Source organism: Lotus japonicus, chromosome 2 (genome assembly GCF_012489685.1).
Source record: "Lotus japonicus ecotype B-129 chromosome 2, LjGifu_v1.2".
NCBI lineage: Eukaryota > Viridiplantae > Streptophyta > Magnoliopsida > Fabales > Fabaceae > Lotus > Lotus japonicus.
The window spans coordinates 60077116-60220787 of NC_080042.1; the positions used below are offsets into that span (position 1 = coordinate 60077116).

The window sequence follows — 143672 nt, forward strand, 5'->3', positions numbered from 1 at the left end:
CAAAATAATAATTAGTAAACTTAGCTTTTCTAAAATGGCTCAAAATCTAACAAACATATATGTTGCTTAATGTGTTCCATATAGTCAATCTCACTTTAGTGGGTCATCGTACCATGTGGATTCACATTGTTATGCCCCACTCTCCGCTTCAGTCACCACCGTGCATCACCACTCTCAATTTCTGGAAGTACATATGTCAGTTCTATCATCTAAAGCTCACTCTCTGTCAAGGAATACAAAGAATCTATCTTTCTCTCTTAGAGGAACGGCCCTTTTTTAAAAAAAAAAAAAAAAATTAGTGGTGAAAGAATAAAAGATAATAGAAAAAAAAAAAGGAAAACAAATAACAATCTAACCTAACTCTAAAACCCACGTTGCAGTACCCATTCCCAATTGTTTCAAAAACCGTATTCCATCTTTCCTTCTCTCGTGAAAAATTTCTTCTCCTCCATGCGCACAACTTTTGGTTCCTTCCCTTCCCTTCAATTATGTTTCCTACTTAAGTAAAAACTCACATAGTCCCACCATTAAATAGATACTAGTGAAGGGAAAAGTTATCTCGCGACTCTGGGCATTGATTGGTATATTCACGCCCCAAAAAAATTTAGAAATTTACATGTAGGTTAGACTTAGACAGAATTATTTAGGGCTTTGGGTAGATAATTGGGGTTTACGTAGTGGCTCACGGGTAGTACGTCATAAGATAATTATTACTGAAGGGTTGAAATATGTTCTTGGTATTCAAATTTGTTGGGTGGAGGTTTGTTTGCGTGTCGCGGAACTGTTGAGGACGGTCTAATTGATTCGTCATAGCTGTCAGTGATTTTCCAATCACTGTGGCTTATTCTTAACTATTATATAACTGATGTTTTAATTATTCTATCATACTGCCTATTTATCTAAATTGGGGAAGCATGCTTTATAGTTCTTGAATGCTCTAAAATCAGTTGGAAAATAAAACCAGCTTTCGGAGAAGCATGCTTTATAGTTCTCAAATCAACTTCATAAAATCAGCTTTCAGAGAATTCAAAAACTATAAAGCATGCTTTCCCAATTTAGATGAATAGGCAATATGATAGAATAATTAAAACAATAATTATATAATAGTTAAGAATAAGTCATAGTGATTGGAAAATTACTCACAACTATGACGAATCAATTGTACCGTCCTCAACAGTTCCGCGACCCGAAAACGAACCTCCGCCTGGCAAATCTGAACACCAAGAACATATTTTAACCCTTCAGCAATAATTATCTTATGACGTACTACCCGTGAGCCGCGCGCTACGAAAACCCCAATTGTCTACCCAAAGCCCTAAATAATTCTGTCTAAGTCTAACATACACTACAATGTAAATTTCTAAACTTTTTGGGTTGTGAATATACCTTAATTAAATTGGGAGAACAATTATGAAAGATTGAATACTCCTCTCCTCCTTTCTTGGAGCACCAATCCCTAACTTCCAAATTAATGTCCAGCGCCTCCAAATCAATGCCTAGAGTCTGCGAGATAACCTTTCCCTTCACTAGTATCTATTTGAGTTTTTACTTGAAGTGGGAAACAGAATTGAATGGAAGGAACCAAAAGTTGTGCGCAGGGGAGAAGAAAATTTTCACGAGAAAAGGAAAGATGGAATACAGTTTTTGAAACAATTGGGAATGGGTACTGCAAGGTGGGTTTTAGAATTAGGTTAGATTGTTATTTTTTTCCTTTTTTTCTATTATCTTTTACTCTTTCACCACTAATTTTTTTTAAAAAAAATGGGTCGTTTCAATGTATAAAAAAAACTAGGCAGTTATGTGTTGGGTAGGGGGAGGTCTGCGATCAATTCCTGGTGGGTGCTATTTATTTTTCCGATGTATAAAAAAAAAACTAGGCAGTTACATTCTCAATTTCCCTATTAATAGAAGATTTGGATAAGTACAGTGAGGTGTCAATAAAGACGTTTGTGTGTGTTCACATTAATTAATGAGCATACATTTATACATTTGTAGTAACACTCAGCTCAATAATATGTACCCTTTAGCCTCCATATGAGCTCCAATTATGAAGAAACATGTCAAAGATTTTTAACATCAAATTACTCTTTTAAAAGGGTGATTTAATTTTGTTGTGAAATTTGACATTAAATAAGTATTTCCATGTATAATTGATTGCTGAAAGATGAAGTTAGCTGACCGTTTTCATCTACGATTGATTAACTCATTGTCCAAAATCCATTATTGGAGTTGTCTCCTCATTCAAACTCCCTCTGGACACGCTAACATTTTCTAGTTTCTACTTCTGCAATGCAAACATAAAGCATAAGCGATGTTGAAGATATAGTAGTTTGCTGTGTTTCTTTTTTGTGTAAACTGTGGTCCTTATGATTAGGACATGTTCGTTGAACCCATGGGCACACGATATATAATCTTTCCATATCGTATTTGACCCGTTAAAGTGTTGTATCAGTCACAATCCAACTGCATTTAAATTCCATACGGAATCCATTGTTGCCTTCAAAGATAGTGATAATGAGGTCCACATCCAGCCTATAGATAAATAACAAAATATTTGTTTCAGTAGGACCATACAATAAATATCATGCTCACTAGTACTATTTCCTTTAAGATAAACCTTGATATCAGTGTGCTTTATTAAATGATTCTTTTGGGTGTGCACAATTCCTTTGAGTCGAAGATAAGCTACTGCTCCCTCCGTTTAAAAACTATTGTAATTTAAGAATTTTGTACAAAGTTTAAAAATTCATTAATTGATGTTATAATTTGATTGAAACACTCTTATTTAATATGAGTTATAAGAAAGTGAGAGAATGAAAATTATTGGTCAACTAATTGGTGAGAATTGTGATTGGTGGAAATAAGAGGTGGTGCTTGGGAGATACACTATTAAACGAGGGCATGAGTGAAAGAGAATGAGATAAAATGTTTTAGATATGTAAAACAACAATGGTTACGTTTTGGAATAAAATAAAAAAGCTAAAACTACAATAGTTTTGGAACGGAGGGAGTAATCTGTTTGGGGGGTAGAAGTGAGAAAATTGAATATAAGTGGAAGAAATATTAATGGATTATTGTAGTTTGAGACAATTACACTCACCTTCCTTGAGGCTTATTGTTATTACACTAACCTCCCATTTAGTTTGTTTTTACATTGACTTTCCCTCTTTCATATCATTTAGAACACTAAAAAGGTGTTGAATATTATAATGATAAATTCTAGAAGAAATCAATGCAATAATAATAAATTTCAAGGGACATTAGTACAATATTCTCAATAAAATAAGGGTGACTAGTACTGTATTGTTAAATAATAGAAAGAAAGTCAATGCAATAATGTTAAACTTCGGGGAAGATGAAGTGAGTTTACTCTCGTAGTTTTTTTTTTTTGACACCCTAGTAGTTTTCTTTTGGTGCTATGTAGCTAATTATCTGGTCTCTAGTCTCTAGATATGAGTTCTTAAAATGAAAATGATAAAACTGCATTAGTTTAGAGATTTCTATAATTAAATTTTGTATGATATATGGTAAAATAATATACAAATATATCTAAATTAATTTAACTAATATATTTTTTTGCAGAAAAAAAAGAAACTTTATTAGTATTGAAACTTTCATGAGAACAACACCCTCAAGAAAACTTGAAAATCATCCAAAAGCAACCTAACTTTTACCTATAGTTTGTGCCTCATTAAAACCTCTCTAGGTAAAATTCATTGGGAAAAAATTTAGAGTAGGAAAAAGAGTAAAAAAACTATAGAGAGCAATTGAACAATATATCAACCAATTAGATTTTTATAATTATATTTATTGTTTTAGTCTAACAATGTTGGGTCACTACTTGTGTAATGTGTGAAGAAGACATTGAAGAATACCTGTAACTTGATGTATGTTAGTGGAAAATATCCCACATGTGTTTTGTGACAGGAGGTAGCTGCTCTAATGGTGGGGTGAATTGGGATAAATATCTTGTATGTTCTATTCATTTATCTCCTTCATTTCTTGTTTAATTTAACTTAAGGGGAATCGAACTAAGTTTTGTTTGTATTATGTTCACTTAACTCATTAAAACTTCGAAAGGCTTTTAAAATATCTCTTTTTTTATAAACGGTTTTATTTTTATATGGATCTTCTAAAATTGCACAGAACGTCTATGTAGGATAGCTCAAGTGGTAGGAGTTGGGGACATATAAGTTGGGTAGGGGAGGTCCTGAGATCGATTCTTGTAGAGCGCAATTTATCTTTATGATGTACCAAAAAAATGCACAGAATGTGCTTAGTCTTGTTAGAACTTTCTAATTGCAAGTATTAGAACTGCACTTTCTGACTGTTTTGGAAATCATTTTCAGCTAGCTTTACCAAATAGAATATTATATACACAATTCTACATTCTTTCTTGGACTGGGCAAGACCCCATTCCCAAAAGGGGCTTCAATGGGGTCTCGCCCAGGGATGGTCGAGGTTGTAGATAATGTTGCTCGCCAGAGGCGAAAGAGAAGACTTGCCAAGATTAGGACCTCACTTAGGAAGGATCGCATAGGGCGGTCACTTATATAAAGGAGTTGGGCTGAGCGAGTTATGGCCCAACTATCCAAATTAGCGTAGAATTTACGGATTAATCTAATATACTACCCCTTATAAAAGCGAATTTTGACATCATTATAAAAGATCTTTTGACATTTTATCTAAAAGGATTAGGCTATTGCCTCACTCTTGCTCTGCTAAGGTTTGGGGCCTATACCTTTCCTGAGTGTTCATCCCGGAACATTTCTGGAGTTTACTTTGTTTATTTCTGCCACCATAATACCTTGTTTCGCTAGCGAAAGTTGTTCATACCTATACTATCCGAAATATGTTGTCCAACCACTGATTGTGATAGAGACAATTTCGATACGAGAACTTACCATTATAGTACCATCGGTCTTGATGTCACTTGCTAAAAGAGACTTGAATAGATCAAAGCATAAAAATATGCACCAATAATTTACTAGGGACTATTTGGTATGTTGTAAGGCCTGATAGTATTAGTCATTGGAGTATTAAGCATGATAGGATAAGGTCTGATAAAAATTAATACTATGCAACTTTTCATCATACATTGTATAACTTATCACATAGTTCAAATTGATACAATCATATATCTGGTGGACGGTCGTGGTGATGGAGATTGGTGGTTGTGTGTGATGGTGGTAGAGATGGTCGTGATGATGGCGGCGGTGGGGGATGGTAGTCGTGGGGTAGTGGTGATAGTAGTAGAGTAGTGGTGGTGGTAGGGGCGATGAGTACTAGAGGATAGTGGAGGGGATTGTGAGGTGATGGTGACGTTCTTTGTGGTGGTGGTGGCAATGGTGGTAGTGGTAGTGCTGGTGGTGGTGGCAGTGTTGTAGGATGATGGTGGCGACAACAATGGTAGAAGTGGTGAAGACTGGTGGTTGTGGATGCAATGGTGGCAGCGGTGATAGCGGTGGTGGATGGTGGCAGTAGAGTGGTGGTGGTGCTAGTGGCGATGGTGGTATGATGGTAGTGGAAGCAGTGGTGGTGGAGTTGGTTGTGACGGGAACCGCAGTGTTAGGCGATGGTGGTGGTGGCGAAGGGTTGTGATAGTGGGTGGTGGTCATGGTAGTGGAGTTGGTTGTGGTGTGGTGGCGATAATGATGACGACATAGGCGATGGCAGTAGCAACAATGGCGACAGTGGTGGTGGTGACAATAAAAATAGCAGCAGATGGGACAATGGTGGCAATGGAGGAGGGTGGTTGTGGCAGTGAATTAAATTATTTCAAGTAACTTATAATCATAATTTTATCAAACTTTACCCATCGTTTATAGGTGAATTAAATAATTCATCATGTTAATGTATAAGAGTGAATTGGTGGATAAGCTTATAACAATGGTGGTGGAGGTGTGGTGGCGATGACGTTGACGACAACGATGATGGTGGTGATAACAGTAGTGACTAGCGACAGTGGTGGTGGTGACGATAAAAATAGCGGCAGCCGGGACAATGGTGGCAGTGTAGGACAGTGATTGTGGTAGTGGCTGAAATAATTTCAAGTTACTTATTCATCATAATTTTATCAAGCTTTATCCATTGTTTATAGGGTGAATTAAATAGTCCATTATTTTAATGTATAAGAGTGAATTAGTGATTAAACTTTAGAGCAAAAATGATTTATTCAAAATCAAAGGAAAAAAAAACAATCCCACGTATAGGGAGGAAAGAAAAAAGAAAAATGCAAAACCAACCTAAATAAACAGCCAAAACCTTGCGAAATTATTTCAAGTAACTAATGCATCATAATTTTAAGTAACTTATGCATCATAATTAGTGAATAAATTTATACAATATAATACTATATATTAACATCAAATAATGAATAGTTTATAATGTATTATACTCCCTCCGTCCCCTATTATAAGTCACTTTTTTTGAGTTTTTCTTGTCCCATAATATAAGTCTTTTTACATTATCTATGAAACATTAATTATATGTTTCCATGTTTACCCTCATATATAATACTCCACATTCAAAGAATTTTTATGGTTACCAAAATTTTGCTTGATTTCCAAGACCCTTAGAGCATCTCCAATGCTAGTTCTTATTTCTTAGTTCTTAGCACTATTCATGTAGGCCCGTATTGCCACATGTGTTTAAGCAACTCTCAAGTAATTTTGCTCCAACCATGAGTTCTTAGTTCTTAATTCTTACTACTATTTATTTGGTCCCACCAACCACATTATTTATATTTTTTTTTCCATAAAGTAATAAAACAAAACTCATAAAGTAATAAAGTAATTTGGATGAGAGAGAAATAATTAATATTTTAAGCTAAGAACTCAAAAAGCAAAACATCTTATATAAGAACTGAGTTTTTATTTTTAAGAACTAAGGAGTCCATGTCAGCACCTCCAATGGTAAAGTTCTTAGTTCTTAGTTCTTAACTCCAAAATAAGAACTAAGAACCTTGCATTGGAGATGCTCTTATAGTTTAAAGGTTGTGGAATATTAATATAGAGAGAGAATTTCATATGAGGGTGATTTTGAAAAAAAAAATTAAAAAGCTACAAATTTATTGCTCTTAACTAATTTTAACAATTTTTCTTAATCCTAGAGGATTGGTTAAAAGTGACTTATAATAGGGGACGGAGGGAGTATTTAATGTGGTATTTCAAATGAGCCCTTAATAGATATGTGTATTACATATCTTATCCTATGTACCTTCAAGTATTCCACACCGTTGAAAAGGAGTAGTATAAATCCTAAGTTTTCTTTTTTTTGATAGGCGTATAAATCCTAAGTGGTTATCGGCTAGTGAACAATGTGATCAATATTTGAATCTCTTGCATGTTCTGCTCATATACACGTCATCAAGACTAGTATTGTTATTTTCTAAATGGATTGATATCAAATCTCATCAACGGATCAACCACATCTTATTTTTCATGAATACAATACTGATTGATTGTCAACGCACTTTGTTAATAAGTTCATCGAAAGGGTATTAAAAAAATGGTCACTTTCTCGATAATGTTCAACACTTCAACTTCACTTTAAAGACCAGCATGATGGCAGTATGCCGATGTTAAATATAGTCTTCTGTGTTATTATTCTCAAATTGGAGGACTAGAAAAATATATATAGTCGCTTAATTTATCCCCAACACAACACTTCTTTAGTAGTTTTTAAGTCTTCAAAATTGTACTTTCAGGTCTTAAATTTTTATTTTAGTTTCACTCAGTGACTCAAACACGTATATTTCCAAAATTTGTGATATATTTTAAGAATTTTTGTAGGGATAAATGAATTTACTATTTTATAGGGATTGAAAACATATTGTTTACAGTGATATTTAGTAAACAAACATCTTCCAAACTCGATTGGAAAAAGTTTAAGAATTTTGCGAATTAAGGGTTCTTTTGGTAAAACGTCTTGCCAAAACATTAATTCGGAAAGTTGCAATTACATTAAACAAACAAAGAAAATCGATAGGAAATCCAAAGAGAATAACAACAAATTCGAAAGCGCTTAAGTGCAAGAATTGTAAATGACTGGTTCTGCAACATACTCCTCCATGATCACGTTAGGCTCGTTGAGTCTCTTTGATGCGAACATTTGAGTTTTTTAGTGAGTTTGAGAGTTGAGTTGGGAACCCCTTTTCTGAATGAGTGCTCTTCTATTTATAGTGCTCCATGGTCTCACACGTTCTTGGCGGTTTCTTCCTCTCGATGGGTGAGTTAGTGGGTATGGTTTCCCCACGATCTGATGCTTGCTCCGGAGGTTCCATGCGTAGTGGGAAAGGGGGTGTGCTTCAACCGCTTGTCCGCCACGTGGAGGCTTCTGCAAGTGACCAAACGCTCCTCAAACCGTTTCCGTGGGTTACGAGCACGTGCCCAATTGACCCTTTTTTATAGCAACCGCTTCTAACGTATCTCTTGTCGAGTTTTGCCAGCAACATAACTTAGTGTTTATCCTGATTTCCCTGGCTCCATTCTTCAACAAGCCCATGTGATTTTGGGCCAAATATTTTGGGCCAACACATATTTAACCTAAAATAAATTGAAATCACGTGTGTGCTTGAATCAATCTATTGCATCCTTGTTGAATCTGACTCATTGATAGCCATCAATCTGTTGGAGAAGGGCTGAAGGGGTATCCTATAGACATAGAGAACCTCGTGAATCGGTGCTCTCACCCTTATGGAAGCATGTTTCCGTGAAGCTAATTCAGTGACGGATACTTTGGCAAAGAACGGTCTAACCTTGCCAATGCCTATAAAGATCTACGACAGCCTACCATCCTTTGATTATGTCCCCTTTAGATTCAATTGCATGTATTACCCTCCATGAGTAAGGTTAGTTGGGCGCTTTAAATCTGAATATAAAAAAAAAAATAATTAATTTACAATTTGAGATGATAGAGACTAGAGAGAAAGAAATTTAGCATATTCGTAAAAAACTCCGAAGTTAATTGTTTTTTTGGTCAGTGAAGGGGCTGCAAAGGGATATAGAAGGACAAAATAAGTTAATTTAAAGAGTAAGTTGTTAATTAAAATATAAAATATTATTTTTTATAAAAAGAAAAACTGAAGGGACACCTTGACTGTGAAGTGTGAACAAATGGAAATAACAAATACAAGAAAAGAGCTTCAGGGCAAAGGTTTCAAACTCTGGTTATGTAGTCCAACTAATAATTGAAAATAATACAGCTAGCTAGTATATATATCATTATTATTATTATTATAACATATATTAAGAACAAGAAAAGAATTTGACAATGAAATGCAAAGATCAGCATGTCACCATCATGAGATCAATATTCAATAATTAACCAGCTGTCTTTCACATGAAGCTCGCAAAGTTCTGAGCTTGGGAACTAACTCCATTAAACTTCATAACTTTGTATATATTGCACACAATATATGGAATAAAACCATGCACATGAAAACAAGGAGAAGAATCCATTCACTTTTTTTTTTTTTTCATTTTTTGTAGCCTCATATCTTGTCATCCCCCAGAATTATCCTTCGTCAACTAGTCATTCAGAAAGGGACAAATTTCATTTCCTTTTCAGCGTGCCAAAGAATGCAAGCAGATCAAGTTTGCTCTCACGCCATTTGTGCTTTGGAGACAAAAGTGGAATTTGATCTTTCTTGTTTATAAAATGATGATTTTTATGTCCATGATTAAAATACTATAGGTAAACTCTTCCATAATGATTAGACCACTAGGTTTGGGCAAATTAAGACTTGATCTAGATTCCAATATTGTCTTTTAATGAAAAAAATTATCAATGCAAAAATTTGTATCTCTACTCAATCAGCGTTGGTGTCTTTACATAATTATATTTCTCTTATATTTTATTTTTCATTCACATTTTCTTCATATTTATTTTCTTTTCTGATCACATGACTTGTCATATCTGTCCGTCTTTTTAATCTATTCATAACTCTCTCTAAATAAAGGATGGAGGTGGAATTGTTGTGAATTAAATATTTTCCATCACCATTCTCAAGATTACTCATTAAAGATTTTAAAATAAAAAATAAAAAATATTATTTTTAGAGATATTGAAATTTTCAGAATATGTTTTTTAGTGTCAAGTAAAAACATGCAGACATTTATTTTCTTCCAATATTTTTCAAGAGGGATGCTAATAATATATTCTATTTAAAACATTGTTTATGATTAATTTATTTTTTATAAAAAATACATGGTTTAAAAAATCACCAATTCTTGAGAAAAATGTGTTGACTATTTAAAAAAAATCATAAAAAATACTTATCATTGAATTATTAATCATTTTTTATGCAATCAATAAAATTCAAAATTTGTAAAAAGTCATTAAAAAAGTAATACAACCAATATTTCTACCGAGTGCCAACTATTAGTGTTGGTCCAATGGTAGGTATTAGACAGTATAGATCACGTAAGTTTTTCTTTTATAAGCATAAATCCCGTAAGTGTGAGCTCACAAAATAATATTCGAAAAGGGGAAATTAAAAATAATATCAATTTTATTAATTGTGTCCGTCTTAGTTCACATTATAACTTTCTCACTTTACCCAAAAAGAAAATCGTCCTTAATAATGACATCCAAATCTAATCTAATGTCCCCATACAATTGTGTGCTAGCTGGTCAATTCCACTATGTCACACAAGTCGATGACTTCTAGCAAAGGGGGGTTATCACATTCACATGTGCTCTCTTCCTCTCTCCATATTTTATCTATAATATATACATGTGTATATTATCAATGACAATTGCCACCGTTAGTGGACAGTGTTTATTTATTTAATATGTTCCATTTTGATCCTTAGGAATAAATGTAAACACCAACATTAACCCAATTGGAATTGGAGTTATTACTACATATACAACAATCCTAGTAGATTCCGAACCCACATCCACATAATTGGGATCTCATCCTCTGCACTTTCCAACATATGGCCCAAAACGGGAATCAAGACAGGGTAATGGTGGAAAACACTGATGATTATGATCATCACCACCATGACCACAATGACCATGACCATGCAAGTGGTGATGAACATGAAGAGAAGCTGAAAGGGAAGAAGAAAGAAGAAGAACCTTCTGTGGAGAGGGTGTTCCAGCACCTGCTTGTTCCTTCATGGAGGAACCAGCTGACAGTGAGAGCTTTTGTGGTCAGCTTTGCACTCAGCATACTGTTCAGTTTCATTGTCATGAAGCTCAACCTCACCACTGGAATCATTCCTTCACTCAATGTCTCTGCTGGACTTCTGGGATTTTTCTTTGTGAAGACTTGGACCAAGTTCTTGGAGAGGTCTGGGTGGTTGAAGCAGCCTTTTACTAGGCAGGAGAACACTGTCATCCAGACCTGTGTTGTTGCCTCCTCTGGCATAGCCTTTAGTGGTAACCTTATCTTACCTTCTCTGTTTCATTACTCTCTGTCTTTCTCAATCTTAAATGTCCCTATTGCTATGTTTTTTTCAGTGGTTACTGTTACCCTTTTTTTTGGTTCATGGGTTTAAATTTGATCTGTGACTGATTATAGCATGTTTCGATCAACTTATTTTTCATCAGAATCAATTCTGGCACCTAGAAGCTACTCAGAAGGTTCTCCACATAATTAATTTTGAGTTTAGACTCGATTGTAGAAGGATTTTTAAACATGCTAGTTATCTGCTAGCATGCTTCTTATATTTGAAATTGACATGAAGTTTTGAACAATTTGATTTTTGGCACTGTTTGAGATTCTCTAGGATGCTAAATTGCAAGGGATATGATATGGGTTTGAGCAAAAGCATGGTTTCTAGTGTTGAATTTGACTCTGAATATGACTCATCCCAAAGAAAAACAAATCATTTTCTCCTGTTCAATCATTTATAGGATAAATTTCAACAGAGAAATTCTTAGTAATACACTAATACCAGCACAAAGATGTTAACATTGGAATGATGAGTGTGTTTGAATTTTTATTAGCAAGACTAATAGCATATTTGGAAATCCTTGTAGAATTGATTCTACAAGCAAAATCAATTGTACGGAGAAGCTACGGTGAGTAGCTTTTAGGTGTCAGAATTGATTATGAGAGAAAATAACCAGATCTAAACTTGCTAAGTTGCTATTAAAAGCACTTTTAATTGCAATTCATGTCTCACAACAGATTTAAGTAAAATTGCAGTTTGATCTCATGAATGTATCAGAAATCCAAATCATAGAAACAAGATTTTGCCACATTGAGTTCAACGGAAATTTTAACACACGCTTATATAACTACTGGAGTGGTTCATCTTAGTGATATGGGAAATAGTTTTACTCAGGGTTGTTAATGGCGGATAGCGTAGTGTAGCGGCAAACCCAAAAAACGCTATTTCAAGCGCTATTGCGGCGCTATAGTGCCAAATAGCTGTGAATAGTGGAGTAGCGGTGAACCCCTAGGGCGCTACACTATAGGCTATTGCGTCGCTATAGCGCGCTATTAACAAGCCTGGTTTACTAGGATTGGATTCTCTTTATCTTATTCTAGTTTCCAAATTTTAAAGTCAACTCCCACTGTTTGAAAAGTTTGGAGGAAACTTGCTGGCTGGATGATATCACTATCTTTAGCTATCAAAGGTTACTTGCTAGTTGCTACTTTTCACTATCAATCACTGCCTACATGATAATGAACCTATAAATAGCAACAGGAGAAGAGCTGAAAAGTCACCCATTTCATCCTGTCTTGAAAGATGCAGCAGCTTTTGTTTTCAAACTTCAACTCATACCAGCAAATTTGGAAAATTTTGGGCTGTATTAATTATTAGAAAAAATGTCCCAAGGCAGGAAGCATAGAAGCCAAATCAAACTAATTTTTCAGTATTAATAGTGAAAATGACTGTTTATAAGTCAATGTATTATTATTTGAACTTCAGCAACAGTTGGAAATTAATTTAATATCGCTTTCTCTTTTACTTTTCGCATGACATTGAATAAGAAGTTGATGTCTTTTATCAACTTCATCAGGTAAAGTTTTTATTGTTTTTTTTTTTGTTTTTTTGGTGCTGAGCTAAAGTTTCAATTTACTTTTTCTTATCTCATAATTACTTTTTTACAAGATAATCTGTTTTGTATCATTTGAATGTATTGTATCTCACCTTGAAATGAAACTGTTTAATCTTGCTGAAATTTATGTCATAGTAATTTAAGAAAATTGGAATTTTAGAAAGGAAACTCTAGAATGAGATTTTGATGTTATAGATGTGAAAGGAAACCTAAGCTGGTTATGATCAAGAAACAGTTTTTTATTGATGTCATGATGATTGACTCACTTAAATGAAAATTTTCTTGTCATGACAGGAGGATTTGGGAGTTACCTCTTTGCAATGAGTGAGCATGTAGCCAAGCAATCCTCAGACACCAGTGATTTTAAGGACCCAAAATTAGGGTGGATCATTGCTTTTCTCTTTGTTGTTAGCTTTCTTGGCCTCTTCTCAGTTGTACCTCTAAGAAAGGTAATGACACATTCTTGAAATATTGATACTGCAGTATCCATAAATGAATATATTATTAATTTAGAAAACTTGATGATGCTTAAATCAACTTTTCTTTTTACAGACTCAGTTTTGGCACTTAGAAGCTACTCACAAAAGCTTCTCTCCATAATTGATTTTGGCTTCAGATTCAATCGAATCATAGAATCATTTTTTTCGCATTTTTCAGTCTTGGAAAATCATTGCAGAAACTTATTTTTAAGTAATAAAATGATTTATCTTTACTGCTTTACCTCTAGAAATTATTTATCAGTATCCCTTGCCATGCAACAGTCTTTGATTAATTTTTTGCTTCTGCTATTGGATGTAGATTATGGTCATAAAATTCAAATTGACATATCCAAGTGGTACTGCAACTGCACATCTCATCAACAGCTTCCACACTCCTCAAGGAGCCAAACTAGCAAAGTGAGCCCTATATAGCAGACTCCATGCAAAGTGAGTGCATGAGGAGTTAGACATCCATCATGCTAATTTACTGTTTCTTTTCTACTCTTCCAGGAAGCAGGTGAGAGTGTTGGGAAAATTCTTTGGATTGAGCTTCTTCTGGGGTTTCTTTCAATGGTTCTACACTGCTTCTGATTCTTGTGGATTTCAAGCCTTTCCCTCACTGGGGCTCAAAGCATTTGAAAACAGGTATGTTACCTGTCTTCTCTTATCACATCACATCCTTCATTTTAAATCAAATTTATGTGTCCTAAGATATAACATAATAAAAAACATTAACAAAATTTATCCCACTAAGTGAAGTCGGCTATATGAATCACATGATCCATGTTGAAAATACATCCAGTTTAACATTGGCTGCCGCAAGCCTAACACACCATTCCACCTTTATCTGGGCTTAGGACTGACTTTGACACAGCATATGCGGATTTTATCCTAATATAAAAACGTGCATTAATCTGATTGCAAGATACTTGAGATTAGTCCAGTTCTAATTTGTAAGTGTTAATCTAATCTTGACTTATTTGCAGGTTTTATTTTGATTTTGCTGCACTCTATGTTGGAGTGGGAATGATTTGCCCATATATCATAAATATATCAGTGCTCCTTGGAGGAATTCTTTCTTGGGGAGTAATGTGGCCTCTCATAGAAAATCAAGAGGGTCACTGGTATGATAAGGGCCTCGGTGACGGTAGCCTTCATGGAATCCAAGGATATAGGGTAAGTTTCCTGATGCAAAGCACCTATAGAGTCACATTATTTTGCATAGTTTCTAAGGTATATCAATTAATTGGATTCACCTTACATCTTAAGTTCAGGTATTTATAGCCATAGCCATGATCCTGGGTGACGGTTTATACAACTTCGTAAAGGTGCTAACTCATACCTTAATGGGTTTGTATTATCAAATCAAGGAGAAACATAGGGAGAATGTTCTTCCGGTCGCTGATCACGATTCTCCCTCGAGTCAGCTAACTTACGATGACCAGCGCCGCCAGCAATTCTTTCTTAAAGATCAGATTCCCCCATGGTTTGCAGTTGGAGGCTATGTTGCTATTGCTGCTATCTCAACCGCCACTCTGCCACACCTTTTTCCCCAGCTAAAATGGTATTACATACTAGTTATCTACCTAGTTGCTCCCACCTTAGCATTCTGCAATGCTTATGGTTGCGGGCTAACAGACTGGTCCCTAGCATCCACCTATGGAAAGCTCGCCATCTTCACAATCGGAGCGTGGGCCGGTGCATCACACGGTGGAGTTCTTGCTAGCCTTGCAGCCTGTGGCGTGATGATGAACATCGTTTCCACCGCCTCTGACCTGATGCAGGACTTCAAGACCGGCTACCTTACGCTGTCTTCACCGCGCTCCATGTTTGTGAGCCAAATACTTGGAACAGCTATGGGATGTGTGATTTCTCCTTGTGTCTTTTGGATTTTCTACAAGGCCTTTCCTGACCTTGGGACACATAAAAGTGAGTACCCTGCCCCATATGCGATTGTGTACCGCAACATGGCCATACTTGGGGTACAAGGCTTCAGTTCGCTACCGAAAAATTGCCTCATGCTATGTTATATATTCTTTGGTGCCGCCATTGTGATAAACTTGATTAAAGATTTAATGGGCAAGAGAGGGAGGTTCATACCACTTCCAATGGCTATGGCAATTCCTTTCTACATAGGGCCTTACTTTGCCATTGACATGTGTGTTGGAAGTTTGATATTATATGTCTGGGAAAAGGTTGACAAGGCTAAGGCAGATGCATTTGGACCAGCTGTAGCTTCTGGTTTGATATGTGGGGATGGAATATGGACACTTCCTGCTTCAGTACTTGCTCTTGTTGGAGTTAAGCCACCAATTTGCATGAGGTTCTTCTCAAGGGCCACAAATCAAAGGGTTGATACATTCTTAGGGAATTAAGGTCAAGTTTGGATTGGGTTTGTCAATCACACAAAATATGTTGGAGAGAGTGTTTACACGAGCGTGTTGCTAGCGTTCCTTGTCTTTTTAATATTTGAGAGCTGTTACTGCCTTGTAAATGTGTCAAACTTCACTTAAGTTTGCTCTTTTCAACTTCTTTAGCCACATAGTTGAACAAAACCCAATGAAGAGAAGTATTAATGTATGTAATATATTAGATGTATGACAAAGAAAGTATATATCTGCATGATTGGATTTCATTGTGTCATTTCGGGTAGGGGTGCACATGGCTTGGGTTGGATAGATTTTGGTCAAAATAAAATCCGAACCGATCAAAATTGTCTGGATTTGGTTGGGTTGGATTTCACGAATTTCTTCTTCGGACCCGATCCGAACCAACCCGACGAAGTTCGGATTGGATTGGATGGATTGATTGGGTCACTATATTAAAATAATAATATATCTGAAATATTAAAAAATCTTGCAAATATTATTATAAATTCAGAAAAAGTTATAAAAAATATTAAATATGTTATAATATTAAATAGCATGAAAATGACACAAAAGATTATACCAAATAGCATGAAATAATATCACATTAATGACATATAACCAAATATCATGAAAACATAAAACTTCATTACCAAATGACATGAAACAATCTAACATAAATAGTACCTAAAAAGTGAAAAACAACACTAAATGTCATGTCATGACACTGTCTCCAACATGCCAAATACACTGTCTCCAACATGCCAAATAATATATATAGACATGTAACAAATAACTACTCTAAGTTCAAATATGACAAATAACTACAAATACTTAAGTCTCAAAGTGTCAAAAAGTCATCACTCCAACACTAGCACTCCAAGGATGAGTAAAATTATAAAAAAAAATTATTATTATATGTATGGATTCTGGGTTGGGTTGGATGGATTTGAACTGAATCCGAAATCCGATCCGAACTTGGTTGGGTTGTAGTAAAATCCATCCGATTAACCCGATTATCCGATCCAACCCGCATTTTTTCTATTTGATCGGATTGGGTTGGATGGGTTCATTGGATCTACCCGGCCATGTTCACCCCTAATTTCGGGATTCTGAAACATCTTTTTTCTCACCATGCTTTCTCTGATCATGTCATATTTTTCATTGTATTGCATGTACATTGGTGGCATCTCAATAAACTATCATCTGACTGGAGAGTCATACTGATGGCACAATTTGTCATTGAATCTGAGAGATTCTGAAGTGAGACTTTTTTCTTCTTAACGAGTTCTTTTTTCTTTCAAAACTTAGACTTTTAGAGTTATAATTTTAAGTTTAAATTTTGGAAGAAAAAACTTCAAAATCCATAGTTTGAAAAATAAATAATTATGCAAACATGAAATTTATCTTATGGAAGCCATTGACTTTTTTTTTATAAAAAACTAGTATTTTTACCCGTGCGATGCACGGGGGTTATTCATTTTTGTTTATCGTGTATATTTTTTTCTTTCTAAATTTATGTTTTTTGTTTATTAAAATAAAATTTATTATGAATTAAAAGAATAAAATTAATTTTAGACATCAAATATAAATTTGTATCTTTTCGAGTGATGAATGTATTGTTTTTATTTTGTAGAAGCAATATAATTTTATTTTTTTATGGATTTTGTACTTACTTATTTTTGTATGAGCTTTGATTAAAAATGTACTCACCACTACGTTGCATAATAAGTCTTTGTTTATGTAAAATATCACCACTTAAATACTCTTAGGTTTCTTTCCAAACAAATTATGCCCTTAAAAGCTGATATGATAAGAGTAAAGTAGCAAAAAGTCTTCTAAGATTGTTTGCAGTACTGCAATTGAAAGCTTCTATTACTTCATCAATGTAATATTTATCATCGTTTAGTAAACTCATTGTATAGCACACGTCCTTGAATGGGTCATATGTAACTTCATATACTTTTCTTATGTCTGGAAATGAATGAGCCTTTCTGTAAAATTTAGCAATAACCTCAGATAATATTCGCTTTTTATAGCCTATAATTTCTCAAAATATTTGTTATTTTTGTTACTTTTATCAAAATAAATTTTAAGAATTAAAATCATAAAATTAAACCTAGATAGAAGAAATCATAAATTTGAAAAAAAAAATTACCGTGAAAAAAAAAACATGAAATAAAAAACCAATTTGTAGACCAAGGAAGTTGTCCAGTATAAAAAGTAGGATTGAATCAAGAGGAAATCATGACAAAATTAAAGAGAAAATTATAGCACATTTAGACATTCTAAGCTAAAACATCAACATCTAATCTCCGGTGTATATGTAGCTGAGTTTGAGCCTTAATTCAATGCAAATACGTCATCTCACGCTATATGACGTGCACATTTTGAATGAGCGGTGTTACTAATTTATATAGTTGTAGGGATGGCTAGTGGAAAATTTACTTTTTGGAGTGATGTCATATTTAGTATTAAAACCACCACCTTTAACTTTTATGTATTAATATTAATATTAATTAATAACTAATTAATAATTCTCCAGATCAAAACATATTAATTGTGTCCTATGGAATTCTCTAAATTATATTAACTAAATAATAATGAGCTAAATAATAATAAACTCATTTGCAGAAAATTCGAGGTAAATAATTAAAGTTTTAATAGAATTAAAAACTATTTACTTTATTACTTATATAGTTGTAGGGAAAAGGGATAATGAGAAGGTTATCTTCTGCATTTGATATAATATTAAACCCACCACCATCTTTATCTTTTATGAATTAATATTAAAATTAATTATTGTTTAACTAATAATTCAATAACCTAAAACTAACTTTGTGTACCCTATGGAATTTCCTAACTCATATTTTTTATAACCTAAATCATGATAAACACTTTTTTTATATTTTTGAGTAAATAGAAGAAGGATATAGCATGCCATTAATAAGAGGATTGAAACTGTCAAATAGAATTTCAATGGAAAGTGATAGTGAGAATGTTATTTTTTGAAACGATATCATATTTAATATTAAAATCACCTCTTCAACTTTTAAGATTAATATTAATATTAATTTTTATTTACTTAATTATAATATAAATTAAAACTAATTATGTGTGTCTCAGTGTATGTGACACCTGAGTGTATGTGTCGCTCTTGGTTTTGGTTCTAGGTCTTCCGCTTTGCTTCCTTGGGTTCTTTCTTTCATATAAGGTGTTTTTTTTTGTTTTCTTTTTTAGGGTGATTAAGCGATTGTGTAGTCTTGTGGATGGTTACAGTTTTTTTGTTTTTGTTATCCCCTCTGTCTTTTAGAGCCTAGTCTCTTCACACTTTTTAAAATATGAATATATTTGGACTTCCAAAAAACAAAATTACGTGTGTCTCAGTAAAGCTATAACTGATATTTATTTGGTGTGTAACTAATATTAACTATGATCTTACAAACAAAGTTTGGTGAAAGTGAAAGGTTATTCCTATGTTTATTTTGGCATTCATATCAAATTTAATGTTAAAACTCCTACCTTTAATTATTAAAGATTAATATTAATACTAAATAAAATATTCAACAAATAAATTTGTATTTACCATGTCTCATGGAATTCTATAACTAATGTTAACTTATTTTATTTAGTAGGTGAATAGGCCTTGAATTTTTAAATATTAATTTTAGTTTTATTTATGAGTTAAATTTTTATTTTTAAACTATTTTATTCTTGAATTTAATATTTTTAAATTTATAAAAAAATGAAGTACGATATAAAGAAAATTAAACAACATCTATATAATAGTAAGAATATGTGAATGGAATCATAGAAGTACAAAAGTCGGTAGAGTAAATTCTCTATTTTTGTGTTATCATTAGACACATTAAAGTGAGATTTGAATTAAATCTTTAAAGTTTGAATTTTCTAACTCCTATATAACTCCGAAAGTATATTAACGAGTTTTCTTCATATTCACATTTGTTTTTCTCCCATATGCTTAAGATTTTACTTTTGGATGTTTTATTGGATAGTAGTTGCTTTTTTTTTTTTGAAAATGATAGTAGTGATAGTGACTAAGCATTTCAATGAAATATTTTTCAATACTAAACACAATCATCTTATTCAATTTTTATTTGTAAGTATAAGAATTCAACCCTAAAAAGAAAATAAGCCAAATATTCTTCAATTTTTGGTATAGAAAATTTCATTAATAAAAAAATTGTAAATAATAAATCACTTATTATGAAAATTGAACTTGAAATTAGAAATTATTTTGTCATATAATCATTCAAACAAAAATGCCTTCATGATAGATCTACATTCTAAGTGGACTTTTTCCAAAAACATAAATTTTTATTCATTAAGAAGATAAAAATTGAGGAACAATTTTTCTTAATTTGACAAAGAAAGCTAAAATATGACATAAAAATATATCTATCACACCGAACGAAACATACCTTCACAATTGACAAAGAAAGTCAAATAAAATGGCTGTCAACCTACAAAACAATCTTTAAAAAATTATCCGATGATAATTTAGATGTTAAATGATATGGATGAATAATTGGGTCACTGAAAAGCAATTTTGCAGGTGCTTCCATCCTCTAGAGGATGTTCACAAAAGCTTCTTCATGCCATATACCAAATTTCTTAAGGATGATAAATATACAATGGAAAGATTGAATCAAACTAAGATTAATGATATAAAAAAACTATATAAAAGATGAGAGTTCATAAACTTTAATCAGTTGGCTACCTTGAGATGTACAACTTTTTAATCTCTAAAACCAAGCCTAGGATAAGAAACTTCACATTGGTTACATTATACCTTCAAGAGTAGATCGACATCAACAATTGACCTCAGATAAGAAGATATTGACTTAACATCTTGGATTAGTTTTTGAACCAAGAAGAATGCATATTAGAAACATATTGACACGAAGATAGAAAAATAAATCACACAAAAATGAAATCGATAAACATGAACTTCTCCTATTTTCTATGGTCGTAACATTAAAGATTTCAAGGTTTCAACCAAATTTAAGTCATTGTTCATAAAATATTGACATCTTACATCCTTATAGAAAAATCTAGAAAAAATAAAGAACAAAACAGAACATGAACACTATCTAAAAACCACATTGATGTTCTGTACAGGATTTACAAAACTTGAAACCTAAAACATAAGTTAGTAGCTCACCAATTTCACAGCAGCAAAACAAACCCTGCATTGTGTTATGATTTTCCGTCACTGACAACTCTGGAGCTAAAAAATGTAGATGAAGTTAAAGAAAAGATGCAGACAAACCAAATAGATGAAGAGTATTTATACCTAGAGACTAAACCAGGAAGGATATGAAAAGCCTCAAAAATCATCTTCCTCATTCCATTCATTGAATATTATTCATTTTAGAATTAATTGAAATTGGGAATAGGAGTTTTGGACAATGAAAAGTCATGAATAATTCATTTAGAAAAGTTGAAACAGTTAGAATATTAAAAGGTCAAGAATTTTTTTAAAGTCATAAAATCATTTGTGTTATCAAATTTTAAAATCAATTTCATAAGAGATGAATTAAAAATATGTTTTTTTTTTATAAAATGTATAAAAATATAAATAATATTTAATTAGATAAATGGCGAAATTGGAAGGGAAAAATACATAAATTCTAAAAATTTAGAATAAATAAAAAACTATGTGCTAATAAAATAACATATTTGTATTACTAACAAAAATCACATAATAATTAAAAATATTTTTTTAAAATTAGTACTTGTTAAAGCATTGTTGATTAATCTAATGGAATACGAAAAATCAATGTTATTAAAATGCACACATTAATTAATATTTAAATTTAAAACGTTAAATTTATTAGGAATATAAACATGTATTACATTAAAGCAGTATGATAAATTTAATGAGATGGAATGCCAAAAACCACCTATGTGTAGATATAATAATTTGAAGAGTGTTCAGAACTTGTAGCCAAGATTGAAAGAGGATGCTATGATCAAAACCAACGAACGGTCCTGATTGATTTCTAATTCAATAAGAAACATAATTACAGTAATGACCATGAAAAAAATACAACAATGTGTAATAATAAAGTGAATTACAAAATTACCCTCTAAGCTGCATGAACTTCTCTTTTATATTTCACACATTAATTAATATTTAAATTTAAAACGTTAAATTTATTAGGAATATAAACACGTATTACATTAAAGCAGTATGATAAATTTAATGAGATGGAATGCCAAAAATCACCTATGTGTAGATATAATAATTTGAAGAGTGTTCAAAACTTGTGGCCAAGATTGAAAGAGGATGCTATGATCAAAACCAACGACCGGTCCTGATTGATTTCTAATTCAATAAGAAACATAATTACAGTAATGACCATGAAAAAAATACAACAATGTGTAATAATAAAGTGAATTACAAAATTACCCTCTAAGCTGCATGAACTTCTCTTTTATATATATTATTATAGATAGATAGATTATAGATTATAGATAGATAGATAGATAGATAGATAGATTATAGATTATAGATTATAGATTATAGATTATAGATTATAGATGTACTCTAAAAAAAATTTGAAAAGTGCAACTACATGCCAGACTTGATATTATGTGATGTATATTATGAGAATGATCCTTTAATATGAGAATAAATCGCAACCGTTTGATCTAATCAAGAATAGTTAAGATTAAAATATTATGTCATGTGATGTTTGATCTAGTGTTCACTTGACAGTAGATATATGGGAATTCAAGCGGTAGAGAGATTTTCAATTCGTGTGAACGGAAAACACTTCTTAATCAGTCTCCTACCGCTTAGTGCACTGATTGTGGATAGAATGATTAGTCTCACGACTATCAGCTATGGAGATACCTTAGTTAAGAATATATATAAAGGAATCATAATTCCAAGCCCAACAATTAAAAAATTGTATGTATTTACATAGTACATTTTGTTATAAATATTTGGATGTCCGTCATGGACCAAGCTCATATGTATACTTGTTCTAGACTATTCTCCTAATATTATAAATACAAGGGAGACTACACCTAGCAGTTAGGGATGGCAATGAGTCCAAGACCCATTGGGTACCCGCAAAAAATACCCACAATGGGTAGGGTAAAAACCCGCAAAATGGGTATGGGTAAATACCCGCAAAAATTAATGGGGACGGGTGCGGGTATGGGTACTATACCCATACCCGCACACATATTATACATATACATACACATAACTGGTAGTATATTTTAATAAACTTAAAGTATAACTTCCTAACTTCTCTTAAAAAATACGTAAGTGAAGTCTTTATATTATATATATGGTTCATAATTATTCTCACTTATTTTTAAAATAAATTATTAACCGACAACTTTAGGAGTTTATTAATAATCTAAATTTAAAAATTTAAAGCTTCAATTCTCACTTATTATTTTTTATAAAATTTGTACTTATTCAAATGATTTTACTTCTTAATTACTCGGATGATCATTTTTATTTTAATTAATGATTTTTATTTTATAATAACAGTTATATTTTGATTTTCTATTGAAGAAAGTTAAATTTTTATGAACTAAATTGCGGGTAACAGGCACGGGTACGGGCACGGGTACGGGCATATAGGTACCCATAGAGTACGGGGACGGGCATTCAGATTGCTACCCACACGGGTATAGGGACGGGTACGGGTACTTTTTGAAAACGCGGGTATGGGGATAGGTACTATAGTACCCTACCCAGACCCTACCCATTGTCATCCCTACTAGCAGTGTATCTCCATCAGACTATTTATCTATCTCTCATAAGTCATACCTCTCTTCTCCTCTCTTTATTTATTTGTTAGTCTCTCTACAATTCCGAATTCCTAAGTGAAGAACAAGAAAAGACTAAGTCGCGTGAGACAATTTTACAACTCAAACTTTTAATTCTGTAATTCCAAGCATCACCCTCCTAGATATTTTTTTACACTTCTTATTTAGCTTCTATATATTAGATCTCTTTGTCCTTTTTGTCTTATAAATCTCATGTCGATTTGCTTGCTTTGTTCAATTGTTCACATGACTTACAATACTTTATTACTATTTGATGAAATCGATATTAAAGTAAAATAATGGACGTCGTTATCGGGTTAATAATACAAAGCGTGTGAAGAGAACAAATTTCCTGTGAATTTCTGCAACATGTTGCTAGCATACTTTGTTTGATTTTCGAGACTCACTCACACAGTCACAGACCATTCATATTCCACACTTATCATTCCAAGCCTTCTTTTATCATGGCTTTGCTACCATCATCCTCCTCCTCCTCTTCCATCACCTATGCATTCACATTTGATGTGTTCATCAGCTTCAGGGGTTTTGATACCCGCTATGGTTTGGTTTTACCGGCAATCTCTACAAAGCTCTAACTGATAAGGGAATTCACACCTTCATTGATGATGAGGAGCTTCACAAAGGGGACGAAATCACACCATCACTTGAGAAGGCCATTGAAAAGTCCAGGATTTTCATTGTTGTCCTCTCTAAGGACTATGCATCATCCTCGTTTTGCTTAGATGAACTTTCCAAGATTCTTGACTGCTCTCAGAAAGAGGGTCGTCTGGTTTGGCCAGTATTTTATGATGTGGATCCTTCTGATGTGCGGAAGCAAACTGGGAAGTTCGGAGAAGCAATGGTCCTGCATATGGAGAGGTTCAAAGACAACAAGGACAAGTTGCAAAAATGGAGGATAGCTCTACAAAGAGTGGCTAACTTCTCGGGTTGGCATTTCAAGCATGGGTACTTTTCTTATACTATTTCCTTGCGTTAGTAGATATTGTCTAATTATTACAATTTGAGTTATAGTGAATGAATGTAAAAAAAGAACATGATGCATTATTATGACTTTACACAAACTTCCCTTCTCATATTGGACAGAGATGCATATGAACACGAGTTTATCGGAAAGATTGTTAATGAAGTCTCAAGAAAGATTAATCGTGTTGCTTTACCTATTGCTGATTACCCGATTGGACTAGAGTCACAAGTGCGACATGTAGTTTCGCTTTTGGATGTTGGGTCTATTGATAGAGTTCACATGGTAGGGATCCATGGAATAGGTGGAATTGGTAAAACAACACTTGCTCTAGCAGTTTACAATTCCATTGCTGACCATTTTGAAGGTTTATGTTTTTTGGAGAATGTTAGAGAAAATTCAAACAAACATGGGTTACTACATATCCAAAAGACCCTTCTTTTGGCTGTCCTTGGAGGGAAGGAAATTGAGATAACAAGTGTCAAGCATGGAAGTTCAATAATACAACATCGGCTCCAACAAAAAATGGTTCTTCTGATTCTAGATGATGTTGACAAGGAGGAGCAATTAAATCATGTTATTGGAAGACCTAATTGGCTTGGTCCTGGTAGTAGAGTCATCATCACGACTCGAAACCAACAATTGCTAGCATGCCATGGGGTTGAAAGAACATTCAAAGTGAAAGAGTTGAAGAAGGAACATGCTACCGAATTGTTCAAGTGGAAAGCTTTTAAAAACCAGGAAGTTAATTCAAGTTATGAGGACTTACTGAACCAAGCATTGAGTTACACTTCCGGCCTTCCATTAGCTTTGGAAGTAATAAGTTCTAACTTGTTTGGTAAAACAAGGGAAGAATGGGAATCGACATTAGAACAATATAGAAGGATTCCACCTAGAGACATCCAAAAGATACTTGAAGTGAGCTTTGATTCTTTGGAGGAAGAAGAGAAGAATGTTTTCCTAGACATTGCTTGTTGCTTCAAAGGATATAAGTTGGAAGAGTTCAAGGACATACTTTCTGCTCATTATGGTTTCTCCATAGCAAATCACATTAGAGTGTTGGTTCAAAAGTCTCTCATAAAGAATACTAGTTTGACTGAAAAAGTGACACTACATGACTTAATTGAGGATATGGGTAAAGAAATTGTGCAACAAGAATCACCAAAAGAACCTGGAAACCGCAGTAGGCTATGGTCTCTTGAAGATATATTTGAAGTTTTGGAAGAAAATACGGTAAGCCTAGTATGGATGATTTGGTTGTTTATCTTTAATCTTGATTTAGCCTTTTTGATTATTCAAAGCTACTAATGTTTATATTACCATTTTCCCGCTTTATAATATTTGCATGTCTCTAAGAACTTGTGTTAATGTCCTAACGTATATGTATTCATTTTGATTGGTTTGTCTTTTTTTAAGGGAACTAGCAAAATTGAAATGATACATCTAGATTTCCCGTCATCTGAAGACGTGGATTGGGATGGAGAGGCTTTCAAGAAGATGAAAAAACTCAAAACACTTATTATTAGAAAAAATCATTTTTCTAAAGGTCCAGAGCATCTTCCAAATAGTTTAAGAGTATTAGAGTGGTGGAAATATCCTTCACAACGTTTACCAAGTGACTTTTATCCAAAGAAACTCTCCATATGCAAATTACTTGAGAGTAGCTTGGTGTCCTTTGAGTTGCTAAGATCATCAAAGGCAAGTATGATAATGATTTCATATCCTTGATCTTCTTGTGTATGATACATCACTAATATTCATTTGATTCTTATTTTTCTTTTTTATCAGAAGTTCGTGACTATGAAAGTTTTAAATCTCAATCGGTGTGCATCATTAACACATATACCTAACCTATCTGGTCTCCCAAATTTAGAAGAGTTTTCATTTGCACATTGTTCAAAATTAATTACTATTGACTGTTCCGTTGGGTTGTTGGACAAGCTTAAAATCTTGGATGCTGATTATTGCTCCCAGCTTAGGAGTTTTCCTCCCCTTAAGCTGCCCTCTCTTAAAGAACTCAAGCTTAGATGTTGTTCAAGTCTTGAGAGTTTTCCAGAAATATTGGAACAGATGAAAAATATATACGAACTTGATTTGGGTTGCACTAACATAAGCAAATTTCCACATTCAGTTGAAAATCTTACTCGACTTGATGCAATGACAGTTTATCACTTGCTTCCATCAAGGAGCTTAGTCACGATGCCACAACTAGTATGGCTCAAAATCAGGCAGCAGTGGATATTAGAAGAGGAGGACGAGAGTGAGAGTGAAGAAGAAGTGATGGATGGTGGAGCTATGGCATTAGTTCCCACGTTGTTTCCTAACTTGAATGAAAGAGAGAGTTCCATTCTTTTGCCTTCAAAAGTAGAATATCTTACTCTCGAAAAGTGCGACCTGTCAGATGAATATTTAGTATCAGTTCCCTCGTTGTTTCCTAACTTGAAAGAGTTATGCCTAAAGCATTGTTCACTCACAACTGTACCTGAATGCATCAAAGAATGTCGCTTTTTATGGAGGCTTACCTTGGCTTATTGCGAGCAACTAAGAGAGATTTTTGAAGGGATTTTGCCAAGATTAACCTACTTATCTGTAAAAAAATGTCCATCCTTGAGTTCCAGTTGTAGAAGCATGTTGATGAGGCAGGTTAGTTTTTGATTTGATTTGTTATGTTTAGAATGTATTTATTGATTTCATCATTATTAATGTTCTACGCTAAATCAGGAACTGCATGAGGCTGTAGACATTCGTCTTCATTTGCAAAACTTAGAAGGAGAAACGATTCCAGAGTGGTTTGAGTACCAGAACAAGGGTCGATCTCAGTCAGTTTCTTTCTGGTTTCGTAACAACTTCCCTTGCATCTTACTATGTATGCCTTCGCCAAATGTGCCTGGTCATAATTATTTATTTGTAGATTCCTTCATCAATGGCTATTCATGTGACCGTTTCCGAGTAGATTGGGGTCATACGTGTCTTAGTAGGCTACGCCTAACAGACAAGGATAAATATATAGTTATAGAAAATGGGTGGAACCATGTGGAGGTTATGACTGACAGTGGCTTAGATTGTGGAATTGGAATCCATGTATGGAAAGAGCAAAACACGAAGGATATCCGATTCACGAATCCTTTAGACTTGAACTTGGCACCACTTGAAGAGGATGATGTTAATACTGAGTTGACTCGTTTATAGTATGTTCACATGAGATCAGATGTTGAAGTAAGTAGATCAATCATTCTACAAAAACTTGACTTCACTTAATGGCAAAATATAATTCTTTCTTTTTCGTTCCTAGGAGCACCAAAGAGGAAGGTTGACAGCTGAAAAATTCTTACCGGGCATCTTGAATTATGCAGCAGCACATTATTTAGAATCCAAATTGCAGGAAGTTCTTAAAATACTCCACATATACTGGAACATTGGTTCGTTGGATTCCTTAATTAATTGCAAAAAATTAATTAAGTTTGCCTTTTGATCTTAGCAATTTGCTTGAACCTTCAACCTTGCTTGATCCAGTATGGTATCCCAATTCTGGGGCAACAAACCACATGACTTCTGATCTTAGCAATTTGCATCACAAGGTTCCTTACACTGGTCATGAAATGGTTCAATTTGGTAATGGTGCAGGTAAACCTATTAAGGATGTTGGCAATACTTCTTTTCGATCCTCTTCTACTTCTTTTCCTCTTGTTTTGAATAATTTGCTTCATGTTCCTGGTGTGTGCAAAAACCTGTCGAGTGTTTCACAATTCTGTAAGCAGAATAATGTTTTCTTTGAATTTCACTCTGACTCTTGTCTTGTGAAATCTCAGGAAACCGAGGAGACTCTTCTCCAAGGAACACTTAGGAATGGTCTATGTGCTTTTGACAACCTTCTTCACAAAGTGAACTTGCATTCTGCTTCCACACTTTCAAATTCTGCATTGTTATCTTCTTCCAGTCCTGCATCTGCTTTGTCTGTTTCTGTTTTTTCTTCAAATAAATGTGCTCAGGCTGACATAGATTCTAGACTCTGGCATTCTCGGTTAGGACATGCTTCACAGAAGATTGTAAGCCATGTACTCAAGCAATGTAATCCTTCTTTGTCATTGAATAAAATCAGTGTTGTTTGTGAATCATGTTGCTTGGCAAAGTCTCATCAACTACCTTTTTATTCTTCTCTTTCTGTTTACCGTAAGCCTCTTGAATTGGTTTATTCTGATATTTGGGGGCCTTCCCCAATGCCTTCTAGGACTGGTGAGAGATATTATATAGTCTTTGTGGATGCATTTTCTAGGTATAGCTGGCTGTTTTTACTGCATCATAAGTCACAGGCTCTTGCAGCTTTTCAAAGTTTTAAAACCCTTTCTGAAAATCAGTTTGATGTCAAGATTAAAGCCTTCCGAACCGATAATGCGAAAGAGTATCTCGCCTTTAAGCCCTTTCTCACTCAGTGTGGTACTCAACAAACTTAACTGCCTGAGTTCTCCTTACATACAGGAGGTTAAGAAAGCTCATACGTGATAAAACTGAAGATAAAGAGAGGGGGGTGGAATTTATACCCACAAACATGTGTGAACTTTCTTCGTGGACCCCAGCCCCTTCAAACGCTGTTGCTTTGGAATGGAAAACTATGATTGACCGTGTCCAAACTAAAGAAAATTTGATATGGAGGAATGTTGCAATAGATGGTATATGTGAGCTTTGTTCTTCTTCTACTGAATCTACATCTCATTTGTTTTTCTCTTGCCCCCAATCATGGAAGGTGTGGTCAAAAATAAATACTTGGTTGGGGTATGAAATTGTGCTCCATGATGATGCTAATTAAGGACAACTTTTTGCAACTTCCCCCTATGTGGCGTCCACGAAGGAGAGGATGCTGGGTAATTTGGGTTGCAGTTATATGGCAGATATGGATGGGGAGGAACTCCAGAGTGTTTAGGGGAGAGGACTTGATTCCAATGAAGTCTTTGAGAAGGCACAATTTAAGGCTTGGCTGTGGCTAAGGGCTAATGCTGGAAATTTCTCATTTTCCATCTATGAATGGACACATGATCCATGCTCTTGTCTTGATGCACTGTGACTTATTCTGATATGGCTGATTTAGATTCTGAGAATTCTAAATTCTCTAGGTGTCTGGTGCTGTAAGGATTGGAGATTTTTTAGTCCTTGGAAAATGTTTTGATTGCAAAGGAGGGGAGCTGGCATCTCACTTACTAGTTGGACTGTTTCAAGGTCTTGGAAACTATTTATATATGATGTTGTTTTGTCAATTGCTGCTGGTGCATCTCACACGGGTAGAATTCTAGAGAGATGTTAGAGAGAGAAGGTGTGAGAGGGTGGGAAGAACACAAGGTGAGTAAGGGAAATGGCTGGACTATGGTGGCTGATAGGAGAAGGGTCCCTAAGGAGAGCCCCTCTGAACCTCACATTCCATGGTAACTGCCAATACTTTTAAAGTCACTCAGTTGGAATTTTCTACATGCCAAATATTAAAAATAAAACCTACTCACTTGGATCAAGTTCTCTAATTAGTATATGATGCGTCAAACTGAAATAATATTATAAAAGATTTTGAAATAAGGTTAGCAGTAAGACCATCTTACTTAGATTCCTAGGTCTTGGAAGTGGTTCATCAATTGATAAACCATGAATCCAATGGATGATATCTCTCCCTTTTAATAATACAATTATTATGGAAAGAAAAAATAAAAGAATTAGTAAATTGTATGGTGCCAATAGAAGATAAATACTATTGCATGGAAAAAATCCATGCAACTCACGTGTCGCTCAGACCTTTCTAAGCCACCAATTGTTAGATGCCAAAGAATAGTCAAATAGAGCTTCATGTGGAAAAAACACAAAATGATAGAACTAAGCCATATACAAACATAGAGTACTTCACCTAAAGTCTTTTCAAGTGCCAATTTAGACCACCTATTTTCCAAGTTCAAATTTTCAGCAAACTTGTTGGAATAAAAGTAAACACCAACATTAACCCAATTGGAATTCCTACTACATATACAAACCTTGTAGATTCCGAACTTGCATCCACAAAATTGCGATCTTACCCTCTGCACTTTCCAATCCAACACATGGCCCAAAACGGGAATCAAGACAGGGTAATGGATGATTATGATCATCACCACCATGACCATGACCATGCAAGTGGTGATGAATATGATGAACATGAGCACAAGCTGAAAGGGAAGAAAGAAGAAGAGCCTTCTGTGGAGAGGGTGTTCAAGCACCTGCTTGTTCCTTCATGGAGGAACCAGCTGACAGTGAGGGCCTTTGTGGTGAGCTTTGCACTCAGCATACTGTTCTGTTTCATTGTCATGAAGCTCAACCTCACCACTGGGATTATTCCTTCACTCAATGTCTCTGCTGGACTTCTGGGATTTTTCTTTGTGAAGACTTGGACTAAGTTCTTGGAGAGGTCTGGGTGGTTGAAGCAGCCTTTTACTAGGCAGGAGAACACTGTCATCCAGACCTGTGTTGTTGCCTCCTCTGGCATAGCCTATAGTGGTAACCTTATCTTACCTTCTCTGTTTCATCACTCTTTATCTTTCTCAATCTGTTCTTATTGCTATTTTTTTTCAGTTGTTACTGTGACCCCTTTGTTTAGTTCATGGGTTTAAATATGATCTGGGATTGATTATAGCATGTTTCGATCAACTTATTTTTCGTCAGAATCAATTCTGACACCTAGAAGCTACTCAAGGAAGCTTCTCCGCATAATTAATTTTGGGTTTAGACTCGATTGTAGAAGGATTTCTTAACATGTTAATCTTGCTAGCATGCTTCTTGAATTTAAATTGACAAGAAGTTTTGAATAATTGGATTTTCGGTCCTGTTTTAGATTCTACTGGATGCTAATTTGAGCTAAGCATGCTTTCTAGTGTTGAATTGACTATTAATTTGATTCCTCCTGAAGAAAATCGAATCATTTGCTCCCGGTTCAATCATTTGGAAAAAAAAAAACATCAACAGATAAAATCTAAGTAGTTTTTTTTTTGATAAACAAAATCATGCATTTATTGGAGGTACAGGGTACCCCAACCTGTAATAAAGAAAGCAGCAGAACTGCAAATAAAATCTAAGTAGTAATACCAGCACAAAGATGTTAACCATTGAAATGGTGAGTGTGTGTTTGAATTTTTATTAGCAAGGCTTGCAGCATATTTGGGTCCTTCTAGAATTGATTCTACAGCCAAAATCAATTCTGAGTGCCAAAATCAATTCTGAGTGTCAGAATTGATTTTGAGAGAAAATAAGTCGATTCAAACATGCTATTAAAAGCACTTTCAGTGGCAAGTCAGGTCTCACAATCAATTAAAAAAAGGGGTTTTCCATAAATGTATCTGAAATCCAAACACAAACCAAGTATAACTAGTCCAGGTGCTCACCTTCGTGATATGGTAAATAGTTTTACTATTTTTGTGCTTTTTTCTAGTTTCCAAATTCTAAAGTTAACTCCCTCTGTTTGAAAAGAAAAGGTTACTTGCTAGTTGCTACTTTTCACTATCAATCACTGCCTACATGATAATGAACCTATAAATAGCAACAGGAGAAGAGCTGAAAAGTCACCTATTTCATCCTGTCATGAAAGATGAAGCTTTTGTTTTCAAACTTCAAATCATACCAGCAAATTTGGAAAATTTTGGGCTGCATTAATTACTAGACCAAATGTCCTGACTCAGGAAGCATAGAAGCCAAAGTTTCAATTTACTTTTTCTTTTTTTCCTTTCTTTTTTGTGCTGAGCTAAAGTTTCAATTTACTTTTTCTTATCTCATAATTACTTTTTTTCAAGATCATCTGTCATGTATCATTTTGATTGTATTGTATCTGAACCTGAAAGGAAACTATTTAATCTTGCTGAAATGTTGTCATAGTAATTTAAGAAAATTGGAATCTTAGAAAGGAAACTCTAGAGTGAGATTTTGATGTTATAACTGTAAAAGGAAGCCTAAGCTGGTTATGATCAAGAAACAGTTTTTTATTGATGTCATGATGATTGACTCACTTAAATGAAAAAATTCTTGTCATGACAGGAGGATTTGGGAGTTACCTCTTTGCAATGAGTGAGCATGTAGCCAAGCAATCCTCAGACACCAGTGATTTTAAGGACCCAAAATTGGGGTGGATCATTGCTTTTCTCTTTGTTGTTAGCTTTCTTGGCCTCTTCTCAGTTGTACCTCTAAGAAAGGTAATGACACATTCTTCAAATATTGAGACTTCAGTATCCATAAATGAATATATTAATAATTTAGAAAACTTGATGAGGCTTGGATCAACTTTTCTTTTTACAGACTCAGTTTTGGCACCTAGAAGCTACTCACAAAAGCTTCTCTCCATGATTGATTTTGGCTTCAGAATCAATCGAATCATAGAATCATTTTTTTACCTTTGCATTTTTCAGTCTTTGAAAATCATTGCTGAAACGTATTTTTAAGTAATAAAATGATTTATTCTTACTGCTTTACCTCTAGCAATTATTTATCAGTATCCCTTGCCATGCCACAGTCTTTGATTAATTTTTTGCTTCTACTATTGGATGTAGATTATGGTCATAAAATTCAAATTGACATATCCAAGTGGTACAGCAACTGCCCATCTCATCAACAGCTTCCACACTCCTCAAGGAGCCAAACTAGCAAAGTAAGCACTGTAGCAGACTCCATGTTACTAGAAGTGAGCGCATGAGGAGTTAGACATCCATCATACTAATTTACTGCTTCTTTTCCACTCTTCCAGGAAGCAGGTGAAAGTGTTGGGAAAATTCTTTGGATTGAGCTTCTTCTGGGGTTTCTTTCAATGGTTCTACACTGCTTCTGATGGATGTGGATTCCAAGCCTTCCCCTCACTGGGGCTCAAAGCATTTGGAAACAAGTACGTTTTCATATCACATCACATCCCTTCATTTTAAATCAAATTTATGAATCCTAAGTTAAAACATAATTAAACATAAACAAGAAATTTATCCCACTTAGTGAAGTCGGTTATATGAATCACATGATCCATTTTGAAGATACAACGAGTTTAACATTGTCTGCCACAAGCCTAACACAGCATTCCACCTATATCCTGGCTTAGACCGACTATGACACAGCATAGGTGGATTTTATTCTAAGATAAAAACGTGCATTAATATGAACTTCAGATTAGTCCAACTAATTTGTATGTGTCAATCTAATCTTTACTTATTTGCAGGTTTTATTTTGATTTTGCTGCAATCTATGTTGGAGTGGGAATGATTTGCCCATATATCATAAATATCTCAGTGCTCCTTGGAGGAATTCTTTCTTGGGGAGTAATGTGGCCTCTCATAGAAAACCAAGAGGGTCACTGGTACGATAAGGGCCTCGGTGACGGTAGCCTTCACGGAATCCAAGGATATAGGGTAAGTTTCCTGATGCAAAGCACCTATAGAGTCACATTAGTTTGCATAGTTTCTAAGGTATATCAATTAATAGGATTCTCCTTACATCTTGAGTTCAGGTATTTATAGCCATAGCCATGATCCTGGGAGATGGTTTATACAACTTCGTAAAGGTGCTATCTCATACCTTATTGGGTTTGTATTATCAAATCAAGGAGAAACAAAGGGAGAATGTTCTTCCGGTGGCTGATCAGGACTCTCCCTCGAGTCAGCTAACTTACGATGACCAGCGCCGCCAGCAATTCTTTCTTAAAGATCAGATTCCACCATGGTTTGCAGTTGGAGGCTATGTTGCTATTGCTGCCATCTCAACCGCCACTCTTCCACACCTCTTTCCCCACCTAAAATGGTATTACATTCTTGTTATCTACCTAGTTGCTCCCGCCTTAGCATTCTGCAATGCTTATGGTTGCGGGCTAACAGACTGGTCCCTAGTATCCACCTACGGGAAGCTCGCCATCTTTACAATCGGAGCGTGGGCCGGTGCATCACACGGTGGAGTTCTTGCTAGCCTAGCAGCCTGTGGAGTGATGATGAACATCGTTTCCACCGCCTCTGACCTGATGCAGGACTTCAAGACCGGCTACCTTACGCTGTCTTCACCGCGCTCCATGTTTGTGAGCCAAATACTTGGAACAGCTATGGGATGTGTGATTTCTCCTTGTGTCTTTTGGATTTTCTACAAGGCCTTTCCTGACCTTGGGACACATAAAAGTGAGTACCCTGCCCCAAATGCAATTGTGTTCCGCAACATGGCCATACTTGGGGTACAAGGCTTCGGTTCGCTACCCAAAAATTGCCTCATGCTATGTTATATCTTCTTTGGTGCTGCCGTTGTGATAAACTTGATCAAAGATTTAATGGGCAAGAGAGGGAGGTTCATACCACTTCCAATGGCTATGGCAATTCCTTTTTACACAGGGCCTTACTTTGCCATTGACATGTGTGTTGGAAGTTTGATATTATATGTCTGGGAAAAGGTTGACAAGGCTAAGGCAGATGCATTTGGACCAGCTGTAGCTTCTGGTTTGATATGTGGGGATGGAATATGGACACTTCCTGCTTCAGTACTTGCTCTTGTTGGAGTTAAGCCACCAATTTGCATGAGGTTCTTCTCAAGGGCCACAAATCAAAGGGTTGATACTTTTTTAGGGAATTAAGGTCAAGTTTGAAATGAGTTTGTATATTTTTAGAAATATGCTTGCAGCACACTCTTCCGTATATTCTATCTGATTAGTTTGCTTTTCAAAATGTCAATACATTTTCTAAAAGTTCGGCCAAATATATTGTCTTCTTAAAAAAAACCAATCACAAAATATGTTGGAGAGTGTTTAAACGAGGATGTTGCTAGCTTTCCTTGTCTTTTTACTGTTTGAGAGTTGTTACTGCCTTGTAAATGGGCTAAACATCACTTAAGTTTGCTCTTTAAACTTCTTTAGCCACATAGTTGAACAAAACACAATGAAGAAAAGGTATTAATGTATGTAATATATCAGATATATAATATATTAGAAAGAAAGTATATATCTACATGATTGGATTTCATTGTATCATCTCGGGATTCTGAAACATCTTTTTATCGACATGCTTTCTCTTATCATGTCATATTTTTCACTGTATTGCATGTACATTGGTGGCATCTCAATAACTTTCATCTGATCCTGGAGGAGTCAGATGGCACAATTTGTCATTGAATTTGAGAGATTCTGAACTGAGGCCTCTTCCTTCTTAACGAGTTCTTTTTTCTTTGAAAGCTTTGACTTTTAGAGTTATAATTAGTAAGTTTAAATTTCGAAAGAAAAAATTTCAAAAACCTAGAGTTTGAAAAATAATTAAATATGCAAACATTAATTTATTAAAGACTTATAATTATAAACATAGATGAAATAAAGCTTTAAGGGTGACACTTCCCGAATTTCTAATTTTGAGAAAGTCATTGAATTCTTTTTAATCAAAAAGGGGTTCAGAAAAAGAAAAAAAAAAAAACCTATATAAGATGTATCTAGTGACAATGATCTTTTTATATGAAAATGTGACAATAAATCACGACGGTTTGATCTAATCATGAATGGTTAAGATTAAAACATGAAGTCACTCACGTTTGATCTAATGTTTCTTTTGACAGTAGATATAAGGAAATTCAGGCGGTAGAGAGATTTTCAACTCGTGTCTCGTGGTAAGAGATTTTCAACTCGTGTGAATGGAAAACACTTCTTGATCAGACTCCAACCGCTTAGTGCACTGATCCCATGGGACAAGTGATTAGTCTCACGGCTATAACCATACTTTGGGTAAGAAAGAAAAAATAAGCAAATCCTAATTCCAAGCCAAACAATTAACAAATTGAACGTATTTACACCCTACTTTTAAAATATTTACAACTTTTCCTCCTTTTTTAATCATCTCTCTTCTTATCTGCTAGGACATGCACTTCCCTTGCATGTGTTACTTGAGTGCATTCTAAAGAATTTTTGTCTTTGACCAAAAAAAAAAAAAAAAAAATTTTTGTCAAATCTATTTTTTTACAAGAGGGTAAAAACAACAGAAGCTCATACTTGATAAAACTGAAGAGATAAAGAGAGGAGGATGGTTGAAGGGTGATGGAAATAATACCCCCAAACAAGTATACAAGATAAACAATTGTCAATCATCAACATCAAGAACATTCATAACTCAATTGAAAAAACAGGGACACTAATTTAATTCATTTGTTTTATCTAAGTACAAGCACATGCTAGTTTAAATTCGATGTCCATAATCTTGCTTCTTTAGTGTCAATGCATCCTTGTAGACCTCTTCAAAAGATACTTGAAAGTATAACACTAGGTAATGACTACCTTCTGTGAGATAAATATTGAATTGGTTAACAGTGAACGAGTATCATTCTTTCCCTATCATAACCCCAAGGTACATCTTCTCCCATATTATGCACCAAAGTGAATAGTGATCGGTATGCAAAGCTTAGTCCTCACAGTTCATCTATCTTAATTCTTAACAAGTCAAAGGGCATCATCACATTACTAGCATGACCTTGCCCTGTCATCTATGTGCCTAGTATCCACAACTCAGATCACACTCTCAAGCAGCCCAGTCTTCATCGCTTGCATCAGTACCCTAAATAGAACATTGATAAACACAATCAGTATATCAAAAGGTTAGCACCATTCTTGCTAGATTCCTAATCTGTGTGGGTACACAGCTTGTAAGTGAAAGCATGTATGAAGTTAGGAAGAATAACCTCTGCTGCATTTGAGAATTCTTCAATGTCATCATCGTCTTCATCATCTTCAACCTATATTGATTATGTAAATGTCAAACTGCCAGCTCAAAGGAAACTGTCTGTAATACAGCTGTAAAGTTTCTTATTTCCTAAGATGTTAAGAGCACCAAGTAATCATATTGCTGAGGTTTATGTTAATTCAATCCCTAGAGTGAAGAATATCATATGAAATTTTAAATTGAACTATGGAACTAAATCTAATGCGTATGACATAGCATAAATCAATGTCAATCTAAAGATAGGGCAAAACACTAATCATAATCAAACAGCATATCTTCTCAATGTATCCTTCAGCGTAAGGCAGTAAAAATCTTACAACTTTAACTTGAAGCCTGAAAAAAAAGCATATTGTTTGCTTTAACACTAAAAGAGCCTACTGCAAGAAGATTTAATCACTAAACTCACACAAAGAAAGGCATAAAGTTCCAAGAATGAGAAAAACTCACCTTGGAATCCTTGCTTTCTTCCTTGACTTTTTCACCTAAAAATTTACAGAACTTTTAGGTTGCCAGTTTCATATGAACAACCAACTTACTAAGACAAAAAAGATCTCAATGCAGATAAGCAGTCAACTGAAAAGAGAACACATAGATAGAAACAACTTATTTTACATAAGACAGGTATCATAAAAGGATAATCATACAATGTCCGTCTAGTTTCTTCTACTTATTTGATGGTTATGCGTCTGAGTCAGTTTCACAGCATCAACAAAACCCAAATTTATATGAAAGACTAATTATAAGAAAAATTCTAAAGTGGACTCCAAATTGTTATTCTAAATATATATATCTAAAGTAATTGCTTAAAACTAGCCTTCAAAAGATTGTGATCAACCAAAACATGAACACTGAAAAAATGTATTACCATGTATTGATGGCTTTAAGCATGTTAAACTTGGCCAAACAAGTGCCAATTCATTCACAAGTTTTATATTATTTCTAGTTCAACAAAGCTCCAATATCATGCATCTCACCTGTATCTGATTGGCCCCTTCTAACTACTAAGTTCATGGTGTTCTTTCTTTCTTACATTACTACAAAAAGGAACCGGAAATGTACTCCTCTGTACAGTCTGACCAAAGATCCATTACTACCTTTTAATAATAATAACAGTAACACCACATAGCCAATGAGAGAGGAGAGAGGGAGAAGACTCACCTGGATCTTTGTCCTTGGTCTTTCTTGCCCTTTTTCTTGATCCTTCATCCTATAACAATAGCCAATAATTCAGCCCGTGTCCTACTCCAACAAAAAGCACTTAATTGCAAATTAAGGAAGATTCTCATTCCCACTTGAACAAAAAGAGATTCAGGAAATTAAGTGAAAAAACTAAACCAGATCAGTCTTCCTTTTTGAACCAAAGCCAGAAGCTGAAAAACAAAAAAAGGAAAATTATTATTCAGCATTCATAACCTTGATCATAATAATGTAAAGAAACTAGGAAGAGAACAACCTTTTGATGATAAAGATTTCTTTGAATCTCTTGGAGCCTTCTGAAAATATAAGATTTCGGTGAGATAATCAATTTGACCGGTATTGAACACCAGACAGTTTATCAGATGATTCAGATCCATTTTAGTTAAGAGAGAAAAATAAAGCGAAACTACAATCTTCCAAATCATGCTGAAATACTGGATAGTTTTCTAAAGGTTTAATCGAAGAGAAAAAATACATTAATTGAGATTATTTTGTTGCATAATTAAACAACATATGTGTGAAGGTTATTATCTTACATACGTGTATGGGTAGGGTTGGGTACTAGAATACATGTACCCAAACCAAAACCCGCAAAATTTATTGGACAATTACCCATACCCGACCCATTTAATGGGGTATGTACCCTACCAGGTACGGATAACTTTTATGAGTACCCACTTAGCTGGCTTTAATTTCCGTCCCTCACCCCTGCCACCACAATATTGTCCTTCATCTTGCTATCCAGAGTCCAGACCCCCAAGTTCTGCCATTCTTTCTTTCTCCTCAGTCCTCTCCTTTTCTATTTTTCCTCCATTTACCCACCAGATCTCTTGCACCCGTTGGAAGTAAAAGCTTCAGAAGGGTGCTTTAAATTGAAATAGCCCATAAACTTCGGGATTAGTAGTGTAGTGGGTATTGATATAGAATAATAAAAGTAATAAATGTGAAAATATAGAATTTGACAAATAATAGATAAAGGACTGACTGGTTTGGCTAAGGCCCAAATTTTTTTTAAATACTTCCTTCTATAGCACAAGCAGTGTTTATATCCACAAAAAGCTAATGAAAACAGCCTGAAATTTGGCTTGCTCAATTGGTTATTGACTGGTTTTGACCAGTCCAAAGTGATCCCACCTGGTCTTGAACTCAGGTATGGCTTTATGAGCTAAGCCATAGTGACTTGATATTGGGCTCAAAGTCACAGATCAAACTGTCTAGCCCAGTCTAACTATCAGGTTGAGTGAAGACAACACTACTTAAAACAAATAAGCGGAAAACCAATCCCACCTGTGCCTACTTAGAAGTTGGATAAATAATTAAATATACATTTACATGCATCACATTACACACAATTCTTCAGAGGAACTTTGTCAACTTTCACATTGTTTTAGTGGGAATTCATTCTGCACTAAGATCTATCACTCAAAGGCAATAATACATAGAGACATAAATGATACCAAGTTACCTACAGTTCCACTCATTGAAAACATCATCACAATCTGGCAATGAAGATAAACATCGACCAAAATTTTCTCCCAGCTTCTTATAAAGGAATACTTGGGGGTTGTTTGATGCTCTTCAGTTTTTCTGAATTTAAAAATTATTTTCATGTGCAATTTTTAAAACTTGATATTCAGAAGAAAAGAAAAAAGAACAATGTAAACGAGATGCTTTGCAAAACTCAAAGACCCGTGACTTGAAAACTAAAACTAAAAATAATAACGGTTTTTTAGATTCATATCAAACGATTTCTTTTCTTCTTCAGTTTGTAAAAACTAAACAATTTTACAAACCAGTAATCAAACGGGCCCTTAGCTACGTAGAGTGCAGACAACAAAATACTCAAATATTATCATGCGTTCATATTCCATCATGAAATTACAGTTATCAGCAGCAAACTTTTCAGGATATTAAAGTTGTATTTTGTTATATATTGATCCCTGTCCCACCAATATATATACCCAAAAGAATTACACTTCCCCGAACAAGTATGTCCTTGTATCTTCTAAAAAAATTAGTAAAAGAAATAAAGAATATGAAAGGTGGAGGGCATCTGAAGAGAACTTGGATACATGATGAGAGCGGGATTTTACTTTAAGCCTCCAATACCAGATTAAACGTTTTATCTATAGCCCATGACAAGTTAGAGATCAAGATAACCTTTTCCTTAGTTGCTTAGAGATACAGACAATGTCACCCAAAAAGAGATACATACAACACACAATTTCAAAGAATCACAAATCTTAGATGCTAATTTACCATAGTTCCTTTTAAGTACAAAAAGAGAGGAATCTAGTGTTGGCATGATTATACATTTATAAAATATAAAAGAGATGCAAAAAAATAATTGAACATTTTTCTTTATAACTGGTAAGTGCTGGCTCTCATGCTAACAATTTAAAAGCTTACCTTTTCTTCCACTTTCTTGAATAATGTAGATATAGTAGCCTGAACAAGTGAGCCACGAGTACTGGAAACAACTTCAGTAGTTGCAGTACCTGAAGCAGATTGATACACTTTCTTGCGTTTTGACTCGGAAGCACACTCTTTATTTTCCGTCGGAAGTTGATCTCCTGCTGCATCGCCCCCATCGTCGATGTCAATAACTACAGTTTCTATCTGTACTCCATGAATTAAGGAAGATAAAAGAAAAAATCACTGATGATATAGAATATAAGATCAATGAACTTCTAAAGCCCAGGTTGAGTGGTGATCAAAGACATCAAAGATCAAAAAGGAAAATCTAGTTGAACACTCCTATTCAATCAACTTATAAACTATAACGGTCATTTGGATGTATTATGAACAGTAAAGTTGAATTGCAAAATTCAAGGATGAGGTTCATTTGAAAAATTGCATGCAAAAGCATAGCTTGCATTTTTCACCCCAACATTAAGGGGATACCAAACTAACTATAAGGATATTTGCGGTATTATGACCATTCGCACTAGTGTCAACTTCTACTTTTTCTTCATGTTCGGAAAGGTCAGGACTGCTTTCACCAGAATCACCTGAAGAAGGCTCAGCAAACCTGGCCCAACAAAAGATCTACATGAATAGGACTTCAAGTCATAAATGATAAAAAATTTACTTAATGAGATATTGCACTTAAAGTTAAATAGCTCAAAACTAAATAGTCACACAAAAATAAAACTTAATTTTTTTAGGCAATGTGGGATGGTCTATCAGCATATGACAAGTAATGTTTTGTTACACCATTACTCTTTCTTTACTTTATGTTGGAAAGAAACACATATCATGTAAACTAAAATAGTCTGGCTTATACTTGTATGATTTTGTCGCAGTTCTAGCTGAATGGCGGACTGGAACCAATTCCTTTGTGTCTTTTAAATTGATTTCACTCTCCTCAGATAAATCATCTTCAATGGGTGTCTCTGGTGAATCTTCCTCTGCAGGTTGAACCCTGGTTCTGGTAACACCTTGATTAACTACAGAAGCTGCACCTGCACCTGCACCCCCTTTAAAGTCATATTCAGCTTGCTGTCCCTGAAAGAGAAGGAGATTCCAAGAGTTCATCATGAAAAAACAACATTATATTCTCGTCATGACAAATGAGGAAATACAGAAGCTTCTTGTAGCCAGACCACTATAACACTCTAAAAATACCTAACCTCATACAATTCCTTAGGAAATTCCAGTCTGGCTTCTTCTGGGTTCTCATCTTTCCTCCCAATCCACCATGCATCCGAAAATACAATCTAGTAAAATCAAGAAATTGTTGATAAATAAGGAACACAGGAATTCATGCCCAAAAAGCTCAATGCAGTAGATACATATTTGTAATATAAGAAGAAAAAAGAAATGCAAAAACTTTTTTATTCCTAGACCAACAAGAAGTCACAAGCACAAGGAGTGGGAAAGAACATAAGCTTTGTTAGACCGAGAGATAACTATATTATAAAGAAGAAAGAAGAAACAAATCAGTAATGAAAAAAATTAACTCTAATACCACAAACACGGGAATAAAGAAACAGAATGAGTATGAAATGGGAATAATGAAAGCACTTAATAAATTCTAGTTCTCTTACTATTTTGCTCCATATTATGGAAGAAACAATTCATTCTTCCATCCAACCTACAGATTAATTCATTTAGGGCTCTTAATTTTATGCTATGGAGAACATAACAAGAAATACCAGCACCATTATTTTCCTTACCCAAGTACCTATTCACCCATCATGACATAAAAGGATAGTCAGCATGCACGAGGAAGTTTTTTTGACCAAGGTTTCATTATTCCCCTAAAAATTTGATCATTAATCTATCATCCTGTAGTTCATGGCTCAGAGGCAAACAAAAAATAACCAGGAAGGGTGAATAAAACCAACCATGTTATCAAAAAAATCTTCACACATAACACTCTTTCCACCTCTAGAGAACTGTAGAGTCAAGTATCTGTTCTTTGGATATACAATAGTCCCAAATAACTTCATTCGCCCCTGTAAAGTACACGCGAAAATGCATCAGTCACCAATAAACAACACACCAAATCAAAAGCCCTAAAATGTTAAACAACTTAAATGACAAAAAAATAAATATATAGATATATCAAAACAAACATTTCCACTCTTGCTTTCCATTTCCTTCAAGCAAGATTTAGATCAACAAGTTGCCATTTATGCTAAGTCCAGCGCCGATTAATCTGATTTGTTAATTACATGCTACAACAGGACATGCCACTTCAGCTGAGTCAGACAAATCTGTTACAGCCTCAGCCAACATGGAAGAACAGATCAAGGTGTTCACTCCAAGTTAAGGGAATACATGAGGTGAGCCTTGGAGGGAAGGAGTGTAGGCAAACTTTCCTCACAGTACACACTCTTCTCTCTAGCTTTTCTCCGAATTTCTTCCTCTTGAACTCTACTTCTTACTTCTTTTCCTTCCATCATAGTTTCTTTTACTAGTAACTAACCCTAGTTTTTCATTACAAATTTAGAATTCTCTTATTACAGTTCCAGTTAGTCCATTCACTGACACCAAGAATAAAATTGTCAACCCCATTACAACTTCACAAGCAGTTCTCAATTTCTGCTCAGTATGTTAAATCACACACTCAAATGACTAAATTGCAAGCAGTGCCACCCTTCCAAATTCCAATGACTAAATCATCAAAAAATAAACTTTTTCAAAAATTGAAACAAACCCAATTCTTAGCACCCCTCAAATCAACAATAAATGCAAAAGGGTAAGTAAAACAAGAGGAATAACAACCTGTGGAAAATCGAGATAGAGAATGGGGTTTTTGGTACCCAAATCTTTGAGATCACCGATCTTGCCACCAGCAACAGGAGCAAAGAGACCAGGGAAGGAGAAGAGGAACCTGCTGCTTTTCCTGTGAGATTTCTTGATGATGTCTTTGCCGTGATGCTTGGCGACGATGGAAGAAGGGTTGAGGTGGATGGAGCTTCTGGCTGGAGTCTCAGAGAGAATGTTGTTGGAGAAGGCCAAGGATTTGAGCCTGTTGCGCTCTGTGACTTCTGGGTTTGTCGCCTCCATGTCTTCATCTCCATCATCATCGTCCCTCTTCTTCTTCGTCTTCCCTCGCGCCATTTTTTCTATTCTTCTGTGCTCACTGCTCACAATCACAAGCGGGAATACAAGAGTACACTTACCCTAAGGGAAATGGAAAGTTGGCAAATGTTTACAACTTGCAAAGTTGTCCTGCGATTTAGCGTACTCTCGCGATTTTGACCCGGGTGTGGTGAAGGTCAAATGTCTTTTCAATAGTGCGGTTTCTAATGATCGAACATTCAACCTAGGGATTTGAACAACCACTTTTACTACTACGATCGATTGGCACCCTTTGGGTAGATCATGGGATTTTAAATTATGTGTTCTTTTCTTAATAACGAAACTTGCAAGGATCCATCTTTAAGGTGTTTATAGATACAAAAGAAGTAAGGACAATAGCGTGGAACATTAGAGGAGGTGCGGGCGCATATGAGCAAATGAGGGTTAAGGAGCTTGTTTGGTTTTTTAAGCCTTTTATTTTCACTCTTGTGGAATCGCATCGTTTCTTTGTTAGGGCGGTCTCTTCCTAAGGCAACCAAGGCTATCAGCTGTGTTGTGAAGTTAAAGCGGTACTAGGTCATAGTGCGGGCAACTAGTTTCTTGTGCCTTAGAAGTCAAAATAAGGACTTTGCCACCTATGTTGTTGATCTGCGTGCACAACCAGTTGTTGTAGCTATTGAACAAAGAAGGGGAAGGTGGGTGTAGACAGTCATGTATGCGAGCCTGAATCCAACTAGAAAGAAGATTTCTTGAATTACCTTACTAACCTTAGACGTCATATTGGTGATATGTGGTTGGGGTGGAGTGACTAAAATGAAACTTGTTCTCCTCCTGAGGTTTCGGGAGGGGATTATTGGGAGTCGCGAGCCCTGAAGATGTTGGATACGATGGATGAGTGCAATTTCCTTTCCCTTGGAGCTCTTGGTTATAAGTTTACTTATGAAAGGAAACACAATAGAATAAGAGTGTTCAATGGCGGATGCACGTATATCATTATGGGGGCAAATTCCCGCACGAAAATTTTGACATATTAGTAGTAATATATACTAATATATCTATAATTCGACCCCACTGCCCCATAAATAGTATAACTTCTCTTCTTTTACAGTTTTAATTGCCCTAACTGCCCCACACATAGAATCCACATATATCTATATTAAGTTTATTGATTGGTAGATAAAGTTTGTTTCACACTTCATTTCCACTTACACTTATAACATATAAGAAAAAAATGGAGAAACGAGAGATATAAAAAGGGAAAGAAAAGAAATATAAGAGAAGAGAGTAAGTAAAAATTAAATGAAAAGAAAATGTTAGATGTGAATGAATCAAAATTGTTTTGCTTCTAATCTTACTAGAATTCTAATAAAGTAACTCATAGTTTGGATAAATCAATTTAAAATTTTAAGAAAATCAAAAGAATGAGAAATATAATTTATTTTAGTTATTGTTAGTTTTGAAATATTTTTTGAACAAATATTTTAGGGATTGGATAAAGAGAATTTAATAGATTAAGGGTGTGTCGGTGTGAGATGTTATGGAAGAGATTTTTAGAATTTTTTGTAAAAGGGTGAAATTTTAAATCTTTTATTTTGAGTTAGAAAAATGTCAAAAAAAAATAGTTGGCATTTTAAAAATTCTCTTATTTAATAGTGAGTGAGAAAAATTCCAAAAAAACCATTTAATGCTCTATTGAAATTATAAGTGGATAAATAAGTGAACGATTATTTTAAAACATATAGTAACCTTTAACTTTTCATCATACATGTGTGTTGCCCCCATAACTTAAAAGTTCTGGATCCGGTCACTGAGAGTGCTAGCAAAGAGGTTGGATAGAGGATTGGGGATGTAGCATGGAGGTTCTATTTTCCATAGACGTATGTGGAGTATTTGACCCGTTTGTATTCCGATCATTCACCCTTCTTCATTAGGTGTTATATAGATATTGGAGACAAGTAGACTACACCGTCTCATTTTCTTGCAGTCACTTATCCTTCCTTTGAGTATTTGGTTGGTGAAACTTGGAAAAAGGATCTCACGTCTTTGGTGGCTAAGCTACAAAATATGCAGGAAGTTTCTCTAGCTCTCACTAAGAATGTTTTTATCCATTATAGGAAAAAGGATAATGGAGCGGCAATTACGAGGGGCTCAGTAGGAATTTGGTTGGTTCTCAATCGAAGCTCCAATGTGTTTGGAGTAGGCGTTGCAAAAGGAGTATGATGATATTCTCCTTCATGAAGAGTTATTTTGGTAGCCAAAATCACATGAAATCGTGGTGAGGTTTGATGAACGAAACAGGAAATTTATTCACGCACAAACGAGGGTGAGGAGGAAGAGGAACAAGATCCATGGGCTTTTGTAGACGAGGGACTTTGGTGTACATATCCAAAAGTGCTTCAAGAGGAAGCACACAATTTGTTTACTAGCATGTTTTCTATGTGCGTCCAGCTATCTAGACATTGTATTATGGAGAACAAGACCCATCCATACCACATGTAGAGAAGGAGAAGTTCATTTGTCTTGTTTCTATAGAGGAAGTAAGGAGAGCAATTATCACTATACGTCCTTTTAAAGCTATAGGTCATGACGGTTTTCAGAATTATTTCTACAAGTAGTATTGGTACATTATGATAAGGATCTCCACCCTATGGTGTCAAGGTTGTTCATGATAGGAAAATTTGACCTAACTCTATTGGATATTCTAATTGTTCTATTTCTAAAGTGGATAGCCCTATTTATTTCAAGTAGAGCTATTAATACGGGCCAACCCAACCCATACGAGTTGACCTCATCGTGGGTTGGGAAAAAAAACCAAAAATTGTTGAACTTGGCTTGACCTGCCACAGGTTGGCTGGATGACTGATTTGTTTAAGGAAGAAAAATACAAAATGGGAAAATTAGAAGAAACAAATATTGAAAATGTTATAAAAGCTTACCTATGACAAATTTAGTGTGGTGAAAAAATATTGAAAATTTTATAACATAGTTCAAATGTGTAAAGTATAAACCAAATATCCAAAATTAACACAATTTAATAACAATACTAACACATTGCACCAGGGAAGCCTCTTTGTATCTTCCTATGCGTAGTGTCCTTCGTCGGCTTGGTTTGGATGTAGACCTGTGCTGCAAGTTTTGTGGGGTTCTGACGAGATCGTGGACCATGTTTTGATGTCTTGCATTGTCAATAGGAGCTTCTGGTTTGGCTTTCCTATTTCTTTACGACTGGACAATTTCTCCACTTTGAGGGAAATTCTGATTATGTTCCTTAATGTGGCATATCCAAAAGGCATTGCGTTATGGCAAACTGGAGTATATGTGTTATGGGAGGCGATGAACAAGTTGTTGTTTGAGGGCTGAATTTTCTGCTGGGAGAGGGCGATGTAGAGGGTCTCCATGCTTCGTGGCTCGACATCCCACGATCTGCTCTGGACATGGCTGCTACCTGGACGATCTGCTGCGGGGTTGGCTGAAAGTTAATTTCGACGCTTCGATGCATGCTTCTAGCTTCGCTGGGATGGGAATGGTGGTCAGGAATTATGCAAGTGATGTCCTTGCAGTTGTTGTAGAGTGTTATGATGGTGTGTCATCACCGATTCTAGCGGATGCTATGGCCATGCATTGGGCTATGTCCTTCGCGGTCTAGCTGGGTTTTCGCCGCGTTCTCCTTGAAATGGATTGCCTTCAACTTTTCCAACGATGGAAGAAACCTCTGGATGGTGGCTCATATTTTATTTCCATTATTAGAGAGTGTTGTTTATTTATTTCTTTTTTTTGGAGTCTGTTAAACTTTGTTTTGTTCGTCGTAGTGGTAATTATATTGGTGATTTCTTGGCACAAAACGCTTCCGCCAATGCAGGTGTTGTTTGGGATGGGAATGGTGGTCAGGAATTTTGCAACTGAAGTCCTTGCAGTTGTTGTAGAGTGTTATGATGGTGTCTCATCACCGATTCTAGCGGATGATATGGCCATGCATTGGGCTATGCCCTTCGCGGTCTAGCTGGGTTTTCGCCGCGTTCGCCTTGAAATGGATTGCCTTCAACTTTTCCAACGATGGAAGAAACCTCTGGATGGTGGCTCATATTTGATTTCCATTATTAGAGAGTGTTGTTTATTTATTTCTTTTTTTTTGGAGTCTGTTGAACTTTGTTTTGTTCGTCGTAGTGGTAATTATATTGGTGATTTCTTGGCACAAAACGCTTCCACCAATGCAGGTGTTGTTTGGGTGGAGCAGGTTCTGCCGAAAGCGCCTTCATTTGTGAACAATGATATTTTGGCTTCGATGCCGCTGATTTCTTTGATTTAATGCAGTCATTTTTCAAAAAAAAATTGCACCATTCACTTTGTGCAAGTATCTAAATTCAAATTTGAACCTGAAATCTGAAATAGTTTAGCCTAATATCAGAATCCAACATAGTTTATCAACAAATTTTTTAAAAACAAAGTTTGACCCGTGGGCCAACCTACTTGACGTGGTGCTTAAATGAGTCAAGTTAGACTGGCATAAGGTTTATCTAAACTGTATTTTAACCAACCCGACCCGCCTAGTACGGTTAGGCTTGGTTGGCATTCGAGTTGGAGCCCAAATTGACAGCTCTAATTTCAAGTAATAAAGGCCAATTAGCTTACGTAATGTTGTTGTTATAAATTCATTAAAAAAAATGGTTGCAATCAAGTTTCGACCTTCGCTTAATGATCTCGTGCGGGCCACTTTAGGGTAGCTTCGAATGCGGGGAAAGGAATGAAGGATAATATTATTCTGGATTATGAGGTCTAGCATACTATACACTTGCATAAAATGGTTGGAGGTTTATTGGCACTGGAAATTGTTATGGAGAAGATGTTTGACAGAGTTGGCTTAGTGAGAAAATCCCTCGTTCGTTTGGGGAGAAGATTATCCATATTCGTGACATGTTGGCCAGAGATTGGATCGTCATCTTCTCTCATATTTCTCATGAGCTAAATCTAGATGTAGATGCTTTGCCTATTCAGGCGCCTAGATATCTGGGTTCTTAGCGGATATAGAAGTTTCACCTCTCGAATTTAATCTTCCGAGTATAACCAAATATATATATATATATATATATATATATATGATATTGTTTTTATAAAATTAATTATTATTATTATAAATTTATCATCAATTTTTTCCATTTATTATTTCAATAATATAAATTATTTCTATTGAAATTAAATTAACCATGTTTATATTACTCATTAGTGCTTCGTCAATTTTACCATGTTTATGTTATAAATATCATATATTAATTTATAAATTTAACTCAAATGATAATTAATTTTTAATTATTGTGTCGTCTAGTCAATTTTGTTAATATTTTAATATAAAATACTTTATTTGATAAATAAAATCTAATGATTCATACTATCATTTTCATAATATTTTATTTATTAACCTCAAGGTCTAGTGGAGCATGACAGATGACAGATCGCAAGTTCGAACCCCCGCTGTCTTCTAGGGGTGAGGTTAAATTTAAGTCATATGTAAGTGATTTTTGAGTCGGACAACTTTTCCAGCCTTGGACCGGGACATCATCCCCTCACTCTAAATTATTTGTAACCAATTTTTTATTTTTAATAATTAGATTTTTATTTTTTTTCAATTGATAACAATTAATGTTGAAGTATTTTTAATATTTCATAATTAATTTAGATAATATTAATTATTATTAAATGTAATTCGAATACTTAAACTCAATTCCCTAAATGGTTTAATACTAATATACAATTTTATCTTTTTGATTGAATATTAACGTTATGATATATGTATTTTGGTATTTAATTTTTTAATATTTTAATATTTATAATATAAAATATATTTTAATGAATTTAACTTTTTTGACTTTTTCTTAACTTTTTTTGAAATTCGACTTTTTTTTCATTAATGCCTCATACACACATATATATGGCCCAAGAAAATGGATACATACATCATTCTCATTAGAGTTTATAAGATAAACAAAAACTCAGAAGTACTCCCATAAAATTAGTGATTCGGTCTAGTATTGTTAAGTGCTATCACTATTTTTTGAAAGTGTTAAGTGCTATCTCTAGGTTGTGCATAGTAGTACTTCTAGTGGTGGTGTTTTCTATCCTTTTTCTTTCAACAATGGATTTGAAAGTAATAACTCTCTGTTACATTCTTCCCTTATTATTTTTGGTATCTTCAGCGGAAGATGTGACTCTTAGCGTGAGAGGGGTGACAAATATTGCTACGACAGATGAAAATTTTATATGTGCAACCTTAGATTGGTGGCCTTCTAACAAGTGTGATTACAACCAATGTCCATGGGGTCAAGCTGGCATTCTCAATCTGGTGTTTATTTTTATTTGATAACTCAATCTGTTTTTTTCCATTAATATCCATGCATAGTTTGATCATAAGAGTAACTATCTCATGTTATGTTTATGCAACGTTTGCAGGACTTGGGAAACAAGATTTTATCAAATGCTATTAAGGGTATGTTTTCTATTTCTTAAGTGAAATCATAGTCAATAGAAAATTTTCATGCAGAAAAAAAGGTTATTAGCCTTTGTAGGTTGTTCTAAAGATTAGAAAAATTGTTTGAAAAATCTGGTTATTTAATTTGTTACCTGCAATTCTTATCTCCATGGGGAGGCAACAACAAGAATATATTATGTTTGAATACCCGTTTGCATCAGTGCATATGTACATTAACACTCACTTTGAAACAAAAAGTGAACATACTTTTCTCATGGATTGTGATGAAAGTCCATTCATATTACACTCAATTGTTATCCTACACACTAATTATCATTCGGATATCTAATTTCTGGCTAAATTTTGGCAGCATTTAATCCCCTGAGAATCAGATTAGGCGGTTCACTACAAGATCAGATTATTTATCTGTTTGGGAAACAAAAGAAATGCCCCAATATTAGAAAGAAAGATGATGGTCTATTTGGTTTCAGCAAAGGCTGCCTTCCCAGGAAGAGATGGGATGAATTAAATGATTTTTTAAACAAAACTGGGTACGACTTTCCCTTCCTTATCTCAATATCACTATGCATGTACAATGTTAGCACAACTACCTCAACTGTCTTTTTCTTTTCTATTTTGCAGAGTGAAATTCACTTTCAGCCTGAATGCCCTCATTGGAAAGCATAACACAAAGGAGGACAAGTTGAACTGGGTGGGGAAATGGAACCCAACAAATGCCATAAGTCTCATGAAATACACAGTTTCAAAAGGATACCAAATAGACTCATATGAATTAGGTAGCTAAAATATTTTATTTTGTAGTTTTGAATTACAAATTCATAGTTTTTTTTTTTTAAATTGATGTCATGCACTATGAATTATCATGTTTAATCTTATGTTATTAGGAAATGAGCTATGCTCTGAAGGGGTATCTGCTAGAATAGGCAGTGTTCAATATGCTAAAGATATCACTAAGCTCAGACGTATAGTGAATCGACTATACCCAAATCCTAAGTCAAGGCCAAAGGTGTTAGGCCCTGCTGGTTTCTATGGTAAAGAGTGGTTTGAAAACTTCTTACAGAATGTAGGACCTGGTGTGGTTGATGGAGTGACCCACCACATTTACAACCTTGGTGCTGGTATGTATGGATTCTACTTTCTAGGCTTTTCCAATAACATGCCATTATGCAATTGATTGTTGAATAGGGATTGGTTTCTAAGAAAGTTATCATAAATCAATGCAGGTGTTGATAAAACTCTAATCAACAAAGTTCAGGATCCATATTTCTTGAGCCAAATCACTCAAACTTTCAAAGATGTCTCCGTAGCGGTCGAGGAATTCGCGCCATGGGCAGGACCATGGGTTGGGGAGTCCGGTGGAGCCTATAACAGTGGTGGAAAAGATGTGTCACATACTTTCGTTAATGGATTTTGGTCAGCCTAAATCTCCTAGTGAATTGATCTTTTTCCTTCCCCTTTCAGGATTGCAATTGACATGTCAATGTATTTTGAATGAATAACTAGGTACTTGGACCAGCTTGGAATGACATCAACCTTCAACCATAAGGTTTATTGCAGACAAACTCTGATTGGTGGAAACTATGCTTTGCTAAACACCTCAACCTTCATTCCTAACCCAGATTATTATGGGTAAGTGTCTGTCTTTTATATATTATTCATAAAAGCGAGACAAAAGTGAATGTTTGGAAATCCTTTTATAACTGATTATAAGTTAAAATCAATTTTGAATTTTGAGGTGAAGCTTCCGTGAGCAGCTTTTTGATGCCATAATTGATTCTGGAAAAAATAAGTTGATCCAAACATGTTATAAGTGATGAAAATCTTATGAACATACCTTTTGAACATAGCTCTTTATGTCATCTCAAATTTGAAAGGTGAAGCTTCCGTGAATAGCTTCTAGATGCCAGAATTGATTTTGTTTGATCGAAATATGCTATAAGTGATGAAAAATCTTTTTCTCCAACTAACATGCCTTTTGAACAGAGCTCTTTTGTGGCATCGGCTAATGGGAAGCAATGTGCTATCTGTATCTCATGAAGGGTCTCCATATTTGCGTGCATATGCTCATTGTTCTAAGAAAAGAGTAAGCTTATTCTTATCATGATTTGGTCTTTCTTTCTTTCTTTCTTTCTTTTGTAAGTATGAAGGTTGAACTTCAGTTCTCTTTTAGGGTTTAACCACATTGATCCCTTGGTGTTCTTAAAATTTCTTTTTCTTTTTTTGTCTCAATGATCCATCTATATGTACCTTATGTTCCTAATAATCATGGTCATTTGAATCACTAGCTAATGCCTAATTCTTTGGTATAATTCTTTTCAGCCTGGTATCACTGTGCTCCTCATAAACATGTCCAACTCCACCTTCAATGTCTCCATTGTTAATGACATGAATATGTACCCGCCGGAGGACACAAATGAAGGAATTGTACTAACAAGTATTCCAATCAGCTCAACTGATACACAAATTAGGGAAGAGTATCACTTGACACCCAAAGATGGAAACATTCAAAGTGATGCGGTGTTGTTGAATGGAACTCCACTGAAGCTGACCAAGTCATTGGACATCCCAGAAATGAAACCACTGCTAGTTGATGATCCATCATCTTCTCCAATCAAAGTAGGGTCTCATTCAATCGTGTTTGTACACCTCAAGAGCTTCAATGCACCAGCATGTGCTAATTCCAGTTAGTTAGCATATATGCAAATCAACAACAAATTATTTCCTTTATGTTTTTCCTAGGCCATTTAATTATTCCTTTTATATTTGGTACCTTATATGCATATTTTTGCTGGTGTTCTTCACTAGTTTTATAATTCATATGCTTGAATAAATGTTTTATTTAAATTAGTTCATCGTCATAAACAATTATTTCAAATTATAAATATTTCCGGTTGAAGTATGCAGTATCTCTTTGCATCCACCCCATCCTCCCTCTATGCCTCCATTGCAACCACTTTTACATGGAAAACCACATGCTTTTTGCATGCCAAAAAATTTCAGATGACATCAGTATCACCTTTATTTCTATTTTATAAGTTGTTAGTCATTTTAAATTTTTTTTATTCTAATGTTGATTATTTATTGTTTTTTTTTTATTTCCTTTGAGTTATGTTTTGTTTGTCATACTGGGGACATTGTAACGAATTTTCTTCTCGGAACGCCACAGTTTTCCCAGTATCATTTGGATTATGGAGGTTCCCTGGAATTCCATGCTTTTGTCATGAATGATGTAATGGCCTCTTAGGCCTGTTTTTTTTTTTTTTTGAACGACTCTAGGCCTGCTTAATTTCTCTTGAATATTCAGTTCTAAAAAAATTTGTAGGTGACAATTTTTTAATTTTAGTGTCAGGTAAAGAGAGAACTAAAGAAGCCCAACAAAAAATAATGTTTTTGGTTGAGTGATTAAAAAAAGTTTTGGCTGGGAAAATTCGGAAATCCTATACTATATACTATTTTTGAAACAAAAAAGTTTCAACTCCGACAAGTGTCACCCCCTCATTCTTTGTCTTTCTTTATAAATTTTCTCTTTCATACTATAACTAGTATGTATACCCGTGCCGATGCACGGGCACATTTCTGAGTATATAATAAATTGTTTTTAATATATAGAATTATTTGTTTGATTTATTTGTAAAAATATAATAATATAATAAATTGTATGATTTTTTTTTTTTTTTCGTTTTTCTTATCTCCAAATAAGTCTACAAAATTTATAACTTATAAAATTTGATAGAAAATATGTATTACATATTAAATCACATTATCATTGTTTAGGGGGTTTTGGGTTTGATGTAAGTTGTATTTATTTTGGTTCGGTGTTACCCTCTTCATGAGAGTTTTGTTCTCATGTAGATTTCTTATTCAATCATAATTTCAGCTTTCAAAAAAAAATCATTGTGATTTCCTAAACTCTAACTAAATACGTATGAGTATTCAAAATTGAAGGGATGCAATAATAATTCTCTTGAACTCAGACTCTCTCTTTTGGGTTCCACCCTTTTTCAAGGTGCACTCAGACTCTCTCCTTGGATTCCAAACCAATTCACAGTAAAATCTCTTGTTTTTCTTAACTCGCAAAACAAAGTTGTAATGTTTCTGTATATCTACTCCTAAAAATATTTAAAAAGTCTAGAAAAAGTTTAAAAATTATATTAAAACATTTTCTATTAGATTCAATTTGAAGGTATCTTCATGCTAAATATTCCTCTTCGTATCTCCCTTTTTTATGTAACCTAAACATCATCAATCAATCTCTCTCTCTCTCTCTCTCTCTCTCTCTCTCTCTCTCTCTCTCTCTCTCTCTCTCTCTCTCTCTCTCTCTCTCTCTCTCTCTCTCTCTCTTTCTCTCTCTCTCTCTAAAATTTGTTTATAATATATGGATTTTTTTATATAAGTAATAAATAAATAAAAATATAATTTTATGTTTAATTAATATGATTACGATATAAAAAATTAATAATAATAAATTACAATATTTTTTGTTTTTTTTATTTCGTTTTACCTATCTCTAAATAATTCTACACAATTTATAACATGTAAAAGATGTGATATTTTTTGGTACATCGGACTGATAAATTGCACTATCTAGGAATTGATCCTTGGACCTCTCTCACTCAACCCATAAAATTATCATAAAATTTGTTTTTTTTTTTAATTGGAAATATTTTAATGAAAACGTTCTTCCCCGTCGAATCCCTATTTTCACAATCAAATTAAAATGGTTATGTATATCTATTCTTAAAATTAATTAAAAGTCTGTTAAAATTACTAAAATTAAATTAAAACATTTTATATTAGTTTCAACTTGAAAGTATTTTCGTGCAAAATGTTCCTCATGTAGAAGCTTTTTACAATATAATTAATAAATATAAACTAAATATGTTTACTTTTCTGTAATTCCCCGTGGGAGCCCTATATTCACAATAAAAATTAAAATACTTTTGTAGATCTACTTTTAAATTATGTAAAAAGTATGAGAAAAATACTAAAATTACAACAAAACATTTTCTATGAGTTTCAACTTAAAAGTATTTTCATGCAAAATTTTCCTCATATAAGAGTTTTTTACTATATAATTAATAAATATAGACTAAATATGTTTATCTTTCTATTATTCCTTGTGGGAGTCCTACATTCACAATCAAATTTTAATGCTTATGTATATCTACTCTTAAATTATGTAAAAAGTATGGAAAAAGTACTAAAATTAAAACAAAACATTTTCTAGTAGTTTCAACTTGAAAGCATTTTCACGCAAAATCTTCCTCATGTAGGACTTTTTTACTATATAATTAATAAATATAGACTAAATATGTTTATTTTTCTCTAATTCCCTGTGGGAGCCCTATATTCAAAATCAAATTATAATGCTTATCTACTCTCAAATTAATTAAAAAGTATGAGAAAGTACTAAAATTATAACAAAACATTTTCTATTAGTTCTAACTTGATAGCATATTCATGCAAAATGTCCCTCCGCGTATGAAATTTTTTTATGAAGCATTTTTTAGAAAGCTCTTTAATATGTAACTTATACATAAAAATATAAGCTATATATGTTCATTTATTCCAATGCTCTCAAAATTTCATATATATATATATATATAAATATACAGGAGATGTTGTTATGGGAGGAGACTTTAATGCTGTTTTGAAAGAGGAAGATAGAAGCGGGGGAGGAGCCTTATCACTTGGGGATATAGCTTTCCGGCAATTTGTGACAGATTCGGGATTGGTGGACTTACCTATGCTGAGGGGGCGTTTCACATGGTCCTCAACAAGGAATGATGGATTGGGGAGCAGACTAGACCGATGGCTGGTTTCTGAGAATACTATAATCCGTGAGAATGAAGTTACTCAATACGCTTTGCCGTGGGGTTCTTCGGATCATCGAGCTGTGGCATTGTCTTTTGGAGCAGCAGATTTCGGTCCAAAGCCATTTACCTTCTTTAATCATTGGCTGCAAGAAGAGGGATTTTATGAACTGGTGGAAAATTGGTGGAAATCTCCAGTGGTGGAAGGGTGGGGAGGTTTCGTCCTAATGAAGAAATTATCGAATCTGAAAGTGAAGATCAAGGAATGGCGTAAAGCTAAAGGGATCTGGGGAATACAACGTATTCGCGAGTTGGAGGAAAAGGTACAGGTGGTAATGGAAAGGATTGAGATGGAAGGCTCTTCTGAAGCATTAAGGGCAGAGAGGGTAAGCACTATGACAGAATTGTGGAAAGAATATAGAGCAGAAGAGGCGGCTTGGATCCAAAAGTCGAGACTGCATTGGGCAAAGGAGGGTGATAGAAACACACGGTTCTATCATAGGGTATGCAAGACAAGAACAGCAAAGAAAAGCATCAAACAACTTCGACAGGGAAGTGAGATTCTTGAGGAGCCTTTGCAAATAAAACAAGCTGTGAAATCTCATTTCGAGAGCTTCTTTGCTCATCAGACCTTTGTGCGTCCAAGGGTGCACTGTCCTAACTTGGCAACGATGGATGTAGAGTCTAACCTGTTCCTAGAGGCGGAATTTACTGCCGAGGAGATCTTGGAAGCAATTAAGAGTTGTGACGCTGCCAAGGCACCGGGGCCTGATGGATTCACTATGGCTTTCTTCAAGCAATTTTGGATGGTGATTAAGGACGACTTAATGAGATTTTTCGCAGAATTTCACATGAATGGAAAATTGGTTAAGGGGCTAAATGCGGCTTTCATTGCTCTTATTCCGAAAGGTAACAACCAGGAATCGTTGGGTGATTATAGACCAATCAGCCTCATTGGCGGAGTCTATAAACTCTTGGCCAAAGTTCTAGCAAACAGGTTGAGGGAAATCATGCCAGCTCTACTCACATCAAATCAGTTCGCTTTTACAAAGGGAAGGCAAATTGTGGATTGTTGCTTAATTGCTCATGAGGTGGTTGATACACTGAAAAGGAAGGAGGGGGGTGGTTTCCTAATGAAGGTAGATTTTGCAAAAGCATATGATAATATAGACTGGGGATTTTTACAGGATATGCTAAAGGAAATGGGGTTTGGGGATAAATGGCGTGGATGGATTCAGAGTTGCGTGTCAACAGCAACACTAGCAGTTTTAGTGAATGGATCACCGACAGAATTCTTTCAAATCCAGAAAGGCTTGAGACAAGGAGACCCGTTGTCCCCACTGTTGTTTAACTTGTGTGTCAATGCTATGTCTTGCATGCTAAATCAGTTACTGGTGGGAGATTTCCCGAGCGGCGTTAATATAGGAGGTGACTTAATCATCAATCACCTTCAGTTCGCAGATGATGCGTTATTGTTCTGTGAATGCGATTTGCAGCAAGTGAGGAGAATAACAATGGTAATGGAAGTCTTCTTGGTAGCCTCGGGACTCAAAGTCAATTTTCAAAAATCATCCTTGATTGGGGTGAACGTCTCCAGTGATTTAGAGATCCAGGCTGCAAGCGTGCTGAGCTTCAATAGAGATCAATTGCCTATAGTTTATCTTGGGCTGCCACTTGGGGGGCGACCAAGGAGGGTGAGCTTCTGGAAACCTGTGCTGGACACCATGTCTACTCGACTGGCAAGTTGGAACTCAAAATTCCTTTCTATGAGTGGTCGAGTCGTGATGCTTAGAGCGGTGATCAGCGCTATACCTCTATATTATATGTCGGTTTTTAAGGCTCCGCTTGGTGTTATTAAGGAGATGGAGGTAATGATGAGGCGGTTTTTGTGGGGGGGTTCAGGAGATGTAAGGAAAATATCATGGGTGGCTTGGGAGATTATATGCAAAAGTCAGAGGTTTGGGGGTTTGGGAATAGGCTTTCTAGGGTGGAAAAATAAAGCACTACTACTTAAGTGGATGTGGAGGTTTGGGAGGGAGAAAGGAGCTCTATGGAGAAGGATAATCTGTCTGAAATATGGGTTGAACCTGAACTGCATAATGCCTCATTTTGAGGGGTTGAGGTTGAACGCTGGGTCCTCCATAGTGCAAGACTTATGGGTGTTATGGAGAGAACAAAGTCCAGTGGTTTCTGAATTCGTGAACGGTTTGGCTTGCAGAATTGGAGACGGACAGGGCGTGAGATTCTGGACTGATGTTTGGTGTGGGGAGGTGTCATTGCAGATTGCATATCCGAGGGTCTTTGCTGTGTCATCTAACAAACAAGCCTTGGTAGCAGAAGTGGGGCGTAGTAATGGAAATCAGTGGATATGGGAGCTTGATTTTCGAAGGTCTTTTTTTGATTGGGAACTGGAGCAATATAATAGCTTCTTCCAGCATATTCAATCAATGATATACAAGCATGGACCTGATAAATTACTATGGAGAGGTGATACAATGGGCGAATTTTCGGTGAAAGCGTTGTGTGGTTGTTTGGAAGAAAAGCTATTTAGTGAGGAAGGTTGGGTGGTGTCAACTATGATACGTAAATTGGTGCCTGCAAAAGTTTCAACTTTTATGTGGCAATTGGAAAAGGACAGGGTGGCGTCAAAGGACAATCTTTTGGTTAGAGGGATTAGTCTCCCGGATGAGGGGCTTTGTGGAGTGTGCTGTTCTGCCATAGAGTCCTCATCACATCTTTTTCTTCATTGTCCACAGATTTGGGGTTTCTGGTGCAAAATTCTTCAGAGGGAAGGGATTCTATGGGTAGTACCTCAAACGATGACAGCTCTTTTGAGCATATGGACAGAATTGAGGATTGCTGCAGATTGTGTGATGTGGGATATGATCCCTTACGCGTTATGCTGGTCAATTTGGCTGGAAAGGAATGGGATGATATTCAGTGACAAGGGGTTCAGTGCTGACTCAGTGTGGGATATGCATTATACTCGCATTGCGTGGTGGGTTAAATCCTGGTGGTGGAAGTGCCCGTACAATGCTATGCAATTTGCAACAGGTTTTCAGCACATTATGCTTCCAAAGAAAAATAAAGATCGGAGAGAACAACAATGGGAGCCACCGGAAGAGCCGATTCTTAAATTTAATGTTGACGGCTCAGCATTGGGGAGACCGGGAAAGAGTGGGGTGGGGGGTGTGTTGAGAAATTGTCGTGGTGAAGCTATTGGTTTCTTTGCCTTGGAGACGGGGATCATGTGGGCTTATGAAGCGGAAGTCTGTGCTATTTACCATGCTCTGGTATTCTGCAAGCAGTTCAATTTCTCATCAATAATTATAGAGAGTGATTGTAAGGTGGCGGTAGGGTGGGTACAAAATGGAGGCAAAAGGCCCTGGCGATTGCTTCCATTGCTGGACAGAATTGATATTATGCTATCTGAGGTGAATTGCAAGGAAATAAAACATGTGCTGCGTGAGGCAAATGACGTGGCAGATTTTTTGGCTAAAAGTGGCCGGGATGGGGTGGTCGTGCTTTGGCAGGCTTGTGATTGATTAAGGGGTGGGGTGAGTGGCTACTGATGGCATTGGAGTCAATGTGGTCTGTCCTGTTTAATCTGGTATATGGTATTCTGCTAAGCTGATATGATTTCTCAAGACTAGCAAGGTGCTGTTATTATGTGGACCAATGTAGATTGATAGTGGAGATGCTTCAGTAATGGTACTTCTTTACAGGATGGAAATGTTATGTATTGGTTAACTTTCATGTGTTCGTGTGGATGGGGATTGGTTTTTTCATGCTGGGAAGTAGCTTATTTTAAGGGTCTGTGTACTGGTTATATTTTAAGGGTCTGTGTACTGGTTATATTTTAAGGTGGTATTTGGAGTTGGCTATGTAAGTAGTATAGTGTCTTGTATACTCTTTTCCCTACCCGAGGTTTTTATCCCACAATGGGTTTTTCCTTAGGAGGTTTTAACGAGGCACAAACGCTATTCGGGTTTTTGGGTGCTCTTGGTTGGTGTGTTCAAATGCCTTTTTCATGAGCGGATTGTTCTCATGTTTCATTTGCTATTAATAATATTCATCTTTTGTTGACAAAAATAAATAAATGTTCTTCCCTGTGAGATCTATATTTTCACAATCAAATTAAAATGGTTTTTTATATCTACTCTTAAAATTATTTAGAAGTATGGAAAAAGTACTAAAATTTTATTAGAACATTTTCTATTAGTTTCAATTTAAAGTATTTTCACGCAAAATGTTCCTCATGTAGGAGTTTTTTACTATATAATTAATAAGTATAGACTAAATATGTTTATTCTTCTCTAATTCCACGTGGGAGCCATATATTCACAATCAAATTATAGTGTTTATATATATATATACTCCTAAATTAATTAAAAATTTTGGGAAAAGGAAAAAATTAAATTAAACCATATTTTCTATTAATTCCAACTTCAAAGTATTTTCATGTAAAAATTTCCTACGCGTATGAGCTATTTAATATGTAATTTAAACATAAATAAATAAAAGGTACATATAATACATTTAACTTTAAACTTATGAAAAAAAACTAAAATTATATCAAAGTGCATTGTTTGTTATTTTCAAATTGAAAATATTTTAATATAAATTTTCTTCCGCGTGGAATCTCTACTTTCACAATGAAACTAAAATGGTTATGTATATCCACTTTTGAAATTAATTAAAAGTTTGGAAATATTACTAAAATTATATTCAAATATGTTCTATTATTTTCAACTTGACAGTATTTTCATGCAAAATGTTCCTCATGTAGGAGCTTTTTACTATATAATGAATAAATATAGAGTAAATATGTTTATTTTTCTCTCATTTCTCGTGAGAGCCCTACAATCACAATCAAATTATAATGCTTATGTATATCTACTCTTAAATTATTTAAAAAACGTATGAAAAGTTACTAAAATTATATTAAAACATTTTATATTCTAAAAAACTTGATAGTATTTTCATGCAAAATGTTCTTCATGTATGAGCTTTTTATTATATAATTAATAAATATAGACTAAATATGTTTATTCTACTCTAATTTCCCGTGAGAGTCCTATATTCACAATCAAATTATAATGCTTTTGTATACCTACTCTTAAATTATTTTAAAAGGAATGAAAAATTACTAAAATTATATTAAAAAATTCTCTATTAGTTTCATCTTGAAAGTATTTTCATGCAAATTGTTCCTCATGTAGGAGTTTTTTACTATATAATTAATAAATATATACTAAATATGTTTATTCTTCTCTAATTCCTTGTGGGAGCCCTATATTCACAATCAAATTATAATGCTTTTGTAAATCTACTATTAAGTTATTTAAAAAGTTTGGGAAAAGTACTAAAATTAAATTAAAACATATTTTCTATTAATTTCAACTTGAAACTATTTTCATGTAAAATGTTCATCCTTGTATGAGCTTTAAGTAGCTTACACAAATAAATATAGACCATATTATTTGTTAATTTATTCCACTCCCCCGTGTGAAAAATTTTTAATATCAAAATTTTATATTTTTATATATATTTACTTCTAAACTTCTTAAAAAAAATTATAATATTGATAAAAAAAAATTTGTTATTTTAATTCAGAAATATTTTAGTGTTAATGTTCTTCTCCGTGAGATCCCTAATTTGACAATCAGATTGCAATGCTTTTGTATTTAAAAAGTAACATTAAAAAATATTTTCTATTTCTTTATATATGATTCGAATAGAACTATTTTCAAAGTAATATGGAAGTACTGAGTAACAACATAAATTAATCTTCCTAATAGGAGTTAATTTATCAAGAAAAAAAATCTTTTAGTACCCGTGGAAGCTCTAATTTTACCTTCTAATTTATGTTACTTTTAATATATTTCCTTCTAAAACTATTTTAATTCTTTTGAAAATAGTAATGAATAATTATAACAATTCTTTACGATATATATAATTTTTATCCTAAAAACACTTTCTGATAAAATAAATTTGTGGAATCTCTCTTCAATACTTTTCTCTAATTTCTATTTCCAGTTTTAGGTCTTATTGTTACATTTGAATATTAACTATAAAATTATATATGATTTGAATAGAACAATTTTCAAAGTAATGTACGTGGAAGTACCAAGCAACAATATAAAGCAGCATCTGTGAAACTTGGAAGTACCAACCACCTCTAGCATGAGAAAAAAGTAAGAGCCTTAACCTTGTCCCGAAAAGCCATATAATTTTAATTAACTTTTCAATACAAACTAAGAAAATAAAATCTTGATAATCAAATCTTATGTCTAATATGCATATTTTGTCTTTAGTGTCATGAAATCTTCAAACTTCGATGTGCTTATCCCAAGACTTTCCTTCCATATTCTGTAAAAAAATGTAGTGAGAAATTATAGCATAGTCAATCGCTCAAAATGTAAAAAATTTAAAAACTACAGGGGTTCAAATATGTTCTCATCAGAAGCTAATTCCAATAATTAATGATCATAATCAGGAAAGAAACCCACCATAATCAAGTTACAAACCAACCACTACGTACATCACAATGCTTAGTTATGTCACGTTACTGACAGAGTATGTCTCATTCCTTTTTAGATTCTAATAAGCTTGTTGATGCATTCTTACCTTACACTTGAATATTTCTCATAGACTTCTTTTGTGAAATGAAAGTTAGGAAGTTGGAATTAAACCACCATATAAAAGTTCAAAGTTTTCAAGATGCTCCACAATGAATGGGTTTAACAGGTTAATTCTTCCTAATTTCATCTGAACCATCTTAAAATTCTTAATAGTTCCTGAACGAAACCATAAGGAGCTATTGTTAGTGAGAAAATGGGCAAGAATAAAATTGAACAAAGAGATAATGTCAATCTTCTTTTAGAGTGCATCAATCGTGAAGAGCTGTAGAAATTTAGAAGAGTAACTATGTTGGATAATGAATGAGTGAGCAAACTAATGAAATACAATACATACACGCTCACAAACCTGTTCCTGAAGTTCTGATTCTGCATTATTTAGCACCCTACATCATCATTAGATAAAGGAGAACAACATAATAGCTTTCAGAGTTTCAACAACCATACTACAAACACAATACAAACACGCTCACAAACGATTAAAAGGCGCATGACAAAATTTAAGAACTCACACAGGAGAGAAGCAGAGTTGTGAAAATCATGTGGCTGAACCAATCCTCTTCAATTCCTGTCAAGAAAAATTAAAAAAATGTCAAGAAAGAAATAAAATACTGATGAACCCTAATTTCCATGAAGTGTGAAGGCTCAACTCGATTTTGGTTCTCTTCAAGAACCAAGCATGAAATGGGCCGAGATATAGAAAAAGAAGAAGGTTGCTCACAAAAGGAGAAAATGTATAGCAGGGCAAACAATTATAAGAGAAAAAAACAATGCAGAGAAGAAAAACTGAAAAAGTGAAGCAATAGAGAAGAGAGAAGAGAACACATACGTTTTTATAATCTCAGTTGATTGAGTCATCTGATTTTAAAGCATTCAAGTGATTGGATGATAGTTGAGGTTGTTATAAATTAAGTAGGTAAAAAAATGAAGTTTGAAATTTTAAATTAATAATAATTGCAGGTTTATGAAAGGTATTGAGGAAGCTATTGACTATTGAGTGAGAAAGAGATAAGAAACAACTTTCGGTCTTGGTAACCACCCAAATAGTTTAAATGTGCATTTGAATTAGAGATAACTATAAATTGTTAATATGCATTGTGAGTTACTATAAGAACACGTGATATAATAAAAGACAACAATTAAAGATACCAATGAAAGCAATTAGCAATTTTAATACGTTCAAAAAAAATTAGCAATTTTAATTAGAGATTTTATGATTGGTCAAAAATATATCCCTAGAGTAAGTATTAAAGAGCACTAACCATGTTATCTCTAATTGGCTATTTATGTGGTGGAAATAATCATAGTTAAACAGATTTTTTAAATTTTATAAGCTGCAACAAACGTGATTGGTTACTGAGTTTTTAGTGGGAAGAAATTTTGAATTGATAATTAATGTTAGATATTTTATAGATTAAAAAAATCAAAAATAAAATTAATTAGATGGCTTATTACACACTTACCTCAATATTAAGTTGATCAGGCTCAATATCTTGCGGATGAAAACTCAGAAAAATTCACTAGTAAGGCCAATGAGTCTACCTCATAAAGTTGTCACGTCTAATCTAAGATCATCTCTAAATCTATCAAATCTCTAACAACTCCTCATTGGAAAAGATACTACCTTACTCTTGGAACTCGTACAACATCTCATAAGAATCCGTTTTCTAAACTCCTATTCCTTCTACTGTTGCATCTTAATGAAACGGGGATAGATACAATCAGATCGAACGGTAATTCTGTCACATCTAGCTTTTACCACGTCACACAAGTTAAGTCTATAACAGAATGTGTAGCACCATAATCAAATAGTACGATAAGGGAATTACCTGGGATCTCGCGGGTACTACGCATCATACCATTGTCTTCATCAGCTCCAGCTCCACTGATCGAGTAGACCCTTCCACTAGCAGTAGGCCTCCTAGCCCCAGCAACATTCGCAGTAACCTCAACCTTAGGAACCTTGCAATCCTTAGAAAAATGTCCAACCTTGTTGCAGTTCCAGCAAACCGGCTCAGTACAGCGATTGGCAAAATGTCCCTTCTTGTTGCACGTGAAGCAAGTCACATCCTCCAAACTTACTGATAGAGGTCTCGGTGCAAAAGTATTTTCGCCCGAGGGATAAAAGGACTCAGAAGCTGCTCCCTCCCCCTGAGAACGGAGGTACGACTTCTTCTTATAGTGCTTGCCCTGGTCATATCTTCCTTGGTTAGTCCTTGTCAGACCTCCACTTCCTTGGTTAGACTTGTTCAGACCTCAGTACTTGCCCCTTGCGTTATCAATGACCTCGATTCCCTTGGTCTTCTCCACCAGCACTTGGTAGCGGTTCAGCCCTAGCGGTTGCACCGCCTTCTGTAGCTCATAACTCAGCCCATCGATGAAGCGCTCACACATATAGCCTTCATCTATCTGTCCTCGAAAGTAGCGGAAATGTTTCGCCAACGACTCCAACTTAGAAGCATACTCAGCTACGGTCATGCCTCCTTGACGGAGTCTCAGAAATTGTGCTTCCTTAGCGGCTCTAGCACTATTAGGAAAGTACTTGTCCGGGAAAGCTCCACGGAAACACTCCCAAGTGATAGCTTGATGGTCGGCTTCCATCATAGCTCTAGCCCCACGCCACCAGTACTCAGCTTCACCAGTCAGCAGATAGGTCGCATAATCCACTTTCATCTCAGCAGTCGTACGCAGAAAGGTGAAGATCTTCTCCAACTCTTGGAGCCAAAGGTCAGCTTCTTCCGGATCGAAGCCTCCAGAGAACTTCGGTGGATCCTGATGCTTGAAATCATTTAGACCCCTAGTCTGAGCAGCAGCCCACTCGCGTTCCTCACGCTGCACACGGCGAGCATTCTCTTCCGCTTGGTTTTGTGCAGTCACAATAGCAGCAGCAGCACGTTGAGCTTCAGCTTCCTCCCTTGCGGCAATGTTAGTAACTTGTTGTGCCATAAGGGCAGTCAGATTAGCAATAGCTTGCTCCATCGGATTCATGTTGTCTGAACCTTGAGTTCCGTTCAGTTGTGGAAACCTCATGTTCCTGTTTTCATGAACAATCAAAGACCACAACAGATACTCAGGCCAGAACAACACGAGGTTCTATAATAATTAACTATGTATATACTTATATCAAATGTATAATTAACAATAACTAGCATAAGGTTATTCACTTACGAACAACCTTCATAATAATCTATATAAACAGTAATCAAGCACACTCTTCCTCCGATTAACACCCCATCAATCGGTCTCAGAGTTCAAACATCTTAAGCAGACACTCTACCCAAAAGCTCTGGTTTTCTCAACCAAAGCTCTGATACCACAATTGTAACGCCCCAATTTCTCAACTGAGGAGTCACATTAGTAACCTAACAAAGTCTAAGGACTATTCTGCAATCCCTAAAATCCAAGGGTATTTTTTTTGAAAATGAAAAGACTAAATACCATAGGGTTGGAAACGTTACATAACTTTATTTAAATAACATGTTTCCCGACATAATAGTATACATAACATAGAGTAGTTCACGACACCATAAACGGGGTTCCAAAATAAGTACGCTCACTTAGACAAGTGGCGAAAATAAGGTTTAAACAATAGAGTTTTCAGATGGAGGAAGAAACTCAGACATAGTCCCCCAAAAAGGGAGAAGCAACTGTTTCATCCACCTTTACTCGACCGCCCACAATCACGGTCTCCAACTCGAACAGCTAAGCTTAAGCGGAAGGCTCTCCATCGCCTAATAGTGTTAAGCGCCCAGACAACAAATAACAAACAGAAAGGGTTAACTCCATGCAATTACCACATAATAAAGAGAAAAGCATGTTATTCAAATGTAATACATGCCATAGTAAGTAAGCTACCAATTTAATTCAGGTTAGATGACAACTCATCCTAACGATCATGAAATCGAATCATATATTTAACAGAATTAAACCTATCAGCATATCAGCAAAATCAACGATATGGTTTTAAAACAGATACCTACAAAACCTAACAACATAACCTAACTCAGAAATCAATAACTTAACAGCATAGGTTAATTCAGATAACAATAACTTCAACAACATAACATCAAATCAGATATCATCAATCCTCAACAATATAACAACTAATCAGATATCAATGATCCTCAACAATATAACGACAAATCAGATATCAATAATCCTCAACAATATAAACACAAATCAGCTATCAATAATCCTCAACAATATCAATCAAACAATAACGTCTCGCAAGACGGGACAGTCCTGTGAAAATATCCACTCCACTGTCACTAAGTAACGCCTCAAAAGACGGGATAGTCATGTGAAAATATCCACTCCACTACCACTTGATAACGCCTCGAAGGACGGGATAGTCATGTGAAAATATCCACTCCACTACCACTTGATAACGTCTCACAAGACGGGACAGTCATGTGAAAACATCCACTCCACTGCCACTTGATAACGCCTCGAAGGACGGGATAGTCATGTGAAAATATCCACTCCATTATCACTTGATAACGCCCCGAAAGACGGGACAGTCATGTGAAAATATTCACTCCACTGCCACTTCAAGCAAACCAAAACATCTCATCCAACTCAGTAATCACTCAAACAACAATCTCAAGTTCAATAATCAAGACAGAGTAACCCTATGTTACTCTTAATATCAACAAGCATACGTCAACTCATTTCCATATCAGCACAAACACATCAAGCTCTATTGAGAGATGAATCAATTTATTCAGTGTCGGAAAACATAACCCTGTCATATCAACTAGAAAGCAGTAATGACAGAAACCAGTAAACGGTCGAAGCCTCTCAGAAAACGGAGACGCACGTCTCAATAAGTTTACTCGGCCGAAGCCTTTATAAAACATTTGGCACAAGCCTCATAAACAATCAACATAAGCAAGCATACAACATTGAAAGCATACCAACATTTCAATCAATTGCCAATCAAGTTTAAACAACTTCATCTCAAACGCATGCAGTGCGATAAAAGCATGCAAGACTCAAAAACGCTCTAAAACTGACTTACCCTTACCTTCGTGAGTAGAAGTTGTGCATGGAAGTTGTGAACCTAGAACAAGGAAACACAATCATCAACACAAGCCTCACTAGAAACAACACTATCTAATAACACTAATCGAAATCATAAAGAAAGCTTTTAAAGCTTCGGAGTTCCTATTTAAGCACAAATTGACAATGGAAACTTCGTTCGCTAAAACGAGCATAACTCGAGCTACAGAACTCGGAATGACACGAAACCGGAGCCAAAATTTCGACAATTGAAAGAGCTACGCAATGGCTCAGGTCATAGAGACCCAACAATTATTTTTGGACACGGTACCCTAACAAATAGGTTTCGGCCACTTTCAAAAATAGGGTTTGCGAACTTTTTCTTCGATCTAAATCAATTCCTAGGTATTCTTAGGCGATATCTAGGCCAGGGAAACTCTCAGAAAAATTATCGGGTCGAAAACTGTCACAGGGGTATTTTGGTCAATATTTTTAGCTCGGAAACTCAAAATCAGAATTTCGAAAAACAAATTAGATGGGGTCGACACCAACGACGATTATGACGACTAATCCTACTAACGCTAAGCTCAGTCGAGAGTTTTAAGCCCAAAGGACGAAACTTTAGCCAAAAATGGGTATTATGAGCAGAATTGAAGTTCGGCGGCATTTCGGCGAGATTCGGCGAAATGTAATCCGCTAAACATGCTCAGGGGCACGCAGGGAATAAGTTTAGACAGAGAAATCAAGTTATTTGGACAGTTTTACAAAAAGCTCAAAACTTTGAGCACAGAAAAACAAAGAGAAAAGCGACAGAATTTACGATCAGAGGTAAGGAAAAACATCAGTACCTCGAGGCCTACGCGTAGCAACGAACTGTGGGACGATCAGGCAAGAATCGGCGAAAAACTCTTCTTCCTCCTCCTCCTATGGTGCTCGCGGGTTTGGGTTTAAAATGGGGAAGGTTTTGTGAAAATTTTTCATTTTCTTGCTATTTATAAGTTTTGGAAAATGCGGAAAAAAGAAAATTTCGCGATTCCGATTTTTCCTGCGCATTCCTCCGTGAATTCTAAGATAGGTTCTGGAAACAGAATTCTAGAACTCAAAACAGGTTTCTTGGAATTAAGGCAAACGATCCAAAGTCGGTGTAAATCGATTTTACCCGAAAAACTACTTTTTGCAGTTGATGTCGGATGAGAAAACTTCGTTCTGAAGAAAGATTAGAAACATCGAGAGAAATAGGTGTAAGCGTGTGGAATCTTTGTTTGAAGCTCCAAATAGAAAAAGTCTTCATCGTCCATTGATTTTAGGTTTCTTGAACTATCAGTGATTCAGTTTCGGCAAACTTCCGAGTATTGGAATTTGACCTTCGTACATTCCAGGGTTTCGTATCGAGACGCTTGTTATGGAAAGGAATAAGATAAATTCTTATATTCCTCTTGAAGATTTTTGGAATTTATTCCTATAGTGTTCCAAGGGTTAAATTAATCTTTTCCTAAGGTTTTTGTCCTAGGCGTAAACGAATAATACTTGCGTCATAAGTTGTATCGACTATAGTACTATTCTTAGTCATTTCCTGAACTTTCTTCTTCATCATATTAATCCACCCATCAAACGAAAGTCAAGTTCCTCTCACGCTTACACAGAATCCTATGCGTGAGCTGGAAATTATTTATTTATTTAATTCTAAAATCGTGGGTCTTACAGTTTAAGTATCAACCCCAGTACAAAAAAAAAAACAAAGTTCAAACCAAAATTCATAGACAATACTTCTGTTAGCAAATAAGTTTTACTCCATCAAAACATCTTTTTTCCAAACTAAGGGGATGTATTATGGAAATGGACCTCAACATTCATTTGAAGTTTAATTTAACAATTATAAGCACCAATATTACATCCATTAAGCAATGTAACATGAAAATACTTGGACAATAGTGAATAAATCAATAAGTAGGAGAAAGAAACAATCTTCCTGCAAGCACAACATTGCCATACTCATTTGGTCGGTCCTGCAGACGAAATACAATAAAATCTCACATTGACACCCTTTGGCGTTTACGTTGACTGTTAGGATCAAAGTTCTCTCTCAATGGAATATTCTCTATCCAACCATCTTCGCTGTAGGGAAACATCAAAGGTTATTGAAGAGACATGAAATGGGGATGAGTCTCATGAAGTCTTGTAAGACCACCACTGTGACTGTTAACAACGATATCTCTTCCAACCTCCAAATTTGCAAAATCTCCATATGTTTACGAACGGTAGCTTGAATTCTGAACCCTAAGGATTTAGAAAAAAAAATATAGCAATCAGAAAGATACATAACATGTCAATTTCTTTAAATTAAAAATTTATAAAATCCGAGAGCAACAAACAATTCAATGATTTACATTTTAAATTAGGAAATCCGTAAAAATCAAATTAAAAGCTTATCAAGAATGAAATAATCAAGGAGAGGATATTGGTCATACTACATATTGGTTCATATATGATAAACAACTAAATTACGAAAACTAAACATGAGGATGACAATCTTATCATAAACATGAGCCATTGTAAAAGGGAAAACTAAACAACTGAAATAAGAAGAGGGGATTCAGAAATGGATTCGTTTGATTTAAGATGTAAAGTTGTTGAGGTATTTATAGGAGAAATAGATATGATTGTACCCGAAAATTGATTTCCAATAATTAAAGAAGTATTGGGAACATTGATAAATAATGAATATGATGTATTACTCCCAAGATAATTGTGGACGGCAGCTTACCCAAAAATTCTTAAACTCTTGATATTTCGTTTTTTTATTGGTCATAATGGGTGGTTGAAATTTGCATTAGTTTTTAAACAATTGGAAAATAAAAGATATAAAGGTTTTCAAAGTTTCACACGTAAAAAGAAAAAAAAAAGTTTTGCAATGTATTAAATTTTAAAGAGCACCAAAAACAGGCTTAATCTAATTGGCTATTGTTGTGGTGGAATTAGTCATAAATAATAATAAAAAAATAAAATTTGAAATGGGTCAAAACGTTATTGGTGAAGATGAAGTTAATGGGATGAAAGTTTGAAATCAAAATTAATGTTAGCCATTTTTGAGATTAAAAAAATTTAAAAATAAAAAATGATTGGTCAAGATTTTGGTAGTGGAAGACAAATTGTGATTAGTCATTAATATGAGATATAATTTAATTTAAAAAAAATCAAAATTAAAATAAATTAGGTGAGCTATTACATGCTTACCCTTAAATAAAATTGCAATTATCAAGTAAGCCACTTGCAAGTTTCCAAAAGTGGTAATAATATTTTCTTTTTGATTTTTTTAATCTTCCAAAAAAAGCTGAAACCTCTTTCAATGTATGCCAAGTGTCAAAACTTGCCATCTTTTAGGTTCTCTTTTATATACTATTTAGATTTAGATTTAGATTAGTAAGTAGATCGATGATGTCAAAAATATTTTCTGATATTTTAATAATTTAAATATTAAATAATTTCATATTTTTGAAAATAATTAATGTATTAATATTTCATTTAATAGTTATTAATGACAATAAAATAATTAACAAAAGTCAATTGTGACTTTTTCCCAAAATAACTACTGTATTAATTTGATATTGAATAATTTTTAATGACGGTAGAATAATTAATAAAAGACAATTGTGACTTTTCTAACATTAAGATATATGCTGACAAATTTTTTTGTTTAATGGTTATGATTATTTTTTATATAAATAAATAAATTGAATATAATATCTTACGTTCAAAATGATATTCGCACTTTAAAGTGCGTTAACTACGCATTTTAAAGTGTGACCCTAACGCACTTTAATGTAGATTTGATTGCTCAATTCTCACTAGGGCGTTTTCGGATTTTACTTATGTGGTGTTAAGTTCAAACGCTGCACACGTCGTCTATCATGTTTTGAATGATAGCAATTTTTAGAGAGCTTGAATGCAATACTCAACATCATCTCGTAGACCACGCATTACCCATTTTGATTATATTATTTACACGAAATAAAATATAGTAATTAGTATTATTTTTCCACCATTTTTGAAAAATAATATAAAATAATTAGTATTATTTTTCATTTATTGGTTTTTTATGAGGAACAAAATTCCCCCTATGATATCTCCCAATCTCCCATGACTATTCCATGTGCTAAAATTTCTCCTGGTTCCATTTTAGTTTTTTTTCTTCAAACTCAAATATCCATTTTAGTTTTTTTTCTTCAAACTCATATATGAGAATTAAAAACAAAACAATTTTCAGTTGGTTAAATCTTCCTGCAAATTTTCCTACTTTCCTCCTCTAATAGCTTGATTAAGCACTAATCAGTAATCACTCTTCTTAATCCATTTTTCTCAATTAATCTCCCTCCTTTTTCTTCTTCTTCTCACTCACTCTGAATGAAACAAACAACGTTTTCCACATTAACCCTCCACTCTCTTTTCCCTTTCTGCTTTTGCATCATTCATTCATTCTCAAACCCAAATTCCCAGTCACTCTGCACTGCAATTTCCCTTTTCTTCGCAATGTGTGAATTCCAATTCCAATTCGACGGTGGTGAATGATGATGATGATTCAACACTGAAGCTGATTTCCTAGGGTTTTGCTTGTTTCTCGCATTTTGTGGAATGAGAGCTCATGGCACTTGCTAATGCTGCAGTGATTGGACCCTCTTTGTATGGCGTTGCTCGCATCGGTTACTATGAACCAAAGGTTCCGTTTCTGGGTTCCCACGGGGACGCGGGTTCTGGGTTTGGTGGTTCCTCTGCGTTTTGTGTTGGATCCCATGCGGGGAAGAGTGATGTTGTGCTTGAAAGGAGGAAGTTGAAGAACGTTGATAACAATGTACGCGTTGTTGAAAGTGCCCAGATGAAATTCACTGTTGAAATCCCTGTTTCTTGCTACCAGGTAATAGGAACTAGCTGTTTTTGTATTTTTTTTTCCCCTTTATTTATGCCTTAATGATTTTAATGAAATGGGGAATGAAGGGTTGAGTTCTCAGTGGTGTGTTTGATGGGATTTGATTACTATGGACTATGGATGATGTTCGATAAATATCGAGGAATTTGCCTCGCTCGAGTTCAGTTTGGATATTGGTATTTGCCAATTTTATATGGATTGAATAATTTTTTGTGTGCTGTTGTTTTAGAAAAAAGAAAATGGTATGCCACATTGTGATTATTCATACAGGACTGTTAAAATATGACTTCTATGGTTGAGTGAAGGGAGAATGAATCAGGGATCTACCCCTTTACATTTTTGTTTGGTGCCTTAACTTTTCATCTTGTTCCCAATCCCATTGTAATATTTGACTTGCTTGCTGGGTTATATGCACTTATGGTACATTGGACCTTGTTTGATAACTCGATATGTTTCATATTGTTCTACTCTACGTAGTCTTTACATTTCTATCCGCTGCTATTTTATTTTTGATGTAGTGAAGCAGTTGGTGGTTGGGATGGTTCAGCAGCTATGATGAGTGTTCATCATTTTAAGCTTTATAATTACAGTGATATATATCCAGTTGTCTTCATTATAGTAGCCCATCCTTGTTGATTTTCATTTACTTTGTCTTAAGATTTATGATAGACAGCTCAGTTCTTGCCACTTTGCAGCTTATTGGTGTTCCTGATCGAGCTGAGAAAGATGAAATTGTTAAGGCAGTTATGGGTCTCAAAAATGCAGAAATTGAAGAAGGTTACACCATAAGTGTTGTTGCATCTCGCCAGGTATAGATATGAGCACTAATTATGTTTTGTGATTGCAAAGTTTTGCTAGATTTGATTTTGGAAATGCTGATAAATGTAATTTGAGTTGTTGCTTTTTGTTGCTCTTATCTAATATTTGCAGGATCTTCTTATGGATGTTAGGGATAAACTTCTTTTTGAGCCGGAATATGCTGGGAACCTTAAAGAAAAGATTCCCCCTAAATCTTCCCTTCGTGTTCGTTGGTCTTGGTTGCCTGCTGCTTTATGCCTTCTTCAAGAGGTACACTTAACATGTGCTCATTCTTTTTTTAGGTTTTTCTAACGGTTCAGCGTCATAGAGTTTTCTTCTTTCTGGAAATGTTTGACTGCTACTTTTCTATTCTTTCTGTTTAGGTTGGAGAATCGAAGCTTGTGCTGGACATTGGACGGACAAGTCTTCAGCAGCAAGATGCCAAGCCATATACAGATGATTTAGTTCTTTCTATGGCGTTAGCTGAGGTAAGACACATGGACAGATAGGTCCGAAAACCACTCCTTGAATTTATAGCAGTCTTGTTATGTACCCTGTCCTTATTACAGGTGCTCTCGTGAAGTGTGCAGTTGCAAAGATTGGCTTTGAGAAGAACAAAGTATCTCAAGGTTTCGAAGCTCTTGCCCGTGCCCAGTGTCTTCTAAGAAGTAAACCATCTCTTGCAAAAATGACACTGCTTTCTCAGGTAAGCCACTTTTTGTGAGTGAATATTCATCTAAGATCTTTAAGTCACTAGCTAATTTTGGTGAGCATCCATTTTATAAGGGAAGGATTGGGTTATAAACCCATCTCTCTTTACAACAGAAGGAAAAAAAAAAAAAACTAATTCAACAGATGTAAAATTGTTGTTTTTCTACTTTTTGTTCCCATAATTTGGGATTTTCAGTGAGTTCTCGGAATAATTTAGCATACTTATTTAGTGAAAATGATAATTTTCTCTCCAATATTAGATTTCGTTGCTTACAATAATTAAAAAAGATTTAGTAACGGATACTTCAGGCTAGCTACATGAACATCTACTAAGTTTGATCTGGGAATACAACATAATTAGTGACTCTATCAATTCTGTCCATGTCATTTTCATAATTTATGTCATCCCCCTTTCATATGCTTTTTGGCTTGAGAATTCACCATTCTGCAGTGATGGTTGGAAACATTGAATTTAATGGTCATAGCTGTATATTACTCATGGATCACAACCCTGAGGATGCTTTTCATGGTTTCTAGATTGAAGAATCTCTTGAAGAGCTTGCACCTGCTTGCACCTTGGAACTCCTGAGCATGTCAAATACCCCTGAAAATATTGATAGGAGACGTGGAGCAATTGCAGCTTTGCGAGAACTGCTTAGACAGGGTCTTGATGTCGAAGCTTCATGCCAAGTACAGGACTGGCCTTCCTTTCTAAGCCAAGCATTGGGCTGTTTGCTGGCTAATGAGATAGTTGATCTCCTTCCTTGGGATAGCTTAGCTGTGATGCGAAAGAATAAGAAGACAATCGAATCACAGAATCTAAGAGTAATAATTGATTCAAGTTGTTTCTATCGAGTTTTTACAGCTCATTTGGCACTTGGATTTTCCAGCAAGCATAAAGAATTGGTAACACCCTCTTCAAAGCTTAAGCATTTTAATATTTGTTACAATCCATATTGTTTTTTCTTTGCTTACATTCTCAAACAATGGGTTTCTTAATTTCACCCTGATACCCAGTATTGTTATTTATATGATGCAGATTCACAAAGCAAAAAACATATGTGAATGTTTGATAGCTTCAGAGGGCTTTGATCTGAAATTTGAGGAAGCTTTCTGCTTATTCCTTCTTGGACTGGTATCTTTTTCATGTTAACTCTAATAACTGGTGCTTCCTTCATGAAGTCATTAGACATTTTTAATATTGATTTCCAGCATGCATAATTTTTTCTTTCACTTTCAATTTTCCATGATAATCTGCAGCATATTCTTTGATCATGATGTCTTAACTTCTAGGGCACAGAGGCTGAGGCGGTTGAAAAGCTGAAGCAGCTTGAGCTGAACTCAAATCCAAAACATAACTCTGTCTTGGGGAAGGCAATAATGGATGCTTCTGATGCTAACCCATCTTTGGTATTTCTCTTATTATCATGTTCACTCAGGTTCTCTAACTTTAAGGAGATGCACTATTTGAGATGCTTTAGGTGCCTTTGTTGCTTGTTAAATTCTTGACAGGCCTTAGTGATGCCATTTCTCCCCATTTTAGTGTTTACTGTTTAGAGTTTAGACCCTTAGCGAGGAAGTGTACTTTCACGTTCAGGGTGTGCTATCAACCACAACTTTGACTTCAAATATTACTGTGCTTTGGAATAACGTATGCTTTTGTAGAGACTGGCCTCAAATAAAGGACATATTTAAATGTCATCCGCTTTTATGCATTTTCTTTTATTGTTTAATAATGGTGATTTTTTTACTTTTTTTATTTCTTATCTCAAACCACTTGCTAAACTTGATCAGGAAATGTGGCTGAAGGATTCGGTGCTTGATTTGTATCCAGATACTAAAGGTTGTTCTCCAGCTCTGGTAAGATCAAGTATTTGTAGGAAAAAACGAAAATTTTCACTTTAATTCTGACAACGTTATTTATGGATATTCATCTCTGCAGGCTAGTTTCTTTAATGCTCAAAAGAAAATTTCTGGAAGCAAGAACTCTAAAGGAGCTACACAAACATCTTCTACTATATGTCATAGACCTCTGTCCTCCTCTGGATCTGTAGAGCGAAGAGATTTTGAGGAACCTCGCTCATATATGAGCTCTTCTCCAAATCTAGGTTTTGCAGTTAAGCAGCTGGCTCCTACTGATTTGCAGAGTTCACTGTTATCTGGCAAAAATGAAAATGGACCCAATCTTAGCGAGTCACCTGTTAAAGTGAAAAGGAGCCTTGGCACTCATCACAATGGAGTCTGGGATAGTCACTTCACCGGTGCACACATATTTGAAAGAATAACACATTTTACTGTACTGGGTTGTATTGCATTTGCTACAATTAAGTTGTTGGGAATAAACATAAGCAAGAATTTTACTGGTTCTAATTGGGCTTTCACAAAAGCCAATCATAACATTGCTTGGACTGCAGATTCATCTTCTAACTACCCTGTAGGTCCATATATGAGACGGAGTACTATTTCCGACAAACTTGAGAGAATCCTGTCAAGGGTGAAGATACATTTCTTGCACCGGTCAGATGCTGGGTTTCGAAGTGATTTACACACTGCTCATAGCTCTTCATCCTTCTCTATTAAAGTGTACAGGAGGCAGATGCCTGTGGAAGAAGCAGAAACCCTTATTAGGCAATGGCAAGAAATCAAAGCTGAAGCTTTGGGGCCTAGCCATGAAGTTAATTCCCTTGCGGAAGTCCTTGATGAACCCATGCTTGCTCAGGTAGTGCATGCTGTGACTTTTTTAACCCTTTTTATTTTATATAATCAAATATCACTTGCCATGCTATGGACTATACTTCACTGTTGAACGAGTGACATATCTAACAAGGTGTGGCTTTGAAATGCTCAAAATTGGGGGGTTCATGAAAATGAGGATGTAATGAAATGATATATAGGAACTCATAAAAATACAAGAAGAAAAACTAACTGGTGCTATCTTTGACAGTGGCAAGCTTTGGCTGACGCTGCAAAAGAAAAATCTTGTCACTGGAGATTTCTTTTGCTGAAATTATCTGTCCTTAGAGCTGACATTCTATCAGATGGAAATGAAACTGACATGGCAGAAATTGAAGCTCTTTTAGAGGAAGCAGCTGAACTTGTGGATAGTTCTCAGCAAAAAAATCCAAACTACCTTAGGTAATATATTTTACATTCTCAACTGGATAGCACTCTATTGGTAAGACTTGCTAAACAATTTTGATATCCTTCATGATCATGTTATCATACTCCTCCATTTCTTCTCTTTCCAGTCTAATTTCAGCACTGCTTTTAGGTTTTTGTCCTTTTGTTGTATTTATTAACAATTCTTTTATTGATTTGATTGCAGCACTTATAAAGTTAGGTATGTTTTGAAGATGCAAGATGATGGATCATGGAAGTTCTGCGAAGGTGATATACGAACACCATGATATTTGGGCTTCATATTGTACCACGCCACGATAACTGATATTGCAGCTAACTTGGATCCTTCTCTAGATCCCATTTAGGCAGATGATGACATCTTAAGAATTTCCCTTTATGCAATTTGAGTAAGCTAAGTTGTGTATCCTCCATCCCCTCCTTTACTAGCTCATAATTACCTGTAAAGAACTCATATTCATAGCTGTTTACCAGGAAATTCTTTGATTAGCAATTCTTTTTTCTAGTGTACCGTGAAAAGCAAACAGAAGTAATGTGAAAAGCCAAATATTTTTTCATCTAGAACCTATCCTTCTCCTATGTCAATATTTTGCATAGACCAGGGCGTTATGTATGGCTATCCACAATGTCGTAATTGAGTTAAAAAAGAATATTTCAATATGGAATCAGCAAGAAAGCAGGCCTCAAATCAAAAGGCAACTATTCCAAAATCTTAAGAACATCTCAGGACTTTTGCTCCAAACTTTGCTAAATGATTTGCATAGAATTCTCATTCTTGAGTGTATGTTCGAAGGAAAGACATCAATCTTCGAACATTGACTCCCAAGTTAAAGGAATGATTGTTTCATATTTGTGGAACTTCTCTACAAGTTTCAAAACCAAGATTTTCCACTTGGAGTAGTATCTTAAAAGGAAGAAAGTTTTTGGTGTAGAAATTGAAGTTAGTAAACTGGAATGAAGTTTCTATCAATTTATGGTGTCAAAGATGGTTGGAGTCTAGCGAATCCCTACAAAAGTACACAATTAAATGTTTAGAAGATTTTTCCACCAAAAAAAAATGTTTAGAAGATTTGCATGCCCAATACATCTACAAAACAATGACACAAAATTTCCCGTGGTGGTGGTAGAGGTGCAAGATGAAGGGCAGAGATGGAGAGGTGTATGGTGGAAATGAGATAACCGTCAATGGGGACAAGAGGATATGAAGCAATGTTGATCGGCTAGATGATGAAGAAGGAAGAACAAGGGAAAGAAAGAACCATTAGGGTACGACCAAGAGTGCCTTTACACAAAAGAAGAAGATGCATATGATAGAGACGCCCTTCGATGAAGAAGTAGAAGCTTCAAGTCCCGAAAGTAGAGATAAAATAGAAAGAGATTAGTGAAGCTTACTTAAGAGTGGAGAAGTGTGAGAGAATAACATTGTGTTAGTGGGACTTGGATTTTTTAGGGTTTGTATGACACATTATTTGAATTTTGAACATTTAATTATATTACTTAGTCGTGTCGTCTGCCAATAGCTTACATTTTCCATACCTAAATCGAATCGCATTAACTCCCCAAACACAAACCCCCATGCTATTCCCCAAAAAGCCTAAATTATCTAGGTTCTTTACTCATGAGTTTTTAATTTTTTATTATCCACCCTAGGACTACTATGCAAAGGTTATAATTTTATGTTTGCTTTTATATTCCATTACTAGTCCATATTAATCATCCAATATTTTACAATAACAAACTATCACAAAAAAATATTGAAATCAATTTCTTTTGAAGAGAATATTGAAATTGATTTTACATGTAAGAAAGAGTAGAAACTTGTTTCATACAAGAATATAAGAATCAAATAAAAAATGCTGTTACTTAAAATAAATCAGGAAATATATTTAATTTCTAAATTCGTGTTTTATTTAATTGAAAAAAGAGAATAATAGTCCACGAAAGAAGCTAGGTAGGGCATTTGATTTTTCAGAAAGCAGCAAAGCAGTGTCTGAATCTGAAAAATACTGATGGGGTTGCAACCGCTGAACAAGTTGATGGCCTCCATCGCCGCGCGCCGCCACTGCATCCGCCACCTATCAGCAACAGCCTCATCGCCGGCGGTGTTCGTCGACAAGAGCACGCGCGTGATCTGCCAGGGGATCACAGGGAAGAACGGCACCTTCCACACGGAACAAGCCATCGAATACGGAACCAACATGGTCGGTGGTGTCACCCCGAAGAAAGGTGGAACCGAACATCTAGGCCTTCCCGTTTTCAACACCGTCGCTGAAGCCAAGGCTGAGACCAAGGCCAACGCCTCCGTCATCTATGTTCCTCCGCCTTTCGCCGCCAAAGCCATCATGGAGGCCTTGGAGGCTGAGTTGGATCTCGTTGTTTGCATCACTGAAGGCATCCCTCAACATGATATGGTAACACTGATTTCTCACTTTTCACCTCAATTTTTTTGGAGCATGTTACAATGAGATGAATGTTTATACAAATCATGATTTGGGGTTTTGAGAATTATAGGTTTCGATTTTATGCTATGACCTGTTGTTTGATTCTACCTATAGTTTTTATTTTTTTGAAGTTTTGGTATTAGACTGTGTTTATTCATAAGGTTTTGATATGATGGCAATGTATGCCTTTGATTTTGTTTAATTGCATTTGTGATAATTCGGCGATTTTTAAATTGTAGTGGCTGAAGTTAATTATTTTTTCGATCTCAGGTGCGAGTTAAAGCAGCGATTAACAGACAGTCGAAAACTCGTCTGATAGGACCAAACTGCCCTGGTATCATCAAGCCTGGGGAATGTAAAATCGGAATCATGCCGGGTTACATTCATAAGCCTGGGCGCATTGGAATTGTTTCTCGTTCTGGTACTTTGACGTATGAGGCGGTGAGTCCTTATTTTTTTATGTTGGGAAGACTATTTACTTTGGTTAATAAGTATATTTGATTGTATTATAGGCATCGTTGATGATATTTATCTGTTCAAACTTCAAATGAAGTCCACGCTCCTCATGAGTAATGAGGTTTTGGTTATATATCAAGCAAAATGTTGACACGTTGTACTGGACTTCGTTCTGTATATATTATTATGTTACTTTTCTTAAGTGGTTAATACTCTTAGTCTCTTACTGCTTTTTCACTTGTTACCGCACATTCCTATGAATCTTGGGTTTTGTGTCCGTTTTCATGTTATCATCTGTCTTGGTTCCATCTACAGCAGAGTCGGAGCATAATAACCAACTTGCTTTTATTCTACGGAATAAGTTATTGATATTGTATGCTTTAAAAGGAAATCTCTACTCTCATACAACTTTTTGAATTTTTAATTATTGCTTTCAAGAAGAAAACAACGATGCTTGTTTGTTATTGAGTAACACACTTAACTCTGGGAGTTATTGCCAGTTGAAATTTGAAGTTATTTTCATAATACAACAATTATGGTTACCCATGGATAAACCACATATTTGTTTTTTACTATTCAGGTTTTCCAAACGTCTGCTGTTGGCCTTGGACAATCCACTTGTGTGGGTATCGGAGGAGATCCCTTTAATGGAACAAATTTTGTTGATTGCCTTAAGAAATTCCTATCAGATCCTCAGACAGAAGGTACTTTGTCATTTTTATTGTGTCATATATATTACCCTCTTTTCTGTATATCCACCGAACCGTGTTGATGGCTTCTGTGCGTAGTTTCTTTGTCCGGGAAAATTTTCGTGTATGATTAATGGAACAGGTTCACTTATCATTACTGTTTGTTCGTTTAATTCAGGTATCGTTCTTATAGGAGAGATAGGTGGAACTGCAGAGGAGGATGCTGCTGCACTAATTAAGGTTCCTTTTAATTGTTACCTGTGCATAAATTTTCCGTGCTGCATTATTATTCTATTCCAAATACTTTTATTTTATCAAATCAATTTATGATGTTCTGGCATCTGTTCTCCAATGTGTAGTGATTATTATCAATTGCAAATTATCTCTTTTCTAGTCCAACTTATTTACAAATGTTTTTTCTTTCTTTCTATATTTTGTTTTTGTCACCCTACACTTCAGTTTCAGTTTGAAACCATGAACTAAAAACTGATGTATACAGATTGCATACCAATATATCTCAAAGCTATCGGTTTAATTGATTATTCTGATAAATGATCATTTGATGTAGGAAATATTAATTTAAAAATGAGGGAGTTTGTATTTTAGATATCTGATATCTTTATGTGTACTTGAATGGCTAAAGCTATATGTCTAGGCAAAGTAGTTAACGAAGCATATTGATTGTATGTGGCATCTCTCTATATGAAGGAGAATTCAAATGTGCTTTTTTAAGGGAGCAAATTTTAATTTTGATAGGCTGTAGACTTGTAGTAGCTTATCAGCAAGCAAAAGGCCTATATAATGTGATCTGTAGATGTGAATCTTCTTTTTGTGGACAAGAAGTTAAATATTCATTAGGTGTTTATGTTATCTGGTGAACGGTTGGTGATGTTTATTTACGCTAGATAGAGAAAGATCAAAGAACAAACACATGTTCTAGCTGTCATATTGTCCTTTCAAAAGACTATTGCACGAGTTCTTTAATTGATTTTATGAATGACTATGCAGGAAAGCGGGACTGAGAAGCCTATTGTTGCATTTATTGCTGGATTAACTGCTCCCCCTGGCCGCCGTATGGGTCATGCTGGAGGTATGTTTTCTTCTGACCTTTTGGAACTGGTTGCTTCTGATTGAAAATATCACTCCTTTCCATTGTGTTTATGAATTAAGTGGCATCCTTCTTTAGCTTATTTTGTTTGTTTGTTCATACCATGGCATTTGATTTCCAAGATTAGTTTAAACCACTCTAAGGGCTGGTTCATCTATATTCCAATTGAACTTGCTGGTCCCATCCAATTTTTATATATATCATAGATGATCTGCGTAATCCAACTCTAAGAATTGTAAATCTCACCCTGCTGGAATTCTATTAAATTTTAATAGCTAATTCCAATTTCCAATCTACCGGCTCTAACTGAGAGAAAAGAGATTCAATTGCTAGATAATGTGGCATTTATTGATTTGGTTTGCAAACAAGTAGACTCTGTATTTATGGATTATATCTTTTTGCTGTTCTAGTCTATGAAGTCATATTCTTAAAAACTCAAGATACCCCCCACACCCTCATAATATTTGCCAAGAGACATTGGTATTTCTCATTAATATACAACCATACCAGTATATACAGCCATACTGATAATCATAACAAAAAAAGTATGAACACACTGTTCCATCATCCATATCAAAATATATTATTTCTGACTTTCCCTGATAAACATGTCACATATTACATATTTTTTCCCTAACCAATTTCAAAATCCCACAAAAAGTATCATTACTCTTGTACTCTTGTTCAGAAGACTTGACTCGATACATTTGCACCTACCATTTACTGTTCTATACTAATTGTTGCACCTTCATTTCCATCATGCATCCTTAATTTGCTTTTGCAGCTATTGTGTCGGGTGGCAAGGGTACTGCACAAGACAAAATTAAAACCCTCAAGGAAGCTGGGGTCACAGTTGTGGAGTCCCCTGCTAAAATTGGAACTGCCATGCTAGAAGTTTTCAAGCAGAGAGGCTTGGTTCAACAATAGTTTGGGTCCATTTAATTTCATCAAATCACTTTGGTTTTTTGATTAGTCAAAACACTTGATTTTCATTGATAACAATGGGGGGTTCTTCTTTAAATCTATAACAGGCGCCTTGAAATAAAAGTATGTTAAGATGCTTTATATTTCCGGAAAGTTTGATACAGTTCCTTTGAGTTTAAGTTTTTGTGGCGCTGGTTTGTAACTACTTGAAACAACTTCAAATTTCATGTTTGCAAGGTTGGTCAGTTAGGAAATCCTATATATATATTGGTCCTTGATTGTTCTGGGAAGTTTTGTGCCAGCACTATATGTTATGGAGACTAATGCTAGATGAACAAGAAATGACAGTGAAAACTTAATACTGTTTCCTTCAGTTTTATATAAAGCGTTTTCTGATTATCTTCAAATGGGGGTAAACTTTATATCAAGTATTAATAGTATATTCCTTTATTGTAAAACGTTTTAATTTCAGATGCTAGATATCAAATTCTGCCTTAATCAGTGTATACAATACTTCTTTTTGGTTCAAAGAAGTATATAAATGCTTTTTGATGTCCACAAGTATACTTACAATACTGAATTGTACATATAACATTAATCTTAGTGTATGTTTGGAAACGAGTAAGTGTTAGGAATCCCCAACAATGAACAGAAAACAGAGAATTGAATACAGAAGTATCAATGATTGTTTATTTAACTATGAAGAATTTACAGAGAGGGAATGGCAATGCGATCTGCCCAGAGGTAAGCTCCTAAAGGGAGCATCATTGCTTCCTTTCCATATCACAAGTGCAAATATCTAAAGATGCCTCTCAACCTCTCCTACACTCTCCTTATATTCAGGAACTAATACAGTCATCTTCTCTCACCATTCTGTTAGATAGTTATCCTGTAATCCCTTTCTTGCCCCTTCTAGAGTAAACTCTCCATACCCTTGGGCCTGCCACCTCATGATGGACTAGAATCTCTTGTGGGTTTGCTAATGGGCCAATGTTCCTAACAATACCCCCTTCTGGAACTGCAACCTTGTCCTCAAGGTTGAAAGAAGGAAACTGACTTTTAATTGTCAGAAAATCCTCCCAAGTAGCTTCCTCAGGTGTCTTGCCCTGCCACTGAACCAATAGTTGTTGTAAATCTTCCCCTTGAACCTGCGTGTAGCCAACACAGTGATGGGTACAATCACCTCAGACCCTTCTTCTAGTTGATCAGGCGGCTCTTCCACAACCTCATAGTCTCCAATGGCTTTTTTAAGCAAAGAGACATGGAAGATTGGGTGGACTCGGGATCCTTCAGGAAGCTTCAGCCGGTAAGCCACTGCTCCCACGCGAGCAAGAATGGGATAGGCCCATAGTAGCGTGCTGCGAGCTTGGCGTGCACACGGGAGACCACCGATTGTTGGCGGTGAGCTCGTAATTTGACAAACATCCATTCGCCAATTTCAAATTATTTGTCCACCCTCTTCGTATTTGCTTGTGCTTTCATTCTTTCCTGGGCACGCAGTAACTGGCTTCTCAATTGCATGAGCGCTTCGTCCTGATCCAGAAGTTCTCGCTGCACAACTTCTACTCGCGTCTCACCGAGCCCTCATCTTGTTATCACGGGTGGTTTACGACCATACACCACTTCAAACAGTGTTTGATTTGCAGTAGAGTGATAAGTTGTATTAAACCAATACTCAGCCCAATGAAGCCACAGAACTCAAGTCTTGGGCTGATCCGCAGAGAAGCAACGAAGATACGTTTCAAGGCAACAGTTCACCACTTCCGTTTGCCCATCAGACTCCGGATGATAAGCGGAACTCATCTTGAGTTGAGTTCCTTGAAGTATGAAAATCTCTTTCCAGAAATGGCTCATAATTATCGGGTCTCTATCACTCACAATGGTTGATGGAATGCCATGTAAGCAGATTATCTCTTTTGCAAAAATCTCAGCAATGTTCCTCGCCGAGTAAGGATGCTTCAATGGGATGAAATGACTGTACTTGGATAAACGGTCCACCATGACCAATATGGCCTCATACCCCTATGACTTAGGTAGGCCTGTGATGAAGTCAAGTGAAACATCCTCTCACACTTGGTCTGGAATAGGAAGGGGTTGCAGAAGACCCGCGGGAGAAGAAGCCAGGTACTTTTGGTGCTGGCAAGTATCACAGCGCCTTACGAACTCTTGTATCGCGTTCTTAATTCCTACCCAATAAAGGTTAGCAGCAAGACGCCGATAGGTACGTAGGAAACCCGAATGTCCTCCCTGGGGAGTGGTATGAAATTCTTGTAACATGCGAGGAATTAGAGAAGAAGTTTGTGAGAGGACTAGCCTGTTCTTGTAAAGTAAGATTCCCTGTTGCAAACTGAAATCAAGGTAAGTATGCAGGTCCTGTTCTAGAACGTCAATCACCGCTTGGAGCCTTGGGTCAACACCAACTTCCTTAGCCACCAGTGCTTGTTCATCCCAGCAAGGATAAGAAACCATAGTTCCGAACTCCTCTATTTCACTGACTCGAGACAACGCATCAGCACCTTGATTCATCTTACCAGGCTTGTAAACAATCTCAAAATTGTAGCCTAATAGTTTGGCAGCCCAATTTTGATGTCCCCCTGTCACTATTTTCTGGTGTAATAACTCCTTGAGACTCTTTTGGTCGGTGGAAACAAGGAATTTTCGCCCCAGCAGATAAGGCCGCCAATGTTGAATGGTCAATGCCACTGCCATCAACTTCTTCTCGTAGGCTGACTTTGTTAAGTTACGAACCCCCAAGGCCTTGCTGAAGTAAGCTATCGGATTCCTCCCTTGCATTAGAATGGCCCCAATTCCATTCCCGGATGCATCACACTCCAAGAGAAACTCTTTGTCAAAATTTGGAAGGGCCAAGACTGGTGTTGTTGTGAGCTTCTTTTTCAAGATATCAAAGGATTGTTGTGTCGCGGGTCCCCATTGAAAAGCGTCTTTTTTCGTAAGTTCTGTGAGAGGCTTGGCTAGCTTGCCATAATCCTGGATGAATTTTCTGTAGTTCCCTGTCAAGCCCATGAAGCCTCTAACGCCTTTGGCGTTCTTAGGAGTAGGCCAATTAACCACACTAGTGATCTTACTTGGATCAACCGCAACTCCTTGTTCCGATATCAAGTGCCCAAGGTATTCCACGGTTCGTCGTGCAAAGTGACACTTCTTTTGGTTTGTTGTTAGCCTTTGCTGTTGGAGAACTTGCAGCACTACCTCTAAGTGTGAAAGATAAGATTCCCAAGTCTTGCTATACACAAGAATGTCGTCAAAGAAAACCAGAACTCCCTTCCGTAGCATGGGCCTGAACACATCATTCATAAGGCCTTGGAATGTTGATGGAGCATTCATGAGTCCAAACGGCATGACCATGAACTCATAATGTCCTTCGTGTGTGCGGAAAGCAGTCTTGTGCACATCTGCAGCTCGAGCACTTGATAATACCCAGATTTCAAATCCAACTTAGAGAAATACCTAGCTCCATGTAATTCATCCAATAGCTCTTCTATGACGGGAATGGGAAACTAGTCGGGGATGGTAACCTTGTTCAAAGCCCGATAATCAACACACATTCTCCATGTGTGATCTTTCTTCTTCACCAAGATCACGGGGCTTGAGTACGCGTTGTGGCTCTGACAAATGATTCCCGCTGCGAGCATTTCCCGGACTTGCTTCTCAATCTCATTCTTGTGAAGATGAGGATATCGGTAGGGACGCACATTTGCAGGTCCTTGGCCTTCCTTGATGTTTATACAATGCTCTCTCCCTCTACTCAGTGGAAGTCCCTCCTTCTCTTCAAAAACTACGTTGTATTTGCTCAATAAATCCTGCAATTTCCCTTGTTGTTCTGTCGCGAGTCCCTCCTCAATCATGGGTTGTGGACTACCACGATCCCTAGACCACAAAATTCCAGCCTCTTATCCTCTAGCCTTGCGGATTATGCACTGCAACGCTACCATGGAATCATTGCCTGCAGTCAGCCCCTGTAGCTTCACCCATTTTTCCCCTTCCTAGAATTGCATGGTGTGTTTCTGCCAGTTCACCATGGTGTCTCCCAAGGTATTGAGCCACTCAATGCCCAGAACCATATCAGGGCCACCTAATTCGAAGAGATGGGATGCACAGTTAAGCCTGTAATCGCCAATTTCCATACTAATGTGCCTAAACCTTCCCCTAGCATGGGTTTGGTACCCATCACCGAGCTTAATGGTCATGCGCGGGGTATCCTCGATCTCCCATCCTAGGCGCTGCACTAGTCGTTGATCAATGAAATTGTGTGTTGCGCCGCTATCCACCAGCACCAACACGTAGGGCTGAGCATCGGGTGGGTTCAAGCGAAACATGTCGGGTTTGAACGGATTTGAATCTAACATATTGAAAACCGACTCCGCCCGTGATTGATTTTGAGTGTTTTGGGTTTGGGTAATCTGGGTTGGCGGGTGAATTGGGTGGGTTGGGCGCGGGTTTGGCCACCACCAAACAAAGAGAAGATCAACCAGAAAAAAAAATCAGAGGAGAAGATGTAAACTGTAAAGAGTTATTGAATAGAAGAAACAATACATCCAAGGGAAATAATGTTCAAGAACGAGAGGCCCAAGTCGATTGTCCTTTGCATTTTTAGAACTCTGAGATGAAGCTAAATAAAAGAGTCATGGTGATGGTGAAAAAATTACCCAGCATGAACAAGAGTAGACATGAGAAATGAGAGAAATGAATAGAAGACCAAGATGAAATATTGAGTGAGAAATGGTTTTTGGGTAGATTATCCTTGTTTTTTTCTTTCTCCAGATGAATTGAGAAGCAGAGAGAGAGAGAGAGAGAGAGAGAGAGACGAGGGTGATGCCGTGATGATCTGATGAAGGAAGGTGGAAGAGAAGGATTTTCTTTCATTCATTAATGTTTTCTCTCTCCCTCTTCATTTATTTGCTTTTCCAATATTTAAAAGTTAAATTGTTGTTTATTGAACAATATTGGGAAGTACACCTACCTAGTGGTAGAGCATTATGATATTGACTAGTCATGTCACTGAGCACTGGTAGCAGAGGATTAACGTGTAGCAAACATTCTTATTTTCTACTATGTATTTAATCGGGCGGGTTCGGGTACCGATGGGGAAATTATTTTGAAACCGAACCCGCCCGTTAACACCCGTTCCAAACCATTTTTTTCACCCGTTGACCCAGAAACCCGTCCAAGTCCGCCCGTTTTGCTTTTTTTAACATCGGGTAAACCGGGTCCGGGTCGGTCCGGTTATTTTGCTCACCCCTACCAACACGAGTACACCATGGATGGTGCCCTGCAACGTCATAGTCTGAGGCTGCTCTTGAGGATTTCGCGTGATATTGTTGAAACTCATCATGCTAATCTCTCCCCGGACTTCCTCGTCCTGTCCTTCTACTTCTACCGCCAAGATGTTCCCTTCTTCTAGGTCTTCATCGTCTTCCTCAACGATTAATACCCTCAGCTGCTTATCAGGACATTGGTGCATCGGGTGATATGGCCCTCCGCACTTAAAACACTGGCCCTTCTGCCTCCGCTCCATGAGTTGTGGATATGTGAGGTGTGAAAAGCCCCTATCGCGTCGGGCCTCATTAGGATTTTTGTTTTCTACCTTTGGGCCATTAAAAATAGGTTTGTTCGCGGGCCCAGGTTCCTTGGCCCCTTTTACCCACACCCAATCTGTTTCGCCGGGCCGACCCATGCTGCTTGACCCAATCTTCAAACTCGTTCCTCCAAACCCAGAGCTCCGGGCATAACCCGACCCATTATCTCCCTTAATCTCCTTCTCCACCACTCATGTTACCACCAACAACTTGGATATACTCACGTCACCCATTGCTGCTAAGCTTCGAACCTTTCCACGTATTTCTTCCTTCAAGCCATGTAAGAAATACCCTTGAAACTGCTTATCTGGAAGCTTAGGAATCTGAGTTGTAAGATACTCAAATTCCGTAATGTAATCGTCGACGGTACCGCGTTGGCGGAGCTCCGTCAACTGTTCATACACATCCCCTTCACCATGTCCATCGTAACGCTCCAACAACGCAGCTCTCAATCGCTCCCATGTGAGTGGTCCCTCCGATTCAAGGAGAGCGTTGTAAAAGTGGATCGTTGGCCCCTCCATGCTCAGCTGAGCCAGGCTGACCTTGACCTCCTGTGATGTTTCCTGAACACAGAAGTACACCTCAGCTCGCGATATCCACCCTGCAGGGTCCTTGTCGTCGAAGAGTGGTAATTCCACCTTCTTCACTGATTTACAGAATTCCGCTAATGCATCCCCGTGTAATTGGTGAGTACGACGCTCCTTGTCTCCTCTTGGGCTCAGATCCAGAGTATGCGTTTGTGTTCCCGTTTTGATGCCGGAAGCACCTCCTTGATCACGGTTGACACTTGCTTCCTCTGTCTGATGGGTTTTGCCCATGGATTTCTCCATCTTCGCTACTAGCGATGTCAGGTCCTTGACCGCCGTCATAACAGCAGCCAGCGAGGATCGCATCTCTGCGAGCTCGTTCTCTAAAGCCTCAATTTTCGCCTCCATGTGAGTCACCGTTTGCTTGGTTTTCTTGGTTGGCATTCACAGGTTCCGTCGATTGGATCCGGCAGGTCGAACCAATTTGTTAGGAATCCCCAACAATGAATCACAGAAAACAGAGGATTGAACACAGAAGTATCAATGATTGTTTATTTAACTATGAAGAATTTACAGAAAGGGAATTGCAATCCGAATCTGCCCAGAGCTAAGCTCCTAAAGGAAGCATCATTGCTTCCTTGCATCATTGCTTCCTTTCCATATCACAAGTGCAAATATCTGAAGATGCCTCTCAACCTCTCCTGCACTCTCCTTATATTCAGGAACTAATACAATCATCTTCTCTCACCATTCTGTTAGATAGTTATCCCGTAATCCCTTTCTTGCCCCTTCTAGAGTAAACTCTCCATACCCTTGGGCCTGCCACCTCATTATGGACTAGAATCTCTTGTGGGTCTGCTAATGGGCCAACGTTCCTAACTGTAAGTTTTCATGTGTGGGGGAGAAAATATTTTGTAGGAAGCTACTGAAACTCGTTTTTATGAGAGGAGATATGATTCTAGGACGAAACTGGATGGAAACATACTATTAGTTTACGGGCCAAGAATATTAATAAAGCATTCATTTGTAGCCAATTAGTCTCAAAATATGACGAAAAGGCCTGCAAAGATTATTAATCCAAAGACCAGACAGCCAGATTAGAGAGATATGCACCTTGAATTTGAAAAACTCTCGAAAAAGTGGTTATAATATATGCTTTGCCCTAGTCCTAAATTAGAACTACAGATGAAAGTTGATCCCCAATGACAAGCGAACGTGCATTTTCAGGGGCAGGTTTGAGCCCTACTAAGCCTTCCACCCCCTTCTCTTCACTCGATTCAAGAATGCAGTCGAAGTCCCCTCCACTCTTCTGTTTAAAATCCATTTGGATAGATAGTATGGCTTCAGAATGTTAAGTTAAGGCTAGGAAAATAAAAGGTCTCAGTTTCATGGAAAATTCTTATATAAGCAAAGAAAAAGTGTTTGGTTTTGATTGATTTGAAATGTTTTCCCCTCTTTTTGAGGAGCTGTCTTCATAAGCTTTTATTGACAAATTGTTATAGTTATGAAGTAATTTAATTCAACCACAAATTCAATTTACAATATAAAGTAGCGTAATTGTTGCATTTTAAATTGTCTGTTGAAATAGTTCCAAATTTTTATAATTTTAAAATCAATTTTAAACAAATACCCCTATTTCAAAAAAAAATCCCATAAATCCATTCCAGGGAAATTGAGGTTGGTACATTCTTGGGTTTTCTTCAACTTACATAAATGTATTCCCACAATATATATGCACTAACGGTGTACAAAAATTAATATACACGATTAGTTAATTAAATTTCACAAAATTGTGTCACATTAATTAATTAATTAAATCAATTCCTTACTAAGGGTTTTCCCACATGGTTTTTCCTAGTAAGATTTTAACGAGATACTTTCTTCAGAGATGATATCTTTGGGGTAGCAGCGTGGAAGAAGGTGTTAGGCGTTTTGTTTCAACGTCTGGGGGCTATGGTTGTGTTTGGCCTTGGTTTCTAGGTTGTGAGAGCAACGACTTTTGATCTGACGTTGTATGGTAGGCTCGTCCGATTGAGTCAGTGTACGTACGCACGGTCCTCCGGTGGTCGTTACTGCTGGAGTGTATCATGAAGTTGTTGTTATTGCCCTTGAAGCTAGGTGTCGAATGCGACTGAGATGCTCGACATTGATTGCATTCGTTGTTTATAGTCGTTTGTTTGCAGTCATTGTCATTTGTAGTTGGTATTTATCATCGTTGTTTGTGGTCGTTATTTACGTCGTTGTAATTATTCCATAGTCGGGAGGATTTGTATCTCGACTTGTTATTCAATATAAAAGATTTTTGCTTTAAAAAAAAAATTATTCCATCAAATGCTTAAAATCTAATTGACAATGCATAATAATTATTCTCGAAAATCTATGTTGTTCTCTTTTGTTGATACTCTTTTTTCTTGAAGTTAGAATTATTCATCATATATGGTGGTATATTTGGGTTGATGCTCCAATAGTGTTGTTGTTTGGATTCTGTACTATCTGGATTCATTCATTCACACTCTCACAGCTTCACACCATTGACTTGTGACTTTTCTTCCTTCATTCACTCTCTTCACTCTCTTTCACCAGATCCACACTCACTCACTCACCATTTTCCCGAGAAAATCCTCCATTTTCCATGAAAATCCTCTCACCCTAGATCCCCAATGGTCGCCACCACCACCACCTCTGCAAAACCCGCTTCATCTCCAATGGATCTCCTTCACTCCCTCTCCCTCCCTCAATCCCTCAAGTTCAAAACCAAGCAACAAGAGCTTCTCCTCCGCGTCACCACTCTCACCCTCATCTACATCCTCGCCTTCATCACGCGCCTCTTCAGCGTCCTCCGCTACGAATCCATGATCCACGAATTCGACCCTTACTTCAACTACCGCACCACCCTCTACCTCACGCGCCACGGCTTCTCCGAGTTCTGGAACTGGTTCGACTCCGATTCATGGTACCCCCTCGGCCGCATCATCGGCGGCACGCTTTACCCTGGCCTCATGCTCACCGCCGCCGCTCTCTACAAAATCCTCCACTTCCTCCGCTTCGCTGTTCACATCCGCGAGGTCTGTGTCCTCACCGCGCCGTTCTTCGCCTCCAACACCGCCATCGTCGCGTACTTCTTCGGGAAGGAGATTTGGGACTCCGGTGCTGGGATCGTCGCCGCCGCGCTCATCGCGATCTGCCCTGGATACATCTCGCGCTCTGTTGCTGGGTCGTATGACAATGAAGGGGTGGCGATCTTTGCTCTGCTTCTCACGTTTTACCTGTTTGTGAAGGCGGTGAACACTGGGTCGCTGGCGTGGTCGCTGGCTTCGGCGTTTGGGTATTTCTACATGGTTTCGGCGTGGGGTGGTTACGTTTTTATCATCAATTTGGTGCCGCTTTATGTGTTGGTGTTGTTGGTTACTGGGAGATACTCGTTGAGGCTTTATGTTGCTTATAATTGTGTGTATGTGTTGGGAATGTTGCTTGCCATGCAGATTAGGTTTGTGGGGTTCCAGCATGTTCAATCTGGGGAGCACATGGCTGCTATGGGAGTGTTTTTCCTGCTTCAGGTTACTTGCATTCACCTTGTTGAGTTTATTTTTATCAGTTTTTAGAAATGGTAGAGAATTTTATAACAAGCTTCTTGCTATATTGATGTGTGTGCATGTGCTTTGAGGAGCTTGGATTGGGTATTTTAAGTTTGTGGTCCTACCCTTGATGGGAAAGAAAAGGGGGAGGGGGTTGATGTATGGTTTAGTCTTCAATAACTGGTTTGTCTTGGGAGATTTAGCTTCTCTGTCAGGGGTTAATTCAAGTTTGATTTGGGATTAATGTATATGCAAACAAAAAGAAATTGTTGTTGGGATGAATCCTTACTTTGAGTGTCTCTCATTTCACTATTCGGAAACCCCTTTTTTCTGTAATTATTTGTAAAATGTAGTTATAGTGTTTGCTTTATCTATACTTGCTTGGGTGATGTTAAATTATGTGAAGAAATAGCTTTTGTAGGTGGGTGGTTTTGGCTAGTTGGCTTGTTTTGTAGTATTGGGAAATGGTTTTTGTTGTTGCAAAATTTTGTGATAATGTGTGATTTGCTTACTGTGGATTCAACCGGATCAGTGCATCTGTTTATTTGTTTAATTAAGTTAGCATGGGGGATCTATTATGGCACTGACTTGGATTGTTTTCCAGGTGTTTTTCTTCTTGGACTATGTAAGGCATTTGCTTGGTGATAAAAAGTTGTTCCAAGCATTTTTGAGGATCACCGTAACTGGTGCAGTCGGTGTTGGTGCCATTGCCTTGGGAGTGGGCACAGCAACTGGTTTTATTTCTCCATGGACTGGAAGGTTTTACTCCTTGCTTGATCCAACGTATGCTAAGGATCATATTCCAATTATTGCATCTGTCTCTGAGCATCAGCCTACTGCTTGGTCATCCTTCATGTTTGATTTCCATATCTTGTTGTTCCTTTTCCCTGCTGGGCTCTATTTTTGCTTCAAGCGCTTGACTGATGCCACAATCTTCATAGTTATGTATGGTCTTACAAGCATGTATTTTGCTGGTGTTATGGTTCGGTTAATTCTTGTCGCTACCCCTGCTGTATGCCTCATTAGTGCTATTGCGGTTTCTGCCACTGTGAAGAATTTGACTCAGGTGGTGAGGGCCAAAAGCCAGGCTGGTCAAAGTGGATCTAGTAAAGGAACTAGTACTACAAAAGGTTCTTCAAAGGTTAGATTTTTTGGAGTAATTAGTTGAGCAAAGGGCTTATCCAGACTTGTTTCATTCTACTCTTTTTATCTTTTGTCTCTCCTTTTTAATTGCTTGCTACTAGTACCAATAAATAGTGTGCCTATCTTTTGTGCCCACTTGTTGCATTTTAGTTATTATATAGGAAAGGTGAATTGGATTTTGCTTGATATTTTTCAATAATATTACTCACATGGATACTGCTGCCTGACATAAAGTTTGGTCATAGCCATGTTTTTCATGGTAATTGCCATGCCATATATACTGACTTCATTAGTTCATCTTTTATCAGCTACACTCTTGAACAATGCATTCGGATAGTGTTTTTGTCTCTTAATTTATGCAAGAAACCGTTTTCATGTCAAATATTATTTTAAATGGTGATGTAGCGATTTTAATACTTTATGATTACATATATACAGGGTGTAATTGATAATTCCCAGCCTTTCCAAAAGAACGGTGCTATGGCGTTACTTCTTGGTGCTTTTTATCTGCTCAGTAGATATGCTATTCACTGTACTTGGGTCACATCTGAGGCTTACTCATCTCCCTCAATTGTCTTGGCTGCAAGGGGTGCCCATGGCAACAGGGTCATCTTTGATGACTACCGTGAGGCTTACTTTTGGCTTCGACAGAATACACCACCAGATGCCAAGGTGATGTCATGGTGGGATTATGGTTATCAAATCACTGCCATGGGAAACAGAACAGTTATTGTTGACAATAACACTTGGAACAATACACACATAGCTACTGTTGGGCGTGCAATGTCATCTTATGAGGATGAGGCTTATGATATAATGAGATCGCTTGATGTTGACTATGTATTAGTCGTGTTTGGTGGTGTTACTGGTTATTCTTCTGATGATATTAATAAGTAAGGCTACCTAAACTAATGCACTTTACTTTTACATCCATTTTTACTTAATTCATGTACCCATTTCTTTATGTGAAATGATACTTAGTCAACCATTGCATACACAGCTTTGCCTTGCACAGGTAGCTCCATTCTAGTTGTTGAGAATATTATAGCTTTTTTAAGTGATGTGATTGTGAACTCTAACTTAGAGCCTTTTGTTTGGCACTCATGTGAGTGCAAGGGGTCTGTAGGTAGCATCACTCTTTCTCTATTTTTGGGATTGATCATTTTATTTTCAAAAGCTGGTGTATTATTCTTTAGTCTGTCCTTATCCTTTATTTGTTTCTTACCATCTCCTTTCATATCTCTTGTGCATACTATCTCTTCATATTCCTTAGAAAATTTTTTTTTAATAGGAAACATCATCAAGTTGGTGCATATTGGCAGACTATTTTGATATAAATAGGAAAGGGAAAACTTGGGTCAAATATATTTGTCTCATGGTTTCTTCAGTAGTTTTTGTGTCTTGTGGCATGCAAAAATATATCCCCACGTTTCTAATTGCGTGATCTTTCCGTTGCTAAACTTTTTTCATTTACAAATATGTAAATCTTCTTGTCCTGGATATTGACGCTTCTGTTATCCCTCTGATTTTTTATTTCTCGATTGCTATCATTTGAATAAGTATTTCTCTGTTTTGCCTGCTTTAATGCTTCCAACATTTTTGTAAGAAATACCTACTTTTTGTGTAGATTTCTATGGATGGTGAGAATTGGTGGTGGAGTTTTTCCTGTAATAAAAGAACCTGATTACCTTGTCAATGGGGAGTATCGTGTGGATAAAGGAGCAGCTCCCAAGATGTTGAACTGTCTCATGTAAGTTTCTAGCGCTATTACTTGGGCTTGGTATTTAAGTTATTGTCGAAGTCGCAACAACTCTATATGCCTACAACTGTACCAGTGTTTGGGTTTGGAATAAAACTATTAACCAAAGTTGGCTGATATGATTTATGCGATAATAGGATGATATAGTTGAACTTTAACTCTTTAGGCCACTGACACTGAGGTTTAACTTTGTTATGTTAGAGTAATTTTCTGTTCTCAATGCATTTTGCATTACCATTTACTATACTGCTCGAGTATATTACTATGCACTGCTACTTGGATTATGTTATGAGTGAGTTAGACAACTCAGTATGACAGCTGTTAGTGTAACTGCCATCTGTTAAGGCAGTTACACTTGGTTCCGTGTAGAAATAGCCACTCTTTTACTCCATTTAAATGTAATGACAGGAGAATTAACATCTCTGAAATCTCACTTGCTTTTCAAAATTTTCTCTCATTTTTTCTTGCCTCTTTCTCATTAAACTAGGTAGGAATCCCTGTGCTATGTTTATGGCCTTATCTAGTAGGTGCCATTTTCTTAAGCAAAAAAAAAGTAACAAAGAAGGAAAATGATCAGGATTTCAGAATGACAGTATTTGCTGATATTTCGGTATAAAGACACTTGCTGAATTGATACATGGTGATTTAATTAGATGTTCTCTTCATCTATCATTCTTAGGTACAAGCTGTCTTATTATCGGTTTGGGGAGCTGACAACAGAATATGGCAAACCACCCGGGTAAGTTCCATGGCCCTTGTTGTTGTTATACATAATTTAACAAATTCACACCATATAATCTAGGTGTCCTTACTAATAGGAACCCTATATTATTTGTCATTATGTTTCAGTTAGCATGATTAGACTGAAATTAGCAATTGCTGATATATCCTCACAAATATGCAACTAGTCTGTTTAGAATTTACCTATGCACCCATTTCCTTAATTTAAGGGTAGGAAATGCAATTGTACATTCATGTTATTGACAGAGGGAATATTAAGAACCAATGCACCTATTTCCCTGATTTAAGTGTGGAAAGTGCAATTATACATTCATGTTATTGACAAAGGGAATATGAAGAATCTATGCCACATGATTAGCTATATGGAAATTGGAAATCATGCTTGTTAAAAATACTGAAATGTTATCAATTTTTTGGAGTTAAATAAGTTTCTAATTCTTAGAAAAAAAGCCCGAGTATGTTGTGCATAAGCTTGGGTAGAGTGTCCCTTGTAATGTTATCGCATTTCCAAAGACATTAATGGACTTGAATGAGGTTTTCTAATTGGCCTGGTAGTAATTTGTGAATATTATATACATGGGTGTAAACAATGTTCTGTATTCTAACATAGAGAACTCAGTATTTATTTGTGATAAAACTACCTTTGTTGAACTGTTTTTTTACTTGAATTTTTTTTTTACAAAATGGGAAATAATAACCGTACATGGACAAGTGTTTGCACAGATATTTTTTGTTCTGTTCTGATTAAAGTGATGTACATTTTTTTGTTTATAATTACATTATTACATTACAGCTATGATCGTGCAAGAGGTGTTGAAATTGGAAATAAGGACATAAAGCTGGAGTACTTGGAAGAGGCGTTCACTACCCAAAATTGGATAGTTCGTATTTATAAAGTGAAACCACCTAAAAATCGGTGGTAAGGCCAAACTTCAATCCCCCCAACTTCCTCACAGCCTCACAAAAATCGAAAAAAGGACTTTGTTTTCTCTGCGGGAAATGATAGCATTCTAGTGAACTTGAGAGCTGAAATTCTGTTAGTTATATCATATAGATTGGGACTAATTTTTGAAGTATTTATATGTAGAATACTAGAATTCAGTTGAGGTAATTTTATGGATTTTTATTTTAATTTTGTTACAGTTTTTCATTTGCACAATTTAACCTGTTGGCTTGTTACCTCTTTTCTGACGTGAATCATACAGAAAGGGCTCTCTTTTTTTACACAAAAAAGGATAAATATTGGGTTGTTTGATATGCCACGCTTTGTGGGAAACTAGGAAATACTCATTTGCTTAATCTCGTTTAACTAGTAATTTTTGACACGTAAAATGAAATATTCTTTTTACCGTTAGAAGTTAATATCTTGTCACCCACCTAAAGATTTTCTTGTAAATCTCAACCTACTAATAAAGTTAGTGACGTGCGGTTTGTGACACCCAAGTCTTGTAAATCTCAATCTACTAATACGATGGCCTATAATTACATGACAAAAATCTTCCCAGTATTGTTGAAAGAAAATATTATCTTATTACAACATTTGCACACCGAAGATTTCGCTCCATGAAATTGATTTCTAATAATTGAGTCACAATTCTTCAAAAAGTAGCCATCTTTTTCAAGCGTGTCGGCAATTTGTTTTGATTTCAGTCATGTGCATTGTCATTATCATGTGCAATAGAAAGAGGGAACACGCATGTTACTTTGAGTTAATCCCACATTAAATTAAAATGAATTACAAACCATTTTTCAGCATTGCTTTCCCCCACAAAACAAGGATACATAACAACCTTTCTCCATAAAAAACAATCCTACATTTACTTGTCTTGAGAAAGCACAATTATGTCAAATGTGCATCAAAGTATGGACATAATTGAAGGTTTTGCTCAACATAGGCATGACTAATTCACTAATAACATGGTCTTCAGTCCTCACAAATTAAATGGTATAGCAACAGCAGTATAAGGGGCTCTCAAGGAAAAAATAAATCATAGATACTTACACAATGTATTAAATATTAATGACATGATACATTTAACCGCTGAACAGAATGACTTTCACTTGACTCAGTCATTTAACAAATGATACTATCATTTAACAACCAGTTGCAGACCTTTTTCATACACCTATTCCTCAGTTGCTTGCTGCTGCAGCTTTTCCTTTTGAGAGGCAATCAACCCTTCTGTTATTCTATGCCCGGAATAAATATCCTAATCCTGTAATTTCTTTCTTTTCTTCACAGTTCACTCCCTTTTCTTAGGCTTACTAAACCAAAAGATTTGTATCTTGTTGCAATTTATGTTTGTGTAATGTCAAAAAATAATTTGCGCCAAAAGAAATCATTTCGCAGTTTTGCACTAATCAAGTGCAGCTTTACTTCTGCGGCCACTTATCGGGATCGGTAAGCCATCGAAGATAGGTTTGGAAATGGCTGCTTGCAAGTCTGGTTTCAAACTCCATCTTGCAGGTGGCCAGCCTGTTGCTGAATTGTTCTTTTCCTGCTCTCTGAGGCTTGACGCGCTTGATGATTTGCGAACTCCAGAAAGTCTATCAGTAAATATAGAGTCTCCCAACCCCATTGGAATGGAGTCTAACCATCCTGATTCTGACTCGGGGAGCAGCGTCGCTCGACTAGCTGATTTTGGCCTCATGGATATTGCTTTTCCAGTTGAAGAACCATTAGATCCACCACTGTTGCCTCTTTCTGGTGTAGTATTTCCATTATCAACTTCAGCTTTCTGACGTCTGCGGACAGATTTCTCATCAGACTTCTCACCTCCGCCATCCCCCATTTCAGCAAAAGGCACATACTCAGGCATGTCATCATATCCAGTCAGTAAATCAAACACTAAATTTGTTGACTTGGGGTTATGGTTTGTTGGCAGGTCTGAAATTGGTGAGGCTTTAGGAAGCCATTCCTCACTGGAATGATCTGAACTAGAAGATCTGTACATTGCCATTTCGGTTTCTTCAGATATTTCTCTTGAACTTGAAGACTGGAGTCCATAGTATTTCTGTAAAATGGACATAGCTGGGGAAAGCTTTGGTTGAGGTGCTTTCAGTCTGAAGTTCTGGAGAGGTTCCTTCATGGCAGATTGACCCAGGCGAGGGAATCTCCTATGATTTCCATTCTCTCTGCAATAAGATTCAGTTAAAAATGAGTTTCCATAAACCAGCACAGAATCTTAAAATAAAGTAACTCGTTAGTGAAGAAACTTCTATGTATTATTAAGCATGAGGAGTAACCAGAAGGCAAATTAAAAAGGAATATTTGAATAAGCATGTCAAATCTACACTCAGTCAGCAAAAAATGATTACCTAATAGAACAAACCCAATCAAGTAAAAACATATTAAAGTAAGCTGCAGCGATTGCAAACTGTCAGCATACATAGCTTATAGTTAAACACTTGTAATCTTAAATCTCAAGTAATAAGCAAGAACTGCCATCAAACCCTAAAAGGAGTAGGCTATCCTGGTTGGATGATACCCTAAACATGCTACATCAACAAATTACTATAGGAAGATCTCTTGTGATCTTAACAAATACGACGACATTGCAAAAACTTCAGTGACAAAAGATTTAAAATTGTGGCACCATGAGAAGGGAGGGACAAAAATGAAATGAGTATATCCGTACCTCAACTTGGCAGGGTCTTCATCAGGCTGACTAGGAGGTGAAGATGGAGGATGTCGTCCTGGTAATGGAATTTTCAATGTCTTCAGTGCAAACATTTGAAGATCTGAGGCTAACCCATTCATCCTTTTAATGTCAGCTACCTGAATCATTACAAGGAGTTTTTCAGTAGATGCTATCAGAGATCATAAAGCAATGATTCATGCATTCATAGGCAGAAACTATAAAATTGCCAGGGTCAGCAATAAAAAAGTAAGAAAGAAAGTGCCAACATCCATCTTTAGTGCATGCATAAACATGATGTCATGTACTTAGTAATTCAAGTAATAAATTCAGTGGTGAATTAACATGTTTGTTGGTCACTCATATACAAATACTCTTATCTCAAAGTGAGGTGTATATATCTGAAAAAAATTATGCATTATCATTAGGCTTAGCCAATTAGTTACAAATAATCAATAACCTATATATCAAAAGTTTAACACCTCTCAATAGATTACTGTCTCCTACATGCAGCATTATCAATCAGTAGAGAAAAAATTGAAACACTCAAATGGTTGTTTCAGATCAGCTTGCTCATAAATCACAAAGAACAAAACAAAACAAAACAAAAATTCCACACACAAAAATCTCCACCACCCCAAAAACAAAAAATTGAAAATTTTGAAAAGCACAACACAACACACAAAATCTTCATCCTGTTCATATAAATCCAATATAACCCTCTTCCCCTAAAAAAAACCTAAAACCCCCAAACAAAAAAAGCTCAAAAGGGAACAACTTTACCATGTTTAAGGGAAATTCAAGTTCAGAATCAGAAGCCCAATGCCCAAAACAAACATGGAAACAACAAATTGTACTTGTACCTCAACACCATACTTGATGGCCACACCAGCAAGAGTGTCCAGTTTTGAAACCTGGTGCTTGATATAACTCATCCCATTCCCACCACCGCCGCCGCCGTTGTGCAAGGCGTTTGACGGCGACATCTACTCCGATCAACCACCGACAGCGAGATCTACGATCTGGGACAGTGAAGCATGGAATTTAGTTGAAGGGGGAGTTGGGAGAGAAGGGTATTATACAAAAAGGGGAAAAGGGTCAAAGAAAAATATGATCTTGGAGGAAAAAATGGAAAGAGGAGATGAAGATGGAAACTATAGAAGGAAGGTTGGTTATGAGTTATGAGTTATGAGTTATGAGTTATGAGTGTGTGTGTGTTTGTTTTGTTTTGCAGAGAGGAAAAAAATGAATAATATGAAGACACAAAATGTGGGATTCTTCTTTGTTCAATGCTTCAACAGGGATTTGACTTTATTTCCACACCACTCTTTCTCTGCTTGTAAATGCCAAATGGGGGAGTCCCCAATTTCTTGCCCTTTGTTTATAAGATTTGGCTCTTTTCTTTTATTTTTCTTAACAAAAATATCTCACGATAATCGATAACGGTGAGATTAATCTTTTGGTTTATCGTCAACGCTAAAAACGGTTGAGACTCGCTAATGAACTTTTTAATGAGATGAGTTGGAAATCGAACTTACCATCACTTATTTAAAGAATAAAATGCTGAAATACACATTTAATTTTTTTGTTGTTGAAATACAACCTCAATCCACTTATTTTGACATGGGTTCCTATTTAAAGCCAGTGCAGTCTCTTAATATCGTTTCCTTGGGATTTTCAATCAGCATTTAATTAGTTTTAACTGTGAGAAAACTAAGAAACAAATAAAAAATATTAAAAAGTCATCATAAAATTGAATGGAAAATAAATTTGGATTTAAATGATAACTACCAATAACAATGTCTCGTGTGTTTTATAAAAAATATTAAATGAGTGGTTAATTTTTTTTTAATATTCAACTATATAATTTTTTTTTTTGAATTTACTATATAAATAAAAATAATATATATGTAAAAGTAAAACTCATTTTTTTTTGATAAACAAAGCTTACAAAAAACAAAAACAAAGACTAAATTCTCATGAACTCTGTTCCCACTTGATCCGCCCTCAACATAGGCACAAGACTCTGCAGGGGAGAAGCCCAAACCAAAAACGCCGACTGCGCAGATGCACCATACTTAGCTAAGAAATCCGCCACCGAATTTCCCTCGCGAAGAATATGCTGACACCGAACCTGCCACGACCGCTGAAGTAACGTCTTAATCCGCCCAATAATCGCAGCATAGCGGTGAAAGACAGGATGCAGATCCATAATCAAACCCAAAGCGAGCAGAGAATCTGAAAACAAATCCACCTGCCTATACCCATGGTCCCAGCAGACTTCCAACCCACGAAGAATGGACACTAATTCCGCAAGCAAACTATCTGCCTCACCAATAGAACCCGCATAACCCAAGAGCCAGTTCCCATGCTCAGATCGCACGACACCACCAATCCCCGCAGCACCCGGATTCCCCAGCGAACTGCCATCGGTGTTGAGAGCAACAAAATTCTCCCTAGGGGGCTGCCAGCGAACCCAGCGAACCGCCGGCGAAGTAGCTCCACGGTGATACGTATCAGCAATGAGTAACCACAGCTCCCGTGCCTCACGAACAACCTTGTGGACCACTAGGTGCTGGGACGCGAAAACGAAACGACAGCGCTCCTTCCAAATCACCTAAGCCGTAGCCAGCACGATATGCAACCCAAAACCATCAAAAATACGCAGCACCTCCCCAAAATTCTGGACTGCATAAAATGCTTGAGGGAGAATGAAACCGGTGCCACGCCAAACGCGTCTTGCATCCGCACAGTCACGAAGACAGTGCAAAATCGATTCGTCCCCAACTCCACACCTAGGGCACAAAGCGGACGTAGCCAATGAACGGCGTAACAGAAGGCAGCGGGTGGGCAATGCATCATGTAAGACCAGCCAGAGGAAGACACGAATATTTTCTGGAGCATTCACCTTCCAAACCACATTCCATAAACCACCAACGGGACCTGAATCAACGTCAACCTCCTCCTGATGCAGCAGCCATTGGAACCCATCTTTAACTGTGTAATTCCCATTCATATTATGAGCCCATATCAAGCAATCCCGAGTCCCGGAATCAAAGAAAACATGCTTGAAAGTGAACAAGAACTGATTAACCTCAGGTGGCAACTCGGTGTACAACAAGGAGGAGTTGAAGGATCCTTCAGAAAAGACATCCCTCACAGTCAAGTCTATGTCATGAATGTCAACCACTGGAACTATGTCACACAATAAACCAAAGGGTGTCCAGCAGGAATACCAGAAAGAAGAGCTGCCATCACCGAAACGAACCTGAAACCCTCCCTTAAGCATGTCACGTGCCTTAATAATGGAACGCCAAAAATAAGAATCGGCGCTAGCAGCGCAAGACAGAACCTCCCCCCCTGCCACATGCTGGCCGCGTACCACCCTCACCCAAAATTTCCCATCCTGTTGAACCAAACCCCAAAGTTGTTTACCCAACATGGCCACATTATTCAATCTCGCACTCCTCAACCCTAAGCCACCATATTTCTTTGGCCGAGCCACCTTATCCCAGGCTACCAAGGGGATACCCTTCGAGTGAGCATTTCCCCAAATAAACCTTCGAACCACCATATCCAACTGATCACACACCGATTGAGGAAGCCAATTCAATTGCATGACATACACCGGGATGGCGGACAAGACAGATTTGGCAAGGGTAACTCTCGCTGGTTTGTTCAACAAGCTAGCCTTCCAAGTTGCTAAGCGGGCAGATACACGGTCAACAATAAAACTGAAATCCTCCTTCCGAACCCGACCAATATGGATGGGGAAGCCAAGGTACTTTCCAATATTATTCGTGAAAGGGATGGAAGTGATGGCAGCAATCCGATCTTTAACAGCTCCATCCACACACCAAGAAGCCATGGCTTTGGACTTTGAAAGGTTAATCTTAAGTCCAGAAGCACCACAGAAGTCCTTTAAAACCCGATAAATATTCCGCACCTGAGCCACTTCTGCCTTAGCAAACAACAACACATCATCAGCAAAGAAGAGATGAGATATACCTGGGCCTCCTTAACTAATTTGAACCGGCTTCCACTGGCCCTGGCGCACCTCATGATTAATCATATGAGCAAGCCGCTCCATACAAAGCACAAATAGATACAGTGAAAGAGGATCACCCTGACGAAGGCCCCTAGTAGCACTGAACGCCGGTAAACGATTCCCATTCCAGAGAAGCGAAATAGAAGAGGATGTGACACAATACATAATCAAAGCAACAATGGACGACGGGAAGCCAAACTCCACCAGGGTTTTTTCCAAGAACTGCCAGCTTACTTGATCATATGCTTTCTCCAAGTCCAACTTGAAGATAACATTCCTGCTCCTTCGCTTCTTATTCATCATGAAGTAAGCTACCTCCTGCAAAATAATAGCATTATCAGAAGTTCCCCGCCCCGCAATGAAGCTACTTTGAAGAGGCCCCACAATTTCCTGCAAGCATGGCCTAAGGCGAAGAACCAAGACCTTAGTGATCAGCTTATACATCACATTACACAAGCTAATTGGCCGCAACTCACGAAAAGATGCAGGCACATCCACCTTCGGAATTAACGCAACAAGCGTATCAGAGAGAGCTCTATCAAACGTGCCAATAATGAAAGCATCCCTGACAACTGCATAGACACTCTCTCCAACAATATGCCAGCAAGATTTAAAGAAAATTGCCTGGAAACCATCAGGGCCAGGGGCCTTGAAAGACCCCATGGTAGAAACCGCCCTCCACACCTCCTGAGGTGACACCTCCGCTGAAAGCTGGGACACATGCTCATGGGACAAACTGGGGCAGAAGTATTTCCCTTCCTGTAGTGGCCTAGACGCCAAAGGAGAGTAAAACAATCCTTTAAAAAACCGCAACGCCTCAACTTGCAAGGTTTGCTCATCCGTGCACACCTCACCAGACAGTAGAGTAAGAGAAATGATCTTATTCCGTCTTCGGCGAACGATAGTTTTAGTGTGGAAATACCGTGTATTACGCCCCCCCAACAGCGCTTCTTGCTCCCTAGATTTCTGAAACCACAACAGCTCTTCCTGAGCAAGGGTATGATGAAGCTCAATCTGAAGCTTATCATGTAACAGAGAAAGGGCAGCAGAGTCCACCGTATCAAGTCTCAATTGAATTCCCCGAATTCGTGCATGCAAGGTACGCTTCCGTCTCCTAATGTCGCCAAACACGTCCTTATTAAACACCATAGAACGCTCCTGGACCAAATGCAAGTTCCCGGGGAGTGTCTCTTGCGGGGACCAGGCTGAAGCCACCACCTGCTCGTAGTCCGCATGGGAAAGCCATGCTGCCTCAAAGCGAAACGGCCTCGAACCACGGAATGGCGGGGAACCACCACACCTAACAAGAACCGGGGAGTGATCTGAATGAACCCGAGTAAGGTTCTCAGCTAAAGCATCCGGGAATCTGAAGTTCCAATCTGAGTCTCCTAGGCACCAATCCAGCTTCTTATGCATAACGGGCACGCCACCACGACGTCGCACCCAGGAAAAACGAAGCCCAATAGTGTGAAGGGGAATGAGACCACAATCCTGGAGCATATCAGCAAAAAGGTTCGCCCTTGCATGAGAGAAAACCCCTCCCCGCTGATCAGAACTGAGCAGAGAATCATTAAAATCTCCTATTATCATCCACGGATAATTAATCCGCTGGCGAAGTGTTGCCAGATACCTCCAACACGCAACCCGAGATGCAGGGATAGGGCTAGCATAAACACCCGTACAAATCCACGGGCTTTGAGACACCCGCACCTCCACAGTAATAGCCTGCTCAAACACATCTACCACATGAATACAAGGTAAAATGTGTGAAAGGGCAAGACACCATAATCCACCTGAGTGTCCATGAGCTTCCACAATATTCACTGGTAAAAAACCCAAATTCTCCCAAAACTTTTTAACTCTATCAAACTGAACATGAGTCTCCATTATGAAAAGTAATGAAGGTCTGAACTGCTGCAAGAGCTCACGTAGATACCGCTTCGCCCCGGCATTCGCCGCCCCACGTATGTTCCAGGACAAAATAGCTAGCTCGTTGTCCATCATCAACAACAAAGGGGGATAGGCTGCGGCCCAATGGCACTCTCATTGAGCGGCGCTGTCAGGGGGGTCACCAGCTGCAACCTCTCCCTCTTCCAGCTCAATAATGGCCTCTGCGCCCTGCTGTATCACCACTCCTGTAGCTTCGTTCGCTCCTTCGGCTTGAAACACGATGCTATTTATCTCCCCTTCCTTGAACAAGCTGCGTGGTGCAACACCTGGACTACGCCGCTGATTCTTGGCAGCAGGCGTTCGTGGTGGTCTCTTCTTTGGTGTCCCTGATTGGCGCGGGCGCCACTCCGACGAATTTTAAAACTCATTTGAAATTTTGCATTAAATACACTAACCAATAAAACTTTCTCACTTTTATGTTAAAATACATTTCTTGGACGAATTTTATTATAATACATTAAGCAATAAAAAATTTCTTCTACCAAAAAAAAAAGTTTCTTTTGTAATAGATATTATTAAAAATGACTTGAGAAATCATAATAGAGGAAAAAAATTATGACCAAAGTTGAATACATTTAGTACTAAATAATAATTGCACACTATTAAATTTATAACTTATTATAATTTTAAAAGTCAATTAATTTATTGTTCTTGGACTTAATATGTGTAAACATGTTTGGGAAATTGTGGCTATTCCTCCTAACAAATGATTTTTTTGGTATAAACAATATATTAATTATAAATTATTTGATGATATTAAAAACTTACTACTTAATTCAAAATATTTCAAATTAACTAAATGATTTTTGATATTATTATATAAATAAAGTTTTGAAATTTTTTTTTGAAATGAAGTTTTGAAATTACTTTAATGCTAATTAAATATCAATTACTAAGTTCGAGTAATATTAATTATTTTAAACAAATAAAATTATAATGCTAATTATCAAAATTTATTAACACATTTTTTTAGTTTATAATTAATAATATTTAATATTTATTTAAACTATAATATTTTTTATATAATGTTAAAAAGTAAATTGGTACAACATATGAGTATTATATCTTGTATGCGATCATAACTATCTTACTATTTTATAATTAAATTATGTAAAAAATAAAAATGTTAAATAATGAAATATATCTAGTTATTAACCACAAGCGGTGCACAAGTGGTGAATGTGCATTTCCTTAAGGGATTTCGCCTAGACTTCTGGCTCGGGTACGATTCCCTCTGAGGTAAAAAAATAATACCTTTGTGGTCAGGGACATCACTCCGATATCCCGAGTCAGATTAGTCACGTGGGGCCCCTTTCCCCGTGGAGACTAGTGGTCAAAGACGAAAATATATATATATATATATATATATATATATATAGTTATTACCTTTTTTTTTTGTCTGATTCAATGTTTCTATTCCTTTGATATTTTATGATGGTTTTCTGTCTTTTTTGGTTTGGATATTCTTCTCTTTGTATTTATCTATTTTCGTAAATTTGTTTTTTTTTTCTTTTCTTCACAAGATAGAATACTTAATGGGAGCGAAGAGAAGATAAAGTAAAATGTATGGACATTAATCTAAAGACAAAACTTATATATAGCACTATAAGTATTATACGGTTCTTCAATATTCAATTCAATTCAGTTTCAAAAAAAATATTCAATTCAATCATATAATTTTTAGTATTTTATTAATTTTAAAACATTTTCCATTTTCATTTTTCAACTAACGAATAATGTTGTAATTGGACAAAAGTTAAACTATTATGAATAAAACAATGTCTAAATTTTGTCCTAATCAAAATTGAATAATAGTGATAACATCAGAAGAAATTTGATGACATTCGACTCAAGGTGTCTTGTAGTGATGTAAATGCCTCTTTAAAAAATATATATCGGTTTATCCATTCTTTATATATTAAATTTAAGGATTAAATCTTAAATTTTATGCATGAATTCACTTGGCATAAGCTTCATACTAAATGAAAATTAAATTAATATTATTTATTTACTCATTCAAAACATATCCCTAAATTGTTTTTTAGTTACATGGCGCGGCAAAGTCCCTAGGGAAGGACAACTGGGTGCCTGACTCAAACGGCCAAGGGGACAAGCCCTCTCCTAATTAATCGATGACACTCTCTAAAGGGGAATGGAACATATATAATATCAGAAAGGTAACAAAAGGGCTACTGAGGGTAACCAGCCAGTTACACACCTTTTTTTGAGGTGGAAGAGGTAGAATGAGAAGTGAGATAGAAACAAAAATATGTGAAAATGAAGTGTTTAAAAAAATGACCAGGTGTGTATATCAAAACCAATGATATTGAATTAGCTTATTTTTTCTTTAAAAGCCGATCTAATCTAATATGTGAAGCAAACAAAGTCTTATCCAATTAAGAATAATAATAATAATAATAATACTAATGATAATAATTTTAATAAAAATAAAAAAATACATATTCAAGTTGGTTAATGTTTTTTGCTTAATAATTAATTAGTTAAAAGAAATAATTTTGAATATATTTTAAAAAAATCAACTCAATGACATGATTCGAACAAACCCTTCTTATTAGATGACCATGATACTTCCAAAAATTCGAGATTCTTGATCAATGGAGGAACAATATCACCATTTTTGTTCAATAAGACGATTGACTCTTTCGATACTGCCCATTGTAAATAATGAAGGAAATCAATTTCGTGAATATTATTGAAAATTTGCAATGTATTTATACAGTTTAAAGTTGACTAATTAAACAATAAAGTCTAAACCTAATTACATGCGTAATTACAGGTAAATGAATAAATAAATATTCATATTATATCTTATTCTATCACACGCCGCAGTCGAAGCGAGATGTTCACTGACGTTGAGACGGGAACAAAAATCATAAAAATAAAACTCGAGGAAGACCCTTAGTAAAAATGACCGCAATCTAATGATGAGAAGGAGCACGAAGAACACGAGTCTGACCACGCACAACTTCTTCCCGAACAAAGTGGATAACCATCTCAATAAAACCGGACTTAAACTAATCTTAATCATAACTTTTTAATTGATTAAAAATAAAATTCTTTCAAGCTTGATCACATGTTTAGATTAGTTTATATTTCTTCAAAATAATTTCCTACACAAATTTCTCCTCACAATTCTTAGACTCAATTATAAAAAGATTCTTAAACATGCTATCATGTTTATTACACCTCGAGTTTCTTATGAACAAAGTCCTCTTTTAGCTTAACATATTATTGACCATATTTAATATGACCTTACATAAATCTAAAAATTTAAAATACACAAAGAAATAAAGAAAGAAAGTCAAATGATTGTGCAAACGCATCAATGAGAGAAAGGATTCCTTGTACCTTGTCAGCGTAGCTCTTCACCATGATTGAGTTTCAGTCCTCTTTTTTTCTTTTTATCAATTTCTGTATTCAGTTATCAATAATTTATTCATTTTCTGTATTTAATTTATGGAAAAGATTGGTATTTCTCATGTTGTAAAGTCTAATAAAGTGGCACGAGTTGTATTATATAATTAATTGATTATATAACGCGGTGAGAGAAAATCACTTATGCACCGACACATAATCGAACAGAGCCAAAAGCACTGAGCAATGTGGGGCCCCTCATGATTGTAACACTTTTAATTTAATGTAATCCCTTTAAATTATTTTTCTAAATTATTATTTGGAGGTTCTTTTCATTTTTCCAATTTTTATTCATTTTTTTGTTTTGTTTGATTAAATCACTTTACATAGCGTCTTGTTACTGCCTTTTATCTGTGGACGATGATTACTTGTATTTGATTATTATGCAAACGGTCATCTACACGTATTTCAACCTAAAAAGGAAATGAAACTCACCATTTTGACATAGTTAATTTATCCAAATTCATCTACATGGCTACATATAAGATTAAGGAAACACCTTTTTGGTATCATAAAGATAAACTTCGATACTGCATGGAAGGTAGGGATCAACGCGAGTGGCTAGAAACGATCGTGGGCAGGTGATGGCGGTAGCCACCTTCTACCCCGTGTCTTGTCTATCGAGCTTGCTAGGAGAGGCAGCAGCTTTCAAGTGGCCATTGCGGTTAGGTCGAACTTAATTTCAAGTGGTGTGCTTTGAGACGGGCTGCCTGTCTATGTTCTTATAGTGGAAGAGGGGCTCCAATACCCGTTCTTATTTAGATGCGATTATGCGAGATTGTTCTAACTTTTATCTAGATTTTGTGTCTTTTAATTTTTATTTTATTACACGTTTGGGTTTCATTGACTGATTTTCTAGCTCGAAATGCTTCTACTTATTCCGACCAGGTATGGGTAGAAGAGGCTCTATTAATTGGTCCACTTGATTATATTAACAAAGATGTATTGACTTCTATGTCTTCTATTGCTTAATATATTTTGCTAGTTGATTTAAAAAAAAAAAGGAAACACCATTTTGACATATTTCAATTGCGTAAATGTGTTTTTCTCCCTGCAAAATAATAAATTGATGGTCTTTGTTTTGTAAAACAAAATTATTTTTAAATTTGGAAAATACACATGTTTAAGTTCCTAACGGTGCGTTTTGAAAGACCACATCTCTAGTAATTTTTAATATTATAATTACATTTTTAGTTCTTGGATATTTTGTAGTCCCTCCAAAAGACTCAAACATGTATATTATTTAGTCCCTGACCCTGAGAAAGCCTCAAACTTGTTTCAAAGAAAAATTTAGGGACAAAAATTCATATTTTATGAGTCAAAAACATATCTAACCCTTTTAAGTATTTATTTTTAATCATGGTTGTTTTAAGCTAGCTCCACTAGCGGATTTGAATCTTGAAAAGAGAAAGTTCAACCTTTAAAAACATGAGAAAGTTAGGATCATGAACATCAGTGGGGTGCCAGGCATAAAATTTTAGGGGATTTTCATATTGGGTTAAAGACCAAATTATAAATGGATTACACATCACACGCCTCAACTGCGAGGTCGACCTCAAGAAGAGAGAGCTTGGGTCTGCCGCTGTCGTTTTGAAGGGTTGGAGTGTGGAGAGTGGGATAGCGTGGGAGGGAGAAGGTTTAGGGTTTTCTTCTGAAAAAAATTGGAGTGTGGGAGAGAGGAAAAATTGGGCAAAAAATTTCTATTCTCACAGTCCCTAAAAAAAATCATAAAATATTATCTCCTATTACCACGGTTCCGCTTATAACCGTGACAATTGAGCTTTTGCCACGGTTCTGCCTATAACCGTGACAATTGAGGAGTGGCAAAATGTCATTTCTGTAGTAGTGAGTGCTTAATACTTTCATAATCTTACAATGTTAGATTGTTGTTAGCTCTTCATCAACAAGACACGTCACTTAGTCACCATTATCAGGAAGACTTTCAGTATTAGGAGACGTCATCATGGCCACACTAATTAACTATCAGCTCTGCTACGACTACTATTGAATCGCATGAGGCATAAAACTCTGGGATATTTAAATTGGGCAAAAAACAATTCACAAGTGAAATAGAAACCACATCTTTTATGAAAAACCTTAAAATATTGTGTGCATGAGTCATGTCATTTATAAACTGTAAACTGTTTAATGCTCATCTAATCATATACGTATGATTAAAAAAGGAAAAAAGTTACACCCTCTACAATTTTATTGGGATTTTTGAATTTTCAGGTGCTAGTATTAGTTAACAAATAAAACAAAGTGAATCAAGATACAAATATTTTACTATTTTCAATACTTAAAAAAAATTATCATTGTAATTTGTAACTTACTCTAGCTGGTGTTTTACTCACCCTTGTGCCTTAAGGATTGGTAGAATAATTTTTTTCAAAAAGAAATATATGTAACTATTGAGGGTGATGACTCATCGACGAAAGTGGATTTGTCTAAATTACACTTCTTTGTGAGTACGTTATTGCTTCCACACTTTCTTTCATTGTTAAGATAAAGATGGCAATACTAATTTCTCATTACATAAGAAGTTAAAAAGAGCAAATGTGGGCTTTAAGCCCTCCACATTATCAAAAAAAAAAAAAAGAGCAAATGTCGCCATAATAAACTAATGCCTAACAAATAATCAAGTCAAATAGTGCTTCCACGAGACAAGTCAAGTCAAATGGTTCTTTCACATTCATTCGTTCCTGTTCCACCATATACTCAAAACAAGTAAGATTGATAATTTATTTAATCTGCAAGGTTACTCAATGGGCCAGGATGTGCTTAGTTAGTTTGTTGTAAAAAAAAAAACAGTAAACGTAACATATGTATGAACCTTAAAAAAAAACATATATACATGAAACTGATCAATATTTAAAAAATGGTAGATGAATTTAATTAAGATGTGTTTGGTGTAAAAAAATGAAGATCTATCATTTGAACTGAGTTTTTCATAATGTTTAATAAATTAATATAACAAAGCTAATTAAATAAAGTAAAAGTTTAATAGATATGCAGGGGTTTGTGTGTAAAATATTTTTACAGTATTATTCAATCAATGTATGCCATGTTGAAGAGAGATTTACATTCACTTTTAATTTTAATTAAAAATAAAAAATTTTTTAATTTGATGCATGTGTAAACAAAGTTTATACTGTCAGTGCATAATCATTTTGACTATGTTTGGATTAATGGAACATAATGGTGCGAAACAAAATGAAATACAATGAAATGGAATGAAGTGGAACACAGTGGAATAAATATCACATTCCATTATTTGAGTATTTTATTATTGTACGGAATAAAATTGCCATTCTATTATATAACTTGTTCTATTCCTATATTACTCTTACCATCTATTTAAATAGAAATATTAAAAAGATGTGGTAAATCTGCAGTATAACTATAACCAAATGAACCATCACTTGCAGATCGCCTAAAGACACCTTAAACTTTTTAGGCTTAACAACGCACCCACCTAACACAGAAAAACCTATATATAACTGAAAAGACAATAGCAGGATGAAATCCTCTACCCAATCTTCTAAAGATTGGCACAAACAGAGTCATGCCCACCTAGTTCGTAAAATAAGGAAAACGGCTAAAATTGAGAATTGATAATTTTTTAAAAGGTGGAATTTTAGTTCCATTTCATACCTCCCAAATTGGAGGGAGAGCAAAATGACGGAATTCAATAGAATTGGATGGTATCCATCTCACCAAGAAATGCATCTTAGTACGAATGATTCAGTAAAAAAACATAAGAATAGTCTTTAAATATAATTTTGTCTCTAAATATGTATTTATCTTTTAAATAGACTAAAGTGTTGAATTTACTAGTTGTGACTTTCGTCTCGTCCAAAAAGAACTGCTCCTATCTCACCCATTTCTGTCTCATCTCACCCTTAATTAATATACCCAAACAACATAACTTACAAAATTTTTATTCTAATTCATAATCTCACCCCTACCACCAATCCTATTGCTTATCCAATTGAAAAGGTGGAGCACACTCCAAAAAGAACATATTTTATGACGCTTGATCAATTAATTTTTATAATATTAAAATGTCTTACAATTGTGAACTTCTCACAACTCATGGAGCAAAGAAAATAAGGATTGAGATCTTTGATAGGAGAATCTAGTTGTGACACGAGTGATTTGTTTGTCATTTGTGACGTAACTAAGGTGGAGAAAATACATTTAACTTTAGAAAACAGTCATAAATTCGGGGTCAAACTCAACATGCAAGTTGTTGATGGTGCATTGCTAACCCAACAATTGGAATTTTCTTCAAGAGCATTGCTAATATCCACTAAGACATTGGTATGAGTAGTTTCAATTTAATTATTGACACTCTAAGATATCTTAATTCCCCTGTTCTAAGGCACCCTGAAGTTCAAACTAAGGTGAATAATTTTTCTTTAGCCTTAAATTTCATAATAATTGGTGTGGAGTATACTCACAATTCGAGAGTCTTGATTGAACTATATGCTAGCCAGTTGGTTGACAGAGCTAGATTTACACTTCTAGTAATTGATGCAGAAATAATAAATCATGAAAGTTCTACTTCCTCTAACATTCATTTCCGGACCACATAAGAAATACAGGATCCTTGTGATCACCATCATTGAGCTTCATAACCAAGCACTGTATAGAGAAACCGTTCTAGTAGAAAGGCCAATAGAAGGTTTATGTGCTATGTCCAAGTAGATGCACTAGGGGAGGTAGTTTTCTCAATATCATGTTGTTCATTGTTTACCTTATACCTCACTTGAATTGTTTTAGCGGAATGCACTTTTAAAGTTCTGGTAATTTGAACTATTTCTTCACGATACAAGAAGTGATGACGCTTGGTGTGCAAGAAATGTCTCATGTGATGCATTAAGTTAATTGATTTAATAATTAAATAAATGTTATATTTGAAAAAATGACATGACTCTTAAATGGAGGGGGTATGACCTATTGTATGAAAGGAAGTGACTCTTGATGGGAGCATTATACTGACGATGAAGGACTTAAAACATTGTCTCTATCTCTGCCCATAAAAGTATGTCTGTATAATTGCGATCACGAGTGAAAGAGCATAGAAGGAACGAGAAGAAGATAGAAGAGTTTCTCCATTGCTGAAGAACATAGATTGAAAGACATTCTACAAGAAGATCAAATGAGATCAATCATACTCATGAATAGAGGTTAGTACTCCATAATCATTCTAATTATGTGAAGACTATGAATTCTTAAGATCCATCTTCTACATGCTTTAGTATGATTAAGTTTACATGGTGATCGTATAAATGAATTTAGATGGAAAATGTGAAAAGAAAGACAAGCAACACAGCTGCCGATGGAGAAACTTTTAATTCTTTCATGATAAATTAGAATAACTTGTGATCTACTTTGAACTTGTGGTGATTAATTTGTTTGAGATTGAGATTTTATGTTGGCTTAATATATTGATATGCTACTTTATTATGATGGTTGTGTTATATATGTTCTGATTTTCTTGATGCTATATACATTAGCTTTATCTTCTTGGTTGTGATTTTCAATACTTGGTGATGACTAACATTACTCGCCAATAGTTTGGATGACTCTAAATCGGCTCTCTTGTGCAGGCCAAACCCTTGCCCTAATTTGGAGATACTAGCATGATAACTCCATGTTAAAGGTAACGTTTGACTTGTTCGAGAGCAACTATGGTCCCGTAAATTTTGAGAAAAGTGGTTAATGTCATCATCAATATGCATTAATTGTTAATATCAACATTAATGCACGACCGATGCAAATATTTGAGAATTTGTGTCGGCCAACATTCCAAGCGTGTTGTGCCAGCTAAAGTAATCCTAATATATAACGTTGGCGATGTGATTGACGCTAAAAGTTAACTCCGAGTCTTTTAATGTCAATCTCGACATCAACGCTAAACTGACGCTAAATCGGTTACAACGTCGATCTTTGCCTAGTTAGTGTCGGATTTGATCGACATTAATTAAGAAACGCTCTTCTTGTAGTGAATAAGCAATGACTAATGAGTACATAATTATAAAAATTATGAAACCTAATACAATAGTAATAACAAAATGGTACAATTATATTATTTAAATATGTTCATTTGAATAAGACCTAATATGAGAAAAATTAGTATATGATTCAATTTGCTTAACTTATTAGCACTATTGGGGGAGTGAGATATTAATTTGGTATTGGTCAAATGAACAACCCTACAATACAAACATCTCTCCTGTCTCCCCGCATAATTAGCTTCCTTTATTTACTTATTACAAGTCATAGCCTGATAGTCTAAGCTCCCGGAGCGATGGCAAAGTTAGTGTCACCACTTTGGAAACGCAATGAGATGAATTTTCAAACTAGTCAACAGAGAATATATAATGGTTAATCCTCTCCCAGTAGACTATTCGGTAGTGTTTGGTAACATGGAACTAGGTAGAACAGGTTGGAACATGACTAATGCGATGGAGGTTAAGATCAAAGAATTGTTGAAGCACCCGGGTTTTTATGGAATCATTGGAGACAGAAATTTAAGACCAGGGGAGCCAAGATAAAAGAGATGGAGGTTAAGATCAAAAAATATGATATGCCTATAATGATTTTTACAGCTCACACACATGTATTTAAAAGCTTTTTTTTTGGGGGGGGGGGGGGGGGGGGTTCTGGTAACTATGAGACCTGTGACCAGGTTGGTTTGCGCAAGGTAACATATATGATGAAACTAATGAAGAATAAGTTGCACAACCCAGGTGAAGTGAAGGGGCATATTCAACAAAACTCCTTTGGTTGGGAGCTAAAACCTTTTTTCTTTTCTTTTCCTGCTTTGATGTGGGATAGGATGCTCAAAGAGAAGTTTTAAGAAACATTGAAGAGGTTAAAGGCTCAGTTTTGTCACATTATGGGTCTTTGCTCCCAACATTTCAGATAGAAGAGGAATCACATCATAAAATTCGCTATAAAAAACACATTTGACCTTAAATAAGCTCACAGCTTATTATATATGTACATGCATCTTATTACAATCTCAACCGTTTATTTGTGAATTAATGGCTACAAAACATCTCCCTCTAAAATAAACCTCACTTGAAACCAAAGCCAGAAGAGATGCACAAGGGAAAAGGAGTCAGAGACAATAAAATTCATAAAATATCAAACCAATAATGCACATAAAATTGTGATTCTAAAAAAAATCTAAGCGGCAAAATGGTTATGGACAGGTACGCAAGTTCATTGTAATCAAATATAACATTTGCAACTGTCACAAACCACTCCTTGATATTTAACATCATATCTATGAAACAAAATGCAGCAGGATTTGAGACGCTTCATGCCTGCCAAAAAAACATAGAACTCTGTCAAAACCTCCTCAAGTGTATGTTATAATTGGGTATATCAAAAAGCAGATTTTTGCTATACTGTAAAACAGATAATAGAAGAGTAACTCAGGACATCTAGAAGTAATAAAATATTTCTTTTTAAGAATTGCCCCATATATGGACCAAGATTTCTAAGTTAAACTCAAAGACACATTATGAAGTGCAACACTATAGAACCAAACAAGATGCATCAAGCTTAAATTCTTAGGAGATGCATGTCACATAACAGCAGAAAAGCTGCATATGCCATGTACTATTGCCTGAACACATTGACTTTAAGTTTCAAAGAACTACTTATTCATAGAGCACGGAATTATACCACTCCCCTTCACACAATATCCTGAGGTTAAAACCAAGACACAGTAGCAACAACCATTTCAGTATGCAATTGTTTACAAACTTAAGTTTGAAATGTTGAATGCAAAGAAACAGCTCTGCATCAAGTAACTCCAATTTGAAGGCTAAAATTGATTTTATAAGATATTTAGCTAGTGCCTAGTGGCATGAACTAGTTATTCCAAAAGTTTAAGTTGTAAGGTAAAGATGCATGAATCATTTTATATTAGCCTTTCTAAATCACTCCCTCACACAAGAGCCATTTGGACTTGAAGCAGGGGTAATAAGTCCATCTGCCTTGGGCTGAAATTCAATTTTTAAAAAGCATGATGATGACAAGGATCAAACTCGAACACTAGTCATTGAGGCTTTGATATCATATTATGAACAGTCCTTAAAGCTTAAGCTAGTGAAGATACAAATGTTTTTATTATATAGACATCCCTAACAGCTAGAGCCTAGTAGCTACTATTTCTGAAAGTACTGAAGCCAATGTCACCAAATAATAATAATATCAGAAGATAAAGAAATAGTGAAAACTGAAAACATCGAAGTATAATACTTATGGGCTTCTATTCTTGTTTGAGAAATGATGCTAACTAATGTTTTCAACAAAGTCAAAATGTTTTCCAACAAATAAAAAAGTTACAAATCATCCGGCAATCTTTATTGACAGAAGATTCTCCATGAATTGGGCATAAAGCTATAATAAGTATGATGAACACACTAGGTAAGATAAATACCATAGCTTGAGATGTAATGCATCATCAAATAATTGACATTAGGGCAACATGAACTTCCAAATCAAAAACCAATGAATTTTGAAATAAATACATTTACGAGTACTGATCAGGGGCATGAGCAGTATAGTGTAATTGAATTGTGGCCATGTAAGTTTTGAATTCGACAAGAGTCACAAGACGCCATCCCATGCCAATGGCATTACGGGTTTTGTGTAGAACGGCAGCCACGCAGTTCGCGGAAATGGCAGAAATAGCTTATAAGCAGAGGAAAACAAAAGAGAGGGAGATGGGCCCAATCCACCCAACTCATTCAGTGTTTTTAACCCCACTCGAACCTTAAGAAAAAATCCCACTCTGCTTCAGTCGTAACACCCATTGGGACTCGCATTCCTCACAAGGCTTTCCTCTCTCATCTCCAGCAGCAGCAACCTCCCATATCCAGTGATCACCTCTGGTGACCAGATCTGATGACCTCCATTTTCCAGCCACCTTCCTTCTTTGGGGAACAGACAAATTTTGTTTTTCTGTTTCTCAACTCTCTTTGTTCTCTGTTTTCCCTTTTCTATTCTCACCTTCCCTTTATTTTATGTCTTCTTTCCTCTTCTATCTGAATATTTTCCTTTTCCTTTCCTTGCATGGTTATATTTGATTCGGCTTTTTCCTCTCTGTACTCTTATTTCCCCTTGTTTGATTCTGTTGTCACTTCTTTTTTCAGTTATTCGGTTTTAATTTTTGTTTCCTCTTATTCTTCCTTCTTGCCTTCTTATACTCATTTTTTTCATCTCTTTCCTCTTGTTTCATGCAGTGATTGCCCTCTAGTCCTCACAACTGATGGCAGGTGAATTTATTTGTACATCTATTATACTCAAAAGGTTGAGAACTTGAGATATGTTACTAGTTTTATTATATTCTGCAGTTTTTTAGTACATTTCTTATAAATATTACATTTTCATAATAGGCACCATACTTCCACCATAAGCCGCAACTCGATCAATCATGTTCGTGGGGTGGATTTTTGGCTCAGCCGTAAACCACCATCTTCCACTGATAACTGTTAGAATATGAAAAGATGTCTTATAACATCTAGATCATATCTTATAGTAACTTAAAACGTCATAATCATATTTTAGAGTAATTAAGGTAATTTAGATTATTCTTTAGTAATTTATTATTTATTATTTATATTGATATATTTCTTAATTTATTTAGGATAACTAGTCTTAATTAGTTTCCTCATGTAACTTACCCATATCTATAAATATGAGTAGAAATAACACTGGACATCAGAAACAAAGTAATGCTCTTCGACCTTGAATGCCACTTGACTTTATGGAAAACCATCATGATTGGTAATATACTGCTGTACTATAGACTATAGTTGTCCCAATCAAAACTATTATAGACAATGAAATCATAAAGTAGTGTATTGTCCCAATCAAAATTATTTTGGACAACGAAATCATACAAAATAGAACACAATCAAGTAGTGTATTGCTGTACTATATGTCTCGTGATCAAAGTTTTTCTACACAATGGAAAATACGGTCAACTAATGGGATTACAAATAGGGATTGCCTTCTTTACTTACATAGAGCAGCCTGTTTACAAGATGGATTTGAAACCTATCACTGCATTACCTCCTACAAGGTTTAACAAACACGTAATTAAGCTGGTTTTAATATTTCATTTGGAAAAAAAAAAACATGAAAATTGTATTTCTTTTCCAAAGTTCTCTTGGCCAAAGTATATGTTAACTCCCAAGTATCAGTTGCTTATCCCTGATTTTTATCCCCCTAAAACACACCCCCTCCTTTTAGAAAAGCCAAATCCTATTAGTCAGAAATGTATATTAAATTTCAATAGCTAAGCATAATTTATTATCACAATCTAGGTTCTCAATCTTGCCTGTATCCTGAGTACCCATCCCAGCAATGTCGCGAATCTAGTCACAAATTTTCCCATCCCATCCAGATAGCCGTCACGGCCGGGATCGCGGCTGAAATTGTGCCCGTTCCCGCGCGACCCCGGCATGACAGTGATTCACTTGACCCATGCCCCTGTTTTCGTAAAATACCCTCTTTGCGACCCATTCCCCAAACAGTCGACCCATTAAATCACACTTGACCCATTCCCTCTCCTCTTCCCTCTCATCGTCGATGCTCTCTGAAGCACCAAAACCGGCCGGCAACCATCACGAGCCTCTGGCGACCTTCTGGTAGGGTAGGTTTTGTGCTCTCATTTCCTTTGTTCTGTTTTATTTCCTCTCCTCTCCTCTGTTTTATTTTGACCTTGCTCTATGACTTTAGTATTTAAGTAATTAAGTAATTATGTACCATGTATGTTCGTTTTTGGTTGTATGACTTTTTGTTCAAGACCTACGACTTTAATTGCTAGTTTCCTACTATGGAATTATGCATATGTTATGAAATTCAAGTAATATTCATCATTGATTTATTATGTACATACATATGGAATAAATTATACAAAATATAGACAAAAATTCACTATCCCAGCCATCCCGCTTTCCGGGATCCTGCTATCCCAGTTTTGGAGCTGGCCTCGACGAGCCGGGAACTGGGACTGACAACATAGATCACAATTTAAAATTGAATCATTATCCTAAATTGTTCCAATTTGAACTTGTTAGCTCAATTTCTATTCCTTATTATATTTTTAATTCAATTTCTAATTCTTATCTTACAATTTATATTCGATTTCTAATTCTAATTCTACTGTTTCCTATTCCAATCTTTAGTCTTAGTTTAATTAAAAATCAAAATAATTGCCCTCTACATGTACACATAAAATGTTATTTATTTTTTATTTAAAATTCAAAATATGATATAAGATTTTAATTTGTTACCGGTCCATTACTCAAGCTGAAATACTAGTTTTATAAAATATACCAGCTCATGATATGCAGACATTAGTAGATCACCTTGCTCGCAGCAAATCTTTCACAACGAACCACAGGAGTATATATTCTACTATTATATACAATGAATGGAAAGTTCTAAACATAGTACTTCATGCTTGCTGCAATAGTGCCTAACTCCTCAGATTTAAACACCTCATGAGATAAAAAAGATTTTATGTGGCAATGAGTTTCATGTTTATCTTCGGATGACAAAGGAGTCTAACATAAATCATTTTCTATTTAACTCATATCCTGGGCTTTCCAAATTGGATATAATAAAAACCAAATTCACATCCTTTGATTGGACATGCTAAATGTTTTGCTTCGATAGGTGATCAAATTGATCCATTAATAATGTGATTGCATCCACCAAAACAGATCAAGCATCATCAAACCCTTCCATACCCATGGCCCCCAATTTATGCTCCGGTCAAGTATTACCAAAAATAAACTGAAGGCATCTTAAAGTAGTACTGAGTAGCCACAAACACAATCCATATTTTCTAGTGAAATTGGAAGTTTAGAAACATCACGCTTTCATTGATTGAGGCACCTTCAATCAATGATAAAAAAAAAAAAATTCCTTTACAATTAGTTCCCAAATAGTCATTGGCTACAAACTAAAAGGAAATGCCACCTATGTCTAACTCTAACTTGTTACCTAATGCCTAACATGCAACAAATTTCAAAGTCTATATCCATACAAAGTACCCTCACAAGACAAGTCATTCACCCCAGGACAATCAAACTAAGCTTGTCAATAGCGCCCGATTGCGCTATCGCAGCGGAGCAGCCCCTGGCAGCTACAGCAAGTCCCATAGCGGAGCAGTTTAATGTTGCGTCCATCACGACTGAAGTCGCGATCCTTTCGTAGATTTCGCAATGCCTTTGCGGCACTAGAACGATGAAACATGGAAAACTCAAACTTAACCTCACAATTTGAAGATTATGGTAAACTTTTAGGGGTAATAATGGGTTTTCTGTCAAAATAAATGAAGGATAATATGGGACTTCCGTTACTGTTGATAAAAACACTGTCTTATCCTTCGCAATTCTGTCCTTCCTGATAAGGTCGTCTAGCTTCTTACCCATTCTGCACCCATCAAGCGACGGCCATCCAGCCACCGCACGAAGACTGATCACAATCCAGCGACCCTCCGGCGACTATCTGCAGCCCCCCAGGAGTCTCTTTTCTTCCCATTCAGCTGTGTTCTTTCTCCCCTGTTTTTCTTTCTTTTGTTGATTATCTTATCTCTTTTATGGCCTCGCTCTTCTTTGTTGTTTTAATGGTTCTATTTTGACTTTATTCGCTCCTTTTTTATCGCTCACTGGTCAGGGTTGTATGATATCTGTGTGTCCAGTGACTTTTTATTATTAATTATGAATATCATAAGTCGAGTATATTTTATCATTTATTAATGTATATTGTATACATTATATAAAAATTTAGTGTAGCGGGCTAGCGGCCATCATGCTATGCGCTATATCGCTATAGCAATTTTGGGGTCAGCCGCTATCCACATTCAACAACACTGAATTAAATGAAGCAAATTAGTTTCATAAGAATAATCCAGAGCCAAATTCAGCATGAACTCACTCTTGAACAACGCTACTTCATATTTATTCATGTTACTAACTACATTTGAAATATAAAATCCTATGATGCAATACCAAACTACAATGTGGAAGCTACAACATAGCCATACAACATAACCAGAATTCAACAATCAAGAGAAAGAAGCTTACATAAGAAACACGAGTGGCTCTCAGTCGAGATCTTCTTGTCTGGTCTCCGACTCAAAATTCTGATTCCCCCTATTTTCAGTAATCGATTGCCCACTATTATTTCCACTATTGTTATTGCTGTTGTTGTTAGCATTCCCAACATTGCTTGTCTCCGCAGCCGAAGAACCAGATTGCCTAAAAGGCCACGGCAAAGACACCCTAAACCCCCTCCTCTGTGAACTATCACCGCTGCTGCGGCCACCACCACCGCCAGAAGTCTCCGTCGACACACGGCGGCCTGCCCTCTGCTCGTAGTCAGGATCATCAGTGGGCAACTCGTGCCGGCAAACCGGGCAAGAGTTGTGCATTTCCAACCAAGGCAAGATGCAATCCGCATGATAAATATGCTTGCAAGGCATCTGCTTCGCGGTGTCGCCGAGGCCGAAGATATCCTTGCACACAGCACACTGCGCCGAATCTGACGCCAGAAGCTCCTCCGTCACCGAAACATCCGGGAGCCCCTCCACGGCAGACTTCGACGCAGGCGGCGTCCCACGGCGATTTGGATCATTCTCCGCAAGTTGCTGGATGAGCTCCTCGAGGCCCGGACCGAAGAAGTAATCGCCATGGTTCACGTTGCTAGGGATCCGGAACGCTCCGGTAGGGTCGCCGGAGTTCTCGATCACGAACTGGACGTTGGCGCCTCCGGCAGCCAGGGTTTGGACGTAGTTCTGGAGGAACGCAAAGGGGTTGAACGCGTCGTTGGTGTCAGCGCCGAAAGGCGGGGAAGAGCGGGTGCCGAATAAGGCGGAGAGATCATCGAACGGTTGAGTAGCGGCGGGGAAGGCGAGGGGGAAAGCGGTGGATGCGGCGGCGGGGGAGGCGGTGGTGAAGGAGAAGAAGGGATGGATAGGGTTAGGGTTAGGGTTGGGGATTGGTGTTTCGAGTTCCTCGAGGAAGCCACCGTTGCAATTGGGACAGATGAGGTCGCCGGAGGAAGGGGAAATAGGGACGGTGCGGTCGCACTGGTGGCAGAAATAACGGCGAGGCTCGCCGGAGGTAACGGCGCGGTCACCGGCGCCGGCAGAAGACATGTCAACGTTAAAAGAAGATGATTAAGAGAGAGAGAGAGAGAGAGAGAGAGAGAGAGAGAGAGGATTATTAGAAAAGAAGAGAATGAAATGAAGAGAAGGAAGGGAAGCAACAGAGGGAGAGAGAGAGAAAGAGAGTGGTGGCAAAATTGTAATTATAAATATAGAAACTAAAAAATCAAAGAGATATATATGTTAATTTCATGCAATTTATTTTTTCTATCACGTAATTTATCATATTTGATTATTTTTCTCTTATCTTTATGAGTTTAATGAATATGCACTGACAGTGTAAAATAGTTTTACACAGACATCTAATTGAATTCCGCCAAATCAGAAAATATCTTATTCTTTTAATTAAAATTAAAATCAAATGTAATTATCTCTCCTATGTGGCATGCTTTGATTGGATGACTGTGTAAAACTATTTTACACTGTCAGTGCATATCCATTAAACTCTATCTTTATTCCGGGACATAATTTGATTTTAAAGGTGAAAATAATTACATAATATTTTCTCTAATCTAATACTATACAGCAAAAGTTATCATAAATAAAAGCTTTTCAAATTACATCATTACTTAAAAAAAGATAAGATCATCTAAAAATTTCAAATTAAAAATGTGTTTTTTAACATGGAGGGGCAAACCCCGAAAGTGATAAAAAACGCTAGCCGACAAGAACACGGAGAGAGGCTAATGTCTCATCCACGTCCTGGCACAAAAGATAGCAACATTCGGCTAGAGGAGAATGCAACACCTGGGTCCCAAACTCAAAAACATGAGCAGACTTTGCTAAACCATCTGCCAGAAAATTGAATTCTCTCGGAGCATATTGGAAACAAACCTCCTTCCATGTGGGATTGCGCGGCGAATAGCCCCAACTAAATTAAAACAATGTTAAGTGAATTTTGAATTTTTTTTGATACTCTTCCCATTTTAAATAGATTTTTCATATTTTCTTTAATTTATTTTTTAAAATGAACAAACTTTATAAAATAATATCAATTTAATTTTAATTGTTTAACGATTTTCTGATGTGGACTGGTTTCTTTCTATTTCATGAGAGGGTTGTTCTCATGTTTTTCTGATATAGTTCAATAAGATGATTTGCTTTCAAAAGAAAACAATTTTCTGATATTTTTTTCGTCATGATATTGTGTTAACCAGGTTTGAATTTATTCTTATAATAAAATATAAAAAATTCAACCAAATTTAAAATATTGATACTCTTTTCATTTTAAATATTTTCATATTTTATTTAACCAACCTTTCATTACCTTCGTATTTAAATTTTTACCAACGAAACCTGAGTGTCTATTGGTTCAGGAAACAAAATTGAGTGAGCAGCGGTAGCGTACATTTGTCTCATGGGTTTAAGGAGGGATGTTGGACATTGGTGCTGGGGATTTTCAGCAGATTGTGTAGGATAGTAACATGACAGACATGTCGTTGCTTAATGGGGAATTTAGCTGGGGTTTTTTTGGCGGCATGGATGGATTATGGAGGATTGTTGTGAAGTGTCTAATGAGGTAAAAATTTGCTAATGCTGAGATTGCTTGTTGCTGCATCTTTTATTTGTTGTTGTTGTCGTTTACTGATGCTGGTTGCTGTTTTTTTAATTTGTTGCTGCCGGTGATGACTCTTTGTTGTTTTGGGTCTTGCTCATTGCGTTTTTTAGGGATGGTTTAGCATTTTTTGGAGGGACGATTTTGGGATTTGCTTCTGGCATATGTGGTGATTTTGTAACAGGGATGCTTAATTGTCTATTTTAAGGGTGTGGTACTCTTTTTACTTGATAGGTTTTTTCCCACTGGGTTTTTCTTAGCAAGTTTTTAATGAGGCTCGCCTTTAAGGTTTCGTTTTATAGCTGTTTTGTGGGGGGGTTATTTTGGGTGACGGATAGTTATTTGGGGGTATAGTTTTATGTACTTTGAAAGAGCCTTGTTTGTTTCAGGCTTGACTCTTTACTATTAATAATACTACTTTCATTTTCGAAGTCCCTGAATGATAGCTCAAGTGATAAGAGTTAGGTGACATATGGGTTAGGGTGAGGGAGGTCCATGAATCAATCTTTGAAAGGTGGTCTATCAAAAAAAAAAAATCTTTGAAAGGTGCAATTTATCTTTACAATGTATAATTATTTTTTTGTTACCAACGAAAACACTACCTCAAGATGTTTAGGCAAATATTTTAAGAGGGTTGGTTTTTGAGTGCTTGAGAGAGGATAAAAACATCTCAAACTTTTTATAATAGTGGTTTTAAAATACACAATACTTGGAATCACTCATTGAGATCAATATTGATTTATTTGTCCACAAATGATAACTCAAGTGATAAGAGTTTGTGCATATATGGGTTAGAGAGGAAAGGTCCAGGGATTAACCCTAGAGAGCTGCAGTTTGTGAATATTGATTTATCTTAGAAGCTACGATAGAAAATTGACAAAATTTGAAAAACGTAATAATCTTATCAATATTTAATAATATAATAGATGAATTATTAAGATTGTTTTTGAAATCAATGAATTATAATTAAGATTAAGAGATAAAAATATATAATGAAATGAAATAAAATACATAAGATTGTTTTTTTTTTGAAACATAAGGTTGTTTTTTTTTTAAAGTAGAAACATAAGATTGTTGCTAATTAGGAAAGTAGTAAGAATAAAATAATAGCAATAATAAAATTCTATCAAACATTACAAAGAAATATCATATATATATATATATATATATATATATATCTTTTAACAAATGTTATAAGGAGGAAAGTCTTAATAGCTTCTAAGTGACTCCTCTAGCAAGTAAAGAGTCACATGAATGATTTTATATTATATTATAACACAACATACCTGTGCTTTTTAATTCAACTTTTTATTATAAGCATTTGAGGCGGCAATGATCGAACTCTGAACCGCTTGTTCATAGAGGCTTTGATATCAGGTCAAACAACCAATTATCCTAAAAGCTTAAGCTATTATGTAAGGGTCACATGAATTGTTTTATAATATATTCTATCATCCTTCTCCTCCTACCTATAAAAAATTTAAAAATTCCAAATTGAATCAATTTAATTAAAAAATACTAATCGAATTCACTCTGTTATCTAATAAAGTAGAGTTCTCATTCTGATGAGTGAGACACTCTAATTCAAAACTCACTCCCACAATGAGCTACGTCATCAGTTTTCCAATATCTCAATAAAAAACTCTATTTTTAAATATCTCAATAAAATACTTTTTTATCTCAATAAAAAACTCTTTAATTCACTCACCCAAAATCAATTTAATTAATCTCAATAAAAACTATGTTTTCAAATATCTCAATAAAAAATTCTTTAATTTCAATAAAAAACTTTTAACTATCATTAACTAACTCCAAATCAAAGAGACTTGGTGGCTTAGGTTTGAGAAAAGGTAGAGACCATAATGTGGCTTTATTGGGTAAGCATGTGTGGGAGATCCTTGTGGACTCTAATAAACCCTGGGTGCAACTTATGAAAGCTCGTTATTTTCCAAATTGTTCTTTTTTGCTTGCAACTGAGAACCAAGGATCGTCGGTTTGGAGGGGTTTCTTGAAGGCTAGAGAGGTGTTGCGTCCTGGCTTTGAATTTAAGATTGGTAATGGCTTGTCATCTTTCTGGCATACACCCTGGTGCACTCCTCAGCCGCTGTGTCAGCTTGTGGACTTTGTACATTTTTATGATGTAGAGCTGCAATTAAAGGATATTTGGGATGGTGAGCACTGGCGGTTGGAACGGTTATGGACGGTATTACCTGCTAACTTGGTTGCTATTATTAATGAGGTTGCTGGTAGAATCAATCCTGGAGTTGCAGATAATGTTCGTTGGTCTGGGCACATCACAGGAGAGTATTCCACGACTTCTGGCTATAATTGGATTATTATCCAGCGTATGCTTGCAGCTCCTGGTGACAACTCTCTGAATTGGACCTGGATTTGGCGTTTAAAAACACCTTTGAAGTGCTCTTTGCTTGTCTGGCTAGCGGTGTAGAATGCCCTTCCAACAAATGCATGTCGATTCCAGAGGGGTATGGCTGCGTCTGATAGGTGCACCTTGTGCAATGCCGGTGAAGAAACGGTTCTCCATTGCCTTCGTGATTGTGACCAAGCTTTGCGGGTCTGGCGGCGCATGGGCTTTACAACGACAGGACCTTCGTTTGGCACTCCAGATTGCAACGCTTGGCTTCGAGACATGCTGGTGGACTCCAACCCTATTGCAGTAGCAACTTTGTCGTGGATTTGGAGGGCTAGGTGCTCGTTTTTCATGGAGCACACGCAGCTGAACATTCATCTTCTTGCTTCCCATATTACGGCCATGGCTTCTGATTTGAGCTACTGTTTCGGGGAGCCTGGTACGGTGGGTCTTGCGGCTCCTCCAAGGCTGGTTTCATGGCTTCCTCGGGATGAGCATAGCACGGTCATTAATGTGGATGGTAGTGTGATGGATAACCCCAAGAGAGGTGGGTATGGTGGCTGTCTTCGCAGCGGCTTGGGACAATGGTTTGGAGGCTTTTTTGGTTTTTGAGATGACCCAAATATTCTACACCAAGAGTTGCTTGCAATCTATTATGGTTTGAATCTAGCTTGGGACTATGGCGCTCGTAAGGTGGAATGTCAATCGGATTCCCTTGATGCTGTGAATCTTGTGTTGTCAAACCCTTCGCAGAGACACATGTATGCTTCCCTCATATGGGATATTAAGGACCTCTTAGCTCGTGCGTGGGATGTGCAGCTTTACCATACTCTTCAGGAGGGGAACGCTTGTGCTGATTTCCTAGCAAAACATGGGGCGCAACAGAATAACAAGCTCGTGATTATTCAACAACCGCCAGAAGGGATGAGCTTTCTCTTGCTAGCTAATGTTATGGGTGTCTCCTATGTGAGACCTTAGTTTTCTTTTTATTTAACGACAAGTACCAAAAAAAAAGTGTCAATTTTCATTATCATTCCACTCCCATGTATCTCGCTACCACTCAAGCTCTCCCCAAATCTCGCATCAATTTGTTGATGTATCTTGTATTATTCATTTTTTCCTCCGCTTAGATCCCTCATTCAATTCCCTGCAAATGTTTATTAATTTCTTTCAATCAATTTATAAAATACTAAAATAAAAATATTAAAAATATTTTTTAACAAAATTTTAAATTTTTTTGTATGCTCTTCTCATTTTTCAATTTTATTTAATTTCTTTTTAAATTTTAACCAACCTCTCATTACCTTACATTTAATATTTTTACAAATTTATATTTCCATTATTTTACATTGTTCAGTTTCTTCATTACAAGAAAAGTCTTATTTACTGAGGGTACAAAAAATGTTGGTAATGGACTTCATTACCGACACTTAGCCATTACAAAGGAATTTTGAAGAAAAAAAAAGAAATTAAACGTTTAAAAGTCCTCAGAAATTAAGTGTGCCCTTACCGACAGTCCAAGACATCGGTAATCTGAAGCGTAAGTATTGCGTGTCGTTAATGGTTTGTTTTATTTTTTAAATGACATTATGAATTTGTTTGGGCGCGATAGTTGGCCGCCAAAAATACCGAGGCTATTACCGTCGGTATCTTATAAATACCCATTGAAATGTCGTTGGTAAATACTGACAGTATAGGCCGTCGGTAAACTATATTTAGGATCGCCGACCTCTTTTTTGTTACTGAATCCTTCTCAGTGTTATTCATGTAAGTTTATTATGTTTTTTTATTTAATTTTTTTAATAATTATATATTTTGTATTATTTCATTAATTTTGCATTCTTACTTTGGCCATTAAGTTTATTTTGTTTTATGAGATTTGTGCATCAAATTTTTTTCATTTAATTTTTATTAAGTTGTATATTCCTTGTATAATAAGACTTAGGACAGGAGTGGCAAGGAGCCGGCGGCGGCAACCATGGCTAGCGTTGCCCAAAGTATGAGTGAGGCAACCAACCCTAGTTTGCATGCAAAAAATCAGGAAGGTGATCACGTTGAAGGGGGGGGGGGAATTGCAGACCCACACCCAGAAGCAAAGCACAAGGATTGGTTAGTGGTCAAACTGAGGAGACCCAGAGCTATTAATGTAGTTAAAGGAAAACTGAAAACTAAGGGCACGTCTAATTCAAATGGGGATGACGTGTTAGGAAAGAATGCAGAACCAAAAGCTCCAAACATGGCATCTCCAGGTGGGCAAGTTTTGTCTAATGTGGCACCCGCTTTGAATGCGGTGCAGAAGATACACCTTGATCCACAACTCACTCCTTTGGGGGATCTCAAGTGAGGTCATTTAAAGCTCTTCATGTTACGTCGACGCCCCACCGTCCCATCTCTTCGAAGGCTAAGGCGCGCTCCAAGAAATTCTATCGCGCTAAGGAGGGAGAATCTCGTCACGTTGCCCCAGTGGAGGTAGTCCCTGCCCAGGCACAAGGCAGTCCTTAGGGAGAATCTCGTCATGTAAAGTGCTTAGCCAGTGCGATGGCCTCGGCAGTTGAACTACAAGTGGAGGCTCATTCACCGGACCCCATGATTGTTGCAAGTACACTCGTTGATGCGTAAAGTCCAGGAGTGGAGCTCCTCTTCCTTTCCCCATCGTTATCCATGATAGAGTTCAAGGATGCAATTATTTTGGCATGGAATGTTAGGGGAGCAGCGGGTGCTACTTCTAAGAGGCATCTCTGCAAGGTGGTTCGTTCAAAATAACCTTCATTGGTGTTTATGTTCGAAACTCATGTGGCATTTCAGAAAGTTTGTGCTTTCTAGAACAGTTTGGGATATCATCTGATTCATATAGTTGAGGCTCAAGGGCACTTGGGTGGCATCTAATGTTTGTGTGCGAGTCCCTTTGTCGGATGGTTCTCGGTGGTTGATAGTCACAACCAAGCCATGACAGTTCAGGCTTCCCGGGGTGGCTCAACCTGGATGTGCACGAGGGTTTATGCTAGCCCAGTCCCGAACTTCAGGCTTCAATGTTAGGAGCATTTACAAGGGTTGTGTCGATCTGTTACTGTTCCTTGGATTATGATTGGTGACTTCAACGACTCTATGTGGCCAACTAATCAGCATGGTGGAGTGTTGTCTATGGTCAGGTTGGAATCTTTCAGGAATATGGTGGACTCGTGTAACCTGCTGGGCATTCATCTGAAGGGGAATAAATACATGTGGGTGAGGAAACGAGGTGGAATGCTTGTGATGTTTAAAAAGCTAGATTGGTGTTTTATGGACTCTCCCTTGGAGGCTTGCTTTTCCTGAGGCAAATGCTGAGGTTTGTTTTACCGCGTCTTTCTTCGGATCACCATCCTATCCTTGTGCAGTGTGGGCCTGCTCCCCCTAAAGGCTCGCACCCTTTCCGCTTTGAGGTAGCTTGGCTGACGCATCCTGCCTACGAAGGGGTGGTTCAAGAAGCATAGGACAGGGGTGGTAGTGTGGCGGGGAGGTTGGAAGTGGTGTAGGATAGGTCACAAGCTTTTAACAAGGAAACCTTCAGAAGTATTTTCTTTCAGAAATATTTTTTGGAGGCTCGGATCAAAGGTATTCAGCTTAATCTTGAGCGGGTTGATTCTGCGTACCTTTCTCGTTCAAATGACTCCCTTCTGCGGGAATTACATACAGTTCTTTTACAGGAGGATGTGCTTTGGTTCCAGAAATCTCGGGAAAATCTATTTGGGGATCGTAATACTAAGTACTTTCATACTCAAACGGAGGAGATGGAGGATTCATGCTTTATCCCTTACTTTAGGGGAGTTTTGTGACTAGAGGCTCTTCATTTTTATAAGGCTTTGTTTTGCTCTCAGGTTCAGGTGTCTCCGTGTGTTTTGGAATCCGCTCGCCCGCCTTCTTTTTCCCATGACTGCTGCCAGGAGCTTTCTAAAACAATGACTAAAGATGAGGTTTGGAGTGCCTTTATGTCGATGCATCCGTTCAAAGCGCCTGACCCAGATGGTTTCCAAGTAGTGTTTTTAAGAACATGTGGCACGTGCTTGGGGATGATGTTTGGTGGCTGGTCCATGATGATTTTTCCTCTGGTTCTTTTGACCCGAGTTTATCGGAGACTTTGTTAGCTCTCATTCTTAAGGTGGACGTTCCTACCTCCTTTAAGGATATGAGACATATTAGGTTGTGCAATGTGATGTAAAAGCTTGTTACTAAGGTGTTGGTGGCTCGACTTCGGCCTTTCCTTGATGAGGTGATCGGTCCTTTGCAAAGTAGTTTTATTCCTGGGAGGGGTACATCAGATAATTCTATTGTGCTTCAGGAGATATGGTTCATTATATGGATAGAAAGGGAGAAAGGAACGAGCACCTCATCTTCAAACTTGATTTAGAGAAGGCTTACGATAGGTTGAGTTGGTCTTTCCTTCGGGACACTTTGGTTTTCTTTGGTTTTCCTCAAAGAGTTTTGGATCTTATTATGTTTTGTGTGTCCTCGTCCACCTTCTCGTTGCTTTGGAATGGATTGTGGTTGCCGACCTTCTCTCCCGCGATAGGCCTTCGTCAAGGGGATCCCTTGTCCCCTATCTCTTTGTGTTGTGCATGGAGCGATTGGGTCTCTTAATTCAGAATCAAGTGCAGTCTTATAGGTGGCTTCCTGTTGCCATCTCTCGGGGTGGGCCTAGCTTGTCGCATTTGTTTTTTGCTTATGATATGTTGCTCTTCTCCAAAGCTTAACTTTCTCAGGTAAGGGTGGTGCAAGAGGTGTTGGAGGAGTTTTGTCGGATCTCGGGTTTGAGTGTCAATTTGGCTAAGTCCAGGATCTTTGCTTCTGCTTCGGCATCCAATAGTAAGAAGGCGAGAATTACTGCTTGCACCACTATTCAGTTCACAAATAGGATTGAGAAGTATCTCGGATTTCCAATCTTCTCGGGTAGGCAGAAAAGGTTGTCATTTCAGTCTGTTGTGGATAGAGTGGCGCATAAATTGTCCTATTGGAAGAGCAACCTCTTGAGTAAAGTTACTTTGGTTAAGTAAGTTTTATGTTCTATGCCAATTCATACGATGCGGATATATTGGCTCTCTCAATCGATTTGTCATCAACTGGATGGCGTGGCTCGTAATTTTATTTGGAACAAGGGTGAGAGGAGAAGGATGCACCTTGTTTCTTGGGATACAATGACTCTTCCTAAGAATCTGGGTGGCTTAGGGATTCATAGAGCCTGTGACACGAATATTTCGATGCTGGGTAAGGAGGTGTGGAATTTGCTTCACAACCAGAACAAGCTATGGGTTAAGCTGTTGTGTTATAAGTATTTGAAAGGCCATGATTTGTTTGCACCACCTCCTACGGTTTTCTCTCCAAATTGGTGTGCGTTGTGTAAGGCGAAGACAATATTGCGGGAGGGTTTTTCTTGGCGAGTAGGTGCTGGGGACTTGTCCTTTTGGTACCATGATTGCTCCGGGTTAGGTCTCTTGTGCAATGCAGTTCCTTTTGTCCATGTGTCGGATACGAATTTAAGTGTGAGAGAGGTCTTCTCCCAGGGTGCTTTCAATTTTAACATGTTGTTTACCATGCTCCCTATGCCCCTTCGTGACCAGCTTTCTTCCTTATCTTTTGTTTTTTCTCCGGATGTTCCTGATTTGCTAGTGTGGCGACATGCGTTGGATGGGGTTTACACAACTAAGGATGGTTACACTTGGCTTCAACGAAACGCAATATGTCATGTTTTTGCTACGAGATGAAGTTGGATTTGGCGGCTGAAGGTCCCTGAGAGGATTCGCTTCTTTCTTTGGCAGTGCTGTCATGATTCGGTTCCCACTGTAGATATCCTTTCCCGCCGTGGCATTAACTTGGTTGTTGTGTGTCGTTGTTGCAACAGAGTACCAGAGACGTTTATGCATTGCCTTCGGGATTGTGCGGTTGCGAGTCAGGTTTGACGTAGTATGGGGTTTATGGGTGATGCGTTTTGGCAATCTCCGCCTATCAGTGATTGGTTGGGTGTTGTTCCACATGGTTCCCTGGAAACTTTTGCTCTATATACTTGGGAAATTTGGGAGGGACGTTGTGGTGCAATCATGGATGGGAAGCTTCACATCGCTGTTGTTGTTACCATGGCTACAACTTTATCTCTTCGTCTTCTTGCTGGCACCCATGGTTATTCGCAGGAGCGCGAGGTCCATTGGGTATCGTAGTGTTTTCCATAGGTTGGGTGGGTGTGTTTGAATGTTGATGGGAGCTCTAGGAGGAATCCGGGTCCAGCCGATTTTAGTGGTCTGGTGCAGAATGACATGGGAGGTTTTCTCGTTGGTTTTTCTGGGTCGGTGGGAGTTTCTGAAATCTTGCAGGCTGAGCTCTTGGCCATTTTCTTGGCCTGCAAATTTGTTGGGAAAGTGGGTATAAGCAGGTGGTGCTTTACTCTGATTCCATGCTGGCTTTGATTTTGGTTCGCGGGTCTTGGTCTTGGTTCCATTTGTTCACTGCCTTGTTGCGCTCGATCCAGCTCTTGCAGTAGAGGCCATGGCAGGTAGCTCTGAATGATACTCTCCGGGAGGGAAACGCCCCTGCGGATTGGTTAGCTAAGCAAAGGGTTGCCCAATCTCCCTCCCCACTGGTTCTGTTTTCGGATCCTCCCCATGGACTTGTTCCTTTTCTGGCGGATGATTACCGGGGTGTTCCTCACTTGAGGCTCTAGTTTTTTGGCTTTTCTTTTTCTTTTAGCGTCATCTACCAAAAAAATTGATCTTTACAATTAAGCCTTTATTTTAAATAGTCTTTGAGAGATGTACCAACAACAATTATGGGTTAAAGAGCGTTTTGCAATCACTCACGTAAGTATTGGTAGTTTTTGACGTAATATCATTATTATTACTTTAATTGTAACATATATTATATTATAATTGTGCAGAAAATTTTAAGCTGTCATTTGTCGTTACGTGAAATGCGCGGGCAACAACAATCCACAATTGCGAGTCTTAAAGCTATGTTTGTATCTTTGAAGGCACAAATGGACACTTAACAGAAAGAAGAGAACGATGATGTTTGATCTGAGCGGATTGAAAGATGTTTGATAAATTTGTTTTTGTGATTTTAATTAAAAAAAACAGTAAAAGAAGGTTTATAGAGATAACAAAGAAAAAAAATGTATTCAAAATGCATTCACCTAATCCTCTAATTGCTTTCTGCTCAAACACTTTTGTAATGATTCATTTCATTTATGATGTTGAGAGCTATCCACCAAACTATCTCTAACTTAGGTGAATCTATCAGTTGGAATTCCTGGACGTAATCCCTTACCATCTTGAAAACCCAAAAGGAACAATACAACTCAAATTTTCTCTAAAAGACATTCCCAAATGACCAATACATCCAAAGACAATGTATCTTATGCTTGCGAATCCCCATTGTCTTTCCGAAAACTCTTGTTAGAACTCAGAACCCCACATGCCACATGTAATTCCACTATTGTTCATACCCAAGATAATCTCATCCTAAGACAACTAATTCATTGAGCGGTTTCTCCCCGCAATTATCTTTCAATTTCATGCTAGTCCATAAAAATCTAACACAAATAATTGATACTTGAAGTGCACAAAGCAAAACTTTAACACACGAAGTGACCTAAGACATTAATCAATACACTAATTCATATCAATCTCTCAATCTATTTGTGAAACTCTTTTGATTATCAATTGATTGGTTAGAAGCATGAATTGTAAAGAGAAACTAGAAAATAGAAAGCAACATATACAAGGGAAAGAGAAGAAAGAACTGAAATCGAAGATGAGAAGACTGAACCATGGCCATGAAAGCTCTCCCAAGCTTTCCATCACTTCAGGGAGGTTGTCACTGTCCTCCCATGGCAGCCATCAATATCTTGAAGCCCCAATCCATCAAACCTAGCCAAGGGATCCTCCTTGAGTGATGCTCAGATCCCTCTCTCTGTTTTGGGGAGAAAATGGGGGAAGATCCTTAAAAAATCTGATTTTTTCTTCTTCTTAAATAAGTGTTTGAGGCGGCTGAACGACGCTCAATGTCCCTCAGTGGCCGCTTAGCGCCCCTCTTTCTTCAATGTGAAGGCTTCTTCATTGCCTCTGGGCATTCTGCGCTCCGCTTACTTCAAAACAAGGTTTTCTCAGCACATTTGAATGCTTAGCAGACCAGGTTGGTGCTCAGCCCCCAACCTCTCTAAAAATGAACATTTTCACTTTGAACTTGGAAGTTGGATCCTTCATGAATTTCTTCCCTATATCAAAATTCCAAATTAAACACACAAAATATATAATATTTACACTATTTCAAGCTAAAACTAAATATCTACAAAACTAAATACTTTGAGGGATAAAATGATGAATAAAGTAAGCATATGAGTTAAAGAAGTGCCTAGAAAGATATCTAAATATATGTAAAAATCACACTTATCATCAGTCTGACTCACTTTTTGGCGAGCTAGAAAAAGTTGAACACGACTCGACCAACCGCAAGTTTTTAAGAAAAAATAAAAAATGGGAAAATTAGAAAAGTAATATTGAAACTGTTATAAAATATCACTATAACAAATTTATATAGTGCATCTACTGAATCCAACTCTCCATGATGATAATGATATTGCACGATTCACTTTTTTGCATATATCTAAATTCAAATACAAACTTCTTTGTTTTTTTTTTTGAAATGAGGGGCTTAGCCCCAAATACAAACTTCAAACCTAACTTAGTTTGTCCAAATATTCAAATCCAACATAATTTCATAATAATACAAACACAATGTGCTTTGCTAAATTCACCGATCGAAGATCATAAAAATATTGCAACATTCACTTTATGCCGGGGGCGGAGGTAGAAGTTTAACTCTAGGGGACCAATGAGTCAGGGTCAAAGAAAATTGAAACCAAGCTTAGTAGTAATTAGCTGAATTTTTTATCATATATTTATAGAATAAATAAGATTGGTGACAATGTAATCATATATTTTTTTTTATCACAATTTATCAGAATTGTTGGAAATATTGTTGGGGAGAGTCACGGCGAGGACCCACGGAGCAAGGTCGAAGGGAAACACCAAGGAGATCTTAGACACCACATCTTAACCCAAAACCTTAAGGCATTAGGTTTATGGGTCACATCTCTTATAAACTCTTCCTCCCACCTTGACTTCTCTGATGTGGGACTTGACTCCAACACTTGATTCCAACAATCTCCCCCTCAAGTGTGAGTCCTTCAACCACATCACCCATGGTCCTCCCGTCTGCGGAAGCTATCCACTTTGCACCGCCGTTCGCTGCCAACGGAACTCGCCGCCTAGCCACACTGCTAGGAAGACTTTCGACACAAGGAGCTGTCATGGTCCCACGAACCATCGGCTCTGATACCACTTGTTGGGGAGAGTCACGGCGAGGACCCACGGAGCAAGGTCGAGGGGAAACACCAAGGAGATCTTAGACACCACATCTTAACCCAAAACCTTAAGGCATTAGATTTATGGGTCACATCTCTTATAAACTCTTCCTCCCACCTTGACTTCTCTGATGTGGGACTTGACTCCAACACTTGATTCCAACAATTGTTATGTTATGTAGTCTATTTGTAGTCCCACATCGCTTATGTAGTCTATTTGTAAGTCCCACATCGCTTAGAATAAGGAGGAGGTTGACTTACTCCTACTATATATAAGCACCTCATTGTAAGCATTATACACACTAAAGAAATATTACTACCTAGTGTAGCCGTGGACGTAGGTACACACATTGTGTTCCGAACCACGTTAAAAACTCCTGTGTTATATTTCTTTCTCTCTTCTCTCCTTTCTATTATTGCTCCCAACAACTGGTATCAAGAGCTTTAGGTTCGTGGGATAGATCCTCAGTTTAGAGGAAGAAGTGGGAGCAATGGCGCTAGAAGAAGGGAAGGTGAAGATCGAGAGGTTCGATGGCAGAGACTTCGGGTTTTGGAAGATGCAGATGGAGGACTATCTGTACCAAAAGAAGTTGTATCAACCCTTGACAGGGAAGAAGCCAAACGACATGAAGCAGGAAGACTGGGATCTGTTAGATCGATAGGCCCTTGGTGTGATCAGATTGACGTTATCCAAAAATGTTGCCTTCAACATTGTGAATGAGAAGACTACTGCAGATCTGATGAAGGCATTATCAAATATGTACGAGAAGCCATCTGCCGCCAATAAAGTACATCTGATACGACGTCTATTCAATCTCAGAATGGGAGAAGGTAACTCTGTAACTGAACACATTAATAGCTTTAATACAATTATTTCGCAGCTATCGTCAGTGAAGATTACCTTTGACGACGAATTGATGACCTTGAGTCTGTTACAATCCTTACCGGATAGTTGGGCTGCAACTGTCACTGCGGTTAGTAACTCCGCAAGGGATAACAAGCTGAAGTTTGATGACATCAGAGACCTGATCTTAAGCGAAGATATTCGCAGGAAAGATTCAGGAGAGTCTTCAAACACTTCCGGTTCAGCATTGAATACTGAAAGTAGAGGAAGAGGTAGCCAGAAGAGTCACAATCAAAGCCAAGGCCGAGGCAGATCAAAATCAAGAGGCAGAAGTCAGACAAGAGTCAGGAATGACATCACTTGCTGGAATTGTGACAGAAAAGGTCACTTCACCAATCAATGCAAAGCCCCAAGGAAGAAGAAAAATTATCAAAAGAGGCAAGATGATGATGAATCTGCTATAATGCAACAACTGAGGAAGTAGCAGACGCATTAATTTGCAGCTTGGATAGTTCTGTTGATTCATGGGTTATTGATTCAGGTGCATCTTTTCATACTATTCCTTCAAAAGAATTATTATCTAACTATATATGTGGAAAGTTTGGAAAGGTTTATCTTGCAGATGGAAAACCACTTGATATTGTGGGAAGAGGTGATATTGATATCAGATCCTCTAATGGAACTCTATGGACATTGCATAACGTCAGACATGTCCCTGGAATAAAGAGAAATTTGATCTCTATAGGCCAGTTGGATGATAAGGGTTATCACACCACTTTTGGGGGTGGAGCTTGGAAGGTGACGAAAGACAATCTGGTTGTAGCTCGAGGAAAGAAACGAGGCTCCCTTTATATGGTTGCAGAGGAGGACATGATAGCAGTAACTGAAGCTGTCAATAGCTCATCTATATGGCATCAAAGACTTGGACACATGAGTGAAAAAGGAATGAAGATCATGGCATCAAAGGGTAAGGTGTCAAATTTGAAGCATGTTGATCTTGGTGTTTGTGAGCATTGCATTTTGGGGAAACAGAGAAAGGTTAGCTTCTCAAAAGCAGGCAGGAAATCAAAATCAGAAAAGCTCGAATTGGTGCATACAGATGTGTGGGGTCCGGCCCCAGTGAAATCTCTTGGAGGTTCACGCTATTACGTCACCTTCATAGATGACTCAACAAGAAAGGTATGGGTTTATTTTCTCAAAAATAAATCTGATGTGTTTTCTGTGTTTAAAGGGTGGAAAACAGAAGTTGAAAATCAGACAGGCTTGAAGATTAAGAGTCTGAAATCTGATAATGGCGGGGAGTATGACAGCCAGGAGTTCAAAAAGTTTTGTTCAAAAAATGGGATCAGAATGATCAAGACAATACCAGGTACACCTGAGCAAAATGGTGTCGCGGAAAGAATGAACAGGACCTTGAACGAAAGGGCTAGATGTATGCGAATCCAGTCCGGGTTGCCAAAAATGTTTTGGGCAGATGCCATTAATACAGCAGCTTACCTGATAAATCGGGGACCATCTGTTCCCTTGGATTATCAGTTGCCTGAAGAGGTATGGTCTGGAAAGGAGGTAAGTCTTTCACATTTGAAAGTCTTCGGTTGTGTCTCTTATGTTCTTATAGACTCCGATAGGAGAGACAAATTGGACCCCAAGGCCATAAAATGTTTCTTTATTGGTTATGGGTCTGATATGTATGGCTACAGGTTTTGGGATGAACAAAACAGGAAAATCATTAGAAGCAGAAATGTTACTTTTAATGAAAGTGTGCTTTATAAAGACAGGTCTTCTGCAGAGTCTATGAGTTCAAGTAAACAGTTGGAACTTTCTGAAAGAGTGGCATTGGAAGAAATTTCAGAAAGTGATGTAGCCAAAAGAAACCAGATTAATCCTGGGAACGAGGATGATGAGGTAGAAGTTGAGCTGGAACAAGAGCCAACAGCAGTAATTGAAACTCCTATAACTCAAGTGAGGAGATCTACAAGAACGCCGAAAGCACCACAAAGGTATTCTCCTTCGTTGAATTATCTGTTGTTAACTGATGCTGGAGAGCCAGAATATTTTGGTGAAGCCATGCAGGGGAATGACTCTATCAAGCGGGAGCTAGCAATGAAAGACGAGATGACGTCCCTTCAGAAGAATGGAACATGGTCTTTGACCAAGTTACCAGAAGGAAAGAAAGCTCTACAGAACAGATGGGTCTATAGAATGAAGGAAGAATCTGATGGCAGCAGAAGGTACAAGGCAAGACTTGTAGTGAAAGGGTTTCAGCAGAAGCAAGGAATTGACTTCACAGAGATTTTTTCTCCAGTTGTCAAAATGACCACTATAAGAGTTATCCTGAGTATTGTAGCTGCAGAGAATCTTCACTTGGAGCAGTTAGATGTTAAAACTGCATTCCTACATGGTGATTTGGAAGAAGATTTATATGACACAACCTGAAGGTTTTGAAGTTCCAGGCATGAAGAATCTTGTATGCAAGCTTCACAAAAGCTTGTACGGTCTGAAACAGGCACCGAGACAGTGGTACAAGAAGTTTAATGAGTTTATGAGCAACTCAGGTTTTAATAGATGTGACATGGATCATTGTTGCTATGTTAAGAAATTTGCTGACAGTTATATTATTCTTGCTTTGTATGTTGATGACATGTTGATAGCAGGATCAAATATGACTGAAATTAACAGGTTGAAGCAACAGATGTCAAAAAACTTTGAGATGAAGGATCTTGGTCCAGCCAAACAAATCCTTGGTATGAGGATTTCCAGAAATATATCAGAAGGTGTTCTGAAGTTGTCCCAAGAGAAATATGTTGAAAAATTACTAGACAGATTCAATGTTGGAGATGCCAATACCAGAAGCACCCCTTTGGGAAATCACTTAAAGTTTTCAAAGAAGCAGTCCCCACAAACAGATGAAGAAGAAAGTTACATGTCAACAGTTCCTTATGCATCTGCAGTAGGGAGCTTGATGTATGCTATGGTTTGTACAAGACCTGATATAGCACATGCCGTGGGAGTTGTCAGCAGATTCATGTCAAATCCTGGAAAGGAGCATTGGGAAGGTGTAAAGTGGATACTGAGATATCTGAAGGGTTCTTCAAGAATGTGTCTATGCTTTAGAAGAGATGATCTCACTTTACAGGGGTTTTCTGATGCAGATCTAGGAGGAGACTCAGATGGTGGAAAAAGCACCACAGGTTATATTTTCACCTTAGGAGGAACTGCTGTGAGTTGGAAGTCTAAACTTCAAAATAGAGTTGCTCTCTCAACCACTGAATCAGAATATGTTGCCATTTCAGAAGCAGCAAAGGAGATGATATGGCTGAAGAATTTTCTCAAAGAATTGGGAAAAGAACAAGATGTTCCTCCATTGTTTAGTGACAGTCAAAGTGCTATTTGCCTTGCAAAAAATCCTGTCTTTCACTCCAGATGCAAGCACATACAGATGAAGTATCATTTCATCAGAGAACTTATCAATGATGAAGAATTATCTCTGTTGAAGATCTTAGGATCAGAGAATCCAGCTGATATGTTGACCAAGACTGTTACAGCTGATAAGCTGAGGCTTTGCATTGCCTCAGCTGGCCATCGAGGATAATTGAAGACGAAGGCGCTACACTAGGTGGAGAGCAGATTAGCTTATTGCTTACAAGTAGTTACTACAATTAGACTCCAAGTGGGAGAATTGTTATGTTATGTAGTCTATTTGTAGTCCCACATCGCTTATGTAGTCTATTTGTAAGTCCCACATCGCTTAGAATAAGGAGGAGGTTGACTTACTCCTACTATATATAAGCACCTCATTGTAAGCATTATACACACCAAAGAAATATTACTACCTAGTGTAGCCGTGGACGTAGGTACACACATTGTGTTCCGAACCACGTTAAAAACTCCTGTGTTATATTTCTTTCTCTCTTCTCTCCTTTCTATTATTGCTCCCAACAAATATTAATGAGAATTGCAGCCCCATTGTACATAAAATGATCGACTGTGTATGAGTTCACTTTCTTATCTAAACATGTCTTAGTGCTAAAAAAACAATAGAATATCAAAGTTTCCATTTAAAAAGGCCAAACTATCCCTTGGCCTTAATCCTCGCATGAATCTCCACATCTAAAAGCCTGACCATCCCAGTGAATCCAGATACCTCCCACAAAGCCTTCTGCTTCAACCACAACAGAGTGATCAAAACCTATCCTCCAGATAATACTGGAAGCTCTTGAACAACTAATCAGAACCACCTTGCTAGAATATTTGCAAGTAACTCTGCTGGACCATAACTTGTCTTTAATAAACCATAATGCTATTTTTGCATACCACGATTTGTGCACCAGGGTAACAAATCGGCTTCTACTATGTCTATGTGGTGTATCTCCACTACATTTATAGTAATCAAACATGAAATAAGAGGATTATGACATTATGGGGCTTAAAAATTAGCAAGCAGTTACGTGGTTAAAATTGAAGCTATGTTGCCCCCTCTCTCATTAAAGAAGCTTATAAGTTCCACCTTGTCATCATGCCCTTTGGCCTCTGGTTCAGCTAGCTTTGGTGTCATAAATCTTAGCATTCAAGTTGTAGCTTCTGCATCAGGTGTTCTTATACACTCTTTCAAGAAAATTTGTTTTTCTTCTCTGCTTGAAATAAAATAAAATGTTGAGTTAGTGTCACAAATGATGTCCGATATTGGGATTTAGTAATCGTATCCATTCTTTTCCCGGTAACTTGAAGTGTAAATCTCACAATGTCCATTTGTTATTTACTAGAGAACTAAATTTCCTTTTTCAGATAAAGGACCAATATTGAAGAATCAGAATGCCTTGAAGAATAGTTTAAGTCAACATTCTGTGAAGCCTCAGGTTCATAACATTTAGATACTACTAACTGCTTAGATAGCTGTCACACGGTCAATCAACCAATTATCTCAAAAAGTTAAGTTGTTGGACAAAAACCTCAGAATAGTTTTATATTATATTTCTAACACGCCCCCTCACGCAAGAGCCTACTTGGGCTTGAAGAGTGGACAATGCACATACCCACCTACTATGTGCTAAAATTCCACTTTTTATTAGAATAATGAGAGCAAAAAGGATCGAAGTCCAAACCACTCAGTGGTAGAAGCTCTAATACCATATTTGAATTTGGGAGAATTAACTCAACCAAAAAGTTTGTTCAAGGATTGTCTTCCCATATATAAAGACTATCTTAACCATATTTCTAGTGAATGTGGGACTTCTCAATACCATTTTGGAAAAATTATCTACAGAACTGCCTAAGGAATAAACTTCCCACATATGCACTGCAAATCAATATTAGATTGCACTTATATCAAATCTAAAATAATTTTTCTGCTAGAATTCTCAAACAAATGTGATCCTATTTCAGTTACTTCTATGAAATACATACCTTCAACTTTCAATTCAAAGTTCAGACCACACCAAACAAGCAGCCTTTCCGAGATTCTGTGGTAATAGATGCTAAATGTTGGTGCCACTTCAAATAGATCCAAGAACCAGTAAAGAGTCAGTTATAGTCGCAAGACATTTCAATGCACCGATCATCTTTTTATAATAAAACCACTTCTGCATGTACAAGGGATCTATTAGACATAAGGAGAAACGAATTTCCTAGAACCTAAAATGGCAAATAAACGAGATATAAGCAGCAAGGAGTACAGTAATTTC

General features: G+C 36.6%; 11 protein-coding genes and 1 pseudogene across 29 annotated transcripts in view; 7 read left to right on the forward strand and 5 right to left on the reverse strand.

Moving 5' to 3' along the window:
* The first annotated feature begins 10762 nt into the window (after positions 1–10762).
* LOC130738609 (probable metal-nicotianamine transporter YSL7) lies at positions 10763–16137 on the forward strand. The gene is made up of 6 exons (XM_057590675.1): positions 10763–11391; positions 13318–13472; positions 13822–13919; positions 14013–14147; positions 14489–14678; positions 14777–16137. Exons 1-6 carry the CDS (start codon positions 10944–10946, stop codon positions 15875–15877), a joined length of 2127 nt encoding a protein of 708 aa, XP_057446658.1. The 5' UTR covers positions 10763–10943; the 3' UTR covers positions 15878–16137.
* Positions 16138–24043: 7906 nt separating this feature from the next.
* On the forward strand, positions 24044–28095 carry LOC130738610 (disease resistance protein Roq1-like; annotated as a pseudogene).
* A 2492-nt stretch (positions 28096–30587) lies between these two features.
* LOC130738611 (probable metal-nicotianamine transporter YSL7) lies at positions 30588–35423 on the forward strand. The gene is made up of 6 exons (XM_057590677.1): positions 30588–31172; positions 32700–32854; positions 33209–33306; positions 33403–33537; positions 33859–34048; positions 34147–35423. Exons 1-6 carry the CDS (start codon positions 30740–30742, stop codon positions 35245–35247), a joined length of 2112 nt encoding a protein of 703 aa, XP_057446660.1. The 5' UTR covers positions 30588–30739; the 3' UTR covers positions 35248–35423.
* A 1251-nt stretch (positions 35424–36674) lies between these two features.
* LOC130738612 (DNA-binding protein RHL1) lies at positions 36675–44228 on the reverse strand. Of its 3 annotated transcripts, none has more exons than XM_057590679.1 (12): positions 43796–44226; positions 42913–43023; positions 42196–42282; positions 41850–42070; positions 41487–41594; positions 40973–41183; positions 38820–38856; positions 38702–38736; positions 38525–38573; positions 37814–37848; positions 37326–37379; positions 36675–37201 (listed from the first exon to the last, which is right to left on the reverse strand). In XM_057590679.1, exons 1-12 carry the CDS (start codon positions 44132–44134, stop codon positions 37166–37168), a joined length of 1323 nt encoding a protein of 440 aa, XP_057446662.1. In that variant the 5' UTR covers positions 44135–44226; the 3' UTR covers positions 36675–37165. The 3 variants fall into 3 exon arrangements, with proteins under 3 accessions (XP_057446662.1, XP_057446661.1, XP_057446663.1); XM_057590678.1 differs by having other exon boundaries at positions 38820–38859; positions 43796–44225; XM_057590680.1 differs by lacking the exon at positions 37814–37848 and having other exon boundaries at positions 38820–38859; positions 43796–44228.
* Positions 44229–50123: 5895 nt separating this feature from the next.
* On the forward strand, positions 50124–53590 carry LOC130738613 (heparanase-like protein 1). The gene is made up of 9 exons (XM_057590681.1): positions 50124–50429; positions 50537–50573; positions 50926–51106; positions 51198–51352; positions 51461–51694; positions 51800–51989; positions 52080–52205; positions 52560–52659; positions 52896–53590. The coding sequence occupies exons 1-9, from the start codon at positions 50223–50225 to the stop codon at positions 53262–53264; spliced, it is 1599 nt and encodes a 532-aa protein (XP_057446664.1). The 5' UTR covers positions 50124–50222; the 3' UTR covers positions 53265–53590.
* An 18723-nt stretch (positions 53591–72313) lies between these two features.
* On the forward strand, positions 72314–78156 carry LOC130738615 (plastid division protein CDP1, chloroplastic). Its single transcript, XM_057590682.1, has 12 exons — positions 72314–72940; positions 73648–73761; positions 73883–74020; positions 74134–74238; positions 74334–74456; positions 74999–75367; positions 75501–75596; positions 75755–75871; positions 76256–76321; positions 76404–77180; positions 77406–77596; positions 77787–78156. The coding sequence occupies exons 1-12, from the start codon at positions 72671–72673 to the stop codon at positions 77866–77868; spliced, it is 2448 nt and encodes an 815-aa protein (XP_057446665.1). The 5' UTR covers positions 72314–72670; the 3' UTR covers positions 77869–78156.
* Positions 78157–79539: 1383 nt separating this feature from the next.
* Positions 79540–83507, forward strand: LOC130738616 (succinate--CoA ligase [ADP-forming] subunit alpha, mitochondrial). Its single transcript, XM_057590683.1, has 6 exons — positions 79540–80010; positions 80311–80481; positions 81077–81200; positions 81364–81425; positions 82194–82275; positions 83078–83507. Exons 1-6 carry the CDS (start codon positions 79609–79611, stop codon positions 83218–83220), a joined length of 984 nt encoding a protein of 327 aa, XP_057446666.1. The 5' UTR covers positions 79540–79608; the 3' UTR covers positions 83221–83507.
* An 8285-nt stretch (positions 83508–91792) lies between these two features.
* On the forward strand, positions 91793–97691 carry LOC130738617 (dolichyl-diphosphooligosaccharide--protein glycosyltransferase subunit STT3B). The gene is made up of 6 exons (XM_057590684.1): positions 91793–92898; positions 93521–94057; positions 94498–94952; positions 95687–95809; positions 96498–96557; positions 97353–97691. The coding sequence occupies exons 1-6, from the start codon at positions 92002–92004 to the stop codon at positions 97480–97482; spliced, it is 2202 nt and encodes a 733-aa protein (XP_057446667.1). The 5' UTR covers positions 91793–92001; the 3' UTR covers positions 97483–97691.
* An 830-nt stretch (positions 97692–98521) lies between these two features.
* On the reverse strand, positions 98522–101535 carry LOC130738618 (uncharacterized). The gene is made up of 3 exons (XM_057590685.1): positions 101061–101535; positions 100198–100337; positions 98522–99694 (listed from the first exon to the last, which is right to left on the reverse strand). Exons 1-3 carry the CDS (start codon positions 101181–101183, stop codon positions 98917–98919), a joined length of 1041 nt encoding a protein of 346 aa, XP_057446668.1. The 5' UTR covers positions 101184–101535; the 3' UTR covers positions 98522–98916.
* Positions 101536–102166: 631 nt separating this feature from the next.
* On the reverse strand, positions 102167–106246 carry LOC130736762 (uncharacterized). The gene is made up of 3 exons (XM_057588552.1): positions 104255–106246; positions 102869–104158; positions 102167–102814 (listed from the first exon to the last, which is right to left on the reverse strand). Exons 1-3 carry the CDS (start codon positions 106244–106246, stop codon positions 102167–102169), a joined length of 3930 nt encoding a protein of 1309 aa, XP_057444535.1.
* A 10342-nt stretch (positions 106247–116588) lies between these two features.
* LOC130738622 (E3 ubiquitin-protein ligase RING1-like) lies at positions 116589–123915 on the reverse strand. Its single transcript, XM_057590704.1, has 2 exons — positions 122758–123915; positions 116589–116970 (listed from the first exon to the last, which is right to left on the reverse strand). Exon 1 carries the CDS (start codon positions 123828–123830, stop codon positions 122778–122780), a length of 1053 nt encoding a protein of 350 aa, XP_057446687.1. The 5' UTR covers positions 123831–123915; the 3' UTR covers positions 116589–116970; positions 122758–122777.
* Positions 123916–135374: 11459 nt separating this feature from the next.
* The window catches only part of LOC130738619 (disease resistance protein RPV1-like), a 14190-nt gene continuing 5892 nt past the window's right edge, over positions 135375–143672 (reverse strand). For 11 of the 17 annotated variants that reach the window (XM_057590694.1, XM_057590698.1, XM_057590693.1 and 8 more), the window contains one exon: positions 143395–143570. The gene's annotated coding sequence lies outside the window, so the exon portion shown is untranslated. Of the gene's footprint in view, positions 135999–142498; positions 142623–143394; positions 143571–143672 lie in introns of those variants that run through there. The other 6 variants (XM_057590703.1, XM_057590702.1, XM_057590701.1 and 3 more) reach the window with 4 other exon arrangements.

What these genes read in the sequence shown, in the direction of transcription:
- LOC130738609 (XM_057590675.1), top strand. Translation starts at nt 10,944, where the DNA reads ATGGCCCAAAACGGGAATCAAGACAGGGTAATGGTGGAAAACACTGAT. An exon ending in CAAGGAGCCAAACTAGCAAA is followed by an intron (nt 13,920 to 14,012) that starts GTGAGCCCTATA and finishes CTACTCTTCCAG; the next exon opens with GAAGCAGGTGAGAGTGTTGG. An exon ending in CTCAAAGCATTTGAAAACAG is followed by an intron (nt 14,148 to 14,488) that starts GTATGTTACCTG and finishes ACTTATTTGCAG; the next exon opens with GTTTTATTTTGATTTTGCTG.
- LOC130738611 (XM_057590677.1), top strand. Translation starts at nt 30,740, where the DNA reads ATGGCCCAAAACGGGAATCAAGACAGGGTAATGGATGATTATGATCAT. An exon ending in CAAGGAGCCAAACTAGCAAA is followed by an intron (nt 33,307 to 33,402) that starts GTAAGCACTGTA and finishes CCACTCTTCCAG; the next exon opens with GAAGCAGGTGAAAGTGTTGG. An exon ending in ACGGAATCCAAGGATATAGG is followed by an intron (nt 34,049 to 34,146) that starts GTAAGTTTCCTG and finishes TCTTGAGTTCAG; the next exon opens with GTATTTATAGCCATAGCCAT.
- LOC130738612 (XM_057590678.1), bottom strand. Translation starts at nt 44,134, where the DNA reads ATGGCGCGAGGGAAGACGAAGAAGAAGAGGGACGATGATGATGGAGAT. An exon ending in ACTGCGACAAAATCATACAA is followed by an intron (nt 41,595 to 41,849) that starts GTATAAGCCAGA and finishes TTGTTGGGCCAG; the next exon opens with GTTTGCTGAGCCTTCTTCAG. An exon ending in GAAATCTTTATCATCAAAAG is followed by an intron (nt 38,737 to 38,819) that starts GTTGTTCTCTTC and finishes TTTGTTTTTCAG; the next exon opens with CTTCTGGCTTTGGTTCAAAA.
- LOC130738613 (XM_057590681.1), top strand. Translation starts at nt 50,223, where the DNA reads ATGGATTTGAAAGTAATAACTCTCTGTTACATTCTTCCCTTATTATTT. An exon ending in TTTATCAAATGCTATTAAGG is followed by an intron (nt 50,574 to 50,925) that starts GTATGTTTTCTA and finishes AAATTTTGGCAG; the next exon opens with CATTTAATCCCCTGAGAATC. An exon ending in CCTAACCCAGATTATTATGG is followed by an intron (nt 52,206 to 52,559) that starts GTAAGTGTCTGT and finishes CCTTTTGAACAG; the next exon opens with AGCTCTTTTGTGGCATCGGC.
- LOC130738615 (XM_057590682.1), top strand. Translation starts at nt 72,671, where the DNA reads ATGGCACTTGCTAATGCTGCAGTGATTGGACCCTCTTTGTATGGCGTT. An exon ending in AAATGACACTGCTTTCTCAG is followed by an intron (nt 74,457 to 74,998) that starts GTAAGCCACTTT and finishes CATGGTTTCTAG; the next exon opens with ATTGAAGAATCTCTTGAAGA. An exon ending in CCAGCAAGCATAAAGAATTG is followed by an intron (nt 75,368 to 75,500) that starts GTAACACCCTCT and finishes TATATGATGCAG; the next exon opens with ATTCACAAAGCAAAAAACAT.
- LOC130738616 (XM_057590683.1), top strand. Translation starts at nt 79,609, where the DNA reads ATGGGGTTGCAACCGCTGAACAAGTTGATGGCCTCCATCGCCGCGCGC. An exon ending in GTACTTTGACGTATGAGGCG is followed by an intron (nt 80,482 to 81,076) that starts GTGAGTCCTTAT and finishes TTTACTATTCAG; the next exon opens with GTTTTCCAAACGTCTGCTGT. An exon ending in ATCAGATCCTCAGACAGAAG is followed by an intron (nt 81,201 to 81,363) that starts GTACTTTGTCAT and finishes CGTTTAATTCAG; the next exon opens with GTATCGTTCTTATAGGAGAG.
- LOC130738617 (XM_057590684.1), top strand. Translation starts at nt 92,002, where the DNA reads ATGGTCGCCACCACCACCACCTCTGCAAAACCCGCTTCATCTCCAATG. An exon ending in GAGTGTTTTTCCTGCTTCAG is followed by an intron (nt 92,899 to 93,520) that starts GTTACTTGCATT and finishes ATTGTTTTCCAG; the next exon opens with GTGTTTTTCTTCTTGGACTA. An exon ending in AAGATGTTGAACTGTCTCAT is followed by an intron (nt 95,810 to 96,497) that starts GTAAGTTTCTAG and finishes TATCATTCTTAG; the next exon opens with GTACAAGCTGTCTTATTATC.
- LOC130738618 (XM_057590685.1), bottom strand. Translation starts at nt 101,183, where the DNA reads ATGTCGCCGTCAAACGCCTTGCACAACGGCGGCGGCGGTGGTGGGAAT. An exon ending in CCATCAAGTATGGTGTTGAG is followed by an intron (nt 100,338 to 101,060) that starts GTACAAGTACAA and finishes GTAATGATTCAG; the next exon opens with GTAGCTGACATTAAAAGGAT. An exon ending in GAAGACCCTGCCAAGTTGAG is followed by an intron (nt 99,695 to 100,197) that starts GTACGGATATAC and finishes ATCTTATTGCAG; the next exon opens with AGAGAATGGAAATCATAGGA.
- LOC130736762 (XM_057588552.1), bottom strand. Translation starts at nt 106,246, where the DNA reads ATGGACAACGAGCTAGCTATTTTGTCCTGGAACATACGTGGGGCGGCG. An exon ending in CTCATATGATTAATCATGAG is followed by an intron (nt 104,159 to 104,254) that starts GTGCGCCAGGGC and finishes TTGTTTGCTAAG; the next exon opens with GCAGAAGTGGCTCAGGTGCG. An exon ending in CAGTCCAGAATTTTGGGGAG is followed by an intron (nt 102,815 to 102,868) that starts GTGCTGCGTATT and finishes GCTACGGCTTAG; the next exon opens with GTGATTTGGAAGGAGCGCTG.
- LOC130738622 (XM_057590704.1), bottom strand. Translation starts at nt 123,830, where the DNA reads ATGTCTTCTGCCGGCGCCGGTGACCGCGCCGTTACCTCCGGCGAGCCT.